This window comes from Suncus etruscus, chromosome X, assembly GCF_024139225.1.
Source record: "Suncus etruscus isolate mSunEtr1 chromosome X, mSunEtr1.pri.cur, whole genome shotgun sequence".
NCBI classification, from domain to species: domain Eukaryota; kingdom Metazoa; phylum Chordata; class Mammalia; order Eulipotyphla; family Soricidae; genus Suncus; species Suncus etruscus.
The window spans coordinates 38364904-38509082 of record NC_064868.1 but is presented as its reverse complement, the minus strand read 5'-3'; the positions used below and the strand labels follow the sequence as shown (position 1 = coordinate 38509082).

Sequence of the window (144179 nt, the reverse complement as noted above, 5' to 3'; positions counted from 1 at the left end):
AACCAACGTGTGTCCTGAAGCATTTTTGTGCAAGGCAAAGGCCCTACCACTGTGCAATCTCTTTGGCTCTATTGCCTCTTATTTTTGCACTTTTTCTATAAAGCAAAATATGGGAAGAATTGGAATTATGAGATTTGTCTGTTTCTTTTTTTTTACTTTTTTCTTTTTAAAAAATTTTTTATTTAAACACCTTGATTACATACATGATTGTGTTTGGGTTTCAGTCATATAAAGAACACTACTCATCACCAGTGCAACATTTCCATCACCCAATGTCCCAAGTCTCCCTCCTCCCCACCCGACCCTGCCTGTACTCTAAACAGGCTCTCCATTTCCCTCATACATTCTCATTTTTAGGACAGTTCAAAATGTAGTTATTTCTCTAACTAAACTCATCACTCTTTGTGGTGAGATTCCTGAGGTGAGCTGGAACTTCCAGCTCTTTTCTCTTTTGTGTCTGAAAATTATTATTGCAAGAATGTCTTTCATTTTTCTTAAAACCCATAGACGAGTGAGACAATTCTGTGTTTTTCTCTCTCTTTCTGACTTATTTCACTCAGCATAATAGATTCCATGTACATCCATGTATAGGAAAATTTCATGACTTCTTCTCTCCTGACAGCTGCATAATATTCCATTGTGTATATGTACCACAGTTTCTTAAGTCATTCGTCTGTTGAAGGGCATCTTGGTTGTCTCCAGAGTCTTGCTATGGTAAATAGTGCTGCAATGAATATAGGTGTACGGAAGGGGCTTTTGTATTGTATTTTTGTGTTCCTAGGGTATATTCCTAGGAGTGGTATAGCTGGATCTTTTGAGAGCACGATTTCCAGTTTTTGGAGGAATCTCCATATCGCTTTCCATAAAGGTTGAACTAGACAGCATTCCCACCAGCAGTGGATAAGAGTTCCTTTCTCTCCACATCCACGCCAACACTGTTTGTTCTCATTCTTTGTGATGTGTGCCATTCTCTTTGGTGTGAGGTGGTATCTCATCGTTGTTTTGATTTGCATCTCCCTGATGATTAGTGATGTGGAGCATTTTTTCATGTGTCTTTTGGTCATTTATATGTCTTCTTTGTCAAATGTCTGTTCATTTCTTCTCCCCAATTTTTGATGGGATTAGATGTTTTTTTCTTGTAAAGTTCTGTCAGTGCCTTGTATATTTTGGAGATTAGCCCCTTATCTGATGGGTATTGGGTGAATAGTTTCTCCCACTCAGTGGGTGGCTCTTGTATCCTGGGCACTATTTCCTTTGAGGTGCAGAAGCTTCTCAGCTTAATATATTCCCATCTGTTAAACTCTGCTTTCACTTGCTTAGAGAGTGCAGTTTCCTCCTTGAAGATGCCTGTAGTCTCAATGTCCTGGAGTGTTTTGCCTATGTGATGTTCTATATATCTTATGGTTTTGAGTCTGATATCGAGGTCTTTAATCCATTTGGATTTTACCTTCATACATGATGTTAGCTGAGGGTCTAAGTTCAATTTTTTGCAAGTGGCTATCCAGTTGTGCCAACACCACTAGTTGAAGAGGCTTTCCCTGCTCCATTTAGGATTTCCTGCTCCTTTACCAAAAATTAGGTGACTGTATGTCTGGGGAACATTTTTTGAGTACTCAAGCCTATTCCACTGATCTGAGGGCCTGTCCTTATTCCAATACCATGCTGTTTTGATAACTCTTGCTTTGTAGTAAAGTTTAAAGTTGGGGAAAGTAATTCCTCCCATATTCTTTTCCCCAATGATTGCTTTAGCTACTCTAGGGTGTTTATTGTTTTAAATAAATTTCAAAAGTGCCTGATCCACATTCTTTGAAGAATGTCATGGGTATCTTTAGAGGGATCACATTAAATCTGTATAATGCCTTGGGGAGTATTGCCATTTTGATGATGTTAATCCTGCCAATCCATGAGCAGGGTATGCGTTTCCATTTCCGAGTGTCCTCTCTTATTTCTTGGAGCAGAGTTTTATAGTTTTCTTTGTATAGGTCCTTCACATTTTTAGTCAAGTTGATTCCAATATTTCAGTTTGTGTGGCACTATTGTGAATGGGTTTCTTTTCTTAATGTCCATTTCATCCTTATTGGTGTATAGAAAGGCCATTGATTTTTGTGTGTTAATTTTGTAGCCTGCCACCTTGCTATATGAGTCTATTGTTTCTAGAAGCTTTTTGGTAGAGTCTTTAGGGTTTTCTAAGTAGAGTGTCATGACATCTGCAAACAGTGAGAGCTTGACTTCTTCCTTTCCTATCTGGATTCCCTTGATATCTTTTTCTTGCCTAATCGCTATAGCAAGTACTTCCAGTGCTATGTTGAATAGGAGTGGTGAGAGAGGACAGCCTTTTCTTGTGCCAGAATTTAGAGGGAAGGCTTTTAGTTTTTCTCCATTGAGGACAATATTTGCCACTGGCTTGTGGTAGGTGGCCTTAACTATATTGAGAAAGGTTCCTTCCATTCCCAACTTGCTGAGAGTTTTGATCAAGAATGTGCGTTGGACCTTATCAAATGTTTTCTCTGCATCTATTGAAATGATCATGTGGTTTTTATTTTTCTTGTTGTTGATGTTGTGTATTATGTTGATAGATTTACGGATGTTAAACCGTCCTTGCATTCCTGGGATGAAACCTACTTGATCGTAGTGGATGATCTTCTTAATGAGGCATTGAATCCTATTTGCCAGGATTTTGTTGAGGATCATTGCATCTGCATTCATCAGCGATATTGGTCTGTAATTTTCTTTTTTCGTAGCATCTCTGTCTGGTTTAGGTATCAAGGTGATGTTGGCTTCATAAAAGCTATTTGGAAGTGTTTCGTTTGTTCAATTTCATGAAAGAGTCTTGCCAGGTTTGGTAGTAGTTCCTCTTGGAAAGTTTGAAAGAGTTCATTAGTGAGTCCATCTGGGCCTGGGCTTTTGTTTTTGAGCAGACATTTGATTACTGTTTTAATTTCATCAATGGTGATGGGGATGTTTAGATATGCTACATCCTCTTCCTTCAACCGTGGAAGATTATAAGAGTCAAAGAATTTATCCATTTCTTCCAAGTTCTCATTTTTAGTGGCGTAGAGTTTCTCAAAGAAGTTTCTGATTACCCTTTGAATCTCTGTCATATCAGTAGTGATCTCTCCTTTTTCATTCCTAATACGAGTTATCAAGTTTCTCTCTCTCTTTTTCTTTGTTAGGTTTGCCAGTGGTCTATCAATCTTGTTTATTTTTTCAAAGAACCAACTTCTGCTTTCGTTGATCATTTGGATTGTTTTTTTGGTTTCAACTTTGTTGATTTCTGATCTCAGCTTTGTTATTTCCTTCTGTCTCCCCATTTTTGGGTCCTTTTGTTGAGCACTTTGTAGTTCTATTAGCTGTGTCATTAAGCTACTGAGGTAAGCTCCTTCTTCCTTCCTGATGTGTGCTTGCAAAGCTATAAATTTTCCTCTCAGTACTGCTTTTGCTGTGTTCCATAAGTTCTGATAGTTTGTGTCTTTATTGTCATTTGTTTCCAGGAACCTTTTGATATCCTCCTTGATTTAATCTTGGACCCACTGGTTATTGAGTATGAGGCTGTTTAACTTCCAGGTGTTAAAGTTTTTCTTCTGAGTCCCTTTGGAATTCACAAATAATTTCAGAGCCTTGTGGTCAGCGAAGGTAGTCTGCAAAATTTCTATCCTCTTGATATTTTGGAGGTATGTTTTATGTGCCAGCATGTAGTCTATCCTGGAAAATGTCCCATGTACATTGGAGAAGAATTTGTATCCAGGTTTCTGGGGATGGAGTGTCCTATCCACTAGGCCTCTTTCTTCCATTTGTCTCCTCAGGTCTAGTATATTATTGTTGGGATTCAGTCTGGTTGACCTATCCATTGTTGACAAAGCCATGTTGAGGTCCCGCACAATTATTGTGTTGTTATTAATATTATTTTTCAGATTTATCAACAGTTGTATTAAATATTTTGCTGGCCCATCATTCAGTGCATATATGTTTAGGATAGTGATTTCTTCCTGCTCTACATACCCCTTGATTAATATAAAATGTCCATCTTTGTCCCTTACAACCTTCCTGAGTATAAAATTTGAATTATCTGATATTAGTATGGCCACTCCAGCTTTTTTATGGGTGTTGTTTGCTTGGATAATTTTTCTCCAGCCTTTTATTTTGAGTCTATATTTGTTCTGACTATTCAGGTGCATTTCTTCTAGGCAGTGGAGGTTGGATTGAGTTTTTTGATCCATTTAGCCACTCTGTGTCTCTTAAGTGGTGCATTTAGTCCATTGACGTTGAGAGAAAGAATTGTCCTGGGATTTAATGCCATCTTTATATCGAAATTTGGCGTGTCTCTTGGTTAGTCTTGTCTTAAATTAGGTCTTTCAGTTTTTCTCTTAAGACTGGTTTTGAGTCTGTAAAGTTTCTGAGCTGTTTTTTGTCTGTGAAACCATGTATTCTTCCGTCAAACCGGAAAGTGAGTTTTGCTGGGTATAGTATTCTAGGTGAAGCATTCATTTCATTCAGTCTTGTCACAATATCCCACCACTGCTTTCTGGCATTGAGTGTCTCTGGTGACAGGTTTGCTGAAAATCTCAAGGATGCTTGCTTGAACGTAATTTCCCCTTTTGATCTTGCTGTTTTCAGAATTCTGTCTTGATCTGTGGGATTCGTCATTGTGACTAGGATGTTTCTTGGCGTGGTTTTTCTTGGGTCTCTTTTGGTTGGTACTCTTCGAGCATGCAGGATTTGATCACATATATTCTTTAGCTCTGTTAGTTTCTCTTTAATGATGTTCTTGACCGTTGATTCTTCCTGGAAATTTTCTTCCTGGGTCTCTGGGACTCCAGTGATTCTTAAGTTGTTTCTGTTGATCTTATCTTATACTTCTATTTTCATCTGTTCCCATTCTTTGACTAATTTTTCCATTGTTTGTTCATTTGCTTTAAGTTTTTTGTCCAATCTCTCCTGCTGTATGGAATTGTTATGTATCTCATCTTCCACCGCACGAAGTCTATTCTCAGTTTCTGATACCCTGTCCCATTTTGTCATTTACTTCGTTTAGTGACTTTTCCAGGCCTGTTAGTTGACATGTTATTTCAGTTTGGAGTTTTGTGATTTCTGTCTTCATATTTTCTTGGTTCTTATTAGTGTTCTGTTCAACTCGATCCATGGTTTCTTAGAGTTCGTTGAGGATCTTCCGTATTGCTAGTCTAAAGTCCTTATCTGAGAGGTTGATTAGTTGGTTGGTCATTATCTGGTCCACAGAATTTTCATCTTCATTCTCTACGTCTGATGCTGGCCTGCATTGTTTCCCCATTGTCACACTTGTATTGTGGGTTTTTCTACGTGTTGTGGTGGTATTCATTGGCTATATGATGCAGGCAGCACACTCCTCTGGCTCTGCCCTTTCTGGATGGGTTGATTGCCTCTAAGGGAGGTGAGTCCTCCGTGGATGAAGCCTCACACTGGATCAAATCTTGGGCCCGACCACGCAACAAAGAAACAGTCCGGAGAGAAATGCTTGCTTCTGTGATCCAGCACAGTTCTTAGTGTCATTTTTTTCTTCTTGTTGCAATGGTGTTTTTTTCTTAGAAAGAGCTCACGGCCGCATAGTGAAGTGAAGCAGCCGTGCTCTTCTGGAGCCTCTTTTCGGCCCACTCCCAAGAGGTTCATGCAAGAGGCAGTAGACAGACAGCACTCAGTTTTTCACAGTCGGGCCCCACTGGGCAGGTGTAGTTTCGTGGATTTTCCCAGCCTGATGTCACAAACAGGGGACCCGGCTTCTGCAAATTCTAGCCAGTTTTTATGTTCTGGAGTCTCGCCCTGGAAATGGATTTGTCTGTTTCTACCTCGATCTTTATGCATTATTTCTTATTGGATCTTTGAATGTAGCACCTTGGATTGGAGGAGAAACAGGATGGTCACACTTTACAGGTGTGATATCTTTCCCTCAGAAAAAAGGCTTAATTGTATAAAAATTTTTTCTTTCCCTTTCATTTTCTGGAGCTCCATAAAATGGCTTGGATTATTGGCTGGTTAATAGAAGTGTATGATAACATGGGGAACTCTTTCAAAACCTTTTCTCATTACATGTGTGTGAATTATTTTACAGACCACATTAATCTTGCAAACCTGTGACTTTCCAGTGTTCCTGGGTTGGAACTGAGGGATTAATTCAATAGAAAGGAGTTGGAGTTAATATATAAAAGGTAAATGAATATGCCAGAGACTTATTTGGTTGTATTTATTATCACTCACTAAAACTATCCCCTTTCCAGCAGTTTTTAATTTGTCTCTGTAGAGCAGGGGTTCTCAAAGTACAGGCCACGGGTCACATGTGGCCTTCTGAGGACATTTATCCAGCCTGATGGCCCACCAAGCTGGATGCTGCCTGTCATATTTATTATTTACAGGACAGTCATTGGTGGGAGAGGGGGGCAGGGAATTATGAGAATCGATGTCCAGACTTCAGGTGGTGAGAGAATCCAAACATCGAAGCTAGACTACAATTACCCAGGATTCAGAGGAATCATTTGGAAGGGCCACCTGCTCAGTGGCTTGTGTTCAATGAAGGTCGGGGAGCAGGAGAGAGAGCATGGAAGACAGAGATGCAGTGCAGAAAAGCTTGGAAGAAGTTGGCAGTATTATTAAGCAGTGAGTCCCATGGTCACTACTAGAAAGAATAGAAGGAATTGTAGATAAGAAGAAATTTAGTTAAGGGTGCAAAGAAGGAAACATTGAAAGTTGGACAGAGGAAAGGTAGGAAGGAGGAAAGAAATTATGGTGTGAATAAAAAATACGTAAGGTGGAACAGAAGGAAAGAGGAAAAAGCAGTAAAGGAGAAAAAGTAGAAAGGAGGAGAGAAGGAAAGATGCTAAGCTGGATTAGTGGTAACAGAGTGATCTCTGATCTCTGAATGGGCTCCCTGCTGTTCTCCCCTGCTGGTCAGTGACAAACACTGAGGAGTAGCAAAACCCAATTTTAAATACAATGAGTGCATTTATATTCGGTTGTATAATGTTATATGATATATGTTGTGTAAATGCTGGTTTATACTGTTGTGATCTCTAAACAAAACTTCAGGTGTAATTAACTTTTTCACTGCTTAGGGACCACTTTATTGTAAAATGATAATAAAAATTAACATTGACTATAATTTCCATTAATTTACAAAAAGTTGAAGTAGCAGACATGATCAAATAGTCTTAAAAGCTCTAGATGGGGTGGTGGGGAATTATGCAGAGTGCAAAATTTCTTAAAGGGGCCTATTCATTAAGGTGGTAGAACACTGCAGGTATCAAGTGGTTAATGCTACCTGAACCAGTGTGAGCCTGAGGTAAAATCAGACCACATTGCAATCTGATTGGTGAAATCCTGCATTGCAGACTGTGTGTCTCTGTGTTATTGCTGATACATTTTTGTACTGACATATATATATTACTAATAGTAATTTGGAATCCCTAGGAAACAATGATGTCAAGAAAAACAAAAATTGGGGCCAGAGAGATAGCATGGAGGTAAGGAGTTTGCTTTTCATGCAGAAGGACAGTGGTTCGAATCCCAGCAACCCATATGGTCCCCCGAGCTGGCCAGGAGTGATTTCTGAGTGTGTGGCCCAAAAACAAAAAAGAATTGACTCGGAGTGCAGGATATTCAAAGAACAGTGCACTTTTGGTGCCGGAGAGATAGCATGGAGGTAAAGCGTTTGCCTTGCATATGGAAGGAAGATGGTTGGAAACCCGGCATTCCATATGGTCCCCTGAGCCCGCCAGGAGAGATTTCTGGGCATAGAGCCAGGAGTAACCCCTGAGTGCTGCCAAGTGTGACCAAAAAACTGAAAAAAAAAAGAACAGTGGATTTTTGATTACTTTTCATGTCATACAAGGAAAGAACTGTGTGTCTGATATGCCAGAAAGTTGTGTCTGTGTTCAAAGAATACAATTTGTGTCAACACTATGAAACTCAACATAAAGATAAATATGATTGCTTGGTCAGAGAAGTGAGAAAATATAAAATACTAAAACTGAAAACTACATTGAAAATTCAGCAAAATACTTTTGTGAAGCAGAAGCAACTAAATGTTTCATTACTGCAAGCAAGTTTTCAAGTTTCCAAGCTAATAGCACTCACTGGCAGACTATTTGCAGAGGGAGAATTTGTTAAAAACTGCCTTCTTTCTGTTGCCAAAAAGATGTGTCCATAGAAGGCCAATTTATTTAGTACAGTTACATGTAGAATTACATGTAGGGTTGAATAAATAGGACACAAATTGCATCAGCATTTGCAAAACTCGACCAAAAATTCATAAATTTTCTTGGCACTCAACAAAAGCAATGATGTTCATGATTTTTCACAACTTCTAATTTTTATTTATGGATGATTGATTATTTAGATGTCACAGAAGAGCTTGCTGCACTGAAAAGCATCAAAGGAACAACTACAGACAAGTATATCTATGAAAAGGTCTGCCAAACTATGAATTGTTTGGATCTAGACTGGGCTAAACTAGCCAGAATGACAACTGATAGTGCTCCTAGCATGGTGGAGTCTAAGAAAAAAGTAATTTCTTACATTAACCAAAAGATAGACAAAAATAAACATCTTCATTCAATAGCCATATACTGCCTCACCCAACAAGTGCTGTGTTGTGAATCATTGAAATGAGACTCTGTTATGAAAACTGTGATATCTTGTGTTGACTTCATTAGAGCTCATGCACTAAACCACAGACAATTTCAGGAGTTTTTGTGAATTAAATGTTGACTATGAAGATGTTCTGTATCACAGAGAAATCCATTGGCTGAGTCGAGGGAGAGTTTTACAATGTTTCTATGAGCTACTTCCACAGATTATAAATTATCTGCTTTCAAAAAACAAAGAAGTACCAGAGCTCAATGATGCAGAATGGAAATAGCACCTTGCCTTTATGACATATGTAACAGAGCTACTCAACTATTTCAATGTGCAACTTCAAGGAAAGGGGAATCTCATCTGTGAAATGCAATCACTTGTCAAAGCATTTTAAATAAAATTAGGCTTCCTCATAAAAAAAAAGTGAAGGAAAAAAATTTCTACCATCTCTCCATAATTAAAAATCTGTTAGCCAAAAAACCAGTGGTTGCATTACCTGAAAACATCTATAGATTCACTGGATATATTGCAAATGAGTTTCAAATTAGATTTAAAGAAATTCATCTCCATAAATAGGACATACAGCTTTTCCATAACTCGTTTTCAATTCACATTAAAAATGTGTATACCAGGGGTCTCAAACTCATGGCCCACGGGCCGTTTGCAGCCCTCCATACAACATTTTGGGGCCCTCGGCCAGCCTTCAAATGTAGCAGTATTCGCAATTATTCACTTACCAGGTAATCGCAATAAAAATCGCATTAGTAAGAAAAATCACATTAAACATTCACATACACTGAGCAGTTTCGTTCGGGGTATGCAAATGTTTAATGAGATTTTTTGCGATTTTTTTCTTACTAATGCGATTTTTATTGTGAATATTCGGTAAGAGAATAATCACAAATACTTTGTGCCTAATGCAGATGTCATTTCTGCTGCTCCTGCCCGCTGTCCCTTGCATTATTGGAGGTCTAAGGGAGAGAAGGGAGAGAAGTTTATTACAGAATTAGATTTTGTCATATCTTCATCATGACTTCATCAAAGCCTGCATTGTAGAGAAAGATTGATGACAAGCACAGACAATTTCAGGAAAAGTGGGAGATGCAGTATTTCTTTGTTGAGCACAGGGACATGCTCACATGTTTTATTTGCTCAGAGAAAGTTGCAGTGCACAAGGAATACAACTTGAAATGCCATTATTCAACTAAACATGCTGAGGAATGTGCAAAATATCAAGGAAATGAGAGAGCCAAGTGGGTTGCCAGTCTTAAAGCATGTCTAATGAGGCAACAAGATTTCTTCAAGAAAGCAACCAAAGAGAATGTTGCATCAGTAGAAGTTAGGTACATGGTTAGTGAGATTATTGCTAAGGCAGGGAAACCATTCACAGAAGGAGAGTTTGTTAAAAAATGCATGTTACAGGCTGCAAGTATTATCTGTCCAGAAAAGAAAGGTCAGGTTAGCAAAATCAGCCTTCCTGCCAACACTGTGGCAGAGTGCATTTCTGACATGTCAACTGACATATATCATCAACTGTGTGAGAAAGCCAAATGTTTTGATGCATACTGAGTTGCTCTTGACGAGGGCACAGATATAACAGCCACTGTGCAGCTCACAATTGATGTCTGTGGTATTGATTGCAATTTTGAATTGACAGAGGAGCTGCTCACAATAATTCCAATGCATGGCCAGACCACCGCTAATGAGATATTTCGGCATCTGTTTGATGCCATTGAGAATGCAAGTTTGCCATGGAAGAAGTTTGTTGAAATAATAACCGATGGAGCGCCAGGGAGGAAAAATGGACTGGTGGCACTTGTTCAAAAAAAGCTTGAAGAGGAGGGTGTAGAGAAGGCCATTGCTCTTCACTGCATTATCCATCAGCAGGCCCTTTGCAGTAAATGCCTGCCATGTGACAATGTGATGTCTGTTGTGAAATGCACCAACCAAATCAGATTCAGGGGCTTAAAGCACAGGAGATTCAGTGTTTTTTTTTAGAGGAAATGGAGTCAGAATATGGAGATGTGTTCTATTTCACTGAGGTACATTGGCTCAGCAGGGGAAATGTCCTGAAAAGATTATTTGAGTTGAAAGAAGAAGTGAAAGCCTTCATGGAGAAGGATGGGAATGTTGTTTCTGAGTTGAGTGATCACAAATGGCTCATGGACTTAGCTTTTCTTGTTGACATCACACATAAGCTCAATGTACTAAACAAAATTTTACAAGGCCCGGGCAGCTTATCAGTGCTGCCTATGACAATGTGAGAGCATTCTCCAAAAAACTTGTGTTATGGATATCCCAGCTCTCTCAGACAAACCTTTGCCATTTCCCAGCATGCACGGAACTTGTGGATACAGGCATACCATTCAGTGGTGAGAAATATGTTGATGCTATTTTTAAGCTAGAGATGGTATTGGATTACAGATTTGCAACTTCATAAAGCACAGAGCCACTTTCCAAATTTTTGTGGACCCCTTTTCCTTTGATGTGCAAGATGCCCCTCCTGTGCTTCAAATGGAGATCATTGACCTGCAATGCAACTCTGATCTCAAAGCCAAGTTCAGGGAGATTAGTGAAAAAGCAGAAATGCATGGGCACTTTTTGAGAGAATTGCCCCCCAGCTTTCCTGAGCTTTCTGGAATGTTCAAGTACACCATATGCCTTTTTGGGAGCACATATTTGTGTGAAAATTTATTCTCCACATTGAACTTCAATAAGTCAAAGTACAGGTCTAGACTTAATGATGATCATCTTCAAGCCATACTGAGGGTCTTAACTGCTTCCTCTCTAAAGCCAAATGTGGTTCAGATTTGTGAGAAGAAGCACTGTCAAGTCTCTGGCAGCAAGGAATAGGCAAAAGATGTTCAGAAGAACTGTTCATGATCTTCACTCAATGTTCTATTCATGTTCAGAAGAAATAAAACTGTTAATAATGACATTTGAGGACTTATTTTGTGAAATCCCTTATGCGGCCCTGCTTCACCCTGACTTTGCCGCCTGTGACCCCCAGGTAAATTGAGTTTAAGAGCCCTGGTGTATACAATTTACAAAATGGATCTGGCTGATCTGCAGAATTGTGGCTCTCTGAAAGACACATTTAAGTCAAGCAGTCTTCTTAATTTTTTCATCTATCCCCTGACACATATACTCATATCCTCATCTTATAATCAATGCACTCAAAATGGCATCTATCTTTGTCAGCACTATGTATGTGAATAGACTTTTTCTAGAATGAAACTTTTAAAATCTCCCACCAGATCAAGACTAACAGATACACATTTGAATTATTTTTTTACGAGTAGCAGTGACAAATATGGTACCAGACATTGACCATTTAATTCCCCAAAAGTAGGCCCATAATTCTCTTTGAAATACTGATAACTTTGATGATTTAATTTTACTTCATTTTAAATATTGTATTTGTTCCCATTTTGTTTCTTCACTTCAAAATAAAATATATGCACTGTTAATAGAAATTTGTTCATAATTGTTGTTTTTACTATAGTCTGGCCCTCCAACAGTCTGAGGGAGAGTGAACTTGCCCCTATTTAAAAAGTTTGAGATAGCCTGCTGTATAGCTTCAGGTTTTGCATCAGGCTCATTTGAATTCTAAACATTTCCATTAACTTAGTGTTGCTTACTGTGAAAAGCTCCAACCCTACTCCTTAGCCTACTCTCTACCACTTTGGTTCTATTTATTACTCATACTCAATGCAGCACAATTTTCAGTACATTTTACAGCTCCTACATTGTTCTCTTTGACTGTGCCCTTTATATATATTTGATCGTTGCTATAAAGTGGAGACTGTATCCTGAGTCAGGCTGGCCTCAGAGTAGGAAGCATAGAAAAAGGGGTCAAACAGTGTGCATCCATGTTTTCTTGACTTTCTCAGTTCTTTTTCTACTTGCCTACTACACACTACACATTTGAGGCTTGAATCAGATCTTATCTTCCTAGTTATTTCAAATGTATCTCCCTTCCCCATATCTTCACTGAACCATTTGAGATAACTTCAGTGTCATTTACTTGCTGAGTGACTTTGACATGGTGTATGCACTCCTCTATGACTAGCTTCTAAAAATATACAATGAGAATAGACTTGTACTATGAAATACTATTGGTGGGAGGAGTGATGAAGATAACATCCATTTAACACTTAGAACAGTTCTTCTTATATTGTAAACATTCAGTTTACTCCACTTATTAAAATGATACCATATGATCCAGCTATACCACTCCTAGGGATATAAACTAGGAACACAAAAAAATACAAAAATCCCTTCCTTACACTTATATTCATTTCAGTACTATTTACCGTAGCAAGATTTTGAAAACAACCAAGATGCTCTTCAACAGATGAATGGCTAAAGAAACTGTGGTACATATACACAATGGAATATTGTGCAGCTGTCAGGAGAGATGAAGTCATAAAATTTTTCCATACATGGATGTACATGGAATCTATTATACTGAGTGAAATAAGTCAGAGGAGGAGAGAATAATGCAGAATAGTTTCACTCATCTATGGGGTTTAAGAAAAATGAAAGACATTCTTGCAGTAGCTTTCAGAGACAAAAGAGAGGATTGCTGGGACTTCCAGCTCACTTCATGACTCTCACCACAAAGAGTGATGAGTGTAGTTAGAGAAATAACTACATTAAGAATTATCCTAACAATGAGAATGAACGAGGGAAGTAGAAAGCCTATCTAGAGTACAGGCAGGGGTAGGGTAGAGAGGGGGAGATTTGGGACATTGATGATTGGAATGTTGCACTGGTGAAGGGGGGGTGTTCTTTACATACTAAAATCCAACAATAATCATTTTTGTAGTCAAGTTGTTTAAATAAAGATATTAAAAATAATACATTTTTCTCATTACCTTTTTAATGTCCCTTCTATTTCCCTTTATTCTCTACACCAGGCACACATTTATTTGCTAATGTAGAAAAACACATTTGTTTTCAGTTTTCTAGCCTCTCTTTTCCGTACATTATTCAAATATATGGGCTTTTTTGTTTGCATTTTAGTCCACATCCAGTGATGCTTAAGTATCACTCTTGGCTCTGCACTCAAAAATTATTCATGGTAATACAAGGCAGACCAAATAGGATGCCAGAGATTTCACTTGGGTTGAACTCATGCAATACAAGAACCCTACTCACAGTACTATTACTCTTATCCCCCAAGTATGTGATTTCTAGACTAAATCCTGTTGTTATCTCATTGAAACTTAAGTAATCTTCACATTTTCTATAATTTTATTAAGATAAAATTAACATATAATACTAAGTGTTCATGGTGTCATTTGTGGCAAAATGATTGCCACTGTAGCATTATGCAACACTTCCATTCCCTCATTTCAGTTCCTTTTCTTTTTTCCTTCTCATGATGACATTTAAAATGTAATCTCTTTGCATATTTCAAATACATAATCCAATAAAATGATCTCTGTGTACATTAAGTGTTCAATGTTGGGACCAGAGCAATAGTACAGTGGATTGAGTGTTTGCCTTTCATGCTCCCAGCCTATGTCTGATCTCTGGCACCACAAATGATGCCCCAAGTCCCACCTGGAGTGATCCCTTAATACAGAGCCAGGGGTAATCCCTAGGCACAGTTGTTTGTGACCTTGAAACACAAAAAGTAATTATATGGAGTTAGAAAGGAGTGTGGAACTAGAGATGATAATGTGTTAGATTCACATAATATTGAGAAATAATTATTTTAAGTCATTCATTTTGGGGTGATTTGTTACACAATAAGTCAATTTACATGTGTGCATAAACAAATTTAGTATCCTATATTTTGTTTCTGCTTTCAATGATCCCTTCCAGCCTCTTTTCTTATTAAAGCTATGATGTTCTAAGACATGAGTCTAGTCACTTTATTCGTCTTCCTAAAACCTTAAAAGAATCACCATTAACTTTATCAAGTTATACTTAACAAATTGTTTTATATTAATATACAAAATATTTATATTATATTATATGTTATTTTATCTAATATTGTATCCTATAAATATAATATAAATATTTATTTGTTTATTTATTTTTGGTTTTTGGGCCACACCCGGCATTGCTCAGGGGTTACTCTTGGCTGTCTGCTCAGATATAGCTCCTGGCAGGCATGGGGCACCGGGATTCGAACCAACCACCTTTGGTCCTGGATCGGCTGCTTGCAAGGCAAACGCTGCTGTGCTATCTCTCCGGGACCATAAATATTTATTTATATACTATATATTTCTTATATTATTTATATAGAAATTTATGTATAGTTTATATTTTTATGAATTATACAAATACATATTTATATATAAATTATATATTATAATACATATTAGTTCCTTAAGATTCCTATAAACAGATTAAATTATAAACATTGAATTTATTATTTGTAGTTCTGCAGGATGGAAAGTTGAAGACCAAGGTATCAGCAAATTGTGTTTTTCTTTGTTCCCTCATGATTGAAGGGACAGTTGAATTTCTGTAGTCTCTAGGTCTATATACAAGAGTTGCATCCTAATGAACAACTATCCTCCCAAATGCCTTTTAAAAATATCCTCAAATTAGTAATCATTTTTTATTATATGAAATTTGGGGTGGAGATTTATGCAAGTGATTAGTCTATAGCAAATTCTATAGATCTCTCACACTAAGCTTTGGACTTGACCAGTAGTATTGTTTTACCCCCCCCCCCAAAGTGGTAGTGAATATTTACCAATGTACTATTATACTTAGTCTTTCTGTTTAATTGATGAAACTCACTCTTTTTAACCTCCGTAAGAAGAGTACTAAGGTGAGGCAGGTAGAGGAGGTGTAATCTCTAATTTTTGGTTTCTTATTTGTCAGCTTTCACAAATATGGTCATTTTTATAGTGTTATTGCTATAGACTGTATTATCTTATTTGGAAGATGCAAATGTAATTGATGTGACCAAAAATCCAGGAAAACATTTCCTTCCTAAATGTTATCATGGAAATTATTCAGTCTTAAGTTACCCAGACATCGAAGTTGTTTTATTTAAGAATTACACCATTGTATCAGAAAATGAAAACCTGAGATAACTCTCTCTTATGACTAGGAGTTGGAAAAGAACAAAGATTACTATTACTATTATTGTTATTGTTATTTTGGGGGGCACACATGGCTATGCTCAGATCTTAATTCTGGCTCTGTGCTCAGATATCACTTCTTGAAGGCTTGGTGAATTATTTGAGTTTTGGGGGATCAAACTCAGTTGGCTATGTGACAGGAAGATGCCCTATGTGCTGTACTATTGCTTTAGACCAAGAACAAATATAATAAAATATTTCCAGGACTATAAATGGAGGTAGTAATGAGAGAAATTAGAAAAATTTAATAATTCATTCTTCTTTCAGTGGTAGCAGAAAAACTAGTCCAGATGCCTTCCTTTAGCATCATCTTGACTTTCTGACACCTTTGATCTTTCTTGTCAGTTTTTCACTGCTGGTTCTACAGACTACCTGACAGTTTATCCTGGATTTGTATGCTTTCCAATAAAATATGTTTTAATGGAATGCATCAAATTTAGTTTCTGTTCTTTGAAATTAAGTACGCAGAATGAAATAATGGATGGACAGATAATTCTCTAGGATGCTAATGGGTATAGTGGTCATTAAGTATATGCTGGTACCAACAGATACTGTTGGTACCTAATTAATGAAATTTTACTTTAACCAAAAGAATTAAGTTGAAAATAATCTAGCTTTCCATTTAATTATACTTTTTCTGTAACACGTGGACTCTTTTTTAAAAATAAGTCATATAAAAGTATGTGATACTAAAATAGTGTATATAAGTTAAAGAGACACAGTCTCAATAACAAAAAAAAATGAGATGGTTTTCTCATTAATTTTTAATTATTTTCTATCACAGCTTGACCTAATGTTTCCTCCCACACACCTTACTTAAGTAAAATATAATTAACTTAATATATCTTGGCTGATCCTTTTGTGAGCAATAATCTTTAATTCCTGAAAATAATTAGACAACTTTTCAGATGAAAAGCACCAGTAAATTTATTCTGTGAGCTATTTAAAGAGAAAGTAATTGATTACAGTTTCTTTTATTTCTTCTGATATTTTCTATGATGTGGAGTTGTTCCCTTTGATGTTGTTCAGTATATCACTTGAAGTCTCATTTTATTTATTTTTTCTTTGTTATTGATGATGTTGTGTACCTTTTCCTAGGGATCATTGATTTTCTATTTTCCCATTATTCTATCAAATTCTGTTTTTCTATTTATTCATTTCAGCTACTAAAATTGTAAACATATTTGTTTCTGCTTAGGTGAGGTTTTTTGTTTTTGTTTTGGGGTTAGTTTTTGGAGCGGTGTTTGGGACACACCCAGTGACACTCAGCAGTTACTCCTGGCTATGCGCTCAGAAATTGCTCCTGACTTGGGGGACCATATGGGATGCTGGGGGATTGAATCGCAGTTTGTCCTAGGTTAATGTTTGCAAAGTAGATGCCCTACTGCTTGTGCCACCACTCCGGTCCAAGTTTAGGTGAGATTTTTATTTCATTTTCCCCATCAGCCTTTTTAAAGTTTGTTGATAGACCATTGTCTATTCTAGTGATCTTTAACTCTCTCTGGATAAGTTTACCGCCAATGTCTTTGTTTCTCTATGTTAATGCTAATTTTATTTATGTCATATAAATTAGCATATATGGCTGGATGAGCAAATGTTTTTGCACCAGGTTTTCCAAACCTTTTTGGCATACTACCCCTCATTCAGAAAAAAATCTATGTACTCATGGAGTACACTCCATGTACTCTTTAAGGTGACAAGCAGAAATTGTCACCCAATTATACTTGAGGCTTTCTGTTCCCTATCCTCAAATTGTTTCAGTGCTCCTCTTCAAGGGACACAGTGTCATTGAGTTTGGGAAACTGGTCAGCAAATCTTTTCAGTATGTGCATTACACAGTAGCTAATTATATAGATATTTTAACTCTATTCTTTTTGCTTGGTATAATGGCTAAAAAGAATGTTCTACAGGATTATTTAAGTAATAACTTTCTTGGTGTAAATCAGAAAATTCTTATTTCATAACCCTGAATTATTAGCTCTCATGTCTTTACTCCCTGATTCAAGTGTAATTGTCATACTGCATAGTATAAAATCTACTCTTCAGAGAGGGACTAAATAATGAATGTATCTCTAAAGTGGAGAAAGATAAATACCACTGACACCTGATACGTCAGCTGATATAACGTGTACTTTATTTTTCTTTTTTTGGTTTTTGGGTCACATCCAACAGTTCTCAGGGGTTACTCTTGGCTCTAAGCTCAGAAATTGCTCCTGGCAGGTTGGGGAACCATATGGGATGCTGAGATTCAAACCACCATCCTTCTACATGTAAGGCAAATACCCTACCTCCATGATATCTCTCTAGCCCCTCTAATGTGTACTTTTGCCTTCTAATATCTGGACACGCACATTGTTGACTGTTCTGTGAATGATTGGCTGAGTATTTATAGCCCATTTTGAAGTTTCCTTTCTGAAAACACAAAAAACATATTTATTAAAGTTTTTAATATTTCCTTTCCCTTCACTTTTAGTGCTTTAAATCCACATATTCTAAACAAACAGATATTATAATGGCATTCCTTTAGTGAAATAAATGGTTTTGTAGGCCACATTTAGAACTATGTAAGGACTACTCCAGGTTCTATGTTTTAGGTTCACTCTGTAAGTGCTTGGGAAGTCAATAGTGCCAGAGATAAAATATGGATCTTCAGTGTGCAAAGAATTGAGCTATATCACTGATCCCTATAATTTTAATCAAGCAATATCTTAGGTTCTATTTTCTAAAGACTCAGAACTAAAACTCATGTATTGATTAGTTCTAGAAAACATTTATTTTATATTTTATTTTATTTTATTTTTATTTATTTATTTTGGGGGCCACATCGGGCGGTGCTCAGGGGTTACTCCTGGCTGTCTGCTGAGAAATAGCTCCTGGCAGGCACAGGGGACCTTATGGGACACCGATATTTGAACCAACCACCTTTGGTCCTGGATCGGCTGCTTGCAAGGCAAACACAGCTGTGCTATCTCTCTGGGCCCTGTTTTATATATATATATTTTATTTAAACACCTTGATTACATACATGAGTGTGTTTGGGTTTCAGTCATGTAAAGAACATCCCCCATCACCAGTGCAACATTCCCATCACCAATGTCCCAAGTCTCCCTCCTCCCCACCCGACCCCCGCCTGTACTCTAAACAGGCTCTCTATTTCCCTCATGCATTCTCAATATTAGGACAGTTCAAAATGCAGTTATTTCTCTAACTAAATTCATCACTATTTGTGGTGACCTTCCTGAGGTGAGCTGGAACTTCCAGCTCTTTTCTCTATTGTGTCTGAAAATTATTATTGCAAGAATGTCTTTCATTTTTCTTAAAACCCATAGATGAGTGAGACCATTCTGCGTTTTTCTCTCTCTCTGATTTATTTCACTCAGCATAATAGATTGCGTGTACATCCATGTATAGGAACATTTCATGACTTCACCTCTCCTGACAGCTGCATAATATTCCATTGTGTATATGTACCACTGTTTCTTTAGCCATTCATCTGTTGAAGGGTATCTTGGTTGTTTCCAGAGTCTTGTTATGGTAAATAGTGCTGCAGTGAATATAGGTGTAAGGAAGCAGTTTTTGTATTGTATTTTTGTGTTCCTAGGGTATATTCCTAGGAGTGTTATAGCTGGATCGTATGAGAGCTCGATTTCCAGTTTTTGGAGGAATCTCCATATCGCTTTTCATAAAGGTTGAACTAGACGGCATGCCCACCAGTAGTGGATAAGAGTTCCTTTCTCTCCACATCCCCACCAACACTGTTTATTCCCATTCTTTGTGATATGTGCCAATCTCTGCAGTGTGAGGTGGTACCTCATAGTTGTTTTAATTTGCATCTCTCTGATGATTAGTGATGTGGAGCATTTTTTTCATGTGTCTTTTGGCCAATTGTATTTCTTCTTTATCAAAGTGTCTGTCCATTTCTTCTTCCCATTTTTTGATGGAATTAGATGATTTTTCTTGTAAAGTTCTGCATCTTCAAGGAGGAAACTGCACTTTCCAGGTAAGTGAAATCAGAGATTAACAAATGGGAATATATTAAGCTGAGAAGCTTCTGCACCTCAATGGAAATAGCGCCCAGGATACAAGAGCCACCCACTGAGTGGGAGAAACTATTCACCCAATACCCATCAGATAAGGGGCTAATCTCCAAAATATACAAGGAAACATTTATTTAGTATATTTATTATTAGTGTGTTCTTAAAATTTAATTTTAACAGTGTTAAAATATTAACATACTGCGATTTTACATAGTTATTCATAGTTGAGTTTCAGTTGTGTAATGTCCCACAATCACTGTAAGTTTCCTTACAACAATGTCTCCAGCTTTCCTCCCAATTCCCAGCCTACCTACTTGGCAGGAATATTTGTTTTGCTTTTTTTTTTTTTTTTTGGTTTTTGGGTCACACCCGGCAGTGCTCAGGGGTTACTCCTGGCTGTCTGCTCAGAAATAACTCCTGGCAGGCACGGGAGATCATATGGGACACCAGGATTCGAACCAACCACCTTAGGTCCTGGATCGGCTGCTTGCAAGGCAAACGCCACTGTGCTATCTCTCCGGGCCCTGTTTTGCTTTTTCTTGAGGGGCCACACCTTGCTCTGCTGAGGGATTACTCCTGGTTCTTCACTCAGTTATTAATCCTGGTGGTACATGTGGGGGACATATAGAATGCTGGGAACTGAATCTGTGGCACAGTATGTAAGTCAAGTGCCTTATCCAATGTACTATATCTCCAGCCACCAATAGGCACATTTTTTGGGGGGCACACCCATTTGATGCTCAGGGGTTACTCCTGGCTAAGTGCTCAGAAATTGCCCCTGGCTTGAGGGGACCATATGGGACACTGGGGGATTGAACCGCGGTCCTTCCTTGGCTAGTGCTTGCAAGGCAGACACCTTACCTCTAGCGCCACCTCACTGGCCATCATTTTTTTAAGTTTAGTTATTGTAGTTTAGATTTCATGCTTACAGTATCATTCATTGGCTCTGTAGCTTATATATATATATATATATATATATATAAATGTGTGTGTGTCTATATGTACATATATATGTTACATATATGGATGTCACCTAGCTCCCCCCATAGAGGCTTCCCCATCCTCAGTTTAGAGAAGGTTCGGTGCTGACAATTATGATTGGGGCCTGCTGTGAAATGTCTCCTGCACAGCCTGGCTCCTGCCTGTTGGGAAGAAAGACTAGCTAGTGGTCCCTTCCCACACACAAACCCTGGACTCACCAGTCTGACTAAGCTGGGCTGAAGTCGAATGGCTGCCATTGGTCCTGTTGGAGGGCTTATTTCTGGGGATCTGTTGCCTAGCTCCCCCCATATTGGCTTCCTCATCTTCAATTGAGTGAAAATTTGGTGTTGGTGCTGAATATTGGGAGCCTGCTGTGAAAGGTTTCCTGGACAGCCCCGCCCCGCCCAGTAGGCAGAGAGACTGGCTAATATCTCTTTCCCTACCCCCACCACCAGAGAGTGGGGCTTCAAAGAAAGATTGCCTATTGTCCTGTTGGAGGGCTTATTTCTGGTGGTTTGTAGCTTTGCTACTCCCATCCTCAGTGAGAGAATATTCAATACTGGCACTGAGCATTGAGGACCTGCTGTGAAAGTTTGCCTGGACAGCCAGGTCCTGCTTGGTGGGAGAAGAGACTGACTAATATTTCCTTCCCCTACTGACATCCCAGATAGCTGGACTAAAGTGCCTGCCTATGGCCCTATTGGAGAGCTTAGTTCTGTGAATCTGTCGCCTAGCCCCCCCCCCCCATATTGGTTTCCCCTTCATCAGTTGAGAGGTTTGCTGCTACCACTGAGGATTTGGAGCCTGCTATGAAAGGTTGCCTGGACAGCCCAGCCCAGGCACCTGCAAGGTGGGCGCAGACACTGGCTACAGGTCCCTTTCCCCATCCCCCCCCCCCGGAAAGCTGAGCTGAAGAGGGATGACTGCCTATGGTCCCTTTTGAGTGCTTTTTTCTAAAAGGCTGTACCCCAGCTCTCCCCATAGAGGCTTACCCATTCTCAGTTGAGAGCAGTTTTAGTATTGATGCTGAGGAATTGGGGCCTGCTGTGAAAAGTTGCCAGGATAGCGCAGACCTTCTCCTGGGAGGAGTGACTGGATAGTAATTCCTTTCTCCACCCGCACCCCCAGAGAGCTTGGCTGAAGTGGGAGGGCTGCCTATTGTCCTGTTGGAGTGCTTATTTCGGGGTTCTGCCCTGTAGCTCACATAGAGGCTTCCCCATCCTTGGTTGTGAGAAGATTCAGTGCTGCCACTCAGGATTAGGACCTTGTTGTGAAAGGTCACCTGGAGAGGTAGGTTCCTGCCTGGTGGGAAGACAGACTGGCTAGTGGTTCCTTCCTGAACCACCATACCCTAATTCACCAGTTTGATTAAGCAGGACTGAGGTGGGATTACTGTCTATGGTCTTGTAGAAGGGCTTAGTTAGGAGGGTCAGTTGCCTAGATCCCCTCGTAGAGGCTTTCCCATCTTCAGTTGAGAGAAGGTTCACTGCTAGAGATGGGAACTCTGGGCCAGCTGTGAAAGGACTCTAGGCAGCCAGGCTTCTGCTGGATGGGAGGAGAGGCTGGTTGTTTTTCCCTTCCTCCAACCCTATTCCTGGACTCAACACTATGACTAAGTTGTGCTGAAGTGGGTAGGCTGCCTATGGTCCTATTGGAGGGTTTAGTTCCAGGGGTCTGTTGCCTAGTTCCCCCCATAGAAGCTTCCCCATCCTCAGTGGAGAGACGGTTTAGTGCTGGCACTGAGGATTTGAGGCCTGCTATTAAAGGTCTCCTGGACTGACTGGCTTCCGCCAGTGGGAGGAAAGACTGGTTAGTTGTCCCTTTCCCTACTCCCAACATAGGAATCACCAGTATGACTAATTTGGGCTGAAGTGGGATGGCTGCTTATGGTAATGTTGGAGGACTTAGTTTGGGTGTCTGTCTCCTAGCTCCCCTAATAGCGGCTTCCCCATCCTCAGTTGAGAGAATGTTTGGAACTGGTGATAAGGATTGGGAGCATGCAGTGAAAGGCTGCCTGAGCAGCCGCACTCCTGCCTGGTGGGAAGAAAGACTAGGTAGTGATCCCTTTCCGTACCCCAATTCTTGGACTCACCAGTCTGACTAAGCTGGGCTGAAGTGTGATGGCTTCATATGGTCATGTTGGAGAGCTTAGTTCTGGAGGTCTGTCACCTAGCTCCTCAAATAGACGCTTCCCCATTTTTAGTTGAGAGAATATTCGGTACTGGCATTGAGGATTTGGGGCCTGATATGTATGGTCACCTGGGCAGCCAGGCTAATCCGGTGGGAGGAGAGAATGGCTATTCATCCATTCCATAATCCCCAAGCCTGGACTAATCAATCTGACTAAGTTGGACTGAAGTGGGATGATCCTGTTGCCTATGATCCTGTTAATTCTGGGTTTCTGTCACCTAGTTTCCCCCATAGTGAATTCCCCATCCTCAGTTGAGAGAATTGTTGGTGTTGGCACTGAGGATTTGGGGCCTACTATGAAATGTTGCCTGGACAGCCTGGTTCCCACACGGTGGGCAGAGAGACTGACTAGTGGTCCCTTACCCCATCCCCATACCGGAATAGCTAGACTGAAGTGAGATGGCTGCCTATGGCCCTGTTGGTATGCTTATTTCTGGGGGTCTATCACCTAGCTCCCCCCATAGAGGCTTTTCCATCCTCAGTGGAGAGAATATTCATTGCTGGTGCTGAGGATTGGGGGCTTGTTCTGAAAGAACTGCTGGCAGGCCTGGCTCCAGTATGGTGAAAGGAGAGACCAGCTAGTGGTTTTTTCCCCATCCCCACCCCCGGAGTCTCCAGTCAGACTATGTTTTGATGAAGTGAGATGGCTGCCTATGGTACTGTTGAGGGCTTATTTCTGTGGTTCTGTCGCCTAGCTCCACCCTTAGAGGCTTTTCCAGCCTCAGTTGAGAGAACATTTGGTGCTGGTGCTGAAGATTAGGAGCCTGCTGTGAAAGGTTGACTGGACAGCCCAGAACCATGAGGTTGGAGGAAAGAGTAGCTAATATCCCTTCCATTACCACAAACCCCAGAGAGTGGGGCTTAAGTGGAATGGCTGCCTACGTTCCTATTGGAGGTCTTAGTTCTGGGAGCTGTCAACTAGCTCCCCCCCCTCCACAAAGGATTTCCCATCCTCAGTTAAAAGAATATTCAGGGCTGACACTGAATATTGGGAGTCTGCCTTGAAGGTTGTTGGACAGCATGGCCCAGCCCATTGGGAGGAGAGACTTGCTAATATCCCTTCACCTACCTCCACCCCTGGACAGCCGGGCTGAAGTGTGATGGCTGCCTTTGGTCCTGTTGGATGGCTTAGTTCTTGGAGTCTGTCACCTTGCTACCCCCACTGAGGCTTCCCAAGTTGAGAGAAGAGTTGGTGCTGGCACTGAGGTTTGGGGGCCTTCTGTGAAAGGCCTGGGCAGCCTGGCTCCCACCCAGAGGGCAGAAAGACTGGTTAGTGGTTCCCTCCCAATAGCAGAGAGCTGGGCTGTAGTGGGATGGCTGCCTGTGGTCCTGTTGGAGGGCTTAATTCTGGGGGCGTTGGCTAACTCCCCACGTAGAGGCTTTCCCATCCTTAGATGAAATGAGATTTGGTGCTAGTGCTGAGGATTGAGGGTCTACTCTGAAAGGGTGCCCGGACAGCCCTGTGCATGTCCAGTTGGAGGAGAGACTGGCTAGTGGTCACTTCCAACATACACACCCCAGACACAGAAGTCACATTAAATGGAGCTGAAGTGGGATGGCTGCCCAAGGTCCTGTTGGATGGATTATTTCTGAGGGTCTGCCGCCTAACTCCCCCCATAAAGGCTTCCCCATCCTAAATTGAGAGAAGATTCAATGCTGGTGCTGAGGATAGCAGTCTGATTGTGAAAGGTCGCCTGGGCAGCTCAGCTCTTGCCCAGTGGGAAAAGAGACTGGCTAGTGGTCACTTCCAACACACCCACCCTGTACTCACTAGTCTGACTAAGCTGGGCTGAGGTAGAATGGCTACCTATAGTCCTGCTGGAGAGCTTAGTTCTGGGGTTCTGTCACCTAACTCTTCCCATAGAAGCTTCCCCATCCTCAGTTGAGAGACAATTTGGTGCTGGAACTGAGGAGTGGGGGACTGTTTTGAATGGTTGCCTGGGAAGTCTGCCTACATCTGGTGGGAGGAGTGAATGCTTATTGGCCCATTACACAATCCCTATCCCCGGACTCACCAATTTAAGTTGGCTGATGTGGGATCTTTGCCAATGGTCCTGTTTCATGGCTTTATTCTGGGGTCTGTAACCTAGCTCCCCCATAGAGACTTCCCCATCCTCAGTTGAGAGAAGGTTTGGTGCTGGCACTGAGGACTCAGGTCCTTGCTGTAAAATGTTGTTCGGGAAGCCTGGGTCCTGCCCAGTGGGAGGAGACACTAGCTAGTGGTCCCCCCTCCAAAGCCCAAGAATTACCGGTCTGACAATGTTGGGATGAAGTGGATGGCTGCTTATGGTCCTGCTGGAGGACTTATTTCTGGGGATGTCACCTAGCTCCCCCCATAGACACTTTCTTATCTTCAGTTGAAAGAATATTCGGTGCTGGGGCTAAAGATTGGGGGCCTGCTTTGAAAGGGTGCCTGTACACCCTGGCAACGCCCCTTGGAGAAGAGACTGGCTAATGTTCCTTCCCCTACCACCAACCCTAGAGAGCAGGGCTTAAGTGGGATGGCTGTCTCTGATCCTTTTGAGGGCTTAGTTCTGGGAGTCTATCAATTAGCTCCCTCAATAGAGGCTTCCCCAACTTCATTGAGAGATGATTAGCTACTGGAAGTGAGAATTGGGGGCCTGATATGAAAGGTCGCCTGCTTCGCCCAGATTCACCTGGTTTTAGGAGAAACTGACTAGTGGTCCCTTCCACCATCCCTACCCTGGACTCACCAGTCTAATTTGGGCTGAAGTGGGATTATCCTATTGAGGGCTTAGTTCTGGGGGTCTGTGGCCTAGCTTCCTGCCCCCCTGTTAAGGCTTCCCCATCCTCAGGTGTGAGAGGATTTGGTGCTGGTGGTCAGGATTGCAGCCTACTGTGATAGGTCACCCTGGAAGCCTGCCCCTGCCTTATAAGAAGAGAAACTTGCTAGTGGTCCTTCCCCACACCCCCTTTCCTGGACTAACCAATTTGACTAATCTGGGCTTAAGTTGGATGGCTGCCTGAGGTCCTATTTTAGGGCTTAGTTCTTGGGATCTGTTGCCTAGCTACCCCATCGACAGTTGAGAGAAGTTTTGATACTGGTGCTGAAGATTGGGGGATGGTTCTGGAAGGTCACCTGGACTGCTTGGCCTAGGCCCGGTGGAATGAAAGACTGGCTAGTGGTCCCTTCCTCCATACCCACCCCCAGACTAAGCATTTTAAATTGAGTTCAAGTGGAATGGCTGCCTATGATCCTGTTGGATGGCTTATTTCTGGTGGTCTGTAGCCTAGCTCCCCCTCATCCTCAGTTGAGAGAATATTTAGTCCTGGCACTGAGGATTGAGGGCTGGCTGTCAAAGGTTGCCTGACCAGCCAGGCCCTGCCCAAAAAAGGAGAGTGGCTAATGGTCCCTTCCTTTACTGCCACCCCAGGACAGCTGGGCTGAAATGGGATGGCTGCCTATGGTCCCGTTGGAGAGCTTAGTTCTGGGGGTCTGTCACCTAGCTTCCCCCATTGAGCTTCCCCCTCATTAGCTGAGAGAATATATGCTGCTGGCACTGAGGATTGAGAGCCTACTGTGAAAGGTCATCTGGACAGCCCAGATCCTGAATAGTGGGTGCAGAGGCTGGCTACTGGTCCCTCTCCCCATTCTTACCCCCAGAAAGCTGGGCTGAAGTGGGATGGCTATATGTTCCCTTTCAAGCACTTATTTCTGGGGGTCTGTCACCTAGCTCCCCCCAAAGAAGCGTCTCCATCCTCAGTTGAGAGAATTCAGTACTGGTGCTGAGGTTTTGGGGCCTGCTGTAAAAGGATACCTGGTCAGCCTGGCTAAGCCCAGTGGGAGGATAGACTGGCTAGTAAATTCTTCCCCAACCTACACCTCCAGATACACCAGTCTTACTAAATTCAGCTTAAATAGGATGACTGGTTATGGTCCTGTTGGAGGGCTTATTTCTGGGGGTGTGTTGGCTAGCTTCCCCCATAGAGACTTTCCAACCCTCAGTTGAGAGAAGTTTTAGTATCAGTGCTGAAAGGTTGCCTGGACAGCCCGGCCTTGCCTGGTGGGAGAAGTGACTGGATAGTGGACCCTTTTCTCCCTCTGGAGAGCTTAGCTGAAATGGGATGGCTGCCTATGATTTCGTTGTAGTGCTTATTCTGGGGGTCTGTGGCCTAGCTCTCCCATAAAGTCTTTCCCATCCTCGGTTGTAAGAAGATTCAGTGCTGACGCTGAGGATTGTGGTCTTGTTGTGAAAGGACGCCTGGGCAGCTCAGCCCCTGCCAGGTAAGAAAAGAGACAGCTAGTGGTTCCTTTCCCACCATCCCCAGACTCACCTGTCCGACTCAGCTGGGTTTAGCTGGTGTGACTGCATATGGTCTTGTTGGAGGGCTTTGTTTTGGGTGTCTGTCGCCTAGTTCCACCCATAAAGACCTCCCCATCCTCAGTTGAGAGGTTTGGTGCTGAAAATGAGGATTTGGGGACTGCTGTGAAAGGTCATCTAGGCAAATGGATTATTGCCTAATGGGAGGAGAGTCTGGTTGTTTCCCTTCCCCAACACCATCCCTGGACTCAACAGCCTGACTAAGCTGATGTGAAGTGGGATGGTTGCCTATGATACTGTTGGAGGGCTTAGTTCTGGGGGCCTGTTGCTTAGGTACCTCCATAGAGGCTTCCTCATCCAAGTTGAGACAAGATTTTGTGCTGGCACTGAGAATTGGGGGGGGGCTGCTTGGGCAGCCAGGAGGGTTGAGAAACTGGTTAGTGGTCTCATCCCCACCCCTGCACAGCTGGGCTAAAATGAGATGGCTGCCTATGGTCCTGTTGGAGGGCTTAGATCTGGGGGTGTCAGATAGCTTCCATCACAGAGCTTCCCCATCCTCAGTTGAGAGTAGATTTGGTGCTGGTGCTGAGGATTGCAGGTCTGCTGTGAAAGGCCTCCTGGACAGCCCTGTGCATGCCTGGTTGGAAGAGAGACTGGCTAGTGGTCACTTTTCCCACCCCCACCCCCAGACACAGCTGTCTGACTAAATTGAGCTGAAACAGGATGGCTGCCTAAGGTCCTGTTGGAGGGCTTAGTTCTGAAGGTCTGTCACCTAGCTCTGCCATAGAGGGGTTCTTCATCCTCATTTGACAGAAGGTTAAGTGCTGGTCATAAAGATTAGGGGACTGCTGTAAAAGGTTGCCTAGGGAGCTGGGCTCCTGACTGGTGGGTGGACAGTTTGGTTATTTCTCTTCCTCCAACCCCATCCCTGGACTCAACAGTCTGACTAAGCTGGGCCTAAGCCCAAGTGGGATTGCTGCCGATGGTCCTGTTGAAGGGCTTAGTTCTGGGGATCTGTCGCCTAACTCCCTCCATAGAGGTTTTTCCCTCCTCAGTTGAGAGGTTTGGTGCTGACACTGAGGCTTGTGATCCTGCTGTGAAAGGCCGCCTAGACACCCTGGCTCTGGCAAAGGTGGGCATAGAGACTGCCTAGTGGTACCTTTGCCCACTCCTACCCCCAGAAAGCAGGGCTGAAGTGCGATAGCTCCCTATGGTCCTGTTTGAGAGCTTATTTCTGGGGTTCTATAGCCTAGCTCCCCCCCCATAGAGGCTTTTCCATCCTCAGTTGAGAGAATTATTGGTGCTGGCACTGAGAATTGTGGCCTGCTCCGAATGTCACCTCTGCAGCCCTGCTAAGCCTGGTGGGACGAGACTGGCTAATGGATTATTTCCCCATACTCACCTCCGGACAGCTGGGCTGAAGTGGGATGGTTACCTATGGTCCTGTTGGAGCTCTTATATCTGGGGGTTTTTCCCCTAGCTTCCCCCATAAAGGCTTCCCTATCCTCTGTTGAGATAAGATTCAGTGATGGCACTGAGGATTGTGGTCTTGTTTTGAAAGGTTGCCTGAGCAGCCTGGATCCCGCCCAGTGGGAAGATGTAACTCCACCCTGGATTTAGGTGTACATACCTGAGACCTGCCCTTTTCTGAGAGGGGTCTTGGGAACTGGATATTAGGTGTAACCTTACCTGCAAGACCCCTCCCATTCCGGGGAGTGGTCTTGGAAGGTTATATAAAGCCTTTGACCCAGGAGATTAGGGTCTTTGCCCTTTTGGCTTTAGGCTGGGTCTTTGCCCTTTTGGTCTTTGACCAGCATGGAGGTCAAAGGAAAGATGGATGTAAGGAATTAAGATGCAGGGTAGCTAAGAATGGCTAAATGCTTGAAAGGTGGATAGGGCATAAATAAAGCTGATGCTTCCTGATGCCTGCCTGTGAGTGAGTTCAATACCCGACGCTTTCCTGGACCCCAGACCCGCTGGTTCATGGGGGATGAAGCCACGTGGCCGGAGCCTAAGGACAAAGGCCTCCATCCTTCACCATCCACCACCATCCTTAATTATTTAATACAACAAATGGCGCTCGAACTGTGATTTGAATCCTGGATTCAAGAAAACAGCGATGATGGTGAGATTTCTGCTTTTCAGTTTCATTTTGGCTCTTTTCAGATGCACTGAGCTCAAAACCCTGGGCCACGTGCCACAATTTTTAAAGATGGCCGACACCCCATCTGGGGGCTCAAAGGCCATTGAAACAAAGGTGATGGAAGCTTGCATCACCTCCATCCCAGGCCCAGGCCCAGGACTGAGACTTTGTTACAATAAACAAAATCCTCGGCCTCCTCAAAGACTGATTAAAAGTCTAGATTGGAAACGGAGGAGAAAAAAAACTGTATTTAAAGTGGACTGATTTTCTGAGAACAACCTTTGGCTTGAATTTGGATTTCGACTTTGGAAATTTCGGACTGGACATTTAGTTTGAACTCAACATCCAGACATGCCTTGTGGAAAAAAAGCTGCAAACAAGTTGTGTTGCAGCAGCTTGCAAAGTGCCGCCCGGAGGGGAAAAGCGGCGAAAAGTGCCTAATCCGGCACAAAACGGCGAGCCTGGGATCCGCCCTCCAAATCAGAAAAGTCAAACAGCACGATTGGACCGGCTGCAGACCTGGAATCACATGGTCAACAGCAGCGTGAGTAAACCATCTGTGGGGCCTGGAACTATGGAAGTAATCCACGTGATGAGAACAGCGTGGGACAACCAGCATCTGGACTTATGGTTTTAGGTGTAGGGACTAAGCGGGTAGTTATATATTTTACTCATAGTTGGTGATGGGATAAGTTTTAGTTAGTGGTTTAAAAAAAAAGGGGGGGGAGTAATAACAGTTTAGCCAATTTAAAGATCTGATTTCTTTTTTTTTTTTTTTTTTTTTTTTGGTTTTTGGGTCACACCCGGCATTGCTCAGGGGTTACTCCTGGCTGTCTGCTCAGAAATAGCTCCTGGCAGGCACGGGGGATCATATGGGACACCGGGATTCAAACCAACCACCTTTGGTCCTGGATCGGCCGTTTGCAAGGCAAACGCCACTGTGCTATCTCTCCGGGCCCAAGATCTGATTTCTAACCGCCTGCATCTTTGTCTTGATTAAGTCATTTTCTTTATAATTTAAATGTGTTTTGTTGTTTTTCATAGTTAATATTTTCAATTGCAAAATGTTTTACTGTGTGTATTTTAATGTACTTAGCCTGTTTTTAAAATGTATGTTATGCATTTATGCTGTAGTACTTGTGTGTGGGGAAGGTTAATAGGAACAGAAAGTTTCCCCAATATAGTTTAAAAGTATAGGAACATGAAAGTTCCGGAATAGTGCTTGGTAGAAAAGCATTAAGAGAATTTTAAATTACAGGTGTATAGTATATTTTGCAGAAATGTTATGTTTTTGAAAAGGGCTGGTATGTTAATTTTCACCTTATTACGTTGTTGTATGAAAATATTAACCCACCTTTGGCTAAAGGTGGAGTCAGAATTACAAAAGGGTCTTATATTTCAGAGAAGGGGGAAATGTAACTCCACCCTGGATTTAGGTGTACATACCTGAGACCTGCCCTTTTCTGGGAGGGGTCTTGGGAACTGGATATTAGGTGTAACCTTACCTGCAAGACCCCTCCCATTCCGGGGAGTGGTCTTGGAAGGTTATATAAAGCCTTTGACCCAGTGGATTAGGGTGTTTGCCCTTTTGGCTTTAGGCTGGGTCTTTGCCCTTTTGTTCTTTGACCAGCATGGAGGTCAAAGGAAAAATGGATGTAAGGAATTAAGATGCAGGGTAGCTAAGAATGGCTAAATGCTTGAAAGGTGGATAGGGCATAAATAAAGCTGATGCTTCCTGATGCCTGCCAGTGAGTGAGTTCAATACTCGTCGCTTTCCTGAACCCCAGACCCGCCGGTTCATGGGGGATGAAGCCACGTGGCCAGAGCCTAAGGACAAAGGCCTCCATCCTTAACCATCCACCACCATCCTTAATTATTTAATACAACAGGAAGAGAGATTGATTAGTTGTCCCATCTCCAAACACCACATCTGGACTCACTAGTTTAACTAAGTTTGGCTGATGTGGGATGCCTATGGTCCTGTTGGAGAGCTTAGATCTGGGGACTGTCACCTAGCTCTCCTCATAGAGGCTTCCCCATCGTCAGTTGAGAGAATATTTGATGCTGGAGTTGAGAATTGGGGCCTGCTGTGAAAGGTTGCCTGGGCAGTCTGGCTACACCTGGTGGGAGGAGACTTGCTAGTGGTTTTTTCACCCAACCTCACCCTAGACAGCTGGGCTGAAGTGGAATGGCTGCCTATTGGAGGGCTTAGTTCTGGAGGTCTGTCATCTAACTCTCCCATAGAGGCTTCCCAATCCTCAGTTGAGAGAAGATTCGGTGCTGGTACTGACGATTGGGGGCCTGCTATGAAAGGTTCCTGGACAGGTGGGTCCCACTGGTGTGAGGAGTTACTGGCAAGTGATCCCTTCCCCTACCCCAAACCCAAGACAGCTGGGTTGAATTGGGATGATTGCCTATGGTCCTGCTGGAGGGCTTAGTTCTGGGTGTCTGTCACAAGCTCCCCCATAGAGGCTTCCCCAATCATCAGTTGAGAGTTTTGTTCCTGGAACTGAGGATTTGTGGCCAGCTTTGAAAAGTCACCTAGGCAGCCTGGCTATGCCTGGAGGGAGGAGAGAATTACTAGTGGATTCTTCCCCCACACTTACTTCCGGATAGCCAGGCTGAAGTGGGATGGCTGCCTATGGTCCTATTGGAGGACTTAGTTCTGGAGGCTGTCGCCTAGCTCCCCACATAGAGGCTTCCCCATCCTCAGTTGAAAGAAGATTTGGGAGGTTAAACAAATTCCTGTATGTTTACTTTGTAGTGTAGCTTGTAACTTAATATTTAAGTTTATTTTTCAATTTTTTGAGTATCAACTGTTTTATATGTATATTATTGTTATCTGAAAATAATGACAGTTTATATTCTTTACATATTTGGATCATCTTTTCTTTTTATTTTTGGGTAATTGCTTGAGATAGGACTTCCACTAAAATATTAATAGAGGTGAGATGGACGTTCTTATTCTTAGAAGAAAAACTTTCAAGTTTTCACTATTGAGTATACATTTGCTTTGGATTTTTCATGTGTATTTATTATATTGTATGCCTTCTCACTCCATTATATTGATATCAATCAGAAGTAGATCTTGAATCCTGTCAAATGATTTCTCACCATGTTGAAATGTTAAAATTATTTGTCCTCCTTTTATTGGTATATTATTTTACTTTCATATGTTGAATTATCTTTATACCTAGAATATATTCTACTTGGTGTTTATGTACTAACTTTAAAATGCCTATTATGGTTTGCTAATATTTTGTTGATAATTTTTGCATCAGTTTTTCGACTCAGTGCCTGAGTCTTCAATGCAAGGTATGTATTCTGCCACTCAGCCTATCTCTTCAGATCCTGAACTATAGTGATTTTCTGGAATATTTCTATATCTTTCTTATAAGAGAGTATTTTCAGCATTATAAAATATATTGGAAAATAACCTTTTCTGTAATTTTTATTTTTTTTTTTGGTGGGGCACACCTTGTTATGTTTTGGTAATACTGGCGCTGCATTCAGGAATTTCTCACCAGCTCTGGGGATCATGAGTTTCCAAAGTTCAAACCAGCTCTGCCACATGCAATACAATTGCCCTACCTACTGTGTACTATTTCTCTCCACCTCATTTCTGTATCTTAGTGGTATTTGAGAAATATGGGAATTGAAGCTTTATAGTCCTATATTTTCTGTATTTGTGGAAGCTTTTGATTTCAGTTTCCTTGCTTGTAATTGGTTTAAGAGTTATTACATTTCCCTAATGTTTGGAAAATTGTATAATTCTAAGAATTTGTTCATTTTTTCACTTTGTCGAGTTTCTATGCATAGACATGTCTCTTGTAATCCTTTGTTACTTTATTTTCATTTATTTTCTATCTTTGAACATTCTATTTTTCTTAGTAAACTTATAAAGTGGGCACTTTGTACATGTCTGTCATCTAAATTGGTGGATCCAGATTAAAATGACTTTTTTATGTCTAGAAGGGTAAGTGAATAAAGTAAATAAAATTACTGAAAATGAAAATGTCATTATGCAAAGTTTATGAAAACCACAGATGAGATTATGAATTATAGAGTAACTGAAAGACAAATGTAGGGCTAATTTGATAGTACAGTGGATAGTACATTTCCCTTGTAGGTGGCTAACTCAGTCAGTCCTGGCACCGCATATGGTTCCCTGAACCTGGCCTGGAGTAATCTTTGAGTAACACTGTATGTGGCCTCCCCCGCAAAAAAACAAAAATAAAAAAGAAAGTCAAATGTTTTAATTTTACCTCGTTCTAAATATCATGAGAGTATTAATCATGCTAATCACATAATTACCATATTATTAATATATGAAAGAATGTTTTGGGTTTAAAAATAGCTTTATTTAGCATACCAAAACCACAGAAACATAAGAAAAATCTCGCAGAGTATAAACATAAAAATAGTTAAATACCATAATTTAATGTAAACCAAGTGTTTAAAAATGTGAAAATTTAAAATTCATGGTATTTACAGAAAACCAAGTTAAAGCTACCTCCACAGTTATTTTATCAGAACAATCTTAAATTCATCATTAACAAGGAACCAAATGCAGCATTTATATTTATTCTGAGCAACAGGAAAAATAATCATCTCATTTGCTTTGAAACAGATACAATTTACTGTGGCATTCTATGCAGGGAGCCAGAGAGTACCAGTTCTAGGATTCCACATATACATAACTCTTGTATGTGGAGGTATGGGAAACATTCTACTAGGAAACTAATGAGCCCTTTCATTTAAATGCAAACTTGGTGGCTCCATTTCGTTCCTGCATAAGAAAGGTACTAAATATATCCTGCAAAAATAAACCTTTATTAAAAATGATCAAAGGTGAATGTAATATCAATCAGGTAAGAAAGGCAAAAGCATAAAAATATATATATTATTCCAGATAAGCCCCTGTAATTATAACAAATATTAAGAAAATCAGCTTATAAAATTAGATGGAGTACCACAAGAGTTAATTTGAACACGTAAAGCCCCCAAATAAAGCAAACTTGAGAAACTGTTTCTTGAAGTTACATTTTGTTCATCCTGTGATTAAATACCTCCATGAGATCTGTGTCTGATGCCAGATATGACAATGAATTGTTTTATTTGATCAAATGTCTAAAAAAGCAGAATTCATTGGTCAGGTTAAGGTTTTGTTTTAAGAGTTTGTATTCATTCTTAAACTGTAACCCTGCAAATTGAATCCAAAAGGAGGTATTTAAGATGTAAACGTTGTAAGAATATGGACTTATTAGAATATCCTAGTTGTGTAGTCACAATTTGCAAAATTTTGTCCTCCAGACCCCTTTATTCTCTTTAATTTTGAGAATCTGAAGAGTTTTGGGGGATACACTCAACAGTGCTCAGGTATCACTCTTGGTGGGATTGGGAGACCATATGAGATGACAAGGATTTAACTCAAGTCAGCCACGTACCCTACCCACTGTACTTATCTTCTGGCCCCTAGAGACCTTTTCAAGTGAATTTTATAACTATTAGTATTTTCCCTAGTAGAGAATAAAAACTAGAAATTTTAAGTTTTTGTTTAAAAATTTGAAAGTTCAGGGCCTGGAGAGATAGCATGAAGTTAGGGCGTTTGCCTTGCATGGAGAAGGATGATGGTTCAAATCCAAGTGTCCCATATGGTCTCCAGAGCCTGCCAGGGCTGATTTCTAAGCACAAAGTCAGACATAACCCCTGAGTGCTGCTGGGTGTGACCCCCCCAAAAAAAAACCCCAAAATAGAAAGTTCACTACATGTTAACACAAATAAAAATAGAAATTTTCTGAGACACAAGATTTTGTTTGGTATTGATGTAAATTGTCAGCTACATTTTGAGAGATAGGCCTTGAAAAAAAGATTATATTTGTATTATTATGAAAATATTTTTCAATCTCACAGATCCCCTGGAAGGCTCTGTATGGACATTGAAGGACTGTATGGGTCATACTTTGAAAACTGCTGGTCATATTTGAATCCTGATAATAACAAACAAACCATACAAAAGGAACCTCTTTTTCATTTTAAAAGAAAGTAAAACACTCCTGTATCTTTAGCTTTGACAAGAAGTCAAAGATGTCCTTATGGCCAATTTTTAAAAGGTTATATTTAGTCTAAGAAAATAATAACAACTAAGAAGTACACATAGTAGTTTACTTAATATTGTTTTGCCGAGCTGCTGTTATCTTTAAGTTGGCACAGCAGTGGAGACTAGACTTTTACACCCATGTACCAGCACTGGTCCTCGGACTGATGGTTGGAGATCACTGGTATGGAGCAGCCTTTGCTGTTTGTCGCTATGTGAAAACTCTGAGTTTTAGGAAAACAGATAAACTTTCCCTTTGCACAATAAGAATAATGCTATCACCTGACACCTAGATAGCTCTTCACATCTTGTATAGAGGACTGCCACATACCATATCATTAAATGCTTCGAAAGTCCCTCGAGAAATGCAGGACAAATGGTATTCTATATTTTAAAGCAGAGGAATTTGAGTTAGTCTTCCCCAATTTGCAGAATCAGATTCCTAGTTCAGAGTACTTCCAGTAGCATTCCTCCTCCTTGGTTTCCAGAGCAGTATTGAGGGAGACAGAGGAAGCAGGGTATGACACATAAAATCCTGTTTTCCTTCTAACTCTTCAACCATTTTTTCCAACATCAAGAAGGTGGTAATATTTTCCCTGAAAACTCATTCGTTACCTGCAATGAATTTTCTTTTTTTAAACAAAAATTTTATTTATTTATTTATTTATTTATTTATTTATTTATTTATTTATTTATTTTTGGTTTTGGGGATACACCTGTTGGCGCTTCGGAGTTACTTCTGGCTTTGTACTAAGAAATAACGTCTGGTAGGCTTGGGGGACAATATGAAATACTGGGAATCAAAGTTTGGTTGGCAGTATGCAAGGCAAATGCCCCATTGCTGTGCTATCACTCTAGTCCCCTGTAATGAATTTTCTACTATTGCATATTACCATGGTACTACATAGAAAGTAACAATTTTCTTTTGAAGCCAACCAGTCTATGTTGGCAGTGCATGCATCAGCTGTTCCCTTTCCCTTCAAGGGCAAAGTAAAAATCCTGCATTTAATAAAATTGATAAAAATACAAAATCAAATAGCAACATAAATGAGACCTACATAAAGTTCTAACTAGATTTATTGTGCACCTGGCACAACACAGATTTCATAATCTTCCTCCATTGATTGGAGAGAAATTATATATATATATATATATATATATATATATATATATATATATATCACAGTTCTTCATTTATAGGAAAATTGCCTCTTTATCATCTGAAGGCAAACACGTCAGACTCTAAGCTGAAGAAAAAATTGATCTTAGGTGCTTGAAGATTTAGGGTGGTAGGATGGCGAGAAGTGTACAGTAAAAGGGAATAATATGAAAAAAATTACTGTCAACAATGAGCAAAAGAATAATCAGTATTCTGTTGAGTAGGACATCCTCATTGCCAAGATGAGACATTCAGAGATACTAAACACACATTGGTTAAATATTGTGTTTGGTGGGGAGTGTTTAGGTGGTGCCACCTAAAGAACACTGATGTTTTTGCTATACCATTAAGTTATTAACTATTCTTTCAACCCCATCTCTGAGTCTTTGAAATATTTTAAAAAATCAAGATAGACTGAAAAATTTTAAGATAGTTAAAGGTTAGCAAAATCCAGTAATAATTAGAAAACAGGCTCAGCTTAGATTTAGAATTCAATAGCATGTTTCTGGCTGGCTATCCCACAAATTCTTGATGTCTTTCTCCCCAATTCTGGTGAACAAATACATTTGCACATATACTGGGCTGATCCACATGTATATATGCAAAGACATCTCACCATCACACATAAAATCTTCAACAAGCCAAAATAAGCAAGAATCCCAATCTTATAACAAAAAAACAAAATGAAAGTAAAACTTTAAAGTGGTATGCTTTACAAGTTCAATAAAATAGATGTATGCACATTTAGGTAGTGGTAAAGTGCTAGAAATGTCTTTCATTAGTATTTTAAAAATGATTATGTTAAGAAGTTTGCATCTTCATTTGATCGTGGTGACCACAGGCACCATGGCAATGGCGCTGGCTGAGCTGGAGTTGATGATGTCATCGTACTCTGGCGGTGGGTCTAAATGAGGCTCAGTATCACTCCTCTGTAGGTTCACCTGTCCAGTGGCTTCTTCATAGGTTGGAGGGGGGTCACAATTGGACAGGCGAGTGGACACAGAATCTGAACGCCCAACAACATATTCCAGGAAGCCTGGGGACAAGCTGCTGCTATCAAAAACCTCATCTGGTGGAGGAGAAGGAGTGATGATGTTAAGGTGTTGAGGAAAAGGAATGTGGCTTTCAGTCACTGTTTGTCTGCGTATTTTGTTTCTTAGAAAGCATCTCCAGATTAGGAAAAGGACAAGGAGGATAATGAAGAGCCCAAAGATTAATGGAAAGGTAAGGTAAAACTGAAACCAGTCACTTCCCCTGTTACTGTCTCCTTGTTGAGCTTTTGTGTAGGTGTTCCAGAATTCTTTCTAGAAAACAAAAGGAATTGAAAATCAGTATGAACAAAGGATTAGGAAAAAAATCACAGAAACATTATCAACTCTGATGCTCACTGAATCCAATATAAAGGTCAGTTCAGACACAAGCATTTTCAAGGCAGAGAAATGTTTTTTTATGGTTTTTGGATCACACTCAGCAGCGCTCAAAGGTTACTCCTGTCTCCTCGCTCAGAAATCGCTCTTGGCAGGCTCAGATGACCATACCGCTTGCCAGGATTCGAACCAATGACCTTTTGCATGAAAGGGAAACGCCTTCCCTCCATGCTATCTCTCCGGCCCGGCAGAGAAACTTTTATATTTTTTGTTACATTTGGGAGGAAAAATGAAACATGAGGCCTTTCCAATCATACCAATTAATCTGCCCTTGAATAGTTCAAACATTTTTTTATCATATTAATAAAAGGTTCTTGTCATGGAGCCCCATCATTATCAGCAGAATAATGGTCTTTGCTATTTTTAAGCTGTTGTATTTTCGCATAAGCACCTTGTTTTTTTATAGTAATATATAGGTTGTATTTTAGACTCAGTACTTTACTTCTATTGACTCATTTAATTGTTATAAACAGAAGAGGTATTAACATCACCTGTCCCAGCATTTTTATAGCTGAGAAAATGGAGACTTAGAAATGTCAAATACATTGTGTACAGTGGTTGTGATGTCTTACCTAACTCATTAGATTTTAACCCATACTCTTTTTTTGTGTGTGTTTTTTGGGCCACACCTGGCGATGCTCAGGGGTTACTCCTGGCTGTCTGCTCAGAAATAGCTCCTGGCAGGCACGGGGGACCATATGGGAACCAGGATTCGAACCAACCACCTTTGGTCCTTGGATTGGCTGCTTGCAAGGCAAATGCCACTGTGCTATCTCTCCGGGTCTTTAACCCATACTCTTAATAAAATCTCCACAAACCAAAGTAAAACCTGTCAGTACAGAAACAATTTGTCTTAGGAACAATGACATCCATTTCTCACTCTGTAGCTCTAAGCTGAACACAAAGTATTCTGAACTGGCACAGTGCTACAGGACGAGAGACAGATAGCAAGCACAGTTGGAACACAGACAGGGCTGAGCCTCTTTCTACCTTCCTGTAGCCCCGAGCTCTGCAACTGGTGCACTCCAAGCACCACTGGCTGTGACTTTGATGGCCCTGAGGTCCCTGGCATCCCAACACAATCCCTGTTCCTTTAACAGAAGGCATCCTAGGAATGGGGCCTTTCCCCCTCTTTTTCCCTTCTGGTTTCCATATTTAACTGTAATTAAAGTGACTTTTGCAAAAACCACCAAATTCATTTCCCTTTCTTTAGTTCCACACACACAAAAAATAGATGCTGGAGATTGTCTAAAAACAGGAGAAAACGTGACTCTTTTTTGTTTCTGTTTTTTATATAATATATTTATTTAAATACCTTGATTACATACATGATTGTGTTTGGGTTTCAGTCATGTAAAGAACACCCCACTTCACCAGTGCAACATTCCCACTACCAATGTCCCAAATACCCCTCCATCCCACCTCCCCCACCTGTACTCTAAACAGGTTTTCCAGTTCCCTCATTCATTCACATGGTTAGGATTGTTCTCAGTGTAGTCATTTCTCTAACTGCACTCACCACTCTTTGTGGTGCGCTTCATGAAGTGAGCTGGAAGTTCCAGCACTCCTCTCTTTGTCTCTGAGGATTGTTGCAAAAATTTTTCTTAAAACCCATAGATGAGTGAGACTATTCTGTATCTATCTCTCTCACTCTGACTTATTTCACGCAACATGATAGATTCCATGTACATCCATGTATAGGAAAATTTCATGACTTCATCTCTCCTGACGGCTGCATAATATTCCACTGTGTATATGTACCAAAGTTTCTTTAGCCATTCATCTTTTGAAGGGCATCTTAGTTGTTTCCAGAGCCTGGATATTGTAAATAGTGCTGCAGTAAATATAGGTGTGAGGAAGGGATTTTTGTATTGTATTTTTGTGTTCCTAGGGTATATCCCTAGAAGTGGTAAAACTAGGTCGAATGGGAGCTCATTTCCAGTTTTTGGAGGAATCTCCATATCGCGTTCCATAAAGGTTGGACTAGAGGGGATTCCCACCAGCAGTGGATAAGAGTTCCTTTCTTTTCACATCCCCACCAGCACTGATAGTTCTCATTCTTGTGATGGGTGCCAATCTCTGTGGTGTGAGATGGTGTCTCATCGTTGTTTTGATTTGCATCTCCCTGATGATTAGTGGTGAGGAGCATTTTTTCATGTGCCTTTTGGCAATTAGTATTTATTTTTTTTAATCAAAGTGTCTATTTCTTCTCCCCATTTTTTGATGGGATTAGATGTTTTTTTCTTGAAAAGTTCTGTCAGTGCCCTGTATATTTTGGATATTAACCCCTTATCTGATGGGTATTGGGTGAATAGTTTCTCCCACACGGTGGGTGGCTCTAGTATCCTGGGCACTATTTCTTTTGAGGTGCAGACGCTTCTCAGCTTAATGTATTTCCATCTGTTTATATCTGCTTTCACTTGTTTGGAAAGTGCAGTTTCCTCCTTGAAGATGCCTTTAGTCTCAATGTCATGGAGTGTTTTACCTAAATGTTGTTCTATATACCTTGTGGTATCAGGTCTGATATCAAGGTCTTTAAGCCATTTGGATTTTACCTTCATACATGATGTTAACTGGGGGTCTATGTTCGCTTTTTTTTGCAAGTGGCTAACTGGTTCTGCTAATACCACTTGTTGAAGAGGTTTTCCCTGCTCCACTTAGGATTTATTGCTCCTTTGTCAAAAAATAGGTGATTTTATGCCTGGGGAACATTCTCTGAGTACTCAAACCTATTCCACTTATCTGAGGGTCTGTCTTTTTTCCAAACCATGCTGTTTTGAAACTATTGCTTTGTAGTACAGTTAAAAGCTGGGGAAAGTAATGCCTCCCATATTACTTTTCCCTAGGAGAAGCATCTTGTTTTTTTAATTTTTCTTTTAATCATTCCTCATAGCAAACAACCCTTCCTATCCAATATTTTAATACACATCTAGTATCTGAAATTACAATTACATATTTCCCTTCGCAGAAAACTTATGCTAGTGAAAAAATTTGTCAAGTAATTGCCAATACTAGAATGAATTCAAAGATATATGGTCTTGTAGTATAAATTTTTTCTGGTGATGCTCAGAGGTTACTCTTGGCTATGTGCTCAGAAATCACTCCCGGCTTGGGGATGCCAGGGGATCAAACTGTGATCCATCCTTGGCTAGTGTGGACAAGGCTTACTACTTGTGCCATTGCTCTGGCCTCTATAAATCTTTAATTTTCCAAAGTAAGTTATTTTTATTGTGGTTTCAATTTTTTGGCTTTGTTTGCTTAGGACAATCACCTCAAACGAAATCCATGGCAAGATTGTATCATTTTTAGGTTTTGGGCCACACCCCAGTGATGTTCAGGGGTTACTCCTGGCTATGCACTTAGAAAATGCTCCTGGCTGTAGGGGACCATATGGGACACTGGGGATCAAACTCAGATCCATCTTGGGTCAGCCACGTGCAAGACAAACAACATACTACTGTGCTATTGCTCTGGCCCCAAGATTACATCTTTTTAAAAGAGTATTTTGGGGCCAGAACGATACTACAGTGGGTAGGGCACTTGTCTTGCATGCGGCTGACAAGATTCCTCAAGCCTGCTGGGTACTGCCCAAAATAAAATATATATTTGAGTAGCTTCACATTAATTTTTGCATAATTTTCAAATTTTTCTATACATTTAAGTGGGATATTTCCTTAATATTTTACTGAAATTATAAGACCTAGTTTTATATATTGCTTTACTACTCCATACCTTACTGTATTGACCAGTATTTTTTTTAATTTTTATTCTGACCAAAATGGATTACAAATCTTTTACAGTAATATTTTAAGTACATAGTGACATTGAATCAGTGGCATTCCAACCACTAATGTTGTCCTCCCTCCAACCCTGTTCCTAGTATGCACCCCATATTCCCCTCCTTTGCCCCCAGGGCTGCTAGTATACGTGGTCCTCTCTGTGTCTAGATTGTTGTAGATTGGGTATTGATTCTGTTGTCGTTGGCTTTGGATTTGGTGTTTAAGTGTGATCATCTTTTATTTCTACTCAATGTTCATACATCTGTTTGGTCTTGGTACCCTCCATTATTTCCCCGTCAATTTGTGAGGTAGAACAAGGTAGTTCAAGTTATGTGTTTCTGCTTGAAGAAAAGAGAAAAGGGGGGCAAAAATCAAACAAGCAAAAAATGGGAGGAGTCCTTCTAGAGGCTATAAATATCGATTTAAGAAAAGAAATGGAAAAAGGAAGAAAAACAAACAACAATACATAAAGAACCCGAAGAGCACCACAGCAATAAAGACAATAACCAGACAATTACAATGGTTGTGAAATAGTAACAAAACAAAGCATAAAAAAGCAACAACAACAATAACAAAAACATTAATTTGTGCTACATCTTTTTTTTTTTGCATAGGCACATTAAATATTGGAGAAAATAGAAAGGAAATTCCCTTGGACTAAGACAGTGTTCGGCAACCTTCTTTTTCAACTGAGCCAAATCTCGCCAAAACCATGATTGAAATTTATTTTGAGAGCCACATTTTTATTTTATTTTGGTTTTTGGGTCACACCCGGCAATACTCAGGGGTTATTCCTGATTCTATGCTCAGAAATTTTCCCCAGCAGGCTCGAGGGACCATATGGGATGCTAGGATTCGAACCAGTGACCTTCCGCATGCAAGGCAAATGCCTTACCACTGTACTATCTCTCTGCCCCCACCCTATTTTTGGTTTTTGGGTCACACCCGGCAGTGCTCAGGGGTTACTCCTGGCTGTATGCTCAGAAATCGCTCCTGGCAGGCTCAGGGGACCATTTGAGATGCCAGGATTCAAACCAGCGACCTTCTGCATAAAAGGTGAACGCCTTACCTCCATGCTATCTCTCAGGCCCCAAGAGCCACATTTTTAAAACCGAAAATACATAGTATGGTACACTGTTTTTAGTTTCAATAAATTTTTATTAAGAATATTCTGCATGCAAGTATCCACATAGGTCAGGAGGATACAAATAACACAACTAATAAAACAAAAACCTTAGGTTGATATTATTTATCGATAATGTTAAATTCCATAAAATTTGCCTTACAATGTAGAGAAAATTACACCCTGACAATGACTGACAAAGTGACAAACACTAATGTGAATATTGGCTTTGCATTTCCCTGAATAGTTTGAGTAAGTCAGGTTTGTATGTTGTTGTTTTTACTTTTAGGCACGATTCTAGGTTCTCATCGATGAGACAATTTCTCAATTTACTCTTGATAAGATTCATGCTTGAAAATGATTGTTTCCATAAATATGTAGACCCGAACAAAGAAAGTTTCTTTAGTCATTCATCTGTCGAAGGGCATCTTCGTTGTTTCCAGAGTCTTGCTATGGTAAAGTGGTAAAGTGCTATGGTAAAGCTATGGTAAGTGTTGCAATAAATACAGGTGTAAGGAAGGAGTTTTTGTATTGTATTTTTTGTGTTCCTAGGGTATATTCCTAGGAGTGGTATAGCTGGATCATATGGGAGCTCAATTTCCAGTTTCTGGAGGGATCTCCATATTGCTCTCCAGTAAGGTTGAACTAGTCGGCATTCCCACCAGCAATGTATAAGAATTCCTTTATCACCGCATCTCCGCCAACACAGCTTGTTCTCATTCTTTGTGATGTGTGCCAATCTCTGTGGTGTGAGGTGTTACCTCATAGTTGTTTTGATTTTCATCTCCCTGATGATTAGTGATGTGGAGCATTTTTTCATGTGCCTCTTGGCCATTTGTATTTCTTCTTTATCGAAGCGTGTCCATTTCTTCTCCCCATTTTCAGAACTGTTTTTATTAAGCACAGAGACCACTCCCAGTTATAAGTTTAACAGGTCAAGGTTTTCATTTCACAAATATGAAAGCTAAGTTTTTGAACTGAGCTAAGTTTTTGAACTGCTATATTACCTATTAAGATACTGATTATTGTAGTCAGAATAGAATCCCAGTCTAATTCATACATTTGTTCTGTCTTTCCCTTGTGCTTCCACAATGAACATCACATCCTAATTTACTGGTGAGAATTATGATAGGATTTTATAAAGAAACAGTTAACTTTCAGCCTCTTAGGCTGCTTTTTAAGGTCATTAATTAAGGCACACCATGGAAACTAATCAAGTTCACATATGATTGAAATTCAAGATCACGTATAATTGAGAAATTTGTGGTTGGTAGCTACTCTTAGCTGTAATTTTGTTTTCATTCACTAAAAATAATTTAGAATATCACTACCCAGGACAAGAAAAACTAATATTGTGAGTGCTCAAACACGAACTGTGAAACCAATTCTGACTGAAATTAAAACTCCAGGCCCCTAGTTCCTAATCTAATAACTTGAAAGCAAACTACCACTTAGCCAAGCAAGAGGTCTTGAAAAAAAGACTATTTTGAGCTTGCTTAGTTTCATGTTGAAATTATTTTTCTTATCCTCTTCTCACACTCTACTTCTCTTTTCTTTGGGTTAGGGATCTTTTGGGTTAGGGTGACTACCAGAACAAACAAAGCAAAAAATTTTTCAATGTCATTCCAATTATATAACAAGAAGTATATTTTCTCTAGTTAATAAATAAAAAGCTTTTCATCTGAAAATAATTTTAATGGTACAGAAAAGCTGCACAGGAAGTAAAGAGCACCCCATGGACCTTTCAGTTTCCCATAGTGCTAACATTTTACATTAGCTATAGCATTTGTTATAATTAAGAAGCCAATATTGGGGCCCAGAGATATAGCACAGTGGTGTTTGCCTTGCAAGCAGCCGATCCAGGACCAAAGGTGGTTGGTTCAAATCCCGGTGTCCCATATGGTCCCCTGTGCCTACCAGGAGCTATTTCTGAGCAGACAGCCAGGAGTAACCCCTGATCACCGCCGGGTGTGGCCCAAAAACCAAAAAAAAAAAAAAAAAAAAGCCAATATTGGCCCATTACTATTAACAGTGAAATTGGATTTTACCAGTTTTCCCTAAAGTCCATTTATTCCAGAAAATACTGTATTTTTAATAATTTTGACTCTTTCGTGTCAAACACAAACTCTGTTTTCAGCCTTTCTTCCTTTAATAACCTGGACAGGCTTGATGATTTGGGAGTTTTGCAGAATATCTTCTCAATCCCCTTAGACAATTTCCTTATAACCATATGATTAATTAATTCATTAATATATCATTAATTAATTAATTTATGTTTCTGGGTCACAACCAACAGTGCTCAGGGGTTACTCCTGGCTCTATGCTCAGAAATCGCTTCTGGCAGACTCAGGGGACTATATGGGATGCCAGTATTTGAACCACCATCCTTCTGCATGCAAGGCAAATGCCCTACCCCCATGCTATCTCTCCGGCCCCATCCAATCCATATTTATATATGTAATTTGGAATTGTTGGTGTACCTCAGTTGTTGCTTCCCACCAAGTTATAAGTTATTTTTATCATTTAATACCAGAGATATGGGCTCTGTTTTCTATCAAGGACATGGTCAGTCAACATTTGAGAAGGATTTTTGTCTATGCCGGCATGTACCAGGACCATACCATAGAATTCTGTGGGACATTTTTTAAATTAGTTTATTAAAACACTGTGGTTACATTTGCTTATCTTTGTTTCCACTTGATTGGCCAGTGGTGTTTCATCCTTGAGATGCCTTTAGTTTCCTTCAGTGCCATAAAGTGTTCTGCCTCACCACCTCTCAGGCTTGTGTTTATTTGTGCTTTGGGCTATAATAAAAACTACATTATTTGTTTGCTCAAAGTGTTCCTGCTTTGAACACTGAAAGCTTCTGCCCAGTTGAGAGTTTCTAGGTCCCTTTATCATGACCTAATTCTTTGTTTTATTATTATTTCTTTCTTTTTGGGGTTAACATTTCCTTAAGTTTTTGTGCTCTAATATACTCTGGTATATCTGTAATTCACTGCACAGGCCAGGAATCAGCCACTTTCCTCCAAAGAGTTCTGAATATTTTTTTACTATGGGATGATTAAAGAAACCCTGATTTGGGTGCTAAGAAGGACTACAGAACTTTGATACTGACTCTTGCTCATTCTGAGATTTTCAAAACGCAATCTTGTAAAAGCAAGTAGAAATAAAATAGATATACTTTGTGAAAAAGAGTTATGAAAAAGAAGCTTTAAAGGACAGTAATATTTTTTCCAATTTAGTTTCAAGATTAAAAGTTCCAAATCACAAAAAAAAATCTCTCAAGAATCCATAAGACAGGATAAAAATAGGGCCAGAGTTATGATGCAGTGGTAGAGCATTTGCCTTGCACATGGCTGACCCAGGAAAGACCGCAGTTCGATTTCCCAGCATCATATACTCCCCCAATCCAGGAGCAATTTCTGAGTGCATAGTCAGGAGTAACCTCTGAGCATCTCTGGGTGACCCTCCCAAAAAGACCCAAAGTCATTACTAAAACTGTTATAATTCAGCACTGAAAAATTGAAAGGTGTTATCTCTGCCAGGTACTAAGTATGCAGTCCACACATAATGCAAAATGTATAATTTCTTCTTTTTAAAATATAGATTAATTCAAAGAAGAAATTTTATAGAATATGAGAGAATCCATATAAATTGAATTAAAGGAAATTAAAAGTCTTTTTTTTTGGTTTTGGGGCCACACCTGGCGGTGCTCAGGGGTTACTCCTGGATATCTGCTCAGAAATAGCTCCTGGCAGGCTTGGGGGAACCATATGGGACACTGGGATTCAAACCAAGCACCTTAGGTCTTAGCAAGCTGTAATAGCAGAATTATACAGTTGGAGAATCACATAAAAGAACTTGAAGAAAAACTACAAATCAAAAATGACAAAAAAAAATAAGATGTAAGGCATTGAAGAATTGAAAAAAATGTTAAGTATTCAATGAACAAAGAAAAAAAATATCTACAAATTGTAGGAATACTAGACGGAGAGGAAACAGAAAGAACAAGTGATGAGGGAAATAATAGCAGAAAACTTTCCCATCCTCTGGAAAGAGGCTCCAGTACAAATCCAAGAGGCAAAAAGAGTCCCTAGTAAAAAAGATTGTAATAAAACAACACCAAGACATATAGCAACCCAAATGGCAAAAACAAAAGCAAAACAAACAAACAAAAAAGAAAAAGATTAATTTCTTAAAGCAATAAGGGAGGAAAAAACTCAAGTATAAAGGAAGAAACGTACGAATCAAACCAGATCTCCCATTTGAAACATTTCAAGCAAGAAGACAGTGGAATGACATATTAAAACTACTGAATGAAAGAAACTTCCAACCTAGAGTCCACTACACAGCAAAACTTTCATTCATATGGGAGGGAGGACTACAATTATTCAAAGACAAGAAAGAACCCGCACTATTTGCGGAACAAAGCCAATTCTAAATGAACTAATCAAAGACGTATTACACAATCCAAACCTCTGATTCAAACAACAACTACTCTACTCAATATAATAGCACAGTAGCTGCTCTTTCAATAATCTCCTTAACTGTCAATGGGCTAAATTTGCCCATTAAAAGACACAGAGTAGAGGATTGGATAAAAAAACAACAACAAATATCTACTGCATCCAAGAAACATACCTAACAGAAAAGGATAGACAGAGGCTTAGAATAAAATAATAGAAATCAATTATTCAAGCCAATGGAAAATGAAAAGAGCTGGGAGAGCCATTCTTATATCAGATCAAATTACATTCAACCTCAAGAAAGTGCTCTGAAACAAAGAGGGTCACTACTTATTGATCAGGGGAACATTATACCAAGTACTAACTCTGATCAATTTTTATGCTTCGACTGTTGAGCCAGCAAAATATGTTATGCATTTTGCTCACAAATGTAGAGAAAAAATATGGAAGGAAATTTGAAAATAGATTTCTTTTTATTTATAATTTTTATTTTGATCATAGTGGCTTACATATTGTTGACAATAATATTTTAGGTACATATTTACATAAAATCAGGGGGATTCCCATCACCGAATTGTCCTCTCTACACCTCCGTTCCCATCCTACCTCCCATATTCTCCTCCCTCACCCCCGAGGCTGCTAGAAAATGTGGTCCTTTCTGTGCCTAGCTTACTGAAAGTAGAAGATTTCAATACTCCACTATCACCACTAGACAGATCCACCAGGCAGAAAACTAGCAAAGACATAAGAGCCCTAAACAAGAAACTAGAGGAAATGGGCCTAATGGATATATACAGGGCTCTCCACACAAAGAAAGCAGAATACATATTCTTCTCAAGTGCACATGGGACCTTCTCTAGAATAGATCATGCCTTAGGATATAAACCTAACTTACATAAAGTAACAACTATGAGGATAATCAGAAGCACTCTATCACATCATTATGCAACAGAGATCAAGACTGATCTATGGAGAAAATCCAACACCTGGATATTAAACAACATGCTACTTAACAGCTAGATTAAAGAGGAAATCAGGGAAGAAATAAAAAGGTTCCTTGAGACAAATGATAATGAAGAGACAAATTGTCAAAAGCTGTGCAAAGTATATATGCATGTGTTTTGTTTTAAAAAGAAATAAACAAATAAATAAAGGCAAAAATATTTGTGGACACAGTAAAAACAATAATGATGGGAAAACTCATAGAAATACAGGCCTATGTCAGGGAAGAGGAAAATGAAAAAATTAACATTTTAAAGGGACACCTTAAGGAGCTGGAGACACAGCAGCAAAAAGACCCAAACACAACCAGAAGACAAGAAATAGTAAAAACAAGAGCAGAAATAAACAACATATAAATAAGAAAACAACACAAAATATCAATGAGACCAGAAGTTGGTTTTTCTAAAGAATAAACAAGATAGACAAAACGCTTGCAAGACTCACCAAAAAAGGAGAAGGAGAAGAAGAAGAAGAAGAAGAAGAAGAAGAAGAAGAAGAAGAAAAAAAACACTCAAATAAATAGGATCACAAATAAAAGGGGAAAGATTACAATAGAATAAGTCATTAAGACTTATTATGAACAACTATACTCATTAAAACTTACTATGAACAACTATACTCAGGTTAGAGAACTCAGAAGAAACGACAAATTTCTAGAAAAATATAATCTTCTGAAACTGGATAAGGAGGATGTAGAAAACCTAAACATGTCATCAGATCTGAGGAAATTGAATCAGTAATTAAGAAACTCCCCAAGAACAAAAGTCCAGTTCCAGATGATTTTACAGGTAAATTATTTCAAATATTCAGAAAAGAATTATAACAACTGATCCTCAGGCTCTTCCAAAACACTGAAAAGACAGGTATCCCTCCTAACTCCTTTTACAAGGCGAATATCACACTCATTTCCAAAGATGGCAAGAACAGTGCCAAGAAAGAAAACTACAGACCAATCTCACTAATGAACATAGATGCAAAAAACTTCAACATAATCTTAGACAACCGAATCCAACATTACATCAAAATGATTAAATGATATGACCAAGTGGGTTTCATCCCAGGGATGCAAGGATGGTTAAACATACGCAAACCAATCAGCATCACACAGACATCAACAAGAAGATAAAAATCACATTATCATATCAATCAAAGTAGAGAAAGCAATTGACAAAATCAAACACCCATTCATGCTGAAAACACCCACCAAAATAGGGTTGGAAGGAACCTTCCCCCAAGATATCTATATATGAAAAGCCATCTATGAAAAGCCCACAGCCAACATTATGGCAAAAAATGAAAACATTTGCACTAAGGTTAGGGACTAGGCAAGGTTGCCCACTTTCTCCACTCTTATTCAACATAGTTTCAGACGAGAAAAATCAGACAAGAGAAAAAAATCCAAGTACTCCAGATAGGGTAAGAGGTAGTCAAACTATCTCTTTTGCAGATGATATGATATACAATTAAAACCCTAAAGAGTACAGAGTAAAACTCGTTTAAACAATAACCCAATGCAGCAAAGTGGCTACAAAATCAATACACAAATGACAATAGCATTTCTCCATACAAATAACATAGAGGCAAAAGACAATAAGGAGTCAATCCCAGTTAAAATAATACCTAAAAATATCAAGTATCTAGGAATCAACCTGACAAGAAAAGTGAATGTCCTATACCATGAAAACTTCAAATCGATTCAGAAGGAAATTAAAGAGGACCTAAGAAATTGGAAGATCACCCCCTGCTCATAGGTAGGAAGATTCAACATAACAAAAATGACAAAAATAAATTAATATATAGATTCAATGCAATCTGTATTCAAATTCAACATCATTTTATAAGAACTTGGCAGGTGGGGTGGGAAAAAAAGAACTTGGAACAATCAATTACAAAATTCATCTGGAACCACATAGGACCTAGCTTAGCCAAATCTATACTAAAAAGAAAGAAACTGGGTGGCAATTCTTTACCTAACCTGCAGCTTTATTATAAAGCCATAGTCATCAAAACAGCATGGTTCTGGAACAAAGACATAGTATCAGACCAGTCGGTTAGAACAAAATAACGAGAAACATACTCTAATATATACAGTTAAGTAATATTTGACAAAGTATCCAAGAACCTGAAATGGAACAAAGACAGTCTCTTCAACAAATGGTGTTGGAACAACTGGATAACCACCTGTAGGAAACTAAAGATTGATCCATACCACACACCCTACATTAAAATCAACTCAAAATGGACTAACGACCTTGAAATCAAACCCGAATCTATAAGGTTCATTGAGGAAAAATAGGCATAACACTTCAAGAGATATACCTCAAAAATCTTTGATGATAGAATGCCAATGGCAAGAGTTATAGCATCAAACCTAAATAAATGGGACTACATCAAAATAAGAAGTTACTGTATGGCAAAAGAAACACTAGATAGAGCTAGAAGACAATTAACAGAATGGAAAAAAATTTCACACTCAACATATCAAATAAAGGATTGATATTTAGGATATACAAAGTACTCATAAAGGTGAGCTCCACAGAACCTAACAAAGCCATAGAAAAATGAGAAGAAAAATGAGTAGATACTTTTCCAAGTATCTACTTGAAACATGAAAACATGTTCTCCAGCACTCATCATTAGGGAAATCCAAATCAAGACAACAATGAGGTACCACCTTATACCATTGAGGAAGGCACACATCAAAAATAACGGATCCAGTCTCTGTTGGTGGAGATGTGGTAAGAAAGGAACTCTCTGGGCCCGGAGAGTTAGCACAGAGGCATTTGCCTTGCAAGCAGCCAATCCAGGACCAAAGGTGGTTGGTTTGAATCCCGGTGTCCCATATGGTCCCCCGTGCCTGCCAGGAGCTATTTCTGAGCAGACAGCCAGGAGTAACCCCTGAGCATCGCCGGGTGTGGTCCAAAAACCAAAAAAAAAAAAAAGAAAAAAAAAGAACTCTCATCCACTGCTGATGGGAATGCTGCTTGGTCCAACCCCTATGGAAAACAGTATCGAGGGTGCTTAAGAAACTCAGAATTGAGCTGCCATATGACACAGCAATAAATCTACCTCCAAGATGGAATAATATTTATCTCAGTGTATGTATGCACACCACTATTCATTTCAGCACTCAGCACAATAGCCAAGATTTGGAATCAACCTCGATGTTCAACAGCAGATGAGTGGATCATAATGATGTGGTACTTACACACAATGGAATAGTATATAGCAGTTAGAAAAGATACAATCATGGATTTTGCAGCAACAAGGATGGATCTTGAAAATATTACCTTAAACAAAGTAAGCCAGAAGAAGAAGAAATAAAGAATGATAGCACTTCTTCGAGGTATTTAAAATATATACCATATTTACATATCGTACTTCAGGGACAAATACAAGGGCTGAAAGGGTAGAAACTCCAAACACTGTAGATGCCACCATATATAGAGGTGAAGTGTTCAAACAAAATGGAAGGGGGGCAACACAAAGACACGAATCCCCATTATAAACTAAAGAAACCAGCAACGAAGAAAACAGCAGTTTAGACTGAAAAGGTATACTGCAGTCAACCTCTAATGCAAAAGTCTATAATAATGTTCTAATGTATTTATTCACAAAACGAGGTGCAGATTATGATCAGAAGCCTGGACTCCCACTGCAGTGATAACTAACACTATGCTTTAATGCCTTAATTTTACCAGGTATAAAGTAACCTTTCAGCTTCTTTGTCCACAGGAGGCCATGAAAACAAAGGGTGGACACCCTTATTTTAAACCTTGGTGTTCTATAATAGTGGATACCGTAAACAGTGCCCATTATGCCAGTATCTTGATAAAATACTCTAATTTACCCACTTGCTTTTGTTTATGTCTTCTATTAGGACCCAAAGCATATGATCATTTAGAACACTGGAACAGTCAATGTTGCACCACAGTCTTATGTTACAGATCCCACTCATTGAACACGTTTTTGCAAATTACTACTTCCTCTTTTCTCTTTTTGCATTTTCTTCATTTTTACCTCTTTTTCCCTCTCCTTCTTCTTTCCCTTTCACCTTTATTCTTTTCATCAATTCAATCTTTGTAAAATAAAGACCTTGCTGTCAGTTGTTCCATGGAAAAGGTACCTCTAAAATATGCGGCAGAAAATAGCCATATTTTATAGTCCCTTCTCTCTTATCTTTTGTTTCCGGTTCATTCTCTCCTGATCTGTATCTTAGCCAATTATCTATCTTTTCTTAACTCAATTATTTCTTTTTTATATATATTTTATTTAAATACCTTGATTACATACATGATTGTGTTTGGGTTTCAGTCATGTAAAGAACACCACCCATCACCAGTGCAACATTCCCATCACCAATGTCCCAAATCTCCCTCCTCCCCACCCGACCCCTGCTTGTACTCTAGACAGGCTTTCCATTTCCCTCATACATTCTCATTATTAGGACAGTTAAAAATGTAGTTATTTCTCTAACTAAACTCATCACTCTTTGTGGTGAGCTTCCTGAGGTGAGCTGTAACTTCCAGCTCTTTTCTCTTTTGTGTCTGAAAATTATTATTGCAAGAATGTCTTTCTTTTTTCTTAAAACCCATAGATGAGTGAGACCATTCTGCATTTTTCTCTCTCTTTCTGACTTATTTCACTCAGCATAATAGATTCCGTGTACATCCATGTATAGGAAAATTTCATGACTTCATCTCTCCTGACAGCTGCATAACATTCCATTGTATATATGTACCACAGTTTCTTTAGCCATTTGACTGTTGAAGGGCATCTTGGTTGTTTCCAGAGTCTTGCTATTGTAAATAGTGCTGCAATGAGTATAGGTGTAAGGAAGGGGATTTTGCATTGTATTTTTGTGTTCCTAGGGTATATTCCTAGGAGTGGTATAGCTGAATCGTATGGGAATTCGATTTCCAGTTTTTGGAGGAATCTCCATATCTCTTTATCTCTTTCAACCATAAAGGTTGAACTAGACGGCATTCCCACCAGCAGTGGATAAGAGTTCCTTTCTCTCCACATCCCCGCCAACACTGTTTATTCTCATTCTTTGTGATGTGTGACATTCTCTGGGGTGTGAGGTGGTACCTCATAGTTGTTTTGATTTGCATCTCCCTGATGATTAGTGATGTGGAGATAATCCACTACGATCAAGTACATTTCATCCCAGGAATGCAAGGATGGTTTAACATCCGTAAATCTATCAAGATAATACACAACATCAACAACAAGAAAAATAAAAACCACATGATCATTTCAATAGATGCAGAGAAAGCATTTGATAAGGTCCAACGCCCATTCTTGATCAAAACTCTCAGCAAGATGGGAATGGAAGGAACCTTTCTTAATATAGTTAAAGCCATCTACCACAAGCCAGTGGCAAATATTGTCCTCAATGGAGAAAAACTAAAAGCCTTCCCTCTAAATTCTGGCACAAGACAAGGCTGTCCTCTCTCACGACTCCTATTCAATGTAGCACTGGTAGTACTCACTTTAGTGATTAGGCAAGAAAAAGATATCAAGGGAATCTAGATAGGAAAGGAAGAAGTCAAGCTCTCACTGTTTGCAGTTGACATGATACTCTACTTAGAAAACCCTAAAGTCTGTACGGAAAAGCATCTAGAAACAATAGACTCATATATAGCAAGGTGGCAGGCTATAAAATTAACACAAAAATCAATGGCCTTTCTCTACACCAATAGTAATAAGTAAGAAATGGACATTATGAAAACAACCCCATTCACAATGGTGCCACACAAATTCAAATATCTTGGAATCAACTTGACTAAAAATGTGAAGGACCTATACAAAGAAAACTATAAAACTCTGCTCCAAGAAATAAGAGAGGATACGCAGAAATGGAAACACATACCCTGCTCATGGATTAGCAGAATTAACATAATCAAAATGGCAATACTCTCCAAGGCATTATACAGATTTAATGCAATCCCTCTAAAGATACCCATGAGATTCTTCAAAGAGCTGGATCAGGCACTTTTGAAATTCGTTTGTAACAATAAACATGCTAGAGTAGCTAAAGCAATCATTGGGGAAAAGAATATGGGAGGAATTACTCTCCCCAACTTTAAACTTTACTACAAAGCAATAGTTATCAAAATAGCATGGTATTGGAATAAGGACAGGACCTCAGATCAGTGGATAGGCTTGACTACTCAGAGAATGTTCCCCAGACATACAATCACCTAATTTTTGATAAAGAAGCAAGAAATCCTAAATGGAGCAAAGAAAGCCTGTTCAACAAGTGGTGTTGGCACAACTGGATAGCCACTTGCAAAAAATTGAACTGAGACCCCCAGCTAACATCATGTATGAAGGTAAAATCCAAATGGATTAAAGACCTTGATATCAGACCCGAAACCATAAGATATATAGAACAACACATAGGCAAAACACTCCAGGACATTGAGACTACAGGCATCTTCAAGGAGGAAACTGCACTCTCCAAGGAAGTGAAAGCAGAGATTAACAGATGGGAATATATTAAGCTGAGAAGCTTCTGCACCTCGAAGGAAATAGCGCCCAGGATACAAGAGCCACCCACTGAGTGGGAGAAACTATTCACCCAATACCCATCACATAAGGGGCTAATATCCAAAATATACAAGTCACTGACAGAAATTTACAAGAAAAAAACATGTAATACCATCAAAAAATGGGGAGAAGAAATGGACAGACACTTTGACAAAGAAGAAATACAAATGGCCAAAAGACACTTGAAAAAAAGCTCCACAACTCAATTATTTCTTAAGAGCTCAGACCCTGCCTATGAGTTTCATGCCTCAAACAACAACAAAGAATAGACAACTAATTTCTGCCTTTATGTAGGCATGAGTTTGTACATAGTGGACTCTTCTCTGAGTGCCAAATCTAAAATGTAAACAATCCATGCCTAATGTGTATATATATCCCCACTTATATATTATCCCACCTCCCCCTTCAGAAATCCTTCCAACCTCTCATCCCTCAATCCTGATTCATTATCCTTCCTTATTTAATCCTCTTTACCCTCAGTTCTTAATCCACTAGGTACCGAGACCAAATTTCTGTCCCAATAGACCACCACCCAGCTCCCAAACTAAAGGACACACTCTCCGTTGTTGCGCCCCACTCAGGAAGGGCACACATCAAAAAAGTGTTGCACTCCTGAAAAAGAATTATTTGCCAAAAAGGCCCGCTTAGAGCAGTCAAAATCAGTTGACCCTTTGCGTGGAGTGTTTGGCCATAATTCTAAAGTGGCTGTAACTATCTCTCTCTTTATTTTTAACCAATATTAAAAATCAGGCCTTAGTAATTCTTTCTAACAAAGAAGAACAGTACAAATCCCGCCAAAAGTCTCCCACTAACCAACTCTTGTGATCTTTGCTACCTTGGCACCAAGATCATGTTTTTCCCAAAAACTTAGCTCATAGTAAAGCAATTTTCAGTTTTTCCCCAAAACTCTAAAATATTTCTCTCTCTTCCCACTTCCCTGAAAATTACCTGTTTCTCCTGCTTACCCAAAACAAAGCTAACCCAAAACAAAACTTCTTTTCAACTTCAGTATTGGTTCTTTAATGTGCAAATTTTATCCATGGTCTTTCATTCTGTTTCCCTAACTATCTCCCACTCTCTTTGATGTCAAAAATTACACCCTGCATTCCAAACCTCAACCTTAAAAGCTACCCAGCTCAAAAAATAAATTTGTCTTTGTCTTTCTAGACGCATGTCCCCATGCATTCTGTGTGATCTCATTCATTTCATATTTCATAATTCATTGTTTCATATTCGCCTCTTCGTGCTCCCGTTTGACTCTCAGTGGGATAAGAACCCACTAAGATTATGCTCAGGGACTTTTTATCCCATTAGGATAAAACAGTCCGCAGCACTCTGTCCCACATATTGTGCTTCGGCAAGAAACTCCAGCCATCACTCCTGCTGATGCATGCTTTGTGGCTTTTCTTATCCTCCCAATTGTGGACTGTTGCATGCTAATGACTAGACGCAGAAGGACTTCCAGCCCAACGATGCTACCTTCTTCCTTATGGCTGTAAATCATTTCTCAAACTCAATAAAACAAGAGTGTGATGTAAATGTACCCTGCATTTCACCTCCCACAAGAATATCTCAAAAGACTTAATGGGCAAGTCTATATTTCCTTTTTATGTTTAATACCTCTATAATAGTACCTCCTAGTTTTTTGTTCCCAAATGTATGTTAGCCTCTTAAACAGCTTTTTCCCTCTAATTTATTATTTAAATTTATTTTTATTTGTTTCTTCTATTACATAAATATGTAGATTTTTTTATTTTCCCTCTTTAATTTCACCTGTTATTATACTGCTTGGTATGGAAACCTACTAGAAAAGTCTTGCCTGGGATAAAACCTCAGGTCAAAACTAGGGCACAGAGATTGTGTTGCCTATCATTCTTATCCCTAAATGCATCAGCAATATAATATGGCAACATCCCCCTTTGAATAGACACTTTAAATAAGGGGAAATATTATGCACAGAAACAAGCTCATATCTACAAGGGATAAGGACCCTTACATTTTATAATACAGGAACGCCTCCCACCCTTAGCATGTGTCATTTGGTCCCAGCCTAGGCTCCAGGTGATTGGACAGTGAATGTCCAACCCAGGATCCCAGATCCTAGTCGCGAAACTGACACAGATCCCAGCAACAGCACCAGGAACTAAACTCCTCCCTTGGGAAACTCCTAATACCACCGTGGTACCAACCTGCACCAGTTTTGGTATCACATCTTGACATGAGGAAACAGTAACAAATTGATCAAAGAAAGGGATGCTATACCTCATCACCTAAAGGTATGATGAAATCAGAAGGCATGTCATCCTTTGTTCTACACAAAAAACAAAATCGCTAACTACAGAAGACTGACTTTGACAAACAATATCTGGGCAGAACCTATCGTGGGAAAATGACAAAGGTCCTAGTTTAGGCCTCGGTTAGGATTCCTATGGAAACCAAAATCTCTAGTTCCAGAGGTGTGACTTCGACAACTGCGACTGAGCAGAACTGGAACTGTACTGAAAGACTGTATCCAAGGCTTTGTCCAAATATCTGAGCAAAAACCAAGACCACTAATTGTAGAAGACTGATTACAACAACAGTGATGGAACAGAACTTCTAGAACCATAAATAAAATCTCTCCTAGCCTTCGTTCTATGACCTGTGCAAATACCAAGATCTGTAGCTATAGAGACCTGGTGTTATCATCCACAACTGAGCAGAAAGTTTCCTGGCACCATAAAAAGACACTGGATGTGAAAATAAGCATGTATGGAGCCTGTATTAGTTCCCATGGCAGTATGATTTAAGGGTGGAGAAACCCTGTATCTCTTAGGCCAAGATAATTCCCTTTCTAATTTCCCCAATACTTATTGTGCCTATGCAAAAAAAAAGATAAAAGAAAGAAAAAGAAGAAGAAACACAAACCTTTTTTGTGTGTGTCCATTCAAATTTTATTTAATTTTTTATTGAAAAAATTTATTCAAGGGACAAAATTGATTAACATAATGAGGTAAACTAACATAACATAATATAGTAACATAACATAACATATAATATAATTAATATAATATAATAATACATGTAAGTCAAAGAAAGTTTCGGATTAAAACATAAATTTTATTTCATAATGGCTTACATATCTTTCACAGTAGTATTTTAGGTACATATTAACATTGAATCAGGGAAATACCCATCACCAAATATGTCCTCCCCCTATCCCAGTTCCCTTTCTACAACCCCACCATCACCCCCCTGGGCTGCTAGAGTAGGTGAACCCCTCCTTGTCTGGCTTATTATTAGTAATCATATATCTGTTTGGTCCCTTGTTTTCCCCTCTATTTAAGAGGCAGAGCTAGATTAATCGAGGTATGTGGTTTTGTTTGAAGGAAAGAAAAGCAATAGATTGGGGTACAAAATAAGAGAAAAAAAGTCAAATACGCTGAAAATGGGTGGAGTCCCTCTAGAGGCTTCCAACCTCAGTTTGAGAGAGGATATGAAAAAGGTAATTGAAACACAACAATACAGAAAGAAATATCAAATTAAATAACCAGTGAGCACTACAACAATAAAAATAAGCACCACACAATAGTCTCGGTTCTGAAATCAAATCATGCTTGAGTGCAAAAAGAAAGAGAAAGATAAGATAAAATAAAATAAAATAATATTGGAGACATCAACTTCAATCTCTACACCAAAATAAAGACGTCAAAAAATCGATCAATCGATAAATAAATATGTGGAAAAATGATTGTTTTGTGCTTTCTTTTTCCTTTACTTTTTCCCCCTGCATAGGCACAGTAACTATTGGGGATATTATAGAGGGAATTCCCTTGGCCTAGGAGATATAAGGTTTCTCCACCCCTGAAGTATACTGTCATGGGATTAACTATAGACTCCTTGCATGATCATTTACTCTCCCTTTGCTGCTTTTGTGGTGTATGGAAGACTTCTGCTTTGTCTTGGATGGTAAAATCAGACCTCTGTATCTAGAGATCTTGTTGGCTGTGCAGCTCAAGGGAAACACAAACCTTTTTAAGTAGTTGCTGGTTTGGGGCTTTTTGACTTTTTTGTTTGTTTTTGTTTTTGTTTCTGTTGTTGTTTTATCTCGTTTTATTTCTTTTTTTGTATGTGATGATGGTTTTTGTTTTTTGTTCTTTTGTATTCTTGTCTTTCGTAGTTGCCAGTTTTGGTTTTTGTTTGTTCTTTCTTAGCTATTTTTTTGTATTTTTGTTTTTACAGCTTTGGTGTTTTTTTTCTTTTGTGTTGTTTTGTTACCTTTTTCTCCCTTTTCCCCTTTCTTCTTCATAGTTGATATTTATAACACTTAGACTATTCCTTCTACTTTTTTCTTTTTTAATTTTTGGGGTGTGTGTGCATGAGATGAGAGTCCCCATACAATTTATTTTGTGTGGTTTCTTTATGTCATATTTCAGATTCTGTCGGCTGCTGGTGTTCACCCCTTTTTCTCTCGTGAAGGATTTTTTCCCACTAGAGTTGCTGAGATCCAAGACGCCTGCAGCATGCGTGTTTGTTTGTTTGTTTTTCTTTTCCCTTTCAATTTCTTATACCTCCAACAAAACCATATTATTGGAATCATCTTGTTCAGGCTAATAATTTGAGGGGGGGAATGGATGGTACTAGGACCAGACAGTCATATGAACATTTAGTCGAAATAAAAAATGATCAGACTTGAACACCAAACACACAGTTAATGACAACAGAATCACTACCCAATTTACAATAAGCTGTCCAATTGGGGGACCAGTTTCACTAGCAACTTGGGAGGTAAAAGAGGGAGAAGTAGGATGCATCCTGAGAAGGAGGACAACACTCATGGTGGGAAATCCCCTTATTCATTGTAACTATGTACCTTAAATATTATTGTGAAAGATTTGTAACTAACTTTGGCCACAATAAAAATTTAAAAAATACATAGATTAATTGAGAGCTAGGAAAATTAAAACAAAACAAAACAAAAAACTTTGCATAAGTCATTATAGACAGCAGGTGGCAGAGCTGAGACATAAAAATCAGGACCATCTGATTCTCACATCTAATTATGTGAGCCTTGGTGTCAGATATTTCTACTGGATTTCTACATATTCTGAGGGGTGAGCAATTTACTGATTTGCTATGGTCTGTGTCTGTTACATTGTAGGCACTCAGAAGATAACATCTGAATAAATGTGACAAAATTTCTGCAATGGTAAAAATGAGGACCATCTTAAAGTACAGTCCATATTCTCTCATTGTATGTTATAATTTTTGCCAAATTGGCAAAAATTTTTTAAAAAGCTCTACTGTAAGCAGACATCTAAATGCACACACTCCAGATTTAATGATGATGAAAATATGTATGAGTAAATCTGTTCTGAATAAGTTTTAGTAAACAGTAAGATAGTAAATCTGTAGTCTAAGATATGAGACTATAGTTCCTATGCAAGTAGCAAATCCCAAGTCTACCATGTTCTTAACTGATAAGATTTACCAATCATAAACTCCAAAGAACAAACTATTATTTTATTTTATTTTTTTTACAAGAATATCCCTTGGCATTCACTTTCTTTTTTTTTTAATTTAAACACCTTGATTACATACATGTTTGTGTTTGTGTTTCAGTCATATAAAGAACACCACCCATCACCAGTGCAACATTCCCATCACCAATGTCCCAAGTCTCCCTCCTCCCCACCCGACCCCCGCCTGTACTCTAAACAGGCTCTCAATTTCCCTCATACATTCTCATTATTAGGACAGTTCAAAATGTAGTTATTTCTCTAACTAAACTCATCACTCTTTGTGGTGAGCTTCCTGAGGTGAGCTGAAACTTCCAGCTCTTTTCTCTTTTGTGTTTGAAAATTATTATTGCAATTAAGTGGCCAAAAGGGAAGACATGAACTGCTCCATTTCTACTGATTGATGTTCTGGTGCAGAGAATTGCTTCAGCACTATGTGCGTCCATTCATGGGCTGTAACTAGTATGTCACTGTTGGCTTATACTTGAACTTGACTTAATTAATATAGATTGTGGCATTGGTGTCAATCTGTTAAAGCACTCATATTTTTTCTTGAAGCCAAAGTTTGTAGAATCACATATGCAATATTCTATTTTTTTTTTTTTACTAAATAAGCATCATAAAATTAAATTCATTTTATTTACTGTTGGATAACAGGTTCAAGAGTTTTATTTTTTTATGAAATCTATAACTTTGATTTTTTTTTTTATTTAAACACCTTGATTACATACATGATTGTTTTTGGGTTTCAGTCATGTAAAGAACACCACCCATCACCAGTGCAACATTCCCATCACCAATGTCCAAGTCTCCCTCCTACCCACCCAACCCCCGCCTGTACTCTAAACAGGCTCTCTATTTCCCTCATACATTCTCATTATGCGGAAAGTTCAAAATGTAGTTATTTCTCTAACTAAACTCATCACTCTTTGTGATGAGCTTCCTATGGTGAGCTGGAACATCCAGCTCTTTTCACTTTTGTGTCTGGAAATTATTATTGCAAGAATGTCTTTCATTTCTCTTAAAACCCATAGATGAGTGAGACCATTCTGCGTTTTTCTCTCTCTCTCTGACTTATTTCACTCAGCATAATAGATTCCGTATACATCCATGTATAGGAAAATTTCATGACTTCATCTCTCCTGACAGCTGCATAATATTCCATTGTGTATATGTACCACAGTTTCTTTAGCCATTCATCTGTTGAAGGGCATCTTGGTTGTTTCCAGAGTCTTGCTATGGTAAATAGTGCTGCAATGAATATAGGTGTAAGGAAGGGGTTTTTGTACTGTATTTTTGTGTTCCTAGGGTATATTCCTAGGAGTGGTATAGCTGGATCATATGGGAGCTCGATTTCCAGTTTTTGAAGGAATCTCCATATCGCTTTCCATAAAGGTTGAACTAGACGGCATTCCCACCAGCAGTGGATTAGAGTTCCTTTCTCTCCACATCCCCGCCAACACTGTTTGTTCTCATTCTTTGTGATGTGTGCCATTCTCTGTGGTGTGAGGTGGTATCTCATCGTTGTTTTGATTTGCATCTCCCTGATGATTAGTGATGTGGAGCACTTTTTCATGTGTCTTTTGGCCATTTGTATTTCTTCTTTGTCAAAGTGTCTGTTCATTTCTTCTCCCCATTTTTTGATGGGATTAGATGTTTTTTTCTTGTAAAGTTCTGTCAGTGCCTTGTATATTTTGGAGATTAGCCCCTTATCTGATGGGTATTGGGTGAATAGTTTCTCCCACTCAGTGGGTGGCTCTTGTATCCTGGGCTCTATTTCCTTTGAGGTGCAGAAACTTCTCAGCTTAATATATTCCCATCTGTTAATCTCTGCTTTCACTTGCTTGGAGAGTGCAGTTTCCTCCTTGAAGATGCCTGTAATGTCCTGGAGTGTCTTGCCTATGTGCTGTTCTATATATCTTACGGTTTTGGGGCTGATATCGAGGTCTTTAATCCATTTGGATTTTACCTTCGTGCATGATGATAGCTGGGGGTCTACGTTCAATTTTTTGCAAGCGGCTATCCAATTCTGCCAACACCACTTGTTGAAGAGGCTTTCCCTGCTCCATTTAGGGTTTCCTGCTCCTTTATCAAAAATTAGGTGGTTGTATGTCTGGGGAACATTTTCTGAGTATTCAAGTCTATTCCATTGGTCTGAGGGCCTGTCCTTATTCCAATACCATGCTGTTTTGATAACTATTGCTTTGTAGTACAGTTTAAAGTTGGGGAAAGTAATTCCTCCCATATTCTTTTTCCCAATGATTGCTTTAGCTATTCGAGGGTGTTTATTGTTCCAAATGAATTTCAAAAGTGCCTGATCCACTTCTTTGAAGAATGTCATGGGTATCTTTAGAGGGATAGCATTAAATCTGTATAATGCCTTGGGGAGTATTGCCATTTTGATGATGTTAATCCTGCCAATCCACGAGCAGGGTATGCGTTTCCATTTCCGCGTGTCCTCTCTTATTTCCTGGAGCAGAGTTTTATAGTTTTCTTTGTATAGGTCCTTCACATTTTTAGTCAAGTTGATTCCAAGATATTTGAGTTTGTGTGGCACTATCGTGAATGGGATTGTTTTCTTAATGTCCATTTCTTCCTTATTGCTATTGGTGTATAGAAAGGCCATTGATTTTTGTGTGTTAATTTTGTAGCCTGCCACCTTGCTATATGAGTCTATTGTTTCTAGAAGCTTTTTGGTGGAGTCTTTAGGGTTTTCTAAGTAGAGTATCATGTCATCTGCAAACAGTGAGAGCTTGACTTCTTCCTTTCCTATCTGAATTCCCTTGATATCTTTTTCTTGCCTAATCGCTATAGCAAGTACTTCCAGTGCTATGTTGAATAGGAGTGGTGAGAGAGGACAGCCTTGTCTTGTGCCAGAATTTAGAGGGAAGGCTTTTAGTTTTTCTCCGTTGAGGATAATATTTGCCATTGGCTTGTGGTAGATGGCTTCAACTAGATTGAGAAAGGTTCCTTCCATTCCCATCTTGCTGAGAGTTTTGATCAAGAATGGGTGTTGGACCTTATCAAATGCTTTCTCTGCATCTATTGATATGATCATGTGGTTTTTATTTTTCTTGTTATTGATGTTGTGTATGATGTTGATGGATTTACGGATGTTAAACCAGCCTTGCATTCCTGGGATGAAACCTACTTGATCGTAGTGGATGATCTTCTTAATGAGGCATTGAATCCTATTTGCCAGGATTTTGTTGAAGATCTTTGCATCGGCATTCATCAGCGATATTGGTCTGTAATTTTCTTTTTTTGTAGCATCTCTGTCTGGTTTAGGTATCAAGGTGATGTTGGCTTCATAAAAGCTATTTGGAAGTGTTTCCGTTTGTTCAATTTCATGAAAGAGTCTTGCCAGGATTGGTAGTAGTTCCTCTTGGAAAGTTTGAAAGAATTCATTAGTGAATCCATCTGGGCCTGGGCTTTTGTTTTTCGGCAGACCTTTGATTACCGTTTTGATTTCATCAATGGTGATGGGGGTGTTTAGATATGCTACATCCTCTTCTTTCAACCGTGGAAGATTATAAGAGTCCAAGAATTTATCCATTTCTTCCAGGTTCTCATTTTTAGTGGCGTAGTTTCTCAAAGTAGTTTCTGATTACCCTTTGAATCTCTGTCATATCAGTAGTGATCTCTCCTTTTTCATTCCTGATACGAGTTATCAAGTTTCTCTCTCTCTCTTTCTTTGTTAGGTTTGCCAGTGGTCTATCAATCTTGTTTATTTTTTCAAAGAACCAACTTCTGCTTTCGTTGATCTTTCGGATTGTTTTTTGAGTTTCCACTTCGTTGATTTCTGCTCTCAGCTTTGTTATTTCCTTCTGTCTTCCTATTCTTGGGTCCTTTTGTTGAGCATTTTCTAGTTCTATTAGCTGTGTCATTAAGCTACTCAGGTAAGCTCCTTCTTCCTTCCTGATGTGTGCTTGCAAAGCTATAAATTTTCCTCTCAGTACTGCTTTTGCTGTGTCCCATAAGTTCTGAGAGTTTGTGTCTTTATTGTCATTTGTTTCCAGGAACCTTTTGATTTCCTCCTTGATTTCATCTCGGACCCACTGGTTATTGAGCATGAGGCTGTTTAACTTCCAGGTGTTAAAGTGTTTCTTCTGAATCCCTTTGGAGTTCACAAATAATTTCAGAGCCTTGTGGTCAGCGAAGGTAGTCTGCAAAATTTCTATCCTCTTGATCTTATGGAGGTATGTTTTATGTGCCAGCATGTAGTCTATCCTGGAGAATGTCCCATGTACATTGGAGAAGAATGTGTATCCAGGTTTCTGGGGGTGGAGTGTCCTATATATATCCACTAGGCCTCTTTCTTCCATTTCTCTCCTCAGGTCTAGTATATTCTTGTTGGGTTTCAGTCTGGTTGACCTATCCAGTGTTGACAAAGCCGTGTTAAGATCCCCCACAATTATTGTGTTGTTATTGATATTATTTTTCAGATTTGTCAACAGTTGTATTAAATATTTTGCTGGCCCCTCATTTGGTGCATATATGTTTAGGAGAGTGAATTCTTCCTGCTCTATATACCCCTTGATTAATATAAAATGTCCATCTTTGTCCCTTACAACCTTCCTGAGTATAAAGTTTGCATTATCTGATATTAGTATGGCCACTCCAGCTTTTTTATGGGTGTTGTTTGCTTGGATGATTTTTCTCCAGCCTTTTATTTTGAGTCTATGTTTGTTCTGACTATTCAGGTGTGTTTCTTGTAGGCAGCAGAAGGTTGGATTGAGTTTTTTGATCCATTTAGCCACTCTGTGTCTCTTGACTGGTGCATTTAGTCCATTGACGTTGAGAGAAAGAATTGTCCTGGGATTTAATGCCATCTTTATATCGAAATTTGGTGTCTTTTGGTTAGTCTTGTCTTAAATTAGGTCTTTCAGTTTTTCTCTTAAGACTGGTTTTGTGTCTGTAAAGTTTCTGAGCTGCTTTTTGTCAGTGAAACCATGTATTCTTCCGTCAAACCGGAAAGTGAGTTTTGCTGGGTATAGTATTCTGGGTGAAGCATTCATTTCATTCAGTCTTGTCACAATATCCCACCACTGCTTTCTGGCATTGAGTGTTTCTGGTGACAGGTCTGCTGTAAATCTCAAGGATGCTTGCTTGAATGTAATTTCCCCTTTTGATCTTGCTGTTTTCAGAATTCTGTCTCTATCTGTGGGATTTGTCATTGTGACTAGGATGTGTCTTGGGGTGGTTTTTCTGGGGTCTCTTTTGGTTGGTACTCTTCGAGCATGCAGGATTTGATCACCTATATTCTTTAGCTCTGGAAGTTTCTCTTTAATGATGTTCTTGACCATTGATTCTTCCTGGGAATTTTCTTCCTGGGTCTCTGGGACGCCAATGATTCTTAAGTTGTTTCTGTTGATCTTATCATAGACTTCTATTTTCATCTGTTCCCATTCTTTGACTAATTTTTCCGTTGTCTGCTCATTTGCTTTAAGTTTTTTGTCCAATCTCTCCTGCTGTATGGAATTGTTATGTATCTCATCTTCCACAGCACCAAGTCTATTCTCAGCTTCTGATACCCTGTCCCAGAGCTTATCCATTTTGTCATTCACTTCGTTTACTGACTTTGTCAGTCCTGTTAGTTGACATGTTATTTCAGTTTGGAGTTTTGTCATTTCTGCCTTCATATTTTCTTGGTTCTTATTAGTGTTCTGTTCAACTCGATCCATGGTTTCTTGGAGTCTGTTGAGCACCTTCCATATTGCTAGTCTAAAGTCCTTATCTGAGAGGTTGATTAGTTGTTCAGTCGTTATCTGGTCCTCAGAATTGTCATCTTCATTCTCTATGTCTGATGCTGGCCTGCGTTGTTTCCCCATTGTCACACTTGTATTGTGGGTTTTTCTACGTGTTGCGGTGGTATTCATTGTCTATATGATGTAGGTAGCACACTCCTCTGGCTCCTCCCTTTCTGGATGGGCTGACTTGCCTCTAAGGGAGGGGAGTCCTCCGTGGATGAAGCCTCACACTGGGTCAAATCTTAGGCCCGAGCATGTAACAGAGAAGACAGTCCAGAGAGAAATGCTTGTTTCTCTGATATAGCACAGTTCTTAGTGTGATTTTTTCTTATTGTTGCAATGGTGTTCTTTTCTTAGAAGGGGCGCACGGCCGCGTAGCGAAGCGGAGCGGCCGTGCTCTGATGGAGCCTCTTTTGCCCCACTCCCAAGAGTTTCACGCGAGAGGACAGTAGACAGATATTCACAGTTCACACTCACAGCTGGGCCCCTCTGCGCAGGCTTAGATTCGTGTCTTTTCCCCGCCTGATGTCCCAAGCAGGGAATCCAGCTTCTGCAGCAGTCTGCCTGCCGGTTCTAGAGTCCCGCCCTGGAAATGGCTTCCAGGAGAGGTAGAGCAGATTTCTGGAGCTCTTTTGCCCACTCCCAAGAGTTTCACGCGAGAGGACAGTAGACAGATATTCACAGTTCACACTCACAGCTGGGCCCCTCTGCGCAGGCTTAGATTCGTGTCTTTTCCCCGCCTGATGTCCCAAGCAGGGAATCCAGCTTCTGCAGCAGTCTGCCTGCCGGTTCTAGAGTCCCGCCCTGGAAATGGCTTCCAGGAGAGGTAGAGCAGATTTCTGGAGCTCTTTTGCCCACTCCCAAGAGTTTCACACGAGAGGACAGTAGACAGATATTCACAGTTCACACTCACAGCTGGGCCCCTCTGCGCAGGCTTAGATTCGTGTCTTTTCCCCGCCTGATGTCCCAAGCAGGGAATCCAGCTTCTGCAGCAGTCTGCCTGCCGGTTCTAGAGTCCCGCCCTGGAAATGGCTTCCAGGAGAGGTAGAGCAGATTTCTGGAGCTCTTTTGCCCACTCCCAAGAGTTTCACGCGAGAGGACAGTAGACAGATATTCACAGTTCACACTCACAGCTGGGCCCCTCTGCGCAGGCTTAGATTCGTGTCTTTTCCCCGCCTGATGTCCCAAGCAGGGAATCCAGCTTCTGCAGCAGTCTGCCTGCCGGTTCTAGAGTCCCGCCCTGGAAATGGCTTCCAGGAGAGGTAGAGCAGATTTCTGGAGCTCTTTTGCCCACTCCCAAGAGTTTCACACGAGAGGACAGTAGACAGATATTCACAGTTCACACTCACAGCTGGGCCCCTCTGCGCAGGCTTAGATTCGTGTCTTTTCCCCGCCTGATGTCCCAAGCAGGGAATCCAGCTTCTGCAGCAGTCTGCCTGCCGGTTCTAGAGTCCCGCCCTGGAAATGGCTTCCAGGAGAGGTAGAGCAGATTTCTGGAGCTCTTTTGCCCACTCCCAAGAGTTTCACGCGAGAGGACAGTAGACAGATATTCACAGTTCACACTCACAGCTGGGCCCCTCTGCGCAGGCTTAGATTCGTGTCTTTTCCCCGCCTGATGTCCCAAGCAGGGAATCCAGCTTCTGCAGCAGTCTGCCTGCCGGTTCTAAAGTCCCGCCCTGGAAATCGCAATATTCTATTTTTAATGGTTTTTAATGTTTAATTTTTAATGTTTAATAAAAGTGTTTTTATTTTAAAAATACTTATAGATGTCTCAAATTCTGAAAAACAAACATATCCAATTATTATACTTTCCTTGTGATTTTATTAAATATTTTATGTAAAGCATTGTGATTTACACAGCTATTCTTTGTTATTTAAATTTATTTAAACACCTTAATTACATACATGATTGTGTTTGGGTTTCAGTCATGTAAAGAACACCACCCATCACCAGTGCAACATTCCCATCACCAATGTCCCAAGTCTCCCTTCGCCCCACCCGACCCCCGCCTGTACTCTAGACAGGCTCTCCATTTTCCTCATACATTCTCATTATTAGGACAGTTCAAAATGTAGTTATTTCCCTAACTAAACTCATCACTCTTTGTGGTGAGCTTCCTGAGGTGAGCTGGAACTTCCAGCTCTTTTGTCTTTTGTGTCTGAAAATTATTATTACAAGGGTGTCTTTCATTTTTCTTAAAACCCATAGATGAGTGAGACCATTCTGCGTTTTTCTCTCTCTCTCTGACTTATTTCACTCAGCATAATAGATTCCGTGTACATCCATGTATAGGAAAATTTCATGACGTCATCTCTCCTGACAGCTGCATAATATTCCATTGTGTATATGTACCACAGTTTCTTTAGCCATTCATCTGTTGAAGGGCATCTTGGTTGTTTCCAGAGTCTTGCTATGGTAAATAGTGCTGCAATGAATATAGGTGTAAGGAAGGGGTTTTTGAATTGTATTTTTGTGTTCCTAGGGTATATTCCTAGGAGTGGTATAGCTGGATCGTATGGGAGCTTGATTTCCAGTTTTTGGAGGAATCTCCATATTGCTTTCCACAAAGGTTGAAGTAGATGGCATTCCCACCAGCAGTGGATAAGAGTTCCTTTTTCTCCACATCCCCGCCAACACTGTTTATTCTCATTCTTTGTGATGTGTGCCATTCTCTGGGGTGTGAGGTGGTATCTCATCTTTGTTTTGATTTGCATCTCCCTGATGATTAGTGATGTGGAACATTTTTTCATGTGTCTTTTGGCCATTTGTATTTCTTCTTTGTCAAAGTGTCTGTTCATTTCTTCTCCCCATTTTTTGATGGGGTTAGATGTCTTTTTCTTGTAAAGTTCTGTCAGTGCCTTGTATATTTTGGAGATTAGCCCCTTATCTGATGGGTATTGGGTGAATAGTTTCTCCCACTGAGTGGGAGGCTCTTGTATCCTGGGCACTATTTCCTTTGAGGTGCAGAAGCTTCTCAGCTTAATATATTCCCATCTGTTAATCTCTGCTTTCACTTGCTTGGAGAGTGCAGTTTCCTCCTTAAAGATGCCTGTAATGTCCTGGAGTGTTTTGCCTATGCGCTGTTCTATATATCTTATGGTTTTGGGGCTGATATCGAGGTCTTTAATCCATTTGGATTTTACCTTCGTACATGATGTTAGCTGGGGGTCTAAGTTCAATTTTTTGCAAGTGGCTATCCAATTGTGCCAACACCACTTGTTGTTGTTGAAGAGGCTTTCCCTGCTCGATTTAGGATTTCCTGTTCCTTTATCAGAAATTAGGTGACTGTATGTCTGGGGAACACTTTCTGAGTATTCAAGCCTATTCCACTGATCTGAGGACCTATCCTTATTCCAATACCATGCTGTTTTGATAACTGTTGCTTTGTAGTACAGTTTAAAGTTGGGGAAAGTAATTCCTCCCATATTCTTTTTCCCAATGATTGCTTTCGTTATTCGAGGGTGTTTATTATTCCAAATGAATTTCAAAAGTGTCTGATCCACTTCTTTGAAGAATGTCATGGGTATCTTTAGAGGGATGGCATTAAATCTGTAGAATGCCTTGGGGAGTATTGCCATTTTGATGATGTTAATCCTGCCAATACACGAGCAGGGTATGTGTTTCCATTTCTGCGTGTCCTCTCTTATTTCTTGGAGCAGAGTTTTATAGTTTTCTTTGTATAGGTCCTTCACATATTTAGTCAAGTTGATTCCAAGATATTTGAGTTTGTGTGGCACTATTGTGAATGGGGTTGTTTTCTTAATGTCCATTTCATCCTTAATACTATTGGTGTATAGAAAGGCCATTGATTTTTGTGTGTTAATTTTGTAGCCTGCCACCTTGCTATATGAGTCTATTGTTTCTAGAAGCTTTTTGATAGAGTCTTTAGGGTTTTCTAAGTAGAGTATCATGTCATCTGCAAACAGTGAGAGCTTGACTTCTTCCTTTCCTATCTGGATTCCCTTGATATCCTTTTCTTGCCTAATCGCTATAGCAAGTACTTCCAGTGCTATGTTGAATAGGAGTGGTGAGAGAGGACAGCCTTGTCTTGTGCCAGAATTTAGAGGGAAGGCTTTCAGTTTTTCTCCATTGAGAATAATATTTGCCACTGGCTTGTGGTAGATGGCCTTCACTATATTGAGAAAGGTTCCCTCCATTCCCATCTTGCTGAGAGTTTTGATCAAGAATGGGTGTTGGACCTTATCAAATGCTTTCTCTGCATCTATTGATATGATCATGTGGTTTTTATTTTTTCTTGTTATTGATGTTGTGTATTATGTTGATAGATTTACGGATGTTAAACCAGCCTTGCATTCCTGGGATGAAACCTACTTGATCGTAGTGGATGATCTTTTTAACGAGGCATTGAATCCTATTTGCCAGGATTTTGTTGAGGATCTTTGCATCTGCATTCATCAGTGATATTGGTCTGTAATTTTCTTTTTTGGTAGCGTCTCTGTCTGGTTTAAGTGTCAAGGTGATGTTGGCTTCATAAAAGCTATTTGGAACTGTTTCTGTTTGATCAATTACATGAAAGAGTCTTGCCAAGATTGGCAGTAGTTCCTCTTGGAAAGTTTGATAGAATTGATTAGTGAGTCCATCTGGACCTGGGCTTTTGTTTTTCGGCAGACATTTGATTACTGTTTTAATTTCATCAATGGTGATGGGGGTGTTTAGATATGCTACATCCTCTTCCTTCAACCGTGGAAGATTATAAGAGTCCAAGAATTTATCCATATCTTCCAGGTTCTCATTTTTAGTGGCGTAGAGTTTTTCAAAGTAGTTTCTGATTACCCTTTGAATCTCTGTCATATCAGTAGTGATTTCTCCTTTTTCATTCCTGATACGAGTTATCAAGTTTCTCTCTCTCTCTTTCTTTGTTAGGTTTGCCAGTGGTCTATTAATCTTGTTTATTTTTTCAAAGAACCAACTTATGCTTTCGTTGATCTTTCGGATTGTTTTTTGAGTTTCCACTTCGTTGATCTCTGCTCTCAGCTTTGTTATTTCCTTCTGTCTTCCTATTCTTGGGTCCTTTTGTTGAGCATTTTCTAGTTCTATTAGCTGTGTCATTAAGCTACTCAGGTAAGCTCCTTCTTCCTTCCTGATGTGTGCTTGCAAAGCTATAAATTTTCCTCTCAGTACTGGTTTTGCTGTGTCCCATAAGTTCTGATAGTTTGTATCTTTAATGTCATTTGTTTCCAGGAACCTTTTGATTTCCTCCTTGATTTCATCTCGGACCCACTGGTTATTGAGCATTAGGCTGTTTAACTTCCAGGTGTTAAAGTGTTTCTTCTGAGTCCCTTTGGAGTTCACAAATAATTTCAGAGCCTTGTGGTCAGCGAAGGTAGTCTGCAAAATTTCTATCCTCTTGATCTTATGGAGGTATGTTTTATGTGCCAGCATGTAGTCTATCCTGGAGAATGTCCCATGTACATTGGAGAAGAATGTGTATCCAGGTTTCTGGGGATGGAGTGTCCTATATATATCCACTAGGCCTCTTTCTTCCATTTCTTTCCTCAGGTCTAGTATATTCTTGTTGGGTTTCAGTCTGGTTGACCTATCCAGTGTTGACAAAGCCGTGTTAAGGTCCCCCACAATTATTGTGTTGTTGTTGATATTATTTTTCAGGTTTGTCAACAGTTGTATTAAATATTTTGCTGGCCCCTCATTCGGTGCATATATGTTTAGGAGAGTGAATTCTTCCTGCTCTACGTACCCCTTGATTAATATAAAATGTCCATCTTTGTCCCTTACAACCTTCCTGAGTATAAAGTTTGCATTATCTGATATTAGTATGGCCACTCCAGCTTTTTTATGGGTGTTGTTTGCTTGGATAATTTTTCTCCAGCCTTTTATTTTGAGTCTATGTTTGTTCTGACTATTCAGTGCGTTTCTTGTAGGCAGCAGAAGGTTGGATTGAGTTTTTTGATTCATTTAGCCACTCTGTGTCTCTTAACTGGTGCATTTAGTCCATTGACGTTGAGAGACAGAATTGTCCTGGGATTTAACGCCATCTTTATTTCAAAATTTGGTGTGTCTTTTGGGTAGTCTTGTCTTAGATTAGGTCTTTCAGTTTTTCTCTTAAGACTGGTTTTGTGTCTGTGAAGTTTCTGAGCTGTTTTTTTGTCTGTGAACCATGTATTCTTCCGTCAAACCGAAAAGTGAGTTTTGCTGGGTATAGTATTCTGGGTGAAGCATTCATTTCATTCAGTCTTGTCACAATATCCCACCACTGCTTTCTGGCATTGAGTGTTTCTGGTGACAGGTCTGCTGTAAATCTCAGGGAAGCTTGCTTGAACATGATTTCCCCTTTTGATCTTGCTGTTTTCAGAATTCTGTCTCTATCTGTGGGATTTGTTATTGTGACTAGGATGTGTCTTGGGGTGGTTTTTCTGGGGTCTCTTTTGGTTGGTACTCTTCGGGCATGCAGGATTTGATCACATATATTCTTTAGCTCTGGAAGTTTCTCTTTAATGATGTTCTTGACCGTTGATTCTTCCTGGAAATTTTCTTCCTGGGTCTCTGGGACTCCAATGATTCTTAAGTTGTTTCTCTTGATCTTATCATAGACTTCTATTTTCATCTGTTCCCATTCTTTGACTAATTTTTCCATTGTCTGCTCATTTGCTTTAAGTTTTTGTCCATTTTCTCCTGCTGTATGGAATTGTTATGTATCTCATCTTCCACAGCACCAAGTCTATTCTCAGCTTCTGATACCCTGTCCCAGAGCTTATCCATTTTGTCATTCACTTCGTTTACTGACTTTTTCAGTCCTGTTATTTGACATGTTATTTCAGTTTGGAGTTTTGTGATTTCTGTCTTCATATTTTCTTGGTTCTTATTAGTGTTCTGTTCAACTCGATCCATGGTTTCTTGGAGTCCGTTGAGCATCTTCCATATTGCTAGTCTAAAGTCCTTATCTGAGAGGTTGATTAATTGGTTGGTCATTATCTGGTCCTCAGAATTGTCATCTTCATTCTCTATGTCTGCTGCTGGCCTGCGTTGTTTCCCCATTGTCACACATGTATTGTGGGTTTTTCTACGTGTTGTGGTGGTATTCATTGTCTATATGATGCAGGCAGCACACTCCTCTGGCTCCTCCCTTTCTGGATGGGCTGACTTGCCTCTAAGGGAGGGGAGTCCTCCATGGATGAAGCCTCACACTGGGTCAAATCTTAGGCCCGAGCATGCAATAGAGAAGACAGTCCGGAGAGAAATGTTTGCTTCTGTGATATAGTGCCGTTCTTAGTGTGATTTTTTCCTTTTTGTTGCAATGGTGTTCTTTTCTTAGAAAGAGTGCACAGCCGCGTAGCGAAGCGGAGCAGCCGTGCTCCGCTGGAACCTCTTTTTGCCCCACTCGCAAGAGTTTCACGCAAGAGGACAGTAGACAGACATAGACAGGTCACACTCACAGTTTTTCACAATTTGGCCCCACTGGGCCGGTGTACTTTTGCGGATTTTCCCCGCCTGGTGTCACACACAGGGAGCCGGCTTTTTCAAAGCTTTGCCGGTTTTCATGCTCTGTAGTCCCTCCCTGAAAATGGCGTCTGGGCAAGCGAGGTTTCTGGAGCCTCTTTTTGCCCCACTCGCAAGAGTTTCACGCAAGAGGACAGTAGACAGACATAGACAGGTCACACTCACAGTTTTTCACAGTTGGGCCCCACTGGGCCGGTGTACTTTCGCGGATTTTCCCCGCCTGGTGTCACACACAGGGAGCTGGCTTTTGCTGAACAAACTATTATTAACACATAATAATCTTAACACAAAGCAGATCTTTCTTAATAAATGACAAACACTATTCTGAAATGATTGTTCTGAAAATTATAAAAGATCAGATGCCATTATTTACTATTATTAGACCAGGAGCTCTTGGAAAAACTTACTGTGAATAATTGGTATTAACATAAGCAAATTTAGACAATGTACTTTAAACCATAAAAAAAAGGACAGAAAAAGAACACTCATTTTTAAAATGGCTAAAATTAAGTCTACCTCTGTGAGTTAATATGTGAACAAGTATTTTTTAACTTAGATTTGGCCCACACCAAGAAGTGCTCAGGAATTAATCCTGGCTTGGTACTCAAGAATATTTCCTGGTGGTACATAGGATGTGGGGGACTGAATCAAGGTGGAACATGTGCAAGGCAAGTGCCTTACTCGCTGCATTATTGCTCCAGCCTGAATTGTGAACAAGGTTTAAATCATGATTTCCTATTTTTTTTGTTTTTGTGGGGCACACCCAGTGTGTGTTACTCCTGGGGTTACTCCTGGCTATGTGCTCAGAAATCACTCCTGGCTTGGGGGACCATATGGGATGCTGGTGGACTGAACCGCAGTCCGTTTTATGTTAGTGCATTCAAGGCAAATGCCCTATCGCTTGTGCCACCGCTCCGGCCCCATGTCTTCCTTTTTTTAAGTTTATTTCATATTGTGCCAATCCATTTGTTCATTCCTTCATAATATATTTATTCAATTTATTCAATTGTTATCCTGTGCAAACACTGGAGCTGTAAATCAAAGTCACACACAAAACAAGCAAGAAATACTACTGCCATAAGGGTTAACAGTTCTGAGGGAGGGAATAAGCAGCAATAAAAATACAATAGGTGTCAGAAAAAGAGGTGGGAAGAAAACCATTCTGAGTTTTTCGATTTCAACTTGCAATTTAAGGCTGGATACTTTCTAACTGGGAAAGAACTTGAGTGATGCAAAATTGCAGACATGTCTATTTGGGAGAGGAAATAATAAGTTCTAACACTGAGACATGGTTATGAGCATTTACGAATGATACCACAAGAAACCCAGAGTAAATTGAATGAAGGGGTGGGGTTTCACAGGAGTATGTGTAGAAGTTAATAGTGTCCACAGAAGTGTGGCATCCAGAGGTATAAGGACTGATTATGCACTGCTTTGTGGGTGATTGTAAGCCCTGATATTCACTGAGGGAGACAGACAGTCATTACAACGAGACAGAAAAAATTTTTAGTTCAGAGTCTGAGAATCAACTACTGGGGGGTAGAAGGATGGTCAAGAATCCATACAAATTGGTGATAAATTGGCTAGGCTAAAAGGGAGAGCAGGGAAGAGATATCTAGATTCTTGATATATTTTTATGTTAGAAACAACATAATCAATTAATATGGTATATGTAAAAGAAGAATCAGGGATAGCAGTAAGATTTCAGGACAAGAAAATGGAGTTGGCACGTTTACTATAAATATAAAGCCTCTAATAAAAGCAGATTTCTGGAGGGCAGAACAAATTTATGTCTGTTTAGTTTAGGAGTCATATTCAATTCTAATACAAAGTGTTTACAGATGTACAGGTCAGGGTAGACTGCTAGGATATCAATTTGGGTGTTAGAACTGCAGCAATCTGTCTGTCCCTGTATCAAGTAAAGGATACAGAGAAGCACCAATATGTGGAAGAGACAGAAATGTAAGTATTAACACTGTTCACCTGGAGCTGTACCAATGAGAAAATTAACTCAACTAAAAAGGTTTGCGAGTGGCGACAGAGCCAGACAGACTGATAGCATGCTTTGTATGCAGGGGACCAGGGTTCAATCCTTAGCCCCAAATGGCCCCTCTCCCAATTAACCACCACTGTGAGTGAATCCCAAGTACAGCCATATATGCCCTCATCAATTAAAAGAGATTACATCAGTAAGATATACACTAAATATAAAATAAATAGTCTACAAAGCACATTATCTGACAATGAATTTATATCTAGAACATAATTAAATTTCAAAATTCAACAAGAAAATAAGTCAATTAGAAGAGATGCAGAGCTGGAGCCACAGCACAAAGTGTAGGGCATTTGCCTTGCACAGAACTGACCCAGGTTTGATCTCTGACATCCCATATTGTCCCTGAGCCTGCTGGGAGTAATTCCTGAGCAGCGAACCATGAGTAAGCAGTGAACACAGCCAAAGGCGTGGCCTAAAGAACTAAAAAGAAACAAAAGAGAAATAAGCAAAACATAGGTGAGATTTCACATAAGAGGATATATATGTAGAACATATGCACATAAAAAGGTGTTTATCATATTTCCCAATAGAAATTGAAGTCACAAAGTAATATCATTACAAAATTACCACAGTGACTGATATAACACCAAATAAAACTCCAAATGCAGAGAAACTAGATTATTCATACTCTGCTTATGTGAATGTAAAATGGTAATTTGTACAATGACAAATCAGTACATCAATGTTTTGATATAAAGAACGACATATATACCATACAACCTAACAACTCTACCCATAAGGATTTAACTGATACTTATATATGCACAAAAACCTCTAACAATAGTCAATGCAATTTTATTCGAAAAGTCTCCAAGTGGAAATATGTTCCTCAACTAGTGAATGTTTTAACCTATGGTAGCAGATCCATATCATGAAATGCTACTCAGTAATAAAAACTGGACTATTATTATAAACAACTTGGATACATCTCAAGAACAGTATTAAAAGTAATTATCAAAAGTTGTTATGATTTATTTTATACAATTTCCTTCAACGCCAGAATTACTAATCTTTTGGCCTATCAGGAATAACTAGTTTAGTAATAACTAAAAGTTAAGGACAGTGTCAGAGGAGGGAATGTGTGATTAAGGGAGACTTCTATGGTAGAGAAATCTCATCTTAATTGTAGTGGTGGTTATAGGAATTTATATAAGTGATGAAATTGTATACTTATACACACAGAATGTACTGATGTCAATGTCCTATTTTTGAACTATACTACAATTAGTGTAAGATGTAACCATTGGGGGAAATGGAGTAAAGAGTACATGGAGCCTCTCCATATAACACCTTAAACTTTCTGTGATTCTATAGTTATAACAATGTTTTACAAATATTTAAAGTAGAGCTACCAGAGAAATACTACAGTGGGTAAACACTCGCTTTGCCTGTGGATGACCTGCGTTCAGTCTATGATGTCACATAGGTTCCTCTAAGCACTGTCATGGGTGATCTCTGAGCACAGAGCTAGGAGTAAGCCCTGAGAACCACTGGTGTGGTACCCCAAACCAATGACAAACAAAACCAAAGACAAAGTTTTCCATTTAAATTTACAGTTTAATATTTGAAGTTAAAACTTTGTACTACATTAAAAAACCTCTGAAATTGAAACTATGATTACTAGCATTTTAGTAAAAATGATAGACCAATAGAGTAAAAAATACTTAAGTTTGATTAGGGATGTGGTTCAAGGTAGAACAAATGCATTTCATATGAGACATCGGATTTAAACCTTGGCATTGCTACTCTTCCCCAAGCACCCCCAGAAGTAGTGGTCCTGGTGGTCCCTGAGTACTACCCAGTGTGCCTAAAACATATATACAAGAGGAAATATCCTGAAATCAACTAATTCACATTGATATTATACTATATATGCCCAAATTAACTAAAATAACTAAGACAAAAAAAGCATGTATGATACTTGGGGTTCTGCAACTGAGTCACCATGTGAATATAATCTTATATCTCCCATAAAACTCAAAAATAATCCTCGTGGTAGATGTGGCACTGAGATGTTGTTAGTTAGCCTTTGAGACTATTATCATTAATGAACAATACTATAAATCACAGTGCCAAATAAAAAATGGAAGATAATGAATAAGCTGTAGATGAATCAGTTCAAAATGTAAAACCTAAAATATATTAGAAGAAACTTGTGAATTCTTCTATAACCAGATTATAGAGAACAATTTCCTAGTATGTCTAAGTCTGGTTTCAGTAAACCATGTATTTAAGTCTTAGCAGACCAAGGTCTTGTAGAAGACCTTCCTCAAAAAATTAGGCTACATTGGCTGCTATTATTATGTATGTTTTTGTTTTTGTTTTAAATGTATAGATAATGTTGGTATCCTAGAATTTTGAGCAGTAATTAACATTGTATATATGTTCTGCAAATCTTGGAGAAACTAGAAATTATCATTAGTCAATTTTTGGAGGTGCTAGAAAGTGTCCTCCCTAGAATGTTTAGGAGGTCAAAGACCCTCCTCCTGATGGTTAACAAACTGTCCGGCAGTTCATTGGGAGGATGCAGAAATACCTAGGCTTTACAATACCAGGGATTATCTGGTTTACTCCAGTAGTGCTTAGAGTCCTCTTGGATTGCACCTAAGTGATGCTAGGGGGCCTATATGTGGTGTTTGACACACACACACACACACACACACACACACACACACACACACAAAAACATGTGCACTATCTACCTCATGTCCCATAAACTAATGTAGACATTACTTAGAAAGAAATAAATTTCAACAAATCAGTGTGAGAAAACACTGAGGGATTGGGGAATGCGGGTCTGGAAGCAAACGCTGACACAGGAGATAGTCCACAAAAGGTTAAGATTAAGATAAAACAGGTTCAGAAACTTCCACCATAATCACTCTGGAAGCAGGTAAAGATCCCGGCAGGCAGACAGGCTACCTGTGAAACTGAAACTGTAATCACTTTCTCTTTACTGGGAAGAGAGGGAACACCCCTATGGATGGAGAACAGGTAGAGATATGGGACCAATCCAGAGGTACTTCAGGTCCATGAATGACAAACACAAGCAAGGAAGAATTATCCCAAATAGGATAAAAATCCATTAATCCAACACCTTTTCTAGAGAAGAACATATATTAAATCATCAAGAGTCCTATAAAATTCAATTCAGTGTCACTTTATTCATTTTTATAATTTAGTTAAGATGAGTAATTTTGAAATGACAAGTATAAAATAGCTAAACAATTTGTATATTTGTGTGTGAGCGCTGATTCTGAGACATATTCAGCAGTGATCAGGGTTTACTCTTGGTTTTGTGCTCAGGGTTCACTCCTGGCAGTGATATGTGGTGCCAAGGAATGAAACAAGACCAGCCATATATGCAAGCAAGTTCCTTAACTTCACTAATATCATCCTGATCTAAGAACTTGATTTTTTTCTTTGGTTTCTGGGTCAAACCTGGTAATGCTCAGGGATTACTCCTGTCTACGCGCTCAGAAATTGCTCTTGGCTTGGGGGACCATACGGGAAGCTGGGGGATCGAACCAGTCCATCCTAGGTTAGCACGGACAAGGCAGATGCCTTACCTTCAAGCCACCACACCAGTCCCAGAACTTGAATTTTTAAATGTTTTTTATTTATATAGTTGTTTTCCAAAGAACAGAGCAATTTTAGAAGCAGGTTTCCTAATAATTATGAACCACTTTTTATGCCATGGAGGAAAGCATAGTCAATTTATATTTGTAGAAGGATAAAAAATGTATGATAGTAACTTAGTATTTTTCTTTGGAGCATACATAGCATTGTTCAGGGCTTACTCCTAGCAAGAATTGAGAGACCATATGGGATGGTAGGGATCAAGCCTCGGTTGGTTACATTGCAAAGTAAGTACTCTACTAATTGTACTAGTGCTTTATGACAGTATCCATTTTCTAAATTCACCAGGGTAACATCCAAAATCAAAATCAAAATATAAATGACAACTAGTAGCAAAATTTGAAACATATATAACCAATAAATATCAGTCTTACTAATAAATATCTTGAAAAAAAGTCTAAAGACAAGAGAAGAGAGTGATATCACATGGGTATATTTGCCTTGTATGCAACTAACCCATGTTCGATCCCCACAGTCCCATATAGTCTCCTCAGTCTTCCAGGAGTGATTCCTGAGTGCAGAGTCAGGAGTAAACCCTGAATGCCACTTTGTGTGATCCCAAAACAAACAAACAACAAAGAAAAATAAAACAAGACCATAAATCTGATGAAATATGGGCAAAGTCAAAGATATTTCAAAAGACATATGGCTTATTAGCACATGGCAAAATATTTAACTTCACAAGTGAAAAACAATAGAACATTATCATATTTCATGCAACAGAAATGTAAGTTTCAAAATATAGTCTGCTGTCCTGAGACTCTGATTCTGAATCCCCGAACATTTCCTCAGAGGCCTAAGGAGCGCACCCCCCAAAAAATTTGCATTTTGAAGCCACTGAGTGAGTAATTCTGGCTGCGGGATCACTCTGCCCTGCTGTGCCTTTGTTCACTCTGAGGATTTCAGGGGAAACTCCTATCTCTGCCTGCTTGAGACTCTGCTTCTGAATCCCCAAACGTTTCCTCAGAGGCCTAGGGAGAGCACCCCCCAAAAAACTGCATTTTGAAGCTGCTGAGTGAGTAATTCTGGCTGCGGGATTGCTCTGCCCTGCTGTGCCTTTGTTCACTCTGAGGACTTCAGGGGAAACTCCTATCTCTGTCTACCTGAGACTCTGCTTCTGAATCCCTGAATGTTTGCTCAGAGGCCTAGGGAGGGCACCCCCCAAAAAAATGCATTTTGAAACTGCTGAGTGAGTAATTCTGGCTGCGGGATCACTCTGCCCTGCTGTGCCTTTGTTCACTCTGAGAATTTCAGGGGAAACTCCTATCTCTGCCTGCTTGAGACTCTGCTTCTGAATCCCCAAACGATTCCTCAGAGGCCTAAGGAGTGCACCCCCTAAAAAACTGCATTTTGAAGCTGCTGAGTGAGTAATTCTGGCTGTGGGATCGCTCTGCCCTGCTGTGCCTTTGTTCACTCTGAGGATTTCAGGGGAAACTCCTATCTCTGTCTGCCTGAGACTATGCTTCTGAATCCCTAAACGTTTCCTCAGAGGCCTAGGGAATGCAGCCCCCAAAAAACTGCATTTTGAAACTGCTGAGTGAGTAATTCTGGCTGCGGAATTGCTCTGCCCTGCTATGCCTTTGTTCACTCTGAGGAGTGTCAACTAGAGGCAGCAGAAGAGTGCTGCCACTTTGCTTCGCTTCGTGGCCGCGCACTCCTTCTAATCAATGAACCCCACCACAACACGCAGGAAAAACCACACTACAAGCGTGACAATGGGGAAACCTCGCAGGCAAACACCATCCACAGAGAATGAAGACGAAAGCTCGGATGACTTAATAAATTCCAACCACCTAATTAACCTTTCAGATAAGGAGTTTAGAATAGAAATATGGAAAATGTTTGCAGAACTCAAAAAGAGCATAGATTGATCTGACGAGAACACAAAGACAATAATCAGAAAACTCCAAACTGAAATAACAGATCTGAAAAACACGGTTGCTCAACTGAAAAACTCAATGGATAGCCTGGCCAACAGGATATCAGCAGCTGAGGAGAGAATCAGAGTACTGGAAGATGTGGTGCAGAAAAACTCAACACAACAGTAGAAATTGTAAAAGAACCTTAAGACAAACGAACAGGCAATGGAAAAAGTACTCAAGGCATGCGAACAGATGAAAATAGAAGTCTTTGATAAACTCAACAGAAACAACATAAGAATCATTGGAGTCCCAGAAACCCAGGAAGGAGATCTCCAAGAAGAATCAACTGTCAAAGACATCATCAAAGAAATACTCCCAGAGTTAAAGGCTACATATAATCAAATCCTGCATGCCCGAAGAATACCAGCTAAAAGAGACCCAAAGAAAGACACCCCAAGACATATCCTCGTTACAATGACAAATCCCATAGATAGAGATAGAATACTAAAGCAGCAAGATCAAAAAGGGAAATAACATTCAAAGGAGCATCCCTCAGACTTACAGCAGACATGTCACAAGAAAATCTCAAGGCCAGAAGACAGTGGTGGGATATTGTGACAAGACTGAATGAAATGAATGCCTCACCCAGAATACTGCACCCAGCCTGACTCACGTTCAGGTTTGGAGGAAGAATACACAGCTTTATGGATAAAGAACAGCTCAGAAACTTCACAGATGATAAAACAGCCTTAAAGAAAAAACTGACAGGTCTACTCTAAGACAAGAGAGACCAACAAACACAGCAAACTTATCTACAAAGATGACATTAAATCCTATGACAATCATCTCCCTCCATGTCAATGAACTAATTTCACCAATTAAAAGACACAGAGTGGCAAAATGGGTCAAAAAGATGAATCCAACCTTCTGCTGCCTACAATAAACACATCTGAATAGTCAGAACAAACATAGACTCAAAATCAAAGGCTGGAGGAAAATCATCCAAGCAAACAACACCCTCAAAAAAGCTGGGGTGGCCATATTAATATCTGATGACACCAACTTTATACTCAGAAAAGTGGTAAGGGACAAAGATGGACACTATGTACTAATCAAGGGATATGTGTAACAGGAAGAAATCAAACTACTAAACATATATGCACCCAATGAGAGACCAGCAAATTATCTAATACAATTACTGACAAATCTGAAAGAAGAAATCAATAATAACACAATCATTGTGGGAGACTTCAACACGGCCCTATCAACACTTGATAGGTCAACCAGACTGAAAGCCAACAGTAACATACTAGCCCTGAAAAAAGTTACGAAAGAAAGAGGACTAGTAGATATATACAGGACACTCCATCCCAAAAAACCTGGATACACATTCTTTTCCAATGTACATGGGTCATTCTCCAGAATAGACTACATGCTCACACATAAAACTTACCTCCATAAAATCAAGAGGATAGAAATCTTGCAGGCTACCTTTGCTGACCACAAGGCTCTAAAATTAGATGTGAACTACAAAGCCACACAGAAGAAAAACTTTAACAATTGGAAATTAAACATCCTGCTACTGAACAACCAGTGGGTCCGAGATGAAATCAAAAAGGAAATCAAAACTTTCCTGGTAGCAAATGATAATGAAGACACAAATTGCCAGAATCTATGGGACACAGAAAAAGCGGTCCTGAGAGAAAAATTTATAGCTCTACAAGCACACACCAGGAAGGAAGAAGGAGTATACCTGAATAACTAATGGCGCAGCTCAAAAAATTAGAAAATGACCAACAAAAGGAACCAAAAAAAGAAGGGAATAACAAGGCTGAAAGCAGAACTCAATGAAGTAGAAAACCAAAAAGCAATCTGAAAGATCAACAAAAGCAGAAGCTGGTTTTTTGAAAAAATAAACAAGATTGATAGACCATTGGCAAAACTCACAAAGAAAGAGAGACAGAGAAATCTGATAACCCGTATTAGAAATGAAAAGGGGGAGATCACGATAGAAATTGCAGAGATCCAATGGGTAATCAGAGACTAATTTGAGAAACTTTATACTAAAAAACATGAGAATCTAGAAGAAATGGAAAAATTCTTGGACACTTATAACCTTCCACATTTAAGTAAGGAGGATGTAGCATATCTAAACACCTCCATCAATACTTAGGAAATCGAAACTGTAATCAAACATCTGCCCAAAAAGAATAGCCCAGGCCCAGGTGGTTTTCCTAGTGAATTTTTTCAAATCTTTCAAGAGGAGCTACTACCAATACTAGCTAAGCTCTTCCATGAAATTGAAAAAAAAAAAAAAACCGGGAACACTCCCAAACAGCTTTTATGAAGCCAACATCACCTTGATACCAAAACCAGACAGAGACGCTGCCAAAAAAGAAAATTACAGACCAATATCCCTGATGAATGCTGATGCAAAGATCTTCCACAAAATCCTGGCAAATAGGATCCAATGCATCATCAAGAAGATCATACACTAAGACCAAGTAGGTTTCATCCCAGGAATGCAAGGATGGTTTAACATCTGTAAATCTATTTACATCATACACAACATAAACAACAAGAAAAATAAAAATCATATGATCATATCAATAGATGCAGAGAAAGCATTTGATAAGGTTCAACACCCATTCTTGATCAAAACTCTCATCAAGACAGGAATGGAAGGAACCAATTCAATATAGTTAAGGCCATCTACCACAAGTCAGTGGCAAATATTATCTTCAGTGGAGAAAAACTAAAAGCCTTCTAAATTCTGGCACAAGACAAGGCTGTCCTCTCTTACCACTCCTCTTCAACATAGTACTGGAATTTCTTTCTATAGTGATCAGGCAAGAAAAAGATATCAAGGGAATCCAGATATGAAAGGAAGAAGTCAAGCTCTCATTGTTTGCAGATGACATGATACTCTACTTAGAAAATCCTAAAGACTCTACCAAAAAGCTTCTAGAAACAATAGATTCATATAGCAATGTGGCTGGCTACAAAATCAACCTACATAAATCAATGCTTTTTTTATACACCAATAATAATAGGGAAGAGATGAAAATCAGGAAGGCAATCCCATTCACAATAGTGCCACACAAACTCAAATATCTTGGAGTCAACTTGACCAAAGACATGAAGGACCTATACAAAGAAAAATATAAAGCCTGCTCCAAGAAATAAGAGAGGACACACAGAAATGGAAACACATACCCTGCTCATTGATTGGCAGGATTAACATCATTAAAATGGCAATACTCCCCAAAGAATTATACAGATTTAATGTGATCCCCTTAAAAATACCCATGAAATTCTTCAAAGAAGTGGATCTAACACTTATGAACTTCATCTGGAACAATAAACACCCTCGAAGAGCTAAAGCACTCCTAGGGAAAAGGAAAATGGGAGGCATTATTTCCCCAACTTTAAACTGTACTACAAAGCAATAGTTATCAAAACAGAATGGTATTGGAATAAAGACAGACCCTCAGATCAGTGGAATAGGCTTGAGTTCTCAGAGAACATTCCCCAGACATACAGTTACCTAATTTTTGACAAAGGAGCAAGAAATCCTAAGTGGAACAGGGAAAACCTCTTCAACAAGTGGTGCTGGCAGAACTGGTTAGCCACTTGCAAAAAAGCCAACATAGATCCCCAGTTAACGTCATGTATGAAGGTAAAATCCAAATGGATTAAAGACCTTGATATCAGACCAGATACCATAAGGTATATAGAACAACACGTCGGTAAAACAGTCCATGACATTGAGACTAAAGGCATCTTCAAGGAGGGAACTGCACTTTCCAAACAAGTGGAAGCAGAGACCAACAGATGGGAATACATTAAACTGAGAAGCTTCTGCACCTCAAAAGAAATTGTGCCCAGGATACAAGAGTCACCCACTGAGTGGGAGAAACTATTCACCCAACACCCTTAAAATAAGGTGCTAATATCCAAAATATACAGGGGACTGACAGAACTTTACAAGAAAAAAAAACATCTAATTCCATCAAAAAATGGGGAGAAGAAATGAACAGACACTTTGATAAAAAAGAAATACAAATGGCCAAAAGGCATATGAAAAAATGCTCCTCGTCTCTAATCATCAGGGAGATGCTAATCAAAAGAACGATGAGTTACCACCTCACACCGCAGAGATTGGCGCACATTACAAAGAATGAGAACAATAAGTGCTGGCGGGGATGTGGAGAGAAAGTAACTCTTATCCACTGCTGGTGGGAGTGCCGCCTAGTACAGCCTCTATGGAAAACGATATGGAGGTTCCTTCAAAAACTGGAAATCGAGCTCCCATTCGACCCAGCTATTCCACTCCTAGTGATATACCCTAAGAACACAAGAATACAATACAAAAAACCCTTCCTCACACCTATATTTATTGCAGCACTATTCACAATAGCCAGGCTATGGAAACAACCAAGATGCCCTTCCACAGACAAATGGCTAAAGAAACTGTGGTCCATATACACAATGGAATATTATGCAGCCGTCAGGAGAGATGAAGTCACAACATTTTCCTATACATGGATGTACATGGAATCTATCATGCTGAGTGAAATAAGTCTGAGGGGGAGAGAGAGAGATGCAGAATAGTCTCATTCATCTATGGGTTTTAAGAAAAATATAAGTCATTTTTGTAACAATCCTCAGAGACAATGAGAGGAGGGCTGGAACACCAGCTCACTCCATGAAGCTCACCACAAAGAGTGGTGAGTACAGCTATAGAAATAACTACACAGAGAACTACCATAATCAAGTGAATGAATGAGGGAACTGGAAAGCCTGTCTGAAGTACAGGTGGGGGTGGGGTGGGATGGAGGGAGATTTGGGACATTGGTGGTGGGAATGTTGCACTGGTGAAGGGGGGTGTTCTTTACATGACTGAAACCTAATCACAATCATTTATGTAATCAAGATGTTCAAATAAGGAAGGAAAAAATATATACTCTGCTGATAAAATGGAAGTAAACAGGCATATGTATGTGGTAATGCAAAATGTTGTAAATACAACACTTACATTACATTTCAACCCTGGTAATGTCTATCAAAAGAACATATATATTAACCTTCACTACCAATTCATTTCTAAGAATTCACTGTGAAGACATACTTCTAATAATGTAAAAATACATATGTACAAATATAGACAGCATTTATAACCATAACTACAAATACTCATAGGCATGAGAAGTAGTTCTGCTGAAATTTATTAAGGATTGTGATATAGTCATGAAACAATAAAACTTTAATTGAAAAACTACACAACCAGAATGATGCACACAGAGAAAACAGTTAAAAAATAAAAGAAATACATAAAAGAATAATATACAGTATTATGAATAACTCACAACAAAAAAACCAATGACCCCATCAAAAATGGGGAGATGAGATGAACAGAGATTTCCATGAATAAGACATATGTCTGTCCAAAAGTCATATTAAAAAGTGCTCATTGGGGCCAGAATGATACACAGTGGGTAGGTCATGTGTCTTGACAACTCAGATTCGATCCTCAGCATCTCATCTGATTCCCAAGAGCCTGCCAGAATTAATTTTTGAGTACAAACAGAGGTAAACCCTGAGTGCTGCTGAGTGTGACCCAGAAATAAAAAAGTGCACATCATCACTTATTACGGAAACCCAAATAAATAGGTAAATGAGGTATCATTCATGTCCCACTACTGATAATTGCATTGCAGTGTTGGCATTGATGTGGTAAAATGTACCTTTCAGTCACTGATTGTGCAAATGTCTGATTTAGACCCTATGGAAAACATTGTAGAGATCTGTCAAAATCAAACAAAATCCACAGCAAATTGAGAGTTTCCATATGCCCTATTAATTCTAGTTTTTGGTATATAAAATTCCCAAACACAAAAACATTAATTCAGATAGACAGTAAACATCTATGATGATTTCAGCACTTAGTAAATTCACCAGGATATGGAAACAAACCAAATGTCCAATGATGGACAAATGGATAAATAAGCTGTGTTATCTAGTGAAGCTCTTTCCTCGCAAGCAACTGACACAAGATTGATTCCTGCGCAGATACAGGAGTAAGCCTGTAGGCAGCTGGGTGTGCTCCTTCCAAATAAAAGTCACAGTATGTATACAGTATGGAATACTATATAGTCATGAGAATGGGTAAGCTCATGCATTTCACTGACACCTGGAAGAACTTGAAGGTATCATTTTAAGTGAAGTAAGGATGTCTCCTTAGTACTAAATGTTCATCACTTATCAGCTATGTGACAAGATAGACAAGGGATTGAATGGAATGTATCAAATGTCAGTAAATTATTGACCCTAGATGGTACAAATAAGAATGCCAAAGCAGGAGAAATATGTATGTAATGGGAGGTAATGAGAAGGCAGACTGGATATAATTTATGGGCACTGATCAGATCTGGGACACAGGAGGTGTAGAGGTGAAGTGTCTGCATCAAAACTGTAAGAGCCGAAGATGGCGAGGTGGTGCTAGAGGTAAGGTGTCTGCTTTGTAAGCGGTAGCCAAGGAAAAACCGCAGTTCGATCTCCCAGCGTCCCATATGGTCCCCCCAAGCCAGTGGCAATTCCTGCGTGCTTAGCCAGGAGTAAACCCTGAGCATCAAATGGGTGTGGCCCGAAACCCCCCCTCAAAAAAAAACTGTAAGAGCCAACACAATTGTAAACACATGGCCAATATTATAATAAAGAAATTGCAATTAAAACTGTTTGGGAGGGAATCCTGAGTCATGGGTTGATACTAGTAGTGTATTTGAAACTGGAACATTGACTGCCTGAAACTCTATGATCAAAAGCTATTGTAAATCATGGTGCCTAAATTAAAATAATAATGTTTTAAAAATTAAAAAGCCAACCATGCTTTGTGATCAACTACATGATGGAATTGTTTTATTCTCTCTGCTGTTTTTACCTGTGTGATTTAAATAAGATTTTTAAAATAATAATGATGGGCCAGAAGGATAGTATAGCAGGTCAGGTTCTTTTATTCATACAGAGAATCCATATTTGATCCCTAGTACTCATGATCCAATGAGGCCTGCATAGAGTAATATCGAGCACAAAGCCATGAGTAAGCCCGAGTAGTGGCAGGTGTGTCAAAGAAACAAAACAAATAATGATGAGGATGTCCACAACTTACCATTTATAAATTGTTTTGCTGTTTATGCTGTAATCTAACATGGATGGCTCTCAGATCAACTTTTCTTGCACTCTTTACTCTTACACCAGGGTCATTCTCTAACTATTATTATATATTCTGATTCTGTGCCATACACAATGGTTCTTGGGGGTTTACTCCTGGCCCCTATGTGCATCCATAATACTATGTGGTGTGAGGGATCGAATCCAGTGCTCTAGTATGCAAAATATACACTACACTTATTTGAGTTTTCTCTCTGGCTCATTATTTTTATGTGGTTTCCATTTTATCCATTTGTTATCAGTAGTTATGCTCAGAGGTCAAACATTTGCAGAACACACAGACTTATTTGTGATGTTCAGATACTTGCTTGTACTGTTCAGCAGGGATCATCCATTGGGTTGTTGTGCTCACACACACTTGGCTGTAATGAACTAGAAATAACACACTAGTCCTAGTGACTAAGCCTGTAGGGCTACACTATGTGATTTGATACCTTGTATCTAACTCCTTAGCCTCACATTTGAAAGGCAAGCATTCTTCCACTGAGCCATTTACTCAAGACCAAAAGACTACAACCAGTGTGCCAGGAAATATCTGATGTGCCTTTAGTATATCTAACATAAATTATCTACCATGTAATGTTATTTAATGGAACACAGAAACTTCATATTCTACCTAGTTCTAGAAAGCGATTTCCAATAATAGTGTAGTTCTGTAGAATTTATACCACCACTTGTGATTTTCCATCCTTCTGGCTCCAGCTCTTTGGTTAGCTTTCAGTCTAAAAGAGAGTGAAGAGGAGTAGTCTTATACAGCAGGAAGAGGAGTCTGGGTATGTCTTTCTTTTTTTATGAGAAATGAAATGTATTAAAATAGTGTCAGTATTCATTAACTTCCTCCACACTTTCTCTTTCACTAAGCAGAGTAAGGTGATGTAATCTGTAACTTTCCAGAATAAAGCCTCCTGTGTGTCAGAGGTTTCCACCACCTTCCTAAAAAGACATGGTTCAGTACAGCAGTGTCGTTGGAAATGAAGTCTCAAAATAGATTAATACATAGGGAAGTGAACAAAATTCTCCAACCCAGTGAGTATTAGGAGTCAAATGCCACTTTCAGAGTTCACAGATAAATTTTCACGATAGCCATTTGGGAGCAAAAACTTCATGGATACCTCAAGAATTTAGGCACATTTTTGAAGATCACTAAACATTTCCAATATACTTACAGTTTTTTCATTATTTTCAAAAGCTTCTCTGGCTTCTTCAAATGTGCAGACTTCTTCTTTGCATTCACGTTCAATGTTGCCTTGTCGTATTTCTTCAAAAAATCCATTAGCTCTTGGGTAGCGTTTTAATACCAAATTAGCCTTTTCTCCTGTGAGGAAAACTAAAAAGATAGGTAACAATAAGCATAAAATTATAATTAAAAGCACAAGGGAAAAACACAAGGGAAGAAAATACACAATATGAAAACTACTGAATGGTGTTTAGAATACACAATCAACAAACTAAATTTCTTTCTGTGAGTCAGCAATGAAATACCACTTAGCTATAACCACCATATATGTTCTCTTCCTTATGTGAAAAGGTCCTTTCAGTAGAAGTTTTCCTGGGAGCAGGGTAGTGACATCATTAACTATTTTACATTTTGCCCTTAGACTGAATGAAATGGATGCTTCACCTAGAATACTGCATCCATCCTGACTCATGTTCAGGTTTGAAGGAAAACTACATAGTTTCACAGATGAACAACAGTTCAGAAACTTTATAGATGCAAAACCAGCCTTAAAAGAAAAGCTGAAATGTCTACTTTAAGACAAGGCAAACCAACAGACATACCAAACTTATACACAGAGATGACATTAAATCCCATGACAATCATCTCCCTCAATGTCAATGGAGTAAATGCACCAAATAAGACACACAGACTGTAAAAATGGATCAAAAAGATAAATCTAACCTTCTGCTACCTACAAGAAGTACACCAGAATAGTCAGAACAAATATAGACTCAAAATAAAAGCCTGAAGGGAAATCATTCAAGCAAACAACACCCTTAAAAACACTGGAGTGGCCATATTAATATCAGATGACATAAACTTTAAACTCAGAAAAGTTGCAAGGGACAAAGATGGACACTTTGTACTAATTAAGGGATAAATCTCAATACTAAACATGTATTCATTCAATTTTTGAGACCAGCAAAATATCTAATACAATTATTGACAAATTTAAAAGAGGGTATAGATAATAACACAATAATTGTGCGAGAACTCAACACGGCCCAGTCAACACTTGATAGGTTAATCAGACTGAAACCCAACAAAAATATACTAGCCCTGAATAGCCCTGTATATACTAAAATATGTACTATATACAAAAATATATATACAGAAATAAAGTAGCCCTGAACAGAGAGAAAGAGGCCTATGATATATAATATATAACATTATATATTACATATAATATATTATTATGTTATATAATATATGATATATAATAAGATATATATTATCATGTATATTATATATACATAATATATAATACATATATATTATTATAATAGGCCTTTTTCTCTGCATTTCTATTTCTCTCTATATAAACATATACACATATATGTAGGACACTCCATCTCCAGAAACCTGGGTACACATTCTCCTCCAGTGTGCATGGGTCATTCTCCAGATTAGACCACATGCTAAAACATAAAACATGCATCCATAGAATCAAGAGGATTCTGCAGGTTACCGTCAATGACAACAAAGCTCTGAAATTAGATGTGAACTACAAAGGGACATAGAAGATAAACTTTAACACCTGGAAATTAAACATCCTACTACTGAACAACCAGGGGGTCCAAAATGAAATCAAAGAGGAAATCAAAACTTTCCTGGAAACAAATGAAAATGAAGACACGAAGTATCAGAATCTATGAGACACAGCAAAAGCGGTACTGAGAGGAAAATTTATAGCTTTGCAAGCACACATCAGGAAAAAAGAAGGGGCATACCTGAATAACATGACACAGCTTATAAAATTACAAAATGATCAACATAAAGAGGCAAAACTAGGTAGGCAGAAAGAAAAAATAAAGCTTAGAGCAGAAATCAATGAAGTGGAAACTCAAAAAACGATCCGAAAGATCAACAAAAGCAGAAGTTGGTTTTTGAAAAAAATAAACAAGATTGATAGACTATTGGCAAAACTCACAAAGAGAGAGAGACTTGATAAAACATATTAGAAATGAAAAGGGGGAGATCACTACAGATATTGCAGATATTCAAAGGCTAATCAGAGAATACTTTGAGAAACTCTATGATGAAACATGAGAACCTAAAAGAAACTTATAAATTTTTGGATTCTTATAACCTTCCACAGTTGAATAAGGAGGGCACACCATATCTAAGCACCTCCATCACTATTGAGGAAATTAAAGCGGTAATCAAATGTCTGCCCAAAAATAAAGGCCCAGGCCCAGATTGATTCACTGATGAATTCTTTCAAACCTTTCAAGAGGAATTACTATTTATCCTTGCCAGGATCTTTCATAAAATTGAAAAAACAGGAACACTTCCAAATAGTTTTTATGAAGCCAACCTAACCTTTATAATGAAACCAGACAGTGATGTTGCCAAAAAAGTAAATTACAGACCAATATCCCTAATGAAAACAGATGAAAAGATTCTCAACAAAATTCTGGCAAATAGGTTCCAATACATCATCAAGAAGGTCATTCACTACAATTAAGTAGGTTTCATTCCAGGAATGCAAGGATGGTTTAACTTCCATGAATCTATCATCATAATACAAAATAATAACAACAAGAATTAAAACCGCATGACCATCTTGATAGATGCAGAGAAAGCATTTGATAAGGCCCAACTCCCATGTTTTTCTTTTTATTAATTTTTGTAATATAAATATTTATTTAAGCACCATGATTACAAGCATGTTTGTAGCTGCATTTCAGTTATAAACAGAATACATGCCTTTACCAGTGCAAAATTCCCACCATCAATGCGCCCCCTACCCCTACCTGTATTCGTGACAGGCATTCTACTTCTCTCATTCTTTAACATGTTAGTTGTTAGCATAGTTATTTCCCTAACAGAGTTCACCACTCTTCTGATGAGCTTTAAATTGTGAATTTGTTCTTCCAGCCCTTCCAGTCCTTAATTCTATAGTCTCTGGGCCTTACTGCAGTAATGTCTTTAATTTTTCTTATAACCCATAGATGAGTGAGACTATTCTATGTCTATCTCTCTCCCTTTGACATATTTCACTTAAGATAATAGATGCCATGTACATCCACTTATATTAAAAATTCATGACTTCATCTCCTCTGATGGCTTCATAATATTCCATTGTGTATATGTACCACTGTTTCCTTAGTCTTTCTTCTGTTGAAGGGCATCTTGACTGTTTCCAGAGTCCGGCTATTATAAGTAGTGGTGCAATATATATAGGTATGAGGAAGAAATATTTGAATTATATTTTTGTATTACTAGGGTATATATATCCCTAGGAGTGAAATAGCTGGAAGTTCAATGGGAGTTCAATTTCCAGTTTTTTGAGGAATCTCCATATTGTTTTCCATAACTGCTAAACTAGAGGGCATTCCCACAGCAGTGAATAAGAGTTCCTTTCTCGGGGTCAGAGAGATAGCATGGAGGTAGGGTGTTTGCCTTGCATGCAGAAGGAGGGTGATTTAAGTCGTGGCATAAGATATGGTCCCCTGAGCCTGCCAGGAGCAATTTCTGAGCATAGAGACAGAAGCAACTCCTGAGTGCTGCCGGGTGTGACCCAAAAACAAAAAAACAAGCAAATAAAAAACCAACCAACTAAACAAACAAACAAAACAGTTCCTTTCTCTCCATATTGATTGTTTTTGTTCTTTGTGATGTGTGCTAGTCTCTGTGGTGTGAGAAGGTACCACATTTTTGATGGTTTATATATTTTTTTATTAAGGTCTGTCAGTACCTTGTATATTTTGGATATTAGCCCCTTATCTGATGGGTATTGGGTGAATAATTTCTCCCATTTAGTGGGTGGCTCATGTATCCTGGGCACTATTTCCTTTGAGGTGCAGAAGCCTCTCAGCTTAATATAGTCCCATCTGTTTATCTCTGATTCCACTTGTTTGGAGAGTGCTGTTTCATCCATGAAAATGTCTTTAATCTCAATGTCATATAGTGATTTACCTATGTGTTGTTCTATATACCTATGATTTCAAGCCTGATATCAAGGTCCATAATCCATTTGGATTTGATCTTTGCGTATGGCCAAGACTAGTTCTTGAAATAAACTCTCAGGAAGATGGAAAGGAAATTAGCCTTTCTCAATCTAGTTAAGGCCATCTACCACAAGCCAATGGCAAAAATTATTCTCAATGAAGAAAAACTAAATGCCTTTTCTCTAAATTCTGCTACAAGACAAGGCTGTCCTCTCTTACCACTCCTATTCAACATAGTACTGGAAGTACTTGAGATGGCAATTAGGCAAGAAAAATATATCAAGGGCATCCAGACAGGAAAGGAAGAAGTCAAACTCTCATTGTTTGAAGATGACATGATACTACATCTACATACTAAAAATAATATCAAAAAGCATCTAGAAACAATAGATTCATATAAAAATGTGGCAGGCAACACAATTAACACACAAAACTCAATAGCCTTTTTATACATCAATAATGATAGGAAAGAAATGGACATTAAGAAAACAACCCCAATCACATTAGTCTCACAAAAACTGATATATCTTGGAGTTAACTTGATTAAAGACGTGAAGAACCTATACAAAAAAATTATAAAACCCTGCTTCAAGAAATAAGAAAGGACAAGTGAAAATGAAGGCATATACGCTGCTCATGAGTTGGCATGATTAACATAATTAAAATGGCAATAATTCCCAAAGCATTGTACAGATTTAATGTGAAAAGATACCCATGACATTCTTCAAGGAAGTGGATCAAAATATTCTAAAATTCATTTTTCACAATAAACACCTATGAATAGTTAAAGCAATCCTTGGGAAAAGGAATAAGGGAGGCATTACTTTCCCCAAACTTAAACAGTAATACATAGCAATAGTTATCAAAACAGCATGGTATTGGAATAACTACAGGTTTTCAGATAATTGGAATAAGCTTTAGTACTCAGAGAATGTTCCCCAGACATACAATCACCTAATTTTTGATAAAGGGGCAAGAAATTCTAAATGGAGCAAAGAAAGCCTCTTCAACAAGTGATGTTGGCACAACTGATTAGCCACTTGCAAAAAGCAAACTCAGATCCCCAGATAACACCATTTACAAAGGTAAAATCCAAATTGATTAAAGACCTTGATATCAGACCTAAAACTATAAGTTATATGGAAAAACACATAGATAAAACACTCCATTACATTGAGACTAAAGGCATCTTTAAGGAGGAAAGAGCCCTCTCCAAACAAGTGGAAGCAGAAATAAACAGATGGAATTATATTAAGCTGAAAAGCTTCTGCACCTCAAAGGAAATACTGCCCAGGATTCACGAGCCATCCACTGAATGGGAGAAATTCTTCACTCAATACCCAACAGATAAGGGTCTAACACCCAAAATATACAGGGTACTGACAGAACTTTACAAGAAAAAAATCTAACCCCATCATAAAATGGGGAGAAGAAATGAATGGACACTTTGTCAAAGAAGAAATACAAATGGCCAAAAGATACATGAAAAAATGCTCCACACCACTAATCATCAGAAAGATGCAAATCAGAACTACAATGTGGTGCCATCTCACTTCACAGAGATTGGCACATATCATAAAGAATGTGAACAAGCAGTGCCAGCGGGGATATGGAGAAAGAAACTCTTATTCACTGCTGGTGGTAATGCCATCTTGTCCAACCTTTATGAAAAACAACATTGGGATTCCTCATAAAATTGGAAATTGAGCTCCCATATGATTCAATTATACCACTTCTATGGATATATAAATATAAAAAAGTAAAATATTATGCAGTCGTCAGGAGAGATTAAGTCATAAAATTTTCCTATACATGTACATGGAATCTATTACGCTGAATGAAATAAGTCAGAGGGAAAGAGATAGACACAGAATATTCTCACTCCTCTATGGGTTTTAAGAAAAATAAAAGATATTTTGCAACTATTCTCAGAGACAAAAGAGATGAGGGCTGGAAGGTCCAGCTCATGACATGAAGCTCACCAAAAAGAGTGGTGAGTGTAGAGAAATAATGGAATAAATGAGGGAAGTAGAAAGCCTGTCTCTAGTCTTACCTTTATAGAAAACAATATGGAGATTCCTCAAAAAACTGAATATTGAGCTCCATATGATCCAATCCTACCAGTTCTCCATATGATCCAATCCTACCATATCATATATATATATATATATACAAGGGAAACAAAAATAAAATTCGAAAAATCCCTTCCTCACACTTATTTGCAACGCTATTTACAATAGCCAGACTCTGGAAACAAACAAGATGCCCTACAACAGATGAATGGCTAAGAAACTGTGGTACATATACACAATGGAATATTATGCAGCCATCAGGAGAGATGAATTCATGAAATTCTCCTATACATGGATGCACATGGAATCTATTGTGTTGAATGAAATTAGTCAGAGGGAGAGAGATAGACACAGAATAATCTTACTCATTTATGGCTTTTAATAAAAAAGGCATTATTGTAATAAGCACAAAGACAATTAATTTAGGGCCAGAATGGCCAGAAGTACCGGTTCACAATTTTACATTCAAATACAAGAAGGGGTGGGGAGGATGGAGCATTGGTCGTGGCAATGTTACACTATTGAAGGGGGTTATTCTATTTATTTTTTGAAGCCCAAAATAAAAGCAAAATGGGAAAGACATCTCCACTCCTATATTTCCTACAGCACAATTCACAATAACCAGAATCTGAAAACAACTTAATAGCGAAGAATAGATGAGTGGTTAAAGAAACTGTGGTACATCTACACAACAGAATACTATGCAGCCATTAGAAAAATGAAGTCATGCAATTTGCTAATACATGGATGGTTATAGAGAGTATTACACTGAAAAAATGTGTGATTTTTTTAAAGGGATAGTGGTAGACATAAGTTTGGGAACTTCTGTTCTCTATCAATTTATGTATATAAACACCTGTCTAGGGGTCAGAGTGATAGCACAGCGGTAGAGCATTTGCCTTGTAGGCTGCCGACCCGGGTCAGACCCGGGTTCAATCTCTGGCACCCCATATGGTTTCCCTAGCCTGCCAGGAGTGATTTCTGACTGCAGATCCCAGAAATAATTTCTGAATGCCGCTGGGTGTGGCCCAAAAATCAAATAAACAAACAAACAAATAAACAACTGTTTCATAAACCCCCTTGCTACACCAAGCTTGAATGGGCTAGCACTTTTTTTCCTCTAATAATGGTCACAGATGACCCTCTTCAAAAATTTTAAGTAAGTTACTAAAACTTGTATGATAGATTTGTATGGCTCTGATAAAATCAGTAGCTCATAGAAGACAACAGCATAGCCCCCTGCACCATTTTGTTATATCACTCACTCCATAAGTTCTATGAGCTTATGTGGGAAAGAGCTTAGGAATGTGAAAATTGAAATTTGTGGAACACTGATAAATCTGGCCTCTTATTAAAGAGTAGACAAAGGTAAGTAAAATGCTGAGTAGAAAGGTACATTCTTTCTCTATCATAGAAATTAATATAAACTCAAATAAGACAACCTCAGACTCAAGTACTATAAGTCATTCCTATACTATCATTGCAATTTTTCAGGGTTACAGAAATCCTGGTATTGGAGCCCTGTTTTTTTATTTTAATTTTAATTTTGACCAAAGTGGATTACAAATCTTTCACAGTAATTTTTTAGGTACATAGTAATATTGAATCAGGGGCTTTACCACCACCAATGTTGTCTTCCCTCCACCCCTGTTCCCAGCATGCATTCCATATCTCCCTTCTTTACTCCCCAGTTGCTAGTATACGTGGTCCCCTCTGTGTCTAGCATGTTGTAGATTAGGTGTCGATTCTGTTGTCATTGGCTTTGTATTTGGTGTTTAAGTCTGATCATTGTTTTTATTTCTACTTAATGTTCATACGACTGTCTGGTCTTGGTACCCTCCATTATTTCCCCCTCAATTTGTGAGGTAGAACAAGGTGGTTGAAATTATGTGGTTCTGTTTGAAGGAAAGAAAATAATAAAATGCAGCAAAAATCAAACAAGCAAAAAATGAAAGGACTCCTAGACTCTATAAATATCAATTAAGAGAAGAAAGAGAAAAAGGAAGAAACAACAATACTAAAAAATTTTTTAAAAATCAATCAAAAACTCTAAAAGCACCACAGCAATAAAGAGACCAACCACACAATAACCATGGTCCTGAAATAAAAAACAAAACAAAGCACAATACAAAGAAAACCCACGGGATAAATAGCAAGCAACAAACAACAATAACAAAACCAAAAAAAAAGTTAATTTGTGCTTCTCTCTCTTTTTCTTCTTGCATAAGCACAGTAAATATTAGGGAAATTATAAAGGGAATTCTCTTGGCCTAAGAGATACAGAGTTTCTCCACCCTTGAAGTATACTGTCATGAGCATAACTACAGGCTCCATACATGTTCTTTTACTCTCCCCTTGGTCCTTTTGTGATGTCTGGAAACTTTCCACTCCATCATGGATAATAAAATCCTGCCTCTGTAGCTAGAGATCTTGGTATTTGCATACGTCAAAGGATGGAGCCTATGATGGAGTCTTTATGGTTCTAGGAGTTCTGTTCCATCATTGTTGTTTTAATCAGTCTTCTGTAATTGGTGGTCTTGGTTTTTGCCCCGATCCTAGGATGAAGCATAGGATACAGTCTTTCCTTATGTTTCCAGAAGATCTGCTCAGTTGCAGTTATCTCAGTCAGAACTCTGAAGTTAGAGATATTGGTTGTTGTACAGATCATAGGCCAAGGCCTAGACTAGGCTCTCTCTCTATTGGTCCCAGTATAAGTTCTGCCCAGTCATGGTTATCACAGTCAGTCTTCTGTAGATATTGAAGTTGGCTTTTGTACCAATCGAAGAATGACATGTCTTCTGAAATCATTTTATCGTTAGGAGGTGAAGTAAAACAACCTGATCTTAGACCAAGTTGTTGCCCTTTTCTTATTATGAGGATGTCATATCAAAACCAATGCATATTGGTGTCAGAGCAGTATTAAGAATGTCCCAGAGGGAGTTTGGTTCCTGGAGCTGTTGCGGAGAACTGTGTCAGTTCTATGTCTGAGATATAGGATTCAGGATTGGATGGTCACTGTCTAATTACATGGAGTCTAAATTAGGACCACATGACATATGTTCAAGTTAGAAGGTGCCCCTGTATTGTAAAGTATGAGTTCCTATCCCCCTTTTAGTATGCCTTTGCAAGAAGAAATGGTGGTATACTATATTGCTGGTGCATTTAGGGGTGAGAGTGCCAGGCTTCACCATCTCTGTGCCCTGGTTTTGACCTGAGCTATTATCCTTGGCAAGACTTTTTTTTTTTGGTAGGTTTTTGTATCAAGCTGAACCAAAACAGGTGGAGTTAAGAAAGAAGAGAAAACAGAAACAAGACAATATATATGTATATACTCACATATATATAAAAGAAAAATAAATAAAAATAATTTTAAAAAATATTAAGGGAACAAAGTGATACAGGAGACTACCTTACGTTTGGGGATAAACAGGTTAAGAGGTAGTATTAAATAGGTTTTTAAACTTATAAAGGAAATATAGGCTTCCCCACTGTCTTTTGAGATTTTTTTGTGGGGGTGGAATCCAGAGCACATTTTCCTCACACATCCTGGTCTTGTTGAGATTGAAAAACGATTTGCAGGAGAAAGGGCTCGGGTAGAGCAATTGCACTAGGTAACCTTCTGGAGCTTCTGGAGTTCGTTATCAAACAATACTCCATATTTGAGGGGATGAGGAGGGCCACAGAGCATGAATCATCAGGCGTTTTGGGTGTAGATTCTTGCTGGGGGACAAGATGTGGGGCTGGGTGGGTGTCCATTCACTTGGGAGCTAGGTGGTGGCTTATTGGGGCAGGAGGTCTGTCTTGATACCTAATGGGTTAAGAACTGAGGGAAAAGATCATTAATAAGGCAGGATATCGGATTGGAAATGTGGGGTGAAGGAATAGTAGGATTTTTGAAGGTGGGGAGGAGAGATAGTATATAGGAGGGGCTATGTACATTATAGGCCTGGATTGTTTACAATTTAGGTTTGGTTCTCATAGAGGAGTCCTCTATCTACTCATGGCACATAAAAACATACAATAGTGATCTGTTCTTAAGCTGTTGTTAGAGGTCTGACTCTAATAGGATGGGTCTGAGCTCTTAAGGACTGGTTGAATAAAGACAAATAATTAGCTTAGGTATAGCATAAGAAAAAGATGAAGGAAGAGCAAAAGATATGAGAACAGTAATATAGGTAAATATAGTAAAAATAAGGTTAAAAATTAATAAATCAAAATGATGATGAGGAAGAAGAGGTAGAAGAAAAAGGTGGAGAAAGAAAGAAGTAGTGAGAATAGAGAAGAAAGGAGAGAGAAAGGAAATGTTAATTTGTCCAAATGTGTTCGATGAGTCATAGGACCTGTAATATAAGTCTGTGGTTCACAGTTGATTGTTTCAGTGGTCTGGATGGTCACATGCTTTAAATCCTAATAGAGGCTATAAACCAGAGAAAAAGGGTATATTGAAGTGTTTTATCTAGATATTTTCATAAGGCTAACTGAATATGTTATCTAGTGTGACTGACCACCAAGGTGTCAAATTAGGGTATCCACCCTTTGTATCCAAGGACCACTTTGGACAGAGAAAATGAGAGGTTATTTTAAATCTAGTTATATTAAGACACTAAAACACAGTGTCAAGAAAAGTTTCAGCTGGAGTCTCTGGCTTCCAATCATATTCTTCACCTGTAACCATGTATAACATCCCTATGACATTAATCTAGGCCTTTGCAGTAAAAAGCTGATTACATGCTTGTTCGCTCTCACCTGTTGTTTCTGCTGTTACTGGTTTCTTTAAGGTATAATGCATAGTCGAGGTTCTGTGTTGTACCACTTCCATTTGTTCTGGTCACTACTCCCTAGTAAATGTTGACAACTATAATGCTTGGAATATCTACCCTCTTAGACTGTTGTATTTGTTTCTGAAGTATTAAATGTATATATGGTGTATATTCTAAGTACCTCAGAAAAGTGTTATTGTTCTGTGTTTATCCTTCATCTTCCGGCTTACTTCATTTAACATAATATTTTGTAGATCCATCCACTTTGCTGCAAAGTCTATGATTGTATCATTTCTAACTGCTATGTAGTATTCCATTGTGTATAAATGCCACATCTTCATGATCCACTCATCTGTTGTTGGACATCAAGGCTGATTCCAAATCTTGGCTACTGTGCTGAGTGCTGCGATAAACAATAGAGTGCACACATACTTTGGAATGAATGTCCTTCCAACTTGGGGATATATACTCAGGAGAGTAATTGCTGGGTCATATGCAGCTCAATTCTTAGTTTACTGAGCACTCTCCACACTGTATTCGATAGGAGTTGGACCAGGAAGCATTCCCACCAGCAGTGGATGAGAGCTCCTTTCTTACCACATCTCTGCCAACAGAGATTGTTCCCTTAATTTTTGATGTGAGCCATCCTCACTGGTGTAAGGTGGTACCTCATGTTCTCTTGATTTGGATTTCCCTAATGATGAGTGAAGGTGAGCATGTTTTAATGTGTCTCTTGGCCATCTTTCATTCTTCCTCAGAGAAGTGTCTGATCCCTGTTTATATATAAAACTATATAGCAGACAGTAAGTAGCAAGTAAGACTATCAAGAGAACCTTGTATCCTGTTACATTTTATCCAATGCAAGAGTCAAGGGTCTACTCTTCAGAAATCTCTCCTCTAAGCTCCAGAGTTCCAGAATTTCCAATGAGTAAGGTTTTGGTCAAAGAAAAAAAGATGTTATTTTATTACCAGCGTCTATAGTTGTTTAATTTGAGTAACAACTGTGATCTCATTGATGCCCCAAGCTTGTTATGTGGTACACACCATATTAAACATTTAGAAAGAGAAAGAGTTGTTAGAAAAAAAGTGTCAGGAAGAAGCAATCCTAAGCTTCACTTATTCATCTGTAAAATTGGAATAATAGCACCAATCTCCTAATTATAATTGAGTTAATGTATACAAAATACTTTGTTCATGGCTAACCAAAGAATGAATGCTCAATAAAAATTACTATGATTCTCTGCCACTGAACTGCAGCTATTTCATGAAAGAAAAAACAAGAGAGTTATTGAGCTGATAATAATAAAATATATTTAGGAAACAAAGACTAAAGAGGAAGTGGATAGTTACCTTGCAATAAATAATAAGTCTATATGCTTAACTCCAAGAATGCTTGCGAAGTTGGTCCCTGTGTTGAAATTTAAAATGAAATGTTATTAAACTTTATGAGTTCTATTTCAAATGTGAATATTTTCCATTGCGCTTGTATACATTAATTGTTGCAAGTGTATTGAAGGTTTGCATATGATTAAACTGAATATGCAGCCTATTTTTAACTATGTGTCTAATGAGATATCAAAGATTCTCAAGAAACTTCTGGATATTAAAAATACAAATATCTGGGGCCGGGTGGTGGCGCTAAAGGTAAGGTGCCTGCCTTGACTGCACTAGCCTTGGACGGACTGCGGTTCGATCCCCCGGTGTCCCATATGGTCCCCCAAGCCAGGAGCAACTTCTGAGCACATAGCCAGGAGTAACCCCTGAGCATTACTGGGTGTGGCCCAAAAACCAAAAAAAAAATACAAATATCTCCTTTGAGGTGCAGAAACTTAATACCTAGGATACAAAAGACACCCACTAAATGGGAGAAGCTATTTACCCAACATCCACAAATAAGGGGTTAAAATCTAAGATATACAAGGTACTGACAGAATTTAACAACAGAAAAACTAACCCCATCAAAAATGGGGAGAAGAAATGAACAGACACTTTGTCAAGAAATACAAATGGCCAAAAGACACATGAAAAAGTGCTCCATATAACTAAACATCAGGGAGATGAAAATCAAAACAACAATGAGATATCATCTCACACCACAGAGACTGGCACACATCACAAAGAACAATAACAATCAGTGCTGGCAGTGATGTGGAGAGAAAGGAAATCTCATTCACTGCTGGTGAGAATGTCATCTACTCCAGCCCTTATGGAAAACAATATGGAGATTCCTCAAAAACCTGAAAATTGAGCTCTCATTTGATCCAACTATACCACTCCTAGGGATATACCGTAGGAACACAGAAATATAATACAAAAATCCCTTCCTCATAGCTGCAATCATTGCAGCACTTTTTACAATAGCCAGACACTGGAAACAACCAAAATGCCCGTTAAGAGATGAATGGCGAGATGCCAGCACCACTGCACCACTATCTGCCTGTCTTCTGTACTGTACTCCATTTTTGGCCTAATTTCATCCTGTGTGTGGCTCATCTGTGGACGGCTCTCCTTTCCTGGAGCCTTCCTTGGAGGTGAGCTTACACGCCCAGAAAGAGGAAGCTGCTGAACTCTGCTGGAACTCAGATGCCAGCACACCTATCTGCCTGTCTAATGTGCTGTGCTCCATTTTTGGCCTGATTTCATCTTGTGTGTGGCTCATCTGCAGACGGCTCGCCTTCCCTGGAGCCTTCCCCGGAGGTGAGTTTACAAGCCCAGAAAGGGTGGAGCCAGATGAGCATGGCCGGGAAGCAAAGCCAATGAATACAAACACAACACGTAGAAAAACCCACAATACAAGTGTGACAATGGGGAAACAATGCAGGCCAGCACCAGACATAGAGAATGACAATGGCAACTCTGATGACTTGAACATGACCAACCAACTAGACAGTCTCTCAAATAAGAAGTTTAGAGTCGCAGTATGGAAGATCTTCAAAGAACTCAAAGAAAGTATAGAAGAGAACACTAATAAAAATCAAGAGAATATGAAGATAGAAATCAGAAAACCACAAACTGAAATTTCAGGTCAAATAACAGGTCTGAAAAACTCAGTAGATGAATTGAAGAAAAACATGGTTGAGCTTTCCCACGGGTTAACAGCAACTGAGGATAGAATTAGTACACTGGAAGATGAGATGAATAACAATTTCATACAGCAGAAGAAATTGGAAAAAAGCCTTAAAGCAAATGATCAAACAATGGAAAAATTACTCAAAGAATGAGAACAGATGAAAATAGAAGTCTATGATAAGCTTAACAGAAAAAAACTTAAGAATCATTGGAGTCCCAGAGAGCCAGAAAGAAAATCTCCAGGAAGAATCAACAGTCAAGAACATCATTAAAGAGAAACTTCCAGAGCTAAAAATATATGTGATCAAATCCTGCATGCTCGAAGAGTACCAACTAAAAGAGACCCCGGAAAAAACATCCCAAGACACATCCTAGTCAATGACGAATCCCACAGATAGAGACAGAATTCTGAAAGCAGCAAGATCGAAAAGAGAAATTACATTCAAGGGAACATCCTTGAGATTTAGTACGGACCTGTCACCAGAAACACTCAAGGCCAGAGGCAGTGGTGGGACAGTGACAAAACTCAATGAAATAAATGCTTCGCATAAAATACTGTACCCAGCAAAACTCACTTTCAGGTTTGTAGGAACAATACATAGTTTCACAGATCAATAACAGCTGAGAAACTTAACCGACTCAAAACCATTCTTAAGAAAAAAACTGAACAGCCTACTTTAAGACAAGACTAACCAACAGACACACCAAATTTCGATATAAAGATGGCACTAACTCCCAGGACAATTATTTCTCTCAATGTCAATGGACTAAATGCACCAGTTAAGAGACACAGAGTGGCTAAATGGATCAAAAAACCCAATCCAACCTTCTGCTGCCTATAAGAAACACACCTGAATATCAGAAAAAACATAGACTCAAAGTAAAATGCTGGAGGAAAATCATCCAAGCAAGCAACACCCATAAAAAAGCTGGTGTGGCCATACTAATATCAGATGATGCAGACTTTATACTCAGGAAAGTTGTAAGGGACAAAGATGGACATTTTGTATTAATCAAGGGATACGTACAGCAGGAAGAATTCACTCTCCTTAGCATATATGCACCGAATGAGGGGCCAGCAAAATGTTTAATAAAATTGTTGACAAATCTGAAAAATAATATCAATAACAACACAGTAATTGTGGGAGAGCTCAACACGGCATTGTCAGCACTTGACAAGTCAACCAGACTGAAACCCAACAAGAATATACTAGACCTGAAAAGAGAAATGGAAGAAAGAGGCCTAGTAGATATATACAGGACACTCCACCCCCAGAAGCCTGAATACAGATTCTTCTCTAATGTACATGGGACATTCTCCAAGATAGACTACATGCTAGCACATAAAACATACCTCCATAATATCAAGAGATAGAAATTTCACAGGCTACCTTCACTGACAACAAGGCCCTGAAATTATATGTGAACTACAAAGGGACACAAAAGAAAAACTTTAATACCGAGAAGTTAAACAGCCTAATACAGAATAACCAGTGGGTCCGAGATGAAATCAAAGAGGAAATAAAAAACTTCCTAGAAAAAAATGACAATGGAGACACACATTATCCGAACCTATGGGACACAGCAAAAGCACTGGAAGTACTTGCTATAGCAATTAGGCAAGAAAAGGATATCAAGGGAATCCAGATAGGAAAGGAAGAAGTCAAGCTCTCGCTGTTTGCAGATGACATGATACTCTACTTAGAAAAACCTAAAGTCTCTACGAAAAAGCTTCTAGAAACAATAGACTCATATAGCAAGGTGACAGGCTACAAAATTAACACACAAAAATCAATGGCCTTTCTATACACCAATAATAATAAGGATGAAATGGACATTAAGAAAACAACCCCATTTACAATAGTGCCACACAAACTCAAATATCTTGGAACCAACTTGACTAAAAATGTGAAGGACCTATACAAAGAAAACTAGAGTACTCTGCTCCAAGAAATAAGAGAGGACACGCAGAAATGGAAGCACATACCCTGCTCATAAATTGGCAGGATTAACATCATTAAAATGGCAATACTCTCCAAAGCATTTTACAGATTTAATGCGATCCCTCTAAAGATACCCATGACATTCCTCAAAGAAGTGGATCAGGCACTTTTGAAATTCATTTGGATCAATAAACACCCTAGAATAGTAAAGCAATCATTGGAAAAAGAATATGGGAGGAATTACTTTCCCCAACTTTAAATTGTAATACAAAGCAATAGTTATCAAAACAGCATGGTATTGGAAGAAAGACAGGCCCTCAGATCAGTGGAATAGGCTTGAATACTCAGAGAATGCTCCCCAGACATACAATCCCCTAATTTTTGATAAAGGAGCAAGAAATCCTAAATGAAGCAAAGAAAGCCTCTTCAACAAGTGGTGTTGGCACAACTTTCTAGCCTCTTGCATTAAATGGAACTTAGACCCCCAGCTAACATCATGTATGAAGGTTATATTCAAATGGATGAAAGACCTCGATATCAGACCCGAAACCATAAGATATATAGAACAACACGTAGGTAAAAAACTCCAGGACATTGAGACTAAAAGCATCTTCAAAGAGGAAACAGCACTCTCCAAGCAAGTGAAAGCAGAGATTAACAGATGGGAATATATTAAACTGAGAAGCTTCTGCACCTCAAAAGAAATAGTGCCCAGGATACAAGAGCCACCCACTGAGTGGGAGAAACTATTCACCCATTACCCATCAGACAAGGGGCTAATCTCCAAAATATACAAGACACTGACAGAAATTTACAAGAAAAAACATCTAATCCCATCAAAAAAATGGGGAGAAGAAATGGACAGACACCTTGACAAAGAAGTAATACATATGGCCAAAAGACATAAGAAAAAATGCTCCACATCACCAATCATTAGGAAGATGCAAATCAAAACAACTATGAGGTACCACCTCACACCCCTGAGATTGGCACACATCACAAAGAATGAGACCAAGCAGTGTTGGCGGGGATGTGGAGAGAAAGGAACTCTTATCTACTGCTGGTGGGAATGCCGTCTAGTTCAACCTTTGTGGAAAGCAATATGGAGATTCCTCCAACAACTGGAAATCGAGCTCCCATACGACCCAGCTATACCACTCCTAGGTATATACCCTAGGAACACAAAAATACAATACAAAAATCTCTTCCTTACATCTATCTATATTCATTGCAGCACTATTTACCATAGCAAGACTCTGGAAACAGCCAAGATACCCTTCAACAGATGAATGTCTAAAGAAACTGTGGTTCATATACACAATGAAATATTATGCAGCTGTCAGTAGAGATGAAGTCATGAAATTTTCCTATACATGGATGTACATGGAATCTATTATGCTGAGTGATATATGTCAGAGAGAGAGAAAGACGCAGAATGGTCTCACTCATCTATGGGTTTTAAGAAAAATGAAAGACAGTCTTGCAATAATAACTTTCAGACACAAAAAAGAAAAAATCTGGAAGTTACAGCTCACCTCCTGAAGCTCACCCACAAACAGGGATGAATTTAGTTAGAGAAATAACTAAGTTTTGAACTATCCTAATAATGAGAATGTACGAGGGAAATAGAAAGCCTGTCTAGGGGCCGGGAAGGTGGCGCTGGAGGTAAGGAGTCTGCCTTGCAAGCGCTAGCGTAGGACGGACCACGGTTCGATCCCCCGGCGTCCCATATGGTCCCCCCCAAGCCAGGGGCGATTTCTGAGCGCATAGCCAGGAGTAACCCCTGAGCGTCAAACGGGTGTGGCCCAAAAACCAAGGGGGAAAAAAAAAGAAAGCCTATCTAGAGTACAGGCTGGGGTTGGGTGGTGAGGAGGGAGATTTGGGATATTGGTGATGGGAATGTTGCACTGGTGATGGGAGGTGTTCTTTACATGACTGAAACCCAAACACAATCATGTATGTATAAAGTTGTTTAAATAAAAAAATAAAGAAAAGAAATTACGAAAAAAGTGATGAATTGCTAAAAAATAGTGGTACATATACACAACAGAATATTATGCAGCTGTCAGGAGAGATGAAGGCATGAAATTTTCCTATACATGAAAGTACATGGAATCTACTATGCTGAGTGGAATTAGTCAGAGGGAGATAAAGAAACACAGAATAGTCTCACTCATCTATGTGTTTTAAGAAAAAATAAAGAGATTATAATAATAATCCCAGAGTTGAGGGCCAGAAGGTCCGGTTCAAGATATGAAGCTCACCACACAGACTAGTGAGTGAAGTTAGAGAAATAAATATGCTGAGAACTATCATAACAATGTCAGTGAGTGAGGGATGTAGAAAGCCTTTCTCAAAGACAGGCGGGGGGTGGGATTGAGAAGGGAAGGGGGCATTGGTGATAGGAAAGTTGCATGGGTGAAGGAGGGTGTTCTTGTTGTGACTGAAACCCAACTACAAATATGTTTGTAATCACGTTTAAAGAAATTACTTAATAAAAAAATTAAAAATCTCAGTTAAGTAAAAAAAAAGAATACAAATATCTCACTTGCACACAAGCTACTGAAATAAATTCAGTTTTATAATTTTAGCAATAAGGAATGATTAAGGTCTGGAATTACAACTTATGATTTACTTACAAGCCAAACTCTCAGATTAATCAAAAATCTATCCAATCCATTTTCCTGAGTCTAGTTATAGAACTTGAAAGCTTTGCTGCTCATTAAAGCTAAAAAGTAGAAGGACCAGCAACAAGTAAAAAGTTGATTAGTCTAAAGGCAAAGAAAAAGAGATAAGAGATCCTTTGAGACATTTAAAGTTGATTCTAGCCCCCCTCACACAAATAGCTCCCAAAGCTACAGAACTCAATGGTAATGTTTAATACAGTGATCCCAAATCAGCACGGAAGAACAATAGAATATTTGGAAAATTGTTTAGAAAGGCAGTACGTTGTAATATCCATGATTTATTATTTTAGTCAGCATAATTTACAGACCTATTAATGATAGTTTCATGTGTACAGGGTTCCAATCATATACATTTACCTACTGTTTCAGGATCCCACCCCTGCCAAACATCATCACCTTATCCTAGCCCAAAATCTGCTCCCCGTCAAATGTGAGCATCATCAATTCACAAATTGAGTTTATTCAAATGGAGATATTCAAGATAATGCTGTGTAAAGGGTTGTGTGCTATACACTGAATCTGTGAATCCACATGCTAACCAGGAAGGTTTCTTTTTCTTTTAAAAAAATGTTTATTTTATTTTTTAGTTGCAAATTCTTCAACAAAGACACAGCACATGCTAAACTCTCTTCCTGTGTGAGCCTCCCATTTGTCACATGAAAACTGCCTTTTAAAGACTATCTTGTTGAAATATAAGAAAGCTATTCACCATTTACTGTTTTTAGTATACTCTGCTGGAGAAAATTCAAACTGAAAAACAGAAAAGGGTAGTATGATGAAAAGGTTTGAATTTGTACTCAAGATAGATTTTCCTACCCCAGCTCTGGCACTTTAAACAGGTTGCATGAGTATGCTACTTGTTGCTTAATTTTTGACATTAAGGTGTTTTGTATGATTTCTTAGGTCCTTTCAGTTGCAACCGAGGAAAGTTCAAATATTGGAAAGAATTTTGTTAAATGGGAACAGTAAAATATCCAAATTTTTCAAGAATTTGATTTGAGTATTCTTTTTAGAACCAAGTGGCCACCACTTCCCTGACCTAATTTCAATGAAATAACTTAAAAAAGAGAGAAATCAATAAAGGTATTGTACTACCCAAATTTGTGCTCAAATTTATTAAAAATAAAAAGCCTCAGGGCCAGAGCAATAGCACAGCATGCGACCGACCCAGAATGGAACTGTGTTCAATCTCTGGCTTTGATCCCCAGCATCCGATATGACCTCCTGAGTTTGCCAGGAGTGATTTCTGAGTGCAGAGCCAGGCGTAACCCCTGAGTGCCACTAGGTAGGGTCCAAAAACTAAAAGCAAAAAAGAGATATAATAAATAAATAAATAAAACCTCACCAACAAACATTCACCATGTCTACATCTACTCAGTTCCATAGATTGACTCTGTTCAAGAAAGAAATGTAAACCAAGTTATGAAAAAATTATGTGTACATTAGTCATGCTGCTGGAGGCTGACAAAATTGGGAGAGGGCAAGCCAAGTCCCAATCTGACTGAAATCACATCTGCTGCACCCATCACTCATAATTGCTGCTTTGCCAATGCCCCTCCTTCACCAATACTATAAAACTCTCTACAGACACCAATCTGACCAAAACACCAGGTATGCTGGAATATCACCAGGACTATTATGGACTGAGTATAGGCACCCTCCCTCCATCCTGCTGTACATCTGTAAGACCTGGCAGCCTAAAACATGTCCCACAAATACTGCAGTATCAGCAATAGAGCTTAGAATTACTACACCATTTGTAATATTTTGTTTAATATTCCAATGAAAATACACCAATTTAGGCACCACTGTATATCTGAAGCTACCTAATGTTCAGAAACAAATAAGTAACAGAATGGTCAGCTAAAAAACAAAAGCTTCTGACAATGACTTGATGACCTCATTGAAGATGCAGTAATTATCAGCTGCTTGTTGTGCTTCCTTTTTTTCTCTTCTTTTTTTCTTTCTTTTTTTTTGAAATTAAATTTTTTAAAATTTATTTAAACACCTTAATTACATACATGATTGTGTTTGGGTTTCAGTCATGTAAAGAACACTACCCATCATCAGTGCAACATTCCCATCACCAATGTCCCAAGTCTCCCTTCGCCCCACCTGACCCCCGCCTGTACTCTAGACAGGCTCTCCATTTTCCTCATACATTCTCATTATTAGGACAGTTCAAAATGTAGTTATTTCCCTAACTAAACTCATCACTCTTTGTGGTGAGCTTCCTGAGGTGATCTGGAACTTCCAGCTCTTTTCTCTTTTGTGTCTGAAAATTATTATTACAAGGGTGTCTTTCATTTTTCTTAAAACCCATAGATGAGTGAGACCATTCTGCGTTTTTCTCTCTCTCTCTGACTTATTTCACTCAGCATAATAGATTCCGTGTACATCCATGTATAGGAAAATTTCATGACGTCATCTCTCCTGACAGCTGCATAATATTCCATTGTGTATATGTACCACAGTTTCTTTAGCCATTCGTCTGTTGAAGGGCATCTTGGTTGTTTCCAGAGTCTTGCTATGGTAAATAGTGCTGCAATGAATATAGGTGTAAGGAAGGGGTTTTTGTATTGTATTTTTGTGTTCCTAGGGTATATTCCTAAGACTGGTATAGCTGGATCGTATGGGAGCTCGATTTCCAGTTTTTGGAGGAATCTCCATATCGCTTTCCATAAAGGTTGAACTAGACGGCATTCCCACCAGCAGTGGATAAGAGTTCCTTTCTCCCTATATCCCCGCCAACACTGTTTATTCTCATTCTTTGTGATGTGTGCCATTCTCTGGGGTGTGAGGTGGTATCTCATCGTTGTTTTGATTTGCATCTCCCTGATGATTAGTGATGTGGAACATTTTTTCATGTGTCTTTTGGCCATGTGTATTTCTTGTTTGTCAAAGTGTCTGTTCATTTCTTCTCCCCATTTTTTGATGGGGTTAGATGTTTTTTTCTTGTAAAGTTCTGTCAGTGCCTTGTATATTTTGGAGATTAGCCCCTAATCTGATGGGTAATGGGTGAATAGTTTCTCCCACTCAGTGGGTGGCTCTTGTATCCTGGGCACTATTTCCTTTGAGGTGCAGAAGCTTCTCAGCTTAATATATTCCCTTCTGTTAATCTCTGCTTTCACTTGCTTGGAGAGTGCAGTTTCCTCCTTGAAGATGCCTGTAATGTCCTGGAGTGTTTTTGCCTATGTGCTGTTCTATATATCTTATGGTTTTGGGGCTGATATCGAGATCTTTAATCCATTGGGATTTTACCTTCGTACATAATGTTAGCTGGGGGTCTAAGTTCAATTTTTTGCAAGTGGCTATCCAATTGTGCCAACACCACTTGTTGAAGAGGCTTTCCCTGCTCCATTTAGGATTTCCTGCTCCTTTATCCAAAATTAGGTGGTTGTATGTCTGGGGAACATTTTCTGAGTATTCAAGCCTATTCCACTGATCTGAGGACCTATCCTTATTCCAATACCATGCTGTTTTGATAACTGTTACTTTGTAGTACAGTTTAAAGTTGGGGAAAGTAATTCCTCCCATATTCTTTTTCCCAATGATTGCTGTAGCTATTCGAGGGTGTTTTTTGTTCCAAATGAATTTCAAAAATGTCTGATCCACTTCTTTGAAGAATGTCATGGGTATCTTTAGAGGGATGGCATTAAATCTGTAGAATGCCTTGGGGAGTATTGCCATTTTGATGATGTTAATCCTGCCAATCCATGAGCAGGGTATGCGTTTCCATTTCCGTGTGTCCTCTCTTATATCTTGGAGCAGAGTTTCATAGTTTTCTTTGTATAGGTCCTTCACATGTTTAGTCAAGTTGATTCCAAGATATTTGAGTTTGTGTGGTACTATTGTGAATGGGGTTGTTTTCTTAATGTCCATTTCATCCTTATTACTATTGGTGTATAGAAAGGCCATTGATTTTTGTGTGTTAATTTTGTAGCCTGCCACCTTGCTATATGAGTCTATTGTTTCTAGAAGCTTTTTGATAGAGTCTTTAGGGTTTTCTAAGTAGAGTATCATGTCATCTGCAAACAGTGAGAGCTTGTCTTCTTCCTTTCCTGTCTGGATTCCCTTGATATCCTTTTCTTGCCTAATCGCTATAGCAAGTACTTTCAGTGCTATGTTGAATAGGAGTGGTGAGAGAGGACAGCCTTGTCTTGTGCCAGAATTTAGAGGGAAGGCTTTCAGTTTTTCTCCATTGAGGATAATATTTGCCACTGGCTTGTGGTAGATGGCCTTCACTATATTGAGAAAGGTTCCCTCCATTCCCATCTTGCTGAGAGTTTTGTCAAGAATGGGTGTTGGAACTTATCAAATGCTTTCTCTGCATCTATTGATATGATCATGTGGTTTTTATTTTTCTTGTTATTGGTGTTGTGTATTATGTTGATAGATTTACGGATGTTAAACCAGCCTTGCATTCCTGGGATGAAACCTACTTGATCGTAGTGGATGATCTTTTTAACGAGGCATTGAATCCTATTTGCCAGGATTTTGTTGAGGATCTTTGCATCTGCATTCATCAGTGATATTGGTCTGTAATTTTCTTTTTTGGTAGCGTCTCTGGTTTAGTTATCAAGGTGATGTTGGCTTCATAAAAGCTATTTGGAAGTGTTTCTGTTTGTTCAATTTCATGAAAGAGTCTTGCCAAGATTGGCAGTAGTTCCTCTTGGAAAGTTTGATAGAATTCATTAGTGAATCCATCTGGACCTGGGCTTTTGTTTTTCGGCAGACTTTTGATTACTGTTTTAATTTCATCAATGGTGATGGGGGTGTTTAGATATGCTACATCCTCTTCCTTCAACCGTGGAAGATTATAAGAGTCCAAGAATTTATCCATTTCTTCCAGGTTCTCATTTTTAGTGGCGTAGAGTTTTTCAAAGTAGTTTCTGATTACCCTTTGAATCTCTGTCATATCAGTAGTGATCTCTCCTTTTTCATTCCTGATACGAGTTATCAAGTTTCTCTCTCTCTCTTTCTTTGTTAGGTTTGCCAGTGGTCTATCAATCTTGTTTATTTTTTCAAAGAACCAACTTCTGCTTTCGTTGATCTTTCAGATTGTTTTTTGAGTTTCCACTTCGTTGATTTCTGCTCTCAGCTTTGTTATTTCCTTCTGTCTTCCTATTCTTGAGTCCTTTTGTTGAGCATTTTCTAGTTCTATTAGCTGTGTCATTAAGCTACTCAGGTAAGCTCCTTTTTCCTTCCTGATGTGTGCTTGCAAAGCTATAAATTTTCCTCTCAGTACTGCTTTTTCTGTGTCCCATAAGTTCTGATAGTTTGTGTCTTTATTGTCGTTTGTTTCCAGGAACCTTTTGATTTTCTTCTTGATTTCATCTTGGACCCACTGGTTATTGAGCATGAGGCTGTTTAACTTCCAGGTGTTAAAGTGTTTCTTCTGAGTCCCTTTGGAGTTCACAAATAATTTCAGAGCCTTGTGGTCAGCGAAGGTAGTCTGCAAAATTTCTGTCCTCTTGATCTTATGGAGGTATGTTTTATGTGCCAGCATGTAGTCTATCCTGGAGAATGTCCCATGTACATTGGAGAAGAATGTGTATCCAGGTTTCTGGGGATGGAGTGTCCTATATATATCCACTAGGCATCTTTCTTCCATTTCTCTCCTCAGGTCTAGTATATTCTTGTTGGGTTTCAGTCTGGTTGACCTATCCAGTGTTGACAAAGCCGTGTTAAGGTTCCCCACAATTATTGTGTTGTTGTTGATATTATTTTTCAGATTTGTCAACAGTTGTATTAAATATTTTGCTGGCCCCTCATTCGGTGCATATACGTTTAGGAGAGTGAATTCTTTGTCCCTTACAACCTTCCTGAGTATAAAGTTTGCTTTATCTGATATTAGTATGGCCACTCCAGCTTTCTTATGGGTGTTGTTTGCTTGGATAATTTTTCTCCAGCCTTTTATTTTGAGTCTGTTTGTTCTGACTATTCAGGTGTGTTTCTTGTAGGCAGCAGAAGGTTGGATTGAGTTTTTTGATCCATTTAGCCACTCTGTGTCTCTTAACTGGTGCATTTAGTCTATTGACGTTGAGAGACAGAATTGTCCTGGGATTTAACGCCATCTTTATTTCAAAATTTGGTGTGTCTTTTGGGTAGTCTTGTCTTAGATTAGGTCTTTCAGTTTTTTATCTTAAGACTGGTTTTGTGTCTGTGAAGTTTCTGAGCTGTTTTTTGTCTGTGAACCATGTATTCTTCCGTCAAACCGGAAAGTGAGTTTTGCTGGGTATAGTATTCTGGGTGAAGCATTCATTTCATTCAGTCTCGTCATAATATCCCACCACTGCTTTCTGGCATTGAGTGTTTCTGGTGACAGGTCTGCTGTAAATCTCAGGGAAGCTTGCTTAAACGTGATTTCCCCTTTTGATCTTGCTGTTTTCAGAATTCTGTCTCTATCTGTGGGATTTGTTATTGTGACTAGGATGTGTCTTGGGGTGGTTTTTCTGGGGTCTCTTTTGGTTGGTACTCTTCGGGCATGCAGGATTTGATCACGTATATTCTTTAGCTCTGGAAGTTTCTCTGTAATGATGTTCTTGACCGTTGATTCTTCCTGGAAATTTTCTTCCTGGGTCTCTGGGACTCCAATGATTCTTAAGTTGTTTCTCTTGATCTTATCATAGATTTCTATTTTCATCTGTTCCCATTCTTTGACTAATTTTTCCATTGTCTGCTCATTTGCTTTAAGTTTTTTGTCCAATCTCTCCTGCTGTATGGAATTGTTATGTATCTCATCTTCCACAGCACCAAGTCTATTCTCAGCTTCTGATACCCTGTCCCAGAGCTCATCCATTTTGTCATTCACTTCGTTTACTGACTTTTTCAGTCCTGTTAGTTGACATGTTATTTCAGTTTGGAGTTTTGTGATTTCTGTCTTCATATTTTCTTGGTTCTTATTAGTGTTCTGTTCAACTCGATCCATGGTTTCTTGGAGTCCGTTGAACATCTTCTATATTGCTAGTCTAAAGTCCTTATCTGAGAGGTTGATTAGTTGGTTGGTCATTATCTGGTCCTCAGAATTGTCATCTTCATTCTCTATGTCTGATGCTGGCCTGCGTTGTTTCCCCATTGTCACACTTGTATTGTGGGTTTTTCTATGTGTTGTGGTGGTATTCATTGTCTATATGATGCAGGCAGCACACTCCTCTGGCTCCTCCCTTTCTGGATGGGCTGACTTGCCTCTAAGGGAGGGGAGTCCTCCGTGGATGAAGCCTCACACTGGGTCAAATCTTAGGCCCGAGCATGCAACAGAGAAGACAGTCTGGAGGAAATGTTTGCTTCTGTGATATAGAGTCGTTCTTAGTGTGATTTTTCCTTCTTGTTGCAATGGAGTTCTTTCCTTAGAAAGAGTGCACGGCCGCGTAGCGAAGCAGAGCATCCGTGCTCGCTGGAACCTCTTTTTGCCCCACTCGCAAGAGTTTCACGCAAGAGGACAGTAGACAGACATAGACAGGTCACACCCACAGTTTTTCCAGTTGGGCCCCACTGGGCCGGTGTACTTTCGCGGATTTTCCCCGCCTGGTGTCACACAGGGAGCCGGCTTTTGCAAAAAATAAAACTCTCTTCTTTTTTTCTTCCCTTTGTTTTTAAAATAATTTTGCTGACACATACCTGGAAACAAATGTATTATTTTGAACTATGTCAACTATATGATACATGATATATAAATAAATTTTTAAAAGCTTGAAGGAATGGAGTTGAAACAGTGGTGCAAGCGATAGGGTGTTTGCCTTGCATGCACTAACCTATGACAGACTGTGGTTCTATCCCCAGTATCCCATAGGGTCCCCCAAGCCAGGAGTGATTTCTGATCACATAGCCAATAGTAATCCCTGAGTGTCACTGGCTATGGCCCAAAAAGAAAAAAAATGTTTGATGAAATGTCACATTTATATTTACTTGCTTTCTTCAAATTTGTACTTGTATTTACCCAGATGTTCATGCTAATAACAAAGGTCTTTAGAATTTTATTCTGCTGATATAGAAATAGGTGTTGAGAATAAGTATAAAAAATAGGTGTGAAAATAAGCTGGTTTCTTCCCCCACAGACTGATGGAAATAACTCCTGTAGCAAAAGTCTCACATTAAAAAGTGACATTTTACTTACTGAATAACACAATTACCTAAGCTAAAAAGATGCTGTTTCAATCATCTTTCTAATCAGGAAGGTCGCAAAAAGAATATTTGATAATTTTATTCAAACATTGATAACAAATTAAGAAAATGAGGGGCTGGAGCCTTAGTGCAGTGGTATGGCATTTACCTTGCATGCAGCTGACCCAGGTCAAACCTCAGTTCTTTTTTTTTTTGGTTTTTGGGTCACACCCAGCGGTGCTCAGGGGTTACTTCTGGCTGTCTGCTCAGAAATAGCTCCTGGCAGGCACGGGGGACCATATGGGACACCGGGATTTGAACCAACCACCTTTGGTCCTGGATTGGCTGCTTGCAAGGCAAACGCCACTGTGCTATCTCTCCGGGCCCCAAACCTCAGTTCTATCCCTGGTGTCCCATATGGCCCCCAACTCAGGAGCAATTTGTGAGCCCATAGCTGGGAGTAATCTCTGAGCATAACTGCGTGTGGCCCAAAACCCAAAAGAAACACAAAAGAAAATAAAAGATTAATTTTTATGCAGTTTGGTACATAATTCAGAATATGTAGCATTGCAGTGTTAATATGCTCTGATAGCAACTCAAAATAGCATTTATGTTCATTTGTTTGTTTAGGGGTCACATCTAACAATGCTCAGGGGTTACTCCTGGTTCTGTGCTCAGTATTTACTCCTGGCAGGGTTGAATGACCATACGGAATGCCAAGAATAGAACTGGGGTCAACTGCATATGACACAAGCAATTTACCTGCTGTACTATCACTCTGACCTAAGATAAACAGCATGTATGATATGTCTCAATATGTTATGAGGAGCTGAGACCCATTCAAGAACTCAGATACTGAATAACTTGAGGTCTTAGAATTGAACTAGTAAGAGAAATAATTAAGAGTTTCAAAGTATGTAATTGCTTTTCATAATTTTTATTTTTGAACCCACTAACAATGAAAAAGATGGTTCTGAATACTACCCAAATTTTAGAAATAATATTAGTGCAGCCAGAGGCAAGCAATGAACTGCCAGATAATACAGGAATGTTTGTGGGAATAAGCATGCATGCTATGCTAGAAACAGGGTTTTATAAGAGAAAAGACACAAGTAAAATAATATCTATAATATCAATATTGTTTCAAATCAAAACCAAAATAAAACAAAAACATGGAACACTCAGGGTGATTCTAACTAACTCAATATGGTATTCTTAAAAGCCAATTTTAGATTATATAGTCTAATGCCTTATCCTACAATTTTAAGCTTCTTAGGAAAAAATGAAATGCAAAGAAATTGTATATTAGAGTTCCCACAAAGGAAAATAAAAAGCCAAAACTTCTTTGAAGAAGATTTACAATTTGTGATTTCCTTATCAAAAAAGAACTCCTTATGAAAATAGTTGAAGCAGTCATCAATTATGGCAATAACTACAGATAATGTTTGCACATATTTAAAGATTAGGGACTATGCCTTGCACAAAGGAAGTAAATAAACACAGAATTATTAAATGATCTACTTTGTGTTTCAGTACCAAATCAGTTAGAATCATCTAAAGAGGAGAATCGCAGCTAGAGAGATAATACAGGAGTTAATGTGCTTGGCTTGTACACAGCTGACTCTAATTTGACCCCTACACCAAGTATGGTCCTTTGAGTACCACCAGGAGTGAGTCCTGAATAGAGACAGGTATGTCACATAAATCCCAACAATACTAAAAAAAAGCCAAACAAATTGTAAGAGAAGCCCCCAAATATGTAATTCTCCTGTCACTACTGATTCAATTATATGAGCAGAAATACGATCAATTTTTTTGTTTGGTTTAATTTGTTTCTTGAGATTATACTTTGCAGTGCTCTGGGTTTACACTTGGCTCTGTGCCGGGAACCATATATAGTACTAGAGATTGAAACCAAGTTAGCTGTATGCAAGGTAAGTACTTTAGGTGTCATATACTCTCCAATACCCCAAACAAAATCTTAGTGTTTATAATTGTTGCAACAATACTATTTTTTAAAATGGGATCAGAGCAAGTACTCAACAGGCTTGAGTCAAAGCTCAGGCTGAATGTGAACCCCAACACTAGGCCAGGAGTAGACTTTAAAATTCAATGGATATGGGGCTGGAGTGATGGCACAGTGGTAGGGTGTTTTTCTTGCATGTGGCTGACCCAGGACAAACCGCAGATTGATCCCCCAGCATCCCATATGGTCCTCCAAGACAGGAACAATTTCTGAGCAAATAGCCAGGAGTAACCGGGTGTGGCCCAAGAATAAAAAATAAAATTTATTTGATGTGCCCCAAATATTTTAGTTTATGAACCCTATTTCAATGATTTATGCATCTCTCCTTTATGAATATAAAAATAAATTATAATCACCACTTAATAGGGAGATACATGCAAATATAAATCATAAGACTTATAGTAGGTCACATAAACTAGAATTCAGGAGAGAATAACTGCTTTAAAGAAATACATTTAATTTCAAAAAATGCACAGTCCAGAGGAGGCTATTCAGATAGCATTCAAAAAGAGCATTCAATTATCTTTTTTTCTAGGTACAGCTTCAGTCTCTGCAGTTCTGGTAAGAGCAGGGAACTAGGGAACAAATTGGAGAGATCCAACCGTGCCAGGGAATACACAGAAGGGAGCAGACCCAGGACCATGTGCAAGTGATGCCAGCACTGTGTCATAACAGCTGAGGAGTTGTACGTACACAATCTGTTCATAATCTCTCTGTCCTGCAAACCCCTCTGACACTTAAGACTATACCAGACAATCTGATGCAGAGCAGGCCCAACTTTTTTTCTCTCTTTGAAAATATATACCCTCAAAACCTAATTAGACTCTAACACCTCTACCAGACCTGGGTAATCTCGTGCACCCAAAATAAATAAACACTAAAAATTGATCTACTTCCAAACACCTCCTACATGAACAGACCACTTAAAAAAACCTGAAATTCCAGCACCTCACCTCACCCTATGCAAAGAAGAGTCGGGAAACTATGGAAGACACCAGTGGCTAGGGATATGGAGAGAAATCCTAGTAGATTCCCAAGTCCTCTAAAACGTATGAATTTCATAGATGAGGACCTGTAGTCAGTATTTAATGCACTAGAAATAGAATTCAAAAATCAGTAAGTAAAGAAATTAATAAATCCATAGATGAACAAGTCATTCAACTCAAAGAAGTACTCTATAAGAAAATGAGAAATTCTATACAAATTGAACTGAGGGAACTAAAAAATATGCTAGCAAGCCACAATAGCAGAATTACACACATAGAGAATCACATGGATGAACTTGAGAACAAAATACAAGCCATCAACAACAAAGAACTCAACAAAAATATGAGAAACAAAACATTGGAAGAAAATGTAAAGTATTTAGAGAAAAAAGACAAAAGAAATACACTAAGACGTATAATACTGCCAGAAGGGGAGGAAAATGGGAAAGGGGAAGAAGACATAATGAGGAAACAGAAAATGTTCCCACCCTCTGGAAAGAACCAACTGTACAAATACAAGAGGAAAAAGAGCTCCAAATAAAATAGACCCTAATAGATGAACACCAGGGCACATAGTAATTCCAAAGGCAAAAAAAAAAAAAAAAAAAAAAAAAAAAAAAACAGAAAGAGAAATGAATGCTTCAAAGCACTAAGGGAGCAAAAACCCTTAAGTACAAAGGAAGGAACATAAGAATCAAATCAGATCTCCCATTTGAAACAATTCAGGTAAGAACAGGGAAGTGACATATATAAATTGCTGAATGAAAGAAACTTCTAGCCTAGAGTCCACTACCTGGCAAAATTCTCATTTTTCATAGGAGGGAAGACTAAAAACACACAAAGAAAAACTCGCAACATTTGCACTAACCAAACCAACTATAAACGATCTACTCAGAGATCAAATACACAATGCAAACAACCAATTGCAACAAAAACAACCGTACAAAATATACAGGACGTAGGACCAGAGAGATAGTGCAGCAGTAGGACATTTGCCTTGCACGTAGCCAATCCAGGACAGACATGGTTCGAATACCAGCATCTTCTATGGTTCCCCAAACCTGCCAGGAGCAATTTCTGAGCATAGAGCCAAAAGTAACCCCTGAGTACTGCTGGGTGTGACCCAACCTCCCCCCCAAAATATACAGCACAACAACACTCTCTATCAGCACACTCCCTAAATGTCAATTTGCTAAACTCTCCCATTAAAAGACACAGAATAGAGGGTTGGATCAGAAAACAAAAACTGGATATCTGATGCCTGCAAGAAACACACTTAAAAGATCAGAATAGACAAAAATTTAGAAGAAAAGCATGAGAATCAATTATTCAAGCCACTGGAAAGAAAAAAGCCAGGAAAGCCATACTTATATCAGACCAAATCACATCCAGCCTACTGGGCGTATAAGACGACCCACTACTTTTCCTTTTAAAATATGGGGTTTGGGATATTTCACCATATAAGATTACCTCTCTTTTAACACACACCAAATGGAAATTAAAAATGTCAGAGAAAAAGAGTAGAACCCTCAAAGTTAACATTATATGTTTAGTAAAACTATACTTTGGAGTGCCAACAATCATTTTACATTTGTCATTAGTAGTGAGTGACTATGACTTTTTAATTGTGATCTACTTTGAGAGCAGAGAGAGGAGGCTCTTCCAAGAGCAGCTGGCTGGGGTGCAGTGGTTAATAGGACCGCTAGAGGGAGACAGAGAGCTTCCTCTGTGTCCCATAAAAGCTAAACAGAGCACTGGAAAGCTGCATATCTGGTGGCTGGATGAGATGCAGTACTCCGAAACTGAGCTTTTCCGTGTGCTCTGAAAGATTAATCAGGTCAGGCAGAGGACTGAGCACCAGAAAGCCAGATATCAGTGATGACACCTGGCGGCTGGATTAGATGCATCACTTGGTAAATCAGTTCCTCTGTGTGCCCTGAAAGATTAATCAGGACAAAGAGAGAACTGAGTGATGATGCCTGGCAGCTGGATGGAATGTGGTGGTAAAAGGGGTTGAATCATTTGTCCCTGAAGCTGGAGTAGTTTTAGCAAGCCGTATACCAGCACATAAGACGACCCCTGACATTTAAGAAGTTTTTCATGGGTTAAAAGTCTTTTTTTCCACCAAAAATATGGTACTCAGAGACAAAGAAAGTCACTACTTGCTGATCAGGGGAACAGTACAGCAAGAAATGCTGACACTGACCAACATTTATGCATCAGACATAGAGCAAGCAAAATACTTAAGGCTTTTGCGTGCAAACCTAGAGAAACACATTGATGGAAATGTGATAGTAGTAGGAGACTTCAGTACAGCACTATCACTACTAGACATATCAGCTAGGCAGAAAAGTAGCAAAGACATAAGATCCCTAAATGAGAAACCTGAAGAAATCGTACTAATAGACTTGTATAAGGCCATCTATCTTTAGAAAATGCAATACACATTCTTCTCAAGTGCACATGGAACCTTCTCTAGAATAGACCACGCCTTTGGATAAAGATCTAGCTTGCATAAGGTAAAAATTTAAGAATTATTACAAGCACCTTATCAGATAACTACACAAGAAACATCAAGATTGACTGTAAAAAGAATAGAAAAAATCCAACATACGGAGATTTAAAAAAAAAAATGTTGCTCACAACAGTTGGATCAAAGAGGATATCAAGGAAGAAATAAAAAGATTCCTTGAAATGAATAATAATGAGGAAACAAACTGCCCAAATCTATGAGACACAGCAAAAGCAGTAAGTAGGGAAAAACTCAGAACAATACAGGCCTATGTCAATCACGGGTCTCAAACTCGTGGCCCGCGAGTTGTTGCAGCTCTCCATACAACATTTTGTGGCCCGCGGCTGGCCTTCAGATATGCGATTTTTATTCGGTAAGTGAATAATCGCGAATACTGCGATATTTGAAGTCCGGCTGCAGGCCACAAAATGTACGAAGGGCCGCAACAGTTCATGGGCCGCGAGTTTGAGACCCCTGGAAAAAACACCTTAAGGATCTGGAAAAACAACAGCAAAGAAATCCAAGCACACATAGGAGAAAAGTAATAAAAACCAGAGCAGAGATAAACAACAGAGAAACAAAGAAATGGTCTATGCCATTGATCATAATTTCTATATATCTATTAGAGGGGTGAATGAGAAGTATTTCCTGATAAGGATGGTTGCCTCATTATTCCCAAGGGATCTTTACCAAAAGTCCAGTGTGAAGAAATATGTGGATTGTTGGAGAAATTCCATAGAGATTTTTTGAAATTCATATTATGGTACTGACATTATATTCCACTCATATTAGTTGGTCAAAAACTAATTCTCCCTTCTGTTGTGCATAATTACAGGCAGAAGAATATAGCCTTGATTAAATTTCTCTTTACCCACAAGATTCAGCATCTAAAACAATTTCTTTTCTCCTTGTCTTTCAATGTCATAGCAGTTTGTAACAGAAAGGATTACTTTGCTAGATACTTTGAATACCTGCTAACTTATCTACATGCCTTTTTGGTCAGACTAGCACTGAGCTATTGAATTTTACTATAGATTCTGTAGTCCTTTCATATAAGTTTATCTCTTTCAGAACCAGACTTTAGGAAGTTAATATTAGCCCCTAGAGCTAGAAACATGATCCCTTAGGTAAAGGACACTTGATATAGGAAACCTCGCTTCTTAATAATATCTTAAATTACATCAGTATGACAACTAGGGCCAGACTAGAGAGGAACTACTTTGAGATGTTAAAACTCATCTTCCTTATTATCTGCTGGACTCATAACTGAACTGTATTCTGTTCTAAGGTTACCAACCACCTAGAGCCAGGCATATTGTTTCAAAGATCAAACAAAGTACACTGATGAGTTTCTGTTTTACTCTGCATAGAAACATATGAGCATTCTTTTTTTTTTCTTGTTGCTGGCAATGTATCCCTTATTTAAAAAAAAAAAACTTTACACTGGATCTTAAACTTAAAACACTATTCTCTATACACATTTGTGTGTGTTCTCATTTCTTCATAATTTGCTGCCCATGGATATTTCTCCTCAAGAGGTTTCAAAGAAGCCCTCTAATCCATCCAGACCCCAAGAGTTAGTCTGTGACAGAAAACTATACAAAGAATCAATAAGACCAGGATCTGGTTTTTATTTTCAAAAGAATCAACAAGCCACTAGCAAGACACAAAGAAAAAAGAAAAAACACCCAAATAAATAGTATCACAAATAAAAGGGGAGAAATGAAAACAGAACCACAAGAACCAAGATATCATGAGGGCTTATTATGAACAACTGTGCTCAGTCAAGTTAGAAAACCCAGAAGAAATCAACAGGTTCCTCAGAAAATATCATCTCAGAAGACCTAATAAAGAGAAAATAGAAAGCCTAAACAGACCATTCACTGTTAGGAAATTGAAATAGTAATTAAGAAATTCCACAAAAATATAAGTCCAGGGGCCGGAGAGATAGCATGGAGGTAAAAGTGTTTGCCTTTCATGCAGAAGATCATCAGTTCGAATCCCAGTGTCCCATATCGTCCTCCGAGCCTGCCAGGAGTGATTTCTGAGCGTGGAGCCAGGAGTAACCCCTGATCAATGCTGGGTGTGACCCAAAAACCAAATATATATGTATGTCCAGAAACAGATGATATTAGAGGGGAATTCTATTAAACATTCAGAAAAGTATTACTAACACTGATTCTCTGGCTCTACTAAAACATTGAAGAGACAGAAATTCTCCCTAACTGCTTTTATGAGGATAATATCACTGTCATTCCCAAAGGTGGCAAAGATACCACCAAGAAAGAAAACTACAGATCAATCTAGCTTATGAACATGAATGCAAAAATTCTCAACAAAATCTTAGCAAACCGAATCCAACAATACATCATGAGAAAATGGGTTTGCTCACAGGGATGCAAGGATCGTTCAACATATGCAAATCCATCATTATCATACATCATATCAACAAAAGAAGGAAAAAAACCCACTTGATCATATTAATTGAAGATGAAAAGGAATTCAACAAAATCCAACATTCATGCATGATGAAAACACTCAGAAAAATAAGGGTGTAACCTTCCTCAAGATAGTTAAAGTTATTATAAAAAGCCTATAGCTAATATTATCCTTAGTGGTGAAAACTGAAAGCATTTCCAGTAATTTCAAGGCACTAGGAAAGGCTGCCCACTATCTCCACTCTTGTTCAACATAGTCTTAGAAATTCTAGCAATAACAATCACACAAGAGAACGAAATCAATGGAATACAAATAGGGAAAGAGGAAGTCAAAGTATATCTATTTGCAAACTATATAATACACATAGAAAACCCTAAGTCCATAAAAAAGCTTCTAGAAACAATGAGCCAATACCCAAAAACAGTACCATTCCTTTATTAAAATAACAAAGCAGTGGAGTCCATTCCATTCAAAATAGTATCTAAAAATATCAACTAGCAAGTAATAAATCTAGCAAGAGAGAGCAAAGATCTATACCATGAAAACTTCACAAACAATTCAGAAAGAAATTTGAGAGGACCTAAGGAATTGGAAGAACATCCCTGTTGCAAGTCAGCCCCTGAAGAGGTTGACTGATGGAGGGATGGAAGATGAGGTCTTTCCCCTCCAGCTCGGAGCACGCATCTGCCACCCTGTTCAGTGGGCAGTTCTAAGGTGAAGCGGTGGGTAAACAGCTCGCAGACAGTCAGGCTTGTGGAAATATTAGCTTTATTCGGTGGACAAGACTGAAGTCCAAAGCCTCAGCATCAGTTCCAGCCAAAAGCCCCTTGCCTTCCACAAACCCTTGTTTTTATCCCCCAGAATCAGGTACCACCCAATGGTGGGATCAGATACCACCCAATGGTGGAAGCAGAATCAGGTACCACCCTAGGGTGGGGGCAGAATGCCAGGTCACACCCTAGGGTAGGGCACAATCACGAATAAGGGTAGGAGCAGTAACATAATAATCCCATAAAATATTTACATACACAATTCCCCCGTTTGTTTTTAGTAAACAAACAATATTGTCTACAATTATTAAAGGAAAAACTAGTCAATAATAAAAGAGTGGCTGTTTGCATAAGTGCTTCACAGGAAAATGTAAAGAAAAACTTCTAACATAAACACAGGGTGTCTAAAACCAGAAACACGTATCAAGGAATCAACTACAATCTCCTGAGAAGATAAATCTAAGACGAATTTAGATAAATCTAAGACGTCCTTCGAAGAGACGCCAGAAAGGTTGTGTAGCAGGCGAGAAGAAGCACCTTTTCTTTATTTGTTGTTGTTGCTGTTGTTGGTTATTGGTATTAGGTTTTTGGGTCACACCTGGCAGCGCTCAGGAGTTACTCCTGGCTCCATGCTCAGAAATTGCTCCTGGCAGATACCAGGATTCGAACCAATGACCTTCTGCATGAAAGGCAAACACCTTATCTTCATGCTATCTCTCCAGACCCATTTTCATTCAAGTCTAGGTAGACCAGAAAGCCCATCTTTGAGGGCATTGAATTAGGCCCTTATTTTGGAGGAAGAAGCCGATACCCCCTGCACAGTGTGGGTCACTGCAATGATGATCAATAGGCTTCTGAACTTAATCCAAGTTCTTACTTAATCCAGGCTGAAGTCCATATGATGTCCAAAATTGATGTACCAATACGGTCAATTATTTATAGATGGGAGCTAAAGTCACAAACCAAAACAAAATGTTTAAGGCAGAGACCTCCCTGTGTAAATAAACAACTTGAGGATCCATCCAAAATGGATGGAACCTCCTATAAACCTAGTATTTTGCCAATGATGCGCCCACACAAAAAACCCTGAGAACAGACAAAAATATCATTTAGAAAATTATAGACAACAATATCTAACCCACTAACCTAAAGTCAAGAAAGCAAAACCCTAATGTAATACAACATCAATTCCTAAGATTAAAAACTAAAATAGAAAAACATTAATTACAATAGTCAAAAAAAGTGTAGTACCAAATATAAATTCAAAGGGTTACAATTATAAGAAAAATACAAAATGGTGAAATTTCTATAGAGTCCAATACTAATCTGTAAAGATGAGGGGTCTAGAGCTCTGAAAAGACTGGCAAAAAACACTTGATGGGTCTGGAAAAGCGGGTTGAAGCCTGGTACAGAAGATAACATCAAGCTGAATGAAGAAGAAAGGCCAGTACAGTCATCCATGTGTTGGGGCATCCCCAAGCGTTACATCATTACCATCATGAGTTGGTTGGGCTTCTACATTTCCTTTGGGATCAGTGCAATCTTAGGGTAGTCATTGTAGAAATGGTCAACAATAGCACTGTGTATGTGGATGGAATACCAGAAATTTAGATAGCACAGTTTAACTGGAATCCAGAGATTGTGGGTCTTATCCATGGATCTTTTCTCTGGGGTTATATTGAGGCATAAATTCCAGGTGGCTTCATTTCCAACAAGTTTGCAGCAAACATGGTACAAAATTCCAACAGTCATGGATTTCTTCCTCAGTCCGAGATCGGCTTGTAGTTGTGGGTGAAGGAGATGAGTTACACATGTGAAGGGAATCCTGAAAATTAAATTTTAAGGACTAGGAAGAGAGAAGGAAGGATAAGGAAGACTAAGTTGGGGAAGATAAAGTTAGGAAAAAGGGAACTATATACCAAATATGCAAAACAGATAGACACTGAACAAGACGTACACATACAGACTTCACAAAAAATATGGCCATAACACTCACTCATACCAAAAATATTTGTTGGAAAGGATCCAAAATAGAGCAAAAGAAAAAAGAATTCAGCTGAATCAACTAAAAGTGCTTTAAAATGTAATAGCCGGCAACTGTTTAGATGAATCAATTCAAATTCAAAAAAATTTTAATGGCAGATCTGAAATAGAATTTCATGCATAATACAAACATGGAAAACTCTACTATAAGTGTATAACAGTATATATACAAAGTTATTGTATAACAGTAACTCTATGATAGTCAATCATAGGCGAGAAGCACTGTGAAGAAAGTCCACCTAAAATTATCATTATGTCAGCGTCTTAAAACCTAAATTGAGGAAAAATAAGCAATGATGTTAGAATAAAAAAGAGTGAAAGTCGTTAAATGAGTATATCTAGAAAGAAAAACAACATTAATATGATGAGCAATTTTTCTTTCAGGTGAAACTTGACTAAATTAAATTGTAAGATTTCATGATTAACTGAGACCTAGAGCAATAATGAAATTAAGACATAAATCCACCATACAAGGAAATACATGGAGGGCCCATGATTTTCAATCCTATTCATTGATCATGCTTATGGAAAGATTCATAGAGCATTAATAGCAACCAATAAGGAAGTGAAATGATTATCTGGTGTTCATTGTAGATCTTTAAGAAGTATAAAACAGGATGTATGCCGTTGTGGATTTCACCAATGTATTAGGGACTTTTTTGATCTTCTTGTCATCAAAATTGATCCAGTGTTATTTTGCAGCAATTTTACAGTATGAAGTACAGTGTCCATAGTGAACTTTACCATAATGGTTTGACACTGATGATAAGTTGTATTTCTTAATCTTGCTTTTATTCTCTGAAGTGAATTCCACTAAATTGAGGTCTTCAAAAGGAAAATTCACATAAGTGTGCAATTTTTTTATTTGTTTGCTGTCAAAAGCAAAACGTTTTAAGTGTATTAAAAGTACTGGTGGCAGTTCCCATAAATACGTTTTCTCTGAAAAATCTCTTCTAGTTGTGTAGCTGTTGCACTGAACTTTGTTGTCATCCCTTAACTCTTTAAAAAATTCAGAGAGGCATTCCTGTAATGTACATTTGTCTGCTGATGTAACAGCCAGAGACAAATGAAAAAATGTCTCATAAACCTCAGACTTTTGATGCCATGTGAGACACTGTAGTATAGATTTGAATTGTCCTTGAAAAAGATCATAAATAATAGATTTGTGAGCCTGTTGGTGTTCTGGACTAAATTTTTCATAATTTTCATTTTCCATAAGATGTGTAGTTTTGTCTGTCATTAGATTTACAGTAAGCAAGTCCTGATGTAGTCCCTCTATTAGAAACATCAGTAGTTCGTGTGGATCCTGCTGATTGTGTCCAGCAAACTGGTCATTAAGTAAACCAATTGTTACCTTGAAGCTGTCAGGGTTACTATATCTATGAAATCCATTTCCCATGGTTCTGATGAGCCGACCAAATTCTTCGGATAATTTATTTTCATGCCCCATTTGATTATTCTTGTTAATATCCTTTTTATAATGATCTTGATGAAAATACTGAGTCAAATCTGAAATATTATACAAGCATTGCAATATTGAGTTCATGTAGCAAGAGCTTCCTATATTTTGTAGCCCAGTTTAGACAGGTTACTGTCTTTCCTTTTGCTTCTTGGAGTGAGAGGGTTTATCACTACCATCAGTCTCACTCAATGTATAATGTGTGACAGCTAAATCCTTATTTCCTGCCCCAGAGACCTCAGCAATATTACTGTTGTTAATGTCTTGAGTATTCTGTTTTCGCTCTTGGGGAGTTTATAGTCTGAACCTGATCATTTGTGCTACCCGATTTCTTTCTTTCTTTATTTCTTTTTTTGTTTTTGAGCCACACCCAGCGGTACTCAGGGGATACTCCTGGGTGTCTGCTCAGAAATAGCTCCTGGCAGGCACGGGGGACCAGGATTCAAACCAACCACATTTGTTCCTGGATCGGCTGCTTGCAAGGCAAACACCGCTGTGCTATCTCTCCGGGCCCGCTACCCAATTTCTAACAAGGCATAATGGAACCCAAAATTTCTCGGGAGGGTTGTCATTTGTAGAAACATAGGCATAACCCCTTCCTCTCAGGAGAAGATATTCATCCAGCTATCCATTTTTCATCTTCCTTGATCCAAATAGGTTTATGGGTTGTTTCTTGTCTCTGAATATCTTCTTTAAAATGTCTTTCTGCTGCAGTGTAACTTTCCTCTTGGGGTAAGTTTAAGTAATTTAGTGTGAAAAGAGTCAAAGATAGCAAATTCGTTGGTGGTAAACCTCTTTTTCTATTTTTTTGTAATTGAGTTTTTAAGGTTCTGTGAGTCCTTTCTACAATGGCCTTTCCCCTACAATTGTAAGGAATTCCTTTCAGATGTCTTATCTGCCATTCTTTACAAAAAAAATTCAAAAGTTTTACTAACATAGGCTGGCCCATTATCAGTATTTATAGAATATGGAATACCCATCACAGAAAAAAACATTGTAAAAGAAAACTACAAACAGCTTTAGATTTTTGAGAAGACATAGGAATTGCCCACATAAACCGAGAATATGTGTCCACCACAACATGAAGATAAGGTTTTCTTGGAAATAAATTTGTTTGAGTTATATCCATTTGCCAAAGTTTGTTAGACTGTGAGCCTCTTGGGTTTGCTCCTGCTATGTGAGTCTTTTTTGTTAACGGTGCACATATGTTGCAGTTTTCTACAATTTCTCTAGCTTGCCTTCGTGGAATTTGGTAATTCATATGTAAATGGCGAGCATTTGTGTATAGGGCTGAATGTTCCTCTACAGGTGATTTAAATATAGGCATTGCTAGCAAGTCAGCAGTTTTATTTCCTTGAGCCATTGGTCCTGGAAGACCTGAGTGGGCTCTAATATGTGTGATGAAGATGGGCTGAGTTCGTTTTTGAGAAGCTGCTGTAATCGTTTAAGTAAGTTCTGTATGAATGGGTTATTAGCATTAAGGGAAGCAGTGGCTATCACATGACATACATTTACCTCATACAAAGAATCAGAAACAATATCCATGGCTTCAGATACATTTTCTAATAAGTAAATTAACGTTGCTAATTCAACTTACTGTGCAGATTTGTATTTGGTATTTATAGTCATATTAATGTTGTCTCTGGTTATTCCTCCATTTCCATTTGGGGATCCATCAATGTAAAAACCTTGGCATTGGGAATAGGGGAATCCCGAACAATTGAAGAAATAACAGACTGAGTTTTCTTTAAAAAGTCCCAAGTTTTTCCTGATGGATAATGGGAGGATATTTCTCCTGTGAAATCTAGAGGGCCCTTTGTAGAGATTCCTTAAGAGGCAATATTGACTCAATTTCCTTTTTTGGTATTGGCAAAACTATTATATCTGGGTCAAAACCTAGTAAAGATATAGATCTGAGTCTTGCCTTGATAATAATCTCTGAAATCAGTTGCAAGTAGGGGACAACTAAATGAGGCTGTTTGTTATGTAAATACACCCATTCCAAAGGTCCTGACTGTTGCATCAAGGCCACTGTGGGGGTTTCTCATAGTAAGGAAGATTAACAGAAATACCTTTTCTCCTGGGATGAATCTTAAGTGAAACAATTTTTACAATCTGCTCAAGAAGATGTCCAATTCATTTTTGGCAGCTTTTGTTAAGTTTCTCAGCTATCTAAAGCAGGGTCACCCTCCAAATTTTTAAAAAATTAGACAACTCTGCATTCGGATTCTAGTGCAGGGTGGAGCCAATTTACGTCTGAAAATCATTAAGTGTTCTGAGGTTTTCTTTTTTGATAGAATTTTTTGTGGACGTATTGACGTCTGGTCCAAAATAAAACCCAAATATTGATATGGTGGCATTGTCTGTATTTTTTCTAAAGCTATTTTCAGTCCTCATGTTTGTAAACAGTCAATAACAAGAGTATAAGTCCTGTAAATCTGTTTCATTGTTCATTTGGAGCAAGATATCATCTGTACAATGAAATATAATGGCTTGAGGAAATTTTTCATGAGCAGGGCTCAAAATCTATCTACAAAAAACTGGTACATTGTAGGGGAATTCAGCATGCCTTGGGGTAGAACAGTCCATTGGATACATCTGCAGGGATGGGTATTATTGAGAGAAGGAACTGAGAATGCAAAACATTTTTTTATCAACTGGGTGGATAGGAATATGGTAGGAGCAGTCTTTCAGATCAATTATAATTAGTGGCCATTCCTTTGGAATAACTATAGGTGATGGTAAACCAGTCTGCAATTTGCCCATAGGTATCATGGATAAATTTACAGCTCTAAGATCCATCAAAAGTCTCCATTTACCGGATTTCTTTTTTATAGTGAATATAGGTGAATTCAATTGCGAAAAAGATGGTTCAATATGTCCTAAACTTAGCTGTTCCACCACTAATTCTGTCAGCACCTTTAATTTATCAGTTTTAAGGGGCCACTGACCTGTCCAAATTGGCTCGTCAGATGTTCATTTTATTTTTATTGGTGCTGGTGTTTTTATGGTAGTGGCCCCTACTAAAATTTTTGGTTTTTTAAATCAAAAAATGTTTCGGGCTCTTCTGGAGCTAATGGAACGTGGAATTCTGCTTTCCACTGTTTGTGTGGATCATGGCCCCACAGGGATGGTGAAAATGGGCCCATGTAAGTTATGATTATCATTTTTTGATTTTCTAGGCCGTAAAATATCATAGTCCTCATACTCAACAGACAGGAGCTCAGGCCTCCTACTCCTTCTAGTGAATACAGGATTTCCTAAAGAGGCCAATTTTCTGGCCATTCTTTATCAGAAATTACAGTAACCTGAGCACCCATATCTATCATTCCGTCAAAGGGTTGCCCTTCCAAGTGAAGTTTGATCATTGGGTGTTTCTCTTTAAATTTAGTAACCAGAGCCACGATTGGGTTTTGAGCAGCACCTGGATCTGTGCTTCCAAAACCTCCAATTCTAGTCTTATCTGAAGTCCCAAATTTGACATAAGGCACTATTACTATCTGGGAAATCGCTTCTCCTTTTTTAAAGGTCCATGTAACTGGCACGGTAATAACTACAATGATTTCTCCGATAGAATCTGAGACAATGACACCAGTGGTTACTGATATATCCTTTATGTTGAGGGAACTTCTGCCAAGAATCAAACCCATAGTATCTCGGGGTGGCAGGCCCACAATGCCTATTTCTAACATGTAAGTTCATGCTCCTGGGTAAATTGTAATGTCCTCTGGGCATAATATGTCTAATCCGGCACTCCCTGATGTGGAGTGAATTAATTCCCTTATCGTGATGAATTTTCTTGGGCTGGGCTTGGAAGGATTATTGTCTATGAACTTTACCCCTAATTTAGAAGGGCCTCGGGGGAGGCCCTGTGAGCGTTTCCCTGCATCTTGTATGTGTGCCCTTGAGGAGCTGAAATTATAAGGAAATGGCAATTTCTTTTGATATGCCCCTATTTTCCACAATGGTAGCAGGCAACTTGATTCCTGGGGATTGTGTTGAAACCTCTACTTAGGTTATTATCAATGAGGTTTCCAGATCTGCAGTCTTTCACCCAGTGGCGACTCTTTTTGCATTTGGGGCAAAGACTTGGTTTACAGAAAGTGCCCTGTCCCCGAGGGGAGTAAGGCATCATTCCCTTGGTAACTGGGAAGGTTTTACTGAGTCTAAGTGGGGTGGGTATGGGGTTTCCCATAGGCATTCCGACAGGCATAAAGGAAATCTTTCACATCTGCCTTTTCATTTAATGTATTCAATACTAGTCTACAGGCTGAATTTGCAATATAAGAAGCCAAAGATTTTACTAGGAAGTTTCTCATCTCATCTTCGACTTGTAACTTCAGAGCATCTTTAATCTTATCTACAAACTCTGATATGGCACATAAGGACCTTGGGTAATTTTTAAAAAGTTTCCTCTAGGGGCCGGGAAGGTGGCGCTAGAGGTAAGGTGTCTGCCTCGCAAGTGCTAGTGTAGGATGGACCGTGGTTCAATCCCCCGGCGTCCCATATGGTCCCCCCAAGCCAGGAGCGATTTCTGAGCATATAGCCAGGAGTAACCCCTGAGCATCAAACGGGTGTGGCCCAAAAACAACAACAACAAAAAAAAACTAAATTTCTCTAGAATCAATATTTTTCCATGATGACAATGCAATATCCCTAATTAAATTTAAGATTTATTTAGGTAAAGCTGCTTGTGCCTGAATATTTGCAAATTGATTTTCTGGCATCAATAATTCATACAATAGAGTAACACCTGCCACTTGTTTTTTCATACCATCCGGGCTATATAATTTGGCTTTTACACCTTCTGAATAGTACATTTCCCATTCAGTTCACTGTTTAGAAGACAGGCATATTTCAGCGCTTCTTTTAAAATCATACAAAGTTCAAGATGAATTATGACTTCAATGTCTTAGTAACTCCACACTGTATGGTGATTTTGGACCTTACTCTTTACATGCTTTTTTAAACAGATCTAATTCTTCCATTTGATAGGGTACATAGTTAGAAACATTTACCCCGTGTAAAGGGGATGAGGCCAGATTAGCAAAATTACTCTGAATAGAGCTCCGAGGCTGTGCGTGTGGTTCATCATCTGAATCTGCACTGTTGTGCGATTCAATTTTGTGAATAGAATCAGGCCTCACTTGTGGAGTTAACACCAGAGGTTGATCATTGTCTGAGTCACTAGTGTCATGCAATTCGCTAGAATCGGGCTTAACTTTCCGAGTTGTTTTTCTTCCAGCAAAAATTCCTATATTGTTGATGGTGGGGCTGGATTCATCAGCCTGCAACTTGGTCTAAATTTGTCAGAAAGATTTCCTTATTATCCATACTGGTTTTAGCCTCACCATTTTTACACTTTCTATTTCCTAAATACTAGCCAATAACTATGCTCACAGTAACAACGTGAGCCAGCACAGAAATTCCACAAACTATGATGGTTGGAGTCAATGCAATTTTCGTTTGAAGTATAGACCATCCAACTGAAGTGATTTTCCTTAGATCAAAACCAATTAGTTTTAAACAAAATGGAATAATCCACTTGTATAATAGAGAACCAATGTGTAAGCAAAAAGGTGTCAGAATCCACATGACTAACCACAGAAACCAATAAATGGTCAGCAGAGAAAATTTCCAATGCAATATTTCACTTACAGTTATTGAGGGTCCAGGTTCAGCCTGTCCAGGCACCATTATGTCACAAGTCAGCCCCTTAAAAGGTTGACTGATGGAGGGATGGAGGATAATGTCTTTCCCCTCCAGCTCAGAGCACACATCTGCCACCCTGTTCAGCCAGCATTTCTTAGGTGGAGCGGAGGGTAAACAGCTCGCAGACAGTCAGGCTTGTGGAAATATTAGCTTTATTCGGTGGACAAGACTGAAGTCCAAAGCCTCAGCATCAGTTCCAGCCAAAAGCCCCTTGCCTTCCACAGACCCTTGTTTTTATCCCCCAGAATCAGGTACCACCCAATGGTGGGATCAGATACCACCCAATGGTGGAAGCAGAATAAGGTACCACCCTAGGGTGGGGGAAGAATGCCAGGTCACACCCTAGGGTAGGGCACAATCACGAATAAGGGTAGGAGCAGTAACATAATAATCCCATAAAATGTTTACATACACAAAACATCCCTTGCTTGTGGGTAGAAAGAATCAACACCATCAAAATGACCATCTTACCTAAACTACCATATAGACTCAATGCAATCCCTACTCAAATTCAGACATCATTTTTATGAAATTAGAACAATCAATTATCAAGTCTGTGTAGAACCACAAAAGATCTAGGTTAGTCAAATCCATATTGAAAAGCAAGAAACTAGGTGGCATCTCTATACCTAAGCTAAAGTTTTACTATAAAGCCACAGTAATCAAGACGGCATGGCACCAAAACAAAGACAGAATCTGCGCTTAGCACAATAGCCATGATTTGGAATCAACCTAGATGTCCAACAACAGATGAGTGGATCATGAAGATGTAGTATCTATACACAATAGAATACTACATAGCAATAAGAAACGATACAGTTGTTCAATTTGCAGTAACAAGGATGGAATAGAAATATTATGTTAAAAATGGCTGAAGTGCTGGCACAAGCAGTAGGGCATTTGTCTTGCATGCGCTAACCTAGGACAGAATGAGGTTCGATCCCCTGGCATACCATATGGTCCCCCAAGTCAGAGGAGATTTCTGAGCACATAGACAGGAGTAACCCCTAAGCAGCAATGGGTGTGGCCCAAAAAACTAATGAAAAAAAAAGAAAATATTATGTTAAATGAATTAAGCCTGAAGAATAAGGATAAAAAAGAATAATATCATTTTGGAGTATTTAGAATATATACCGTATATACATACAATACTCTGTGAAGAAACACAACAGTCTAAATGGTAGTACCATGAACACCGTAGGTACCAGGGTATAGCATGGAGAAGTGAACAAATCCAGTAGAAGAAGAGAAACACAAAGCCACTACTATTTTTATACCATAAAGAAATCGACAACTACAGAAACAGATGTTTAGAGCAGACAGGCGTTCAATCAACCTCTCACTACAAAGACCTATAATAATGTTCTAATGTATTTATCCATAGAACCAAGTGCAGAATATGATTGGAAGCCATGATGTCAGTTTCTTTTTAGGAAAGGAATCTTGATGCACAAGACACAGTGGATGATACTACATACTACCATGTTGCTTAGTACTCTAGATGTGAAAAATTATGCTTATCATAAAATGCTCAATCCACAATCTAACTCTGAAAGCTTCATTTGGCAAAGTTCACCACTGCCACTGATGAAATGCATCGAAATTGAAAAACCTCCCTACTTCGAGGTGCTGGCCCATTTTTCACTCATTTTTACTTTATTATGTCCACCTTCTCTCCTATTTTTCTTTCTCTCCTAATGTATATTTTAGCTAATTCTTTATCTCTCCTTAATTTAATTATTTCTTTTTTTTGGGGGGGGCACACCCGGCAGTGCTCAGGGGTTACTCCTGGCTGTCTGCTCAGAAATAGCTCCTGGCAGGCACAAAGGACTATATGGGACACCGGGATTCGAACCAACCGCCTTTGGTCCTGGATCGTCTGCTTGCAAGGCAAACACCGCTGTGCTATCTCTCTGGGCCCCAATTTAATTATTTCTTAAGCACTCAGACGCATCTATAAGGGTCAGACCTCCATCAAAAACTTATGAATAGATCTGTAATATCTGTCTATAACAGTAGAACTGACACATTTTCCTGAAACAGCAACAGGAATCAAACTTCCCCTAGGGAGTTTCTGATACCGCTCTGGCACCAAGTTGCGCCAGTTTGATATGACATCCTGATGATGAGGAACAGCAACAACTTGATCTAAGAGCAGGTTGCCCTTCCTCATCACCTAATGGTAAGATGAAACCAGTAGACAATCCACCCTTTGAGCTGTCCATAATGGAGCAGAAATTCTAGAGCCATAAAGAAAGACTAGACTTCATCCTATAACCTGTACAAAAACCGAGCTCTCAAATTTTGGATGACTAATATTTTCAACCACAACAGAGTAGAACATTTCCTGGTACCAAAAAGGACCTTGGATTTCAATAATGAGCATATCCAGAGCCTGTAATTGTTCCCATGATAGAATGCTTCAAGGGTGGAAAAAACCTGTATCTCTTTGGTGAAAAGAATTCCCTTCCTAATTTCCCCAATACTTACTGTGACTATTAAAAAAACAAAAACAAAAACAAAAAATTCAAAGTCTTGCCACACTAGCCCTCCTTCCCTTTTTATCTTTTTTCTTTCTTGTTTTTGTTTTGTTGTTTTTTTTGTCATTGCTTGTTTTTTTCCAACAGAACCAAGTAATTTTAATCATCTTGTTTTGCCTTATAAATTGAGGGAAAAAAGTGGATGATAGCAGGAGTAAACCGTTACATGAACATTGAGTGGAAATAAAAATGATCAGTCCTAAACATTAAACCCAGAGTCAATGACAACAGAGCCAAGATGCCCAATCTTAACAAGCTATACACAAAGGGGACCCATTACACTAGCAGTCCAGGGGGCAAAGGCGGTAGGTATGCTATGCATGTTGGGAACAGGAGTGGAGGGAGGACAACACTGGTGGTGAGAATGGCTCTAATTCACTGTCATTATATACCTTAAATATAATGCGAAAGACTTGTAATTCACATTGGTCACAAAATTACAAAAATATTCAGAGCAGACAAATAAGTAAATAAAAACAATTCACTGTAAAAGTATAATAGTTTCATTTTAAGTAAAAAAATCTTACAAAATTATTTGTAAAGTGGATACTTGCCATTTTGTCATGGACAAAATTTTTACACAGGAGGAGGCATGATGCAAAAGCAGAATAAATATTTTTGTTTTTACCTAAATATGATTAAAGATATTCTAGTAGAGCATACATTTTGTGTGCCTGTATTTATACATTTCCAAAATGTTCACATTTTCTTCCTTGTGAAAGTTTTCTCTACAAAAATATTCTCTACTATTACATTTATACATACTGTTCCTTTTTGTAACATTATCTTTCCTTGTCTTCTCATACTGTGAGAGGATCCCATGCTATATTATACTCTGTTTCAAGGAAATCAGGAAGAAAAAAATTTTGCAGTCAAAAACACTAACTTTCACATAGGCTGGCTAACTGTTGTCTTGAATCAATTATTTTAGGCATCTCCTACTGCATATTTTAGGCATCTCCAACTAACATTTGAGCTAAATAATCTGGTTATCTACTTGGTGAATGCTAGCAAGAACTCCAAGAATTACATGACCATGAAAATTATTACTTGCTGAAGCACCCTTTTGGGGGGAGGGATAGCAACTGGTGGTACTTAGAAATTACTCCTCGATTACTCAGGGATCACTCCTGGTGGGGCTTGGGATGCCAGAGATTAAAGAGGAAAGCTACATGCAAGACATGTACTTTACCTGGTATACTGTTGCTCTGCACCCCCACCCAAATACTTTAAAAATATATACCTAATGAATTACTTACTGGCAATATGATTATTTTGAAAACAAAAATAAAGAAGGCATGCATTGCCCTATCTCACTGTAGTTCTCTTCTTTATATATCCATAAAATTCAACAATCAGAGTACTTTTCAAATCCACTAAAATCTGAAATTAGTAGAGAACAGAGTCATGATAAGCTAGCTTTTGATGACAGCTGACTTTGGGTTAGAAAGTGGCATGGAATTATCCTAGAACTTTAATAATGTAAAAAGCAGGAGTTAGAAGGTTGAGAAAGAGTACACTAAATAGGCAATTGCTTGCCCCGTAGCTGACCCAAGTTTTAACCCTGGCACTCCATATAGTCCCCTGAGACTGCCAACAGTAAACCTTGAGCACAAACAGGAGTAATTCCTGATCACAGCTGGGTGTGGCCCCCAAACCAAATACAAATGTAATAGCTACAATAGGTAGGGTACCACTCAGTGGTGTACAGAGTGAGATTATCCTGACTCTATGCTGGGGAATCACTCTTAATGGGGCTCATGGGAACATATGAGGTTCCAGGATCAAATTTTGGTCAGCTATCTGCAAGTACCCTACCTATTGTAGCTATTACATTTGTTTTTGGTTTGGGGGCCAGACCCAGCTGTGCTCAGGAATTACTCCTGGGGGATTTTGTGTCACACCCAGTGTCACTCTGGGGTTACTCCTAGCTAACTACTCCTGGCTTGGGTGACCATATGGGATGGCAGGAATGAACCGAGCTCCATCCTGGGTCAGCCTCATGCAAGGCTCCTGTCTAATTGCTCCTGGCTAATTGCATCCTGGGTCAGCCTTGTGCAAGGCAAATGCCCTACAGCTGTGCTGTAGCTCCAGCTCCAGATTGGTTTCTTTTTGGAAGTCTCGGAAAGAACCAAAATTTCTAAGGTCAGTTATCTCAAAGGAAACTCTAGAGAAAAAAGTAAAACAAGGCTTAGAATTACACTTTTCATAACTGATCAAAAATCCTTGGGCTGCTTATCAGGGCTCATAATAAAGCAATTGGGAAAGAAGGAAAAATATAAGATGGTATCTCTTGTACAGCCATACTCCTGCCATGCTGTATCTAGTCATATGTGATCAAATAACCTATTATCTCTGAACATAGAAAACTACTGGGGACAATGTGGTACCAAGGATCAAACCTAGGACTATAATATGCAAAGCATGTGCTCCAGTCCTTTGAACCATCTTTCTAGTCCCCTCAACTACCTTTATAAATGTGTGGGCACATATACTAAATACTGAGTAGATATCATTGTTCTTACTCTATCTCATTATACTTTGAGTTCTCAATAGATTTACATATGTACTAACATATTATGAAAAGGATAGATTCTTGATGCTAGAATTGAAGAGAATATTCCTCCTACACTCTGACATAATGAGTTTGAGGTCTAAGAGCTGATCAAGGTACCAGATGTAGAACCTGAACTCAGGGTCTAAATCTATGTCCAACAATCTCCTTACTACATTACACACCAAGTCTTCCTTTGAGGTCCTTTATAGCACCCAATTTTATAATATACAAACAATTAGGATTATTTACAAACTCACTGAAGTGACTGGTTAATAGTAACAATGAAATGACTTTAACTTCTGTCTATGGTCCACTGCCCATAAACAGTCATATGAATAAAAAAGGACTTCAATAGAGGTCTCTTAACACTAGGCTTTACAAATTTTAGGAGAAATAAAAATTATTTACAAATAAATCTCACAGATGAGAATTTTAACTACTCTCATTTTCTTTTTCAAATCATTTTCTGTTTATGCTATTAACAAAGCTTAATCAACACTGGGAGCATATGGGTATTTTTGCTAAGAGTTAGAAAGCAGCTTCTATTGTAGCAGATCTTCACAGTATCAAGTTTAACAGTTTAACAATTCTCTTCTTTTTTAACAGTTCTCTTCTTTTTTATTGATATCCATAAAAAAGGGGAGGAGACTTGAAAAAAAAAACATTGTTCTTGATTTTCTACACCACACAGCTTTAGAAAGTAAAACACTAATCAAATATACAATGTAAGTATTTAGAAAAACACATACACAAATCACACAGCTGAAATGAATATCTAATTGCTTGGGTGCAGCATATTAATATGAATTGGGTCTAAATTATTTAAAAGTGATAGAAAACTTACTCCTCCCCATGTTTTCTTTGTAGTTTCTGACTGGTTACTGGATGATGATCACCTGTATAAAACACAACATGGATACAGAGTCAGACACACAAAGGTTGAGTATCTATCAAGTCTCATCAAATATAAGTTCCACTAAATCTGATTTAGTCAATATAAACACTTTCTTTCAGTACAGTCCAATTTTTTATCCTTAACTAACTAAATTCTACATCTCAAAAAGCTATCTGAACATAGAAGATAGAGATATAATATTATGTAAGGTTAAGCTCTTTAGCAACTTGATATGACCTCACTTACATGGCATTAGTTTCTGCCCTTACCAAATAATCATCCTCACATTGACTAGCATTTAGAAAGGGAGAGAAAACTGAATAATTGGTGGACACAATTAGCAAAATATTTCATTTTAGTTACAAAGCTAGGCTTGCCTACCCTGGCATATTCAATATAATTCTGTGAAAATTCCAATATCCTGGAGTGTAATATTTACCTGAAATGTGTCTACAGCATTTATCTAATCAATATATCCCTGTGGCAAGCAAGCAGATACCAGAGGCTCCAAAAATTACTTGGTCTAACAACTCTTTTAAACAGAAAGAAAGCAGTGGTGTATGAAATAAAAAGATATTATAGTGGGTAGGGAGCTTGCCTTGCACAGAACAGATCCTATTTTGATCAACAGCATCACATATGGTCACTGAGACATTCCAAAAAGGATCCCTGAGCACAGTCAGAACTAAACCCTAAGCACCACTGGGTGTGACCAAAAAAACAAAACAAAACAAATTAAGATTTTGTTTCTCAGCTCTACCATGAAGTTGTTAGCATTCTAAATTTAGCTAGATGGAAGACAAGCACTGGATGATCAACAATATCTATACAGAGAAACAAAACAAAGGAGTAGATAATATCAATTGACAACAAATTTTTGGTACTGAAATACAAACTGAAAATTCCAAATCTTCCTGAAGTGGGGCCAGAGAAGAAAGCTGGTTGTGACAAAGGAGACATTGGTCATGAAGTCTTAGGCACTTTGGTGATGGTAAAATGAGGTAACCGTACACCAAAACCATAAGTGTCAACATCAGTGTAAATATATTGTCTTAATTATAGTAATTTTTTAAAAAATGAAGCTTTAGAACAGCTAAGGTTTGGTATCAACCTAGATGCACAACAGATCAGTAGATCATAAAAATGTGGTACATGTACAACACAGACTATTACATAGTCAAAAAGAAGGATGAAATCATGCATATCACTGCAACATTGCAGGAACTAGAAGATATCATGTAGAATTAAGTAAGCCAGAAGAAGGATAAACACAGGGTTATATTACTAATAAGGAGTATTTAGAATAACTGGATTAAAGAATGCAGTGCTTTAAAGAGGGGATGCTTAGATCACATGTGGCCCCAGAGGTGGAGAAGGAAAGAGATTGAAGGGAAGGGGGAATGAGACAGATCAGAAGCAATGGAAACAGTGGTCAAAGAAATTCAGTTACATCAGCAATATTAAGGAATATTATAAATAAATATCCAAACAACAAAGTTAGGAACACTTAAATCAGGGCTGAAGAGGTGGCGCTAGAGGTAAGGCGTCTGCCTTGCAAGTGCTAGCATAGGATGGGCCATGGTTCGATCCCTGGGCGTTCCATATGGTCCTCCCAAGCCCAAAGAAACGAAACAAAACAAAACAAAAATCCCGCTTAAATCATTAAACCCCAAATCCAACCACCTGACTAAAATGGTCCTGTCAAGATGGCAGGCTTGATGGTAGACTGTTGTGCAGGGAACCTGGGAACATTAGTAGAAAGATGTTGATGCTGGTGGATAAATTGGACATTGTATGTCTAAACTCAACAAATAATAACTTTGTAAATCATTGATAATTTTATTAAAAATTAAAAAAAGAGGGAGTTAGAGAGATTATACTGGAGTTAAGTTGTCTTGATCAATCAATGATACCACGTGCTCACATGATTATCACCAGGTTTCCTGGGAAATTCCCAGTGGTAATCCTGCATCTCAGCTCCTCACAAAGAAATGAGCTTGAGCACAGAAGCTTCCTGAAACATTGCTAGGGATATTCCTTCAAAATATTTTTAATATAAAAATATTTTAGAAGGGCTCAGAGGCCAGACAAACTGATCACAATGATGCTCATCTCTGCTATTTAGCACTATACTTAAACAGATCTCCTGGGAGTCTAACTTCCATCAGGAAAAAGAGAGACCAAAGTGGAACTCAGCAACTCCAGCATATGAGATACTTCCCAGAAGATTCATTCTCAATTCACCAAATCAGGAAAAGAATGCTTAAGACTTGACAAGAGGGGAACACAGAGATGGAAAGAAGGCCAGGGCTTAGAGCAGGGGTGGCGAACAAGTTCGATAAAAAGAGCCAAAATTTTAAACTGTGAGAGTCAGAGAGCCACACCATGCAGTGACCTGCCAAAACAAACACTCACACAAAAGCATATAATTTTAACAATAATGTATTAAACACATATTGCACTCTGCCATTTTGAGTGAGGGTAAAAATCCTGCAGTGATGGTGAGGGTGTGCTGCGCCCTCCACACTAAGAGCTAACGGCAAGATGTGACACAACATGTGACACACAGGTCCCCCTACTCTCTGGCCAGTGCAGTTGTTTCTGAGGGATGGGAGAAGGGATGACGCAGCCTGGGGGTGGGGCTACTCACTCAGAGATCTCTCCTCAGAGGTCCCTCCTCAGAAGCAGCATAACAAAATCCAAACTTGGCAAAGAGCCACAGTATACAAAATAATGATAAGAGGCAAAGAGCTGCATTCATTTTGGCTGGGAGCCACATGCGGATCGAGAGCTGTGTGTTCACCACCCCTGGCTTAGAGCAAGCCTTGCTTAGGTGTTGGAATGTAGCCCAAGCAGCACATCAGCAGAGATTCCAGTCAGAAGCTCCAGCCACCTGTAAGGCAAAGCCAATGACCTGATCTGGCTAGGGACCTTATTTGATGTATCTGCATGAAATGGGCTTTCAATGGGCTATGCCTAGTGCATATCCTACAGACACACATAACACACATAAACAGTATTCCAAGGCAAAATGGGCATTCAGCTAAAGAGAAAATAGAATTTTCCTATAAGTCTACCCATTTTTGGAGCCCATCATATAACCTTAACCAATGTTTTAAACAGGCTGCAACTATACCATGACAGGCAGCTCAGTCAGTACCCCCACCTAGTCAAAAGCATAGCATGTGACTCCACTTGACAAGAAGGCCCACATAGTGCTTTTCTCAAACAATGGTCACTGCCTTTGAAAATTCAACAAAAAATATAAAACCTAAGAACAGGAGCTAAAGAGAGAGTATGGCAGATATGGTGCTTGCCTTGCATGTAGTCAATACCATGTGGGGTCAATATCCTGCATACCATACAATCCTGAGATCCACAAGGAATAATCATTGAGTACAGAGCCAGGGGTAAGCTCTGAGCACAACCATTTGTAGTATCACCCAATAAATATAATTGTTGACATCTGGAAGAAGATATCAATAGCAACACAATAATTGTGGAAGACCTCAACATTGCCCTGCCGTCCTTGATAGGTCAACCAAACTGAAACCCAACAAAAATATACTAGCTCTGAAAAGAAAAATGGAAAAAAATGGCTTAGTAGATATATATATGGCACTCCATCACAGAAATCTTGATAAACATTCTTCTCCAATACACATGGGTCATTCTCCAGAACAGAAAACATGAAGACTCAAAAAACATATCTCATAAAATCAAAAGGATAGAAATTGTGCAGACTACCTTCACTGATCACAAAAAACTGAAAATGAACTTGAACTACAAAGGGACAAAGAAAAACTTTAACACCTGAAAATTAGACAGCTTACTACTAAAGAACCAGTGGGTTAGAGATGAAATTAAAGAGGAAATCATAATATTCCTAGAAACAAATGATAATGAAGACACAAATTACCAGAATTTATGGGACACAGCAAAGGCGGTACTGAGAGAAAAATTT

At 38.9% G+C, this 144179-nt stretch overlaps 1 protein-coding gene across 1 annotated transcript; it reads right to left on the bottom strand.

Moving 5' to 3' along the window:
• Positions 1-37307: 37307 nt before the first annotated feature.
• PRRG1 (proline rich and Gla domain 1) lies at positions 37308-140218 on the bottom strand. Its single transcript, XM_049767120.1, has 3 exons — positions 140165-140218; positions 89637-89797; positions 37308-37907 (listed from the first exon to the last, which is right to left on the bottom strand). Exons 1-3 carry the CDS (start codon positions 140172-140174, stop codon positions 37422-37424), a joined length of 657 nt encoding a protein of 218 aa, XP_049623077.1. The 5' UTR covers positions 140175-140218; the 3' UTR covers positions 37308-37421.
• Between the last annotated feature and the right edge of the window lie 3961 nt (positions 140219-144179).

Coding starts and splice junctions, on each gene's coding strand:
- PRRG1 (XM_049767120.1), bottom strand. Junction 37,908..89,636: donor TTGAAAATAATGAAAAAACT/GTAAGTATATTG, acceptor TTTGTTTTCTAG/AAAGAATTCTGGAACACCTA.